Source organism: Netta rufina (genome assembly GCF_964035555.1).
Source record: "Netta rufina genome assembly, chromosome: 4".
In the NCBI taxonomy this organism is placed as follows: Eukaryota; Metazoa; Chordata; class Aves; order Anseriformes; family Anatidae; genus Netta; species Netta rufina.
Window position 1 is genome coordinate 37,616,316 of NC_140127.1, and position 144,179 is coordinate 37,760,494.

A 144,179-nucleotide genomic window follows, 5' to 3' on the forward strand; every position below is an offset into this window, starting at 1 on the left:
CTTTCCCTCCCTCCTTCCTTCCCTCCTTCCCTCCCTTCTTTCCTTTGTTCCATCCATCCATCCATCCATCCATCCATCCATGCATCCATCCATCCATCCATTAATTTTTTGTACCATTAAGCATAAGAACTGAAAAGGATAGCTGACTGTCTGAAATGCTATCAGTATGCTAAGCTGTACTAGAGGTTATTTTTCTCTCCTTGGTGGTCCTGTGCTTATGTGCCTAAATTTCAAACATGGTGATACTGATGAACTTTACTGATGATCCCTTTCATATTGTACAGCATGAGATAATGTCACAGTCTGGAAACACCAAGAAAGTCATTTAGCTCTTATATCATCCTTTATGAGAGCTTGGACTTTGCTGTGTATAAATGCTTCAGCTAGTTTGTATGCCGGTGTACATGGCAAACCTACAGAAACTGAATGGAGGGTGAAACATTATATCTGAAAGATCTCTCTTGCATGATGATTGTGGGATGATATACCATAAATATGTGTGTGGATCTATTTTGTCATTCAAAATATTATCCTTAAATCAAATTTTGATTAATTGATTCTGACAGTCTTCTTCCTACTTGGTTTCCAGGTCCTGTCTAGTATTAATGAGTGCAATGCAAATTTTAATACTGTTTTATAAACATAAATGTGTCAGTTATGGTTTCATGCACAGCTTCTTTGTTAATTCAGAAGGTCATTGTAAAATTCATATATGCATGTGAAATAAAAATAAATTGATTTTATCCTTGTAAAATGATGCAATGAGGGTAATTAAAAGTGAGACTTCATGAACAGAGGGAAAGCCCTTTGGGAATGTGACCCTGACAAGTCTGGGAACCAAGTCCACAAATCCTACCAGCACTAAAATTCTGATGGCAGGTAGTACAACTCAGTGGGAATGCTGGATAGTACTTAAAATTATTAAAAATAAAAAAATAAAAAAAAAAAATGAAATACCAGTAAAGCAGCATGTGACTGCACTTAAATAAACCTTCCACCAGGTGATATTTGAAAGATAAAACTTACACAGGGACAATGTATGAATGGAAGCAGCCAGGCAGGCTGGGGGAGTGGCCATCAAATTATGCACACAACTGCATTTTCAACATAATTAGCTGTCTAATTGAGCATTATAATTTAACTGACGCATTTAAACATGTAATTTATTTGAATGCATGCTGCTCGTAATCTGTTTAAAATGTTTTGCTCTTCAGAATGGTGTCAGCCTCTAGAGGATGAGACTATCTTTCTGATGAACAGAAAAATAACCAAAACTAGTATGTTGAAGAGCCTTGAGAGCAAATAAATTTCTGAAATTTCAAACCAGAAGAGGAGTATGATAGCAGAAATGGCATGCAGAAGAAGCCAAGTAAAACCTGGCTATCTACTCAGCATACTTGTAGGCAGCAGCTTTATTTCAAATACCAGGGAGGCTGTGCAGAACTTCATGTTATCAGGTTATCGTGCAAAGCTACTAGTTTGCCTGACAGGTAGGTAGGAAGGACATTTCAGTAACAAAGAAGTTTAAACTGCACATCTGTCTTGTCTGGAAGAAAGAAGTGTCCCTTTCTCACCGTGATAGATATTGCCAATGGGTACAATTCAATTTGCTCAAAGAGGCGATTGAAAATGTTTAGCCTGGGTTCTTTCCACACAATCTGGCCTATTTATATTTATGCAGGGGGTGGATTCTGGACCCGGAGTTGATAGACTACTCTACAAGGCAATCACTCAAATAGAGGTTTTTCGTTTACTTCTTCAGTGATGATGCTGGGGTTGTGTTGATGTCTGCCTGCCATTTCAGTTCCTATTTCTGTCTTGCAGTCCTTATGGCAATGCTTCAGGTATGGCTTTTCATATCTGAACAGGAACAAATCCATATAATCCCTAGTCTCTGATAAAATACAGAGACCAGCAGAGGAAGGAGCCAGAAGTACCTTCATCCACCATTGCATACTCTCTTGTGTGCTGGAAAGTTCACTCTCCTAGTGATAGCTAAGCACATGGACATTTATTTTCAAGGAAAAAACAAACTAATGTGTATTTACTTTTTTTTCCCCAAAGTACTATTTTTACTTTCAGTCTTTGTTTGCTGAACAAAATTGTTGCAGGTTTTCTTTTAACCCAGTAAACTTTTTTAGTGTTAGACCTCATTGTATATTTTGTGATGCTGTGTTTTGAATCTGTTGCTTCAATTACGGAAACTGCCAACAGACACGAAAATCCAGGGTATAGAGGCTGAAGCATTCCTGCTTTTTAGCTTTGGAATTACTTTTGCATACTCTGACAAATTTCTCTTACAAACAATTCTAGTGATAGCTACAGCTGTGGAATGCAAGAAAACTAATGCAACCTTAGCAGGCAAAAGAAGGAAGAAAACATTTTTTGTTCAACTCGGAGGTTTGCACAATTCCTGGCTTTTGCCCCCACCTTCCTCTCCACTCTCTGCTCTCCCAAGTTGGTTACTAATCATCAGAGGTAGAGAAGAGGAAGCATATGCAAGGTCATGTGAGAGGAAATAGAAATGTGTGGGTGTTTAACCCCGAGGAGTTGCAGCTTGCTTCCTGACAAGACATATTGTGGTTTCACGTCATTTGAGTTTATTATGCTCAGCTCAAGGTAGGATTTAAAGGAAAAAAGTTCTGCCCCTGGTATATTTAAGGCTAGGAGTTTTTGCTTTGGTCTTTAGCCTAAGTGATCGAAAATTGCATTTGTATTGTTTGTGAAAATCAACAGAAAATGAACCGAGTGAGTGGGTGATACATTGCGCTGTTTGGAGTGGGAAGATTCATTCATTTTCAGATTGAAAAAGATTAGGCTGGGATAAAAAAAGCCCAACAATTAAAACTGAAACAGGGTTTGCAGAAAGCTCTCCCAGGTCTTGGAGAGACTCGCCTGTCACTGTGGTTCCAGTGTGTTGGTACGTTGGTTCCCAAATATATGGTTGCATGTGTGCCGTGCAAAAGACCAGGGGACAGGGATCACGTCCAGGAAAACTGGACTTTCTAACACTCATTGGAAGATGAAGGAAGAGTTAGGAAGATGGATGGGGGCTTAGAGCATTGTTTCTCATTTCCAGCTCTCTGACAGAGTAATAGTCAGGAGGTTGGATTCCGATTTTGTCACCCAATGTGTTCAGAGTAGATTTTGTCTTGGGAAGTAGTATTAGAAATGTAAAGCCAAATACATCCTATGAAATAAAATTCTTTAGTACTTTGACCTTTCAGTCCTTTACACTGTGCTTCATGGAGATATCCTCCATTCTGTACAGCTTAGCAAAGATGACAGCCCATCAAAAACCCTCTTGGCTCTGGCTACTCGATTTGCTGGTGCTTGTTGGTGTTTTAACTATCAGTACCTCTTCTGTTTTTCCTTAAAGATAAAGGAGCAGTGAAGCCTTTCCCTTTGAAAAAGGACCTGAGAACTGAGCATGGGGCACAGTTCTCATCTGCCATCCTAGTGCATGACCCCTGCCAGCCAGCTGCTCTAACTGGATGCGTGCAGTCCTGGCCCAGCTTTGTAGCTATAGTGCCAGTCATTGTATATGCATTCCTCTAAATATCCCAGGAGGTTTAAAAAAAAAAAAAAAGATTTTTTTATTTTTTTCCTGAGACACATGGGTAGGAGTTGGAGAATCAATGGAATATCACTCCCAAATTACCTGTAATAGAGTGGGTCCCATTCTGATGATATTGCTGGTTCTAGGGAAAAACAGACAATACTGTCTTTCTACTCTTGAGTTGGAAGATCTAGCATATTTCTGCTGCAGCCAGCTGAGGTAAAAAGCAAAGCCGTAAATGCCCTGAGAATTTAAGTTGTTTGACAATAGATACTGAAATGTATTGAAATACTTCAGCTGTCTTTCTTTTATCAGTCAGTGAGGGACGGTGCCTGTGGAGGAATCACAGAGAAGATGAAACAGCAAAGGAGGTTGATAGTTTATGATGGAGCTACAAGTGTCTACATTGCAGGTCTGAGCCCTGGTCATCGGTCCTAATTCACTGACTATTTATTCAGCCTGCTAGCCCGTCTGCCTCAGAAACCAGGGCCCCTGGGTGGAGAGGGAGAAGGTTTGCCCTCTGTGGTTTAAGCTTGTGTGGTTGGCTCTGCCCAGGAAGGAAGCAGATGTGGCAGCCCTCAGACAAGGTTAAGAAGTGGCACCGATGCTAAAAGGCAACGTCTGTTTCCTCACTGAGGTTTCTGCTTGATTGTGCCCTGGTGTGGACACACAAGACTGGCTCAGAGCTGGCTGGTAAAGTCCTCAAACGTGTAATACTGACATAGCATAAAGGGCAGGTAGGACAATAAACAACTCTGGGATAAACTGCCTGCTAGGTAGAGGCTTACCTAAATGATCTGGAATATTGATGAGAGCTGGGATCAAAGAATGAACGAGACATAATTCATTGAGACTCACAAAACTTGGGCATTCATTGCCCTGGAAAGGGGCATGGAAAGATAAGGAAAAATAAGAGGAAATTCAAAAAGGCTTCTACTTTAGCTCAGAATTTGAGAAGTTTACTTTAAGTGGGAGAAAAGGTGAGAATTAAAAAAAAAAAAAAAAAAAATGGAAAATGAAAGTAAAGGGCAAGTTACAATATCTCTGGGGTACCAAGCATGTTACTTTGGTGCCTGAGGAAGTGCCTTACATCTGTGTGGTTTTCAGAAAGCCAAACTGGGGTATGGTACTTTCCCAGCTTCTTTGAAAGGTTGTAATAAACTGAGTTAGTTAATTATTAATTTTTATAATATCCTTAAATTATTATCATGATATCTTTGCGTAGACAATTTTCCTGCCCAAATAAACATTGATTCTGAAGCTTTAAAAATTAAGAATCATATATATATATATATATATATAAAGCCTACATTGTGTAATCTGAATAGAAATTGACACAGGGGAAGGCCAGGTTTCACCCAGCTTAAATTTCTGTGATACTTTGAGCTGTTCTCCAGTAAGTGTTCATGTGGTTTATAGTACAGCATCTTTCAGTACCCTCTTCTAGCCCTGTATACGTGGAAGGAGTACATTTTACAGGGATGTATTGTGCTACTTGAAAACGACCACAGTTAATTTCATGTACTGTTTTTTACTGAAGTACAGTTATTGTTTGTGTGTTGACCCACAAAGCTGATAAACTACCTTGTAACAGAGATGTCTCAGGTGAGGTCAGCTTCAGTGTGTGACAGGTTATGCTATGGGACAGATTTGTGTTTGCTTTACAGACAGCCGCATTTCTACTCTAAGTATTGGCTCCAAGTCTTAGAGGTGTGTGTGAGAGAGAGGAGCCTGAGTCTGTTATCTCATAGCATCCCCTCCCCCTCTGCCACCCTCCCTATGGTGAAGAGTCAGGACCCTCTGGAAAAGTGAGAGCAATACTGATTGTATCACTTTATGTTAAGGCAGGAGTCCTCTAAGTGTGCTCTATAGAGTCCTCTAAACTCTCCTCCTTGATGTGAAAACAAGATATTGAAAACACTGAAATTAGTATATGTTTATTTGTAAAAGAGCCTATGATAAAAGCAGAGGCATTTGGTAGAAGAGCTCTTTGGCCTAGATTAAATTTGGGAGGGATGGCAAAACGCTAGAAGTGATGCATTATAAGCAGAGGGGATTTATCTGCCAGTTGTTTGTAAAGCTTATAAATGAAAAATGAATTTGAAATGTACTTAGAAATCCATGGAACTGCTTTTTGTTTTCCTGGAGACTTGGCTTCTAAAGCTCGGACTAACGTGTACTTCCCTGCAAATGTGGTGCTCGGTCTGGACAGAAGAATGACGGTGAAGAGGGCAGATTTCTGATGGTGCAGCTGACTTGCACATAATTTTGAAATCTAACATGGACAGCATGGAGATACCCTCATCATACCCACGCACTGCCTGTGTTTGCTTTACATTGTCTTCATAATCTTGTAACTAAATATCACAAAACATGAAAAAATGACTATGCTTAGATAGACACTATCTCTGAAGAGTGCAATATGAATGTGGAAAAGATGAACTTCACTTTCAAAGAAGAAACAGAGCCTGATCTCATCACTAAGATGCTCCGATCTATTAAAATGCAGGAATAATATACGGAGCAGCATTAGTACAAACCACTGAACTGCCGTGGCAGTGCTCCAAATGAGTGCTCTTTCTGATGGAGTTTTTAATACTTCAAGAAGATGTAGTATGCGCATTTAGATGCCAATAAAATGATTTCTTGTAGGATCCATAGGGCACATTTCAATGCTAAATCACAATGCCAGTGGGAATGATTGACCACCAAGCATCAGTGAAGCATCTCTGCAATCCTGCGTAGAGTAGCACTTTTGCTTTTCTGCTGTTTAATCCCAGCTTGTGGTAAACTGTCACTGCTTCAAGCCTTGACTGAGAAGATTTTGTCCATCTCTCTCAAAGCACATGTTGTGTCATTGCTGCTGATGTTAAAGAAGCCATAACTACCTGGTAGTTTATTGACTGGAGCCTGACCTTATTGTGTTCATGACCTGCTAGAAGCTGTGGCCAGGACTTGGTTGGTCTCCAGACAAAAAGCTATATTAAAGGAACCAAAAGAGAAATCCATGGATGCAACTACATTGCTGCATCTGACAATTGAGAGAGGAATGAGAAGGGAACTAAAAATCCCATTACAATTATTCTTGGGAGCTTGGCTAAGAGTGTGGTTTTCTATTTCAGAAAAATCAAATAACTTTGAATCTATGCTCTCTGTATAGTCTAAGTTCCATGCAACAGGAGGGGAATGAGCTCATTAAACTTGACATAAAAGAAGGGTGACCTTCTCTTGGGGTGAGAATAAGGAATTGGAGTTCAGATTAAGACAAGTGATCTGAAAGATTTCCCTGTGGAGTGGCCAGTAAATTAAAATTTTACTCAAGTCCTTGAAAACCCCCTTTCCAAGATTTTGTATAGATTATTTTAGTGACAGGATTCAGTGGCTGAATCTCTCTGCCACAACTGTGAATTGGTATAGGTATCACTAACTCTTAAATGATTTTTTTAGGAATATTTGACTCATCATGGAAGAACATGATTCACATAAAGTACAGGGCCTGGCCAAACAGAAGAGTAAGGTAAATGTCCCAGCATCCTATTTCTTGTGTACACAATCCAGGATAAATTGTATGAAAAATACAATAAAAGCAAATGGGGAGTAGTTAAATTGCCAAGTCTAAATGTGATAATCTAAGCAGCTCTTACATGATTTCTTCACTTTATAAACTTTTTACCTACTGTGAAGAGCCCTTATCAAGCAAAAGGAGAAATGAACTAGCAAAGAAAGCCTTCTCAGTGCTAATTGACTGTCTTGATTTTTTAGATATCTTAACTTTTCAGAAACACCAATTAATTTTTTTCATATGATCTGCCTAGGCTGAGACTGCTCAAGGAAATTCTCTGCTTCCTGAAGCCAACAAGAATCCTGCCGTTGTGACAGGTATCTGGCACATGCAGTTTTGACAGAAATTTACCCCCAAGGTCTTGATTCTTGAAAGTCATGGGGGCATCTCAGCATGTGCATCCAAAAGACAAGGAAAAATAACATAGTGACTCTGAAAATTGTCTCATTCTGCTGATTCAAACAAAGTAAAGTTGTTTAGTTTATAATTGCATAGATCCGTATGAAAAATGAGATGGTATGAAGCACAATGATGTTTCCATACATGTAGGGCTTCAGTAAGAATCAGCTTTCTCTCATTTGGAGCTTTTTTGTTTGGCACCAGGGAGTGATGATTCTTTCCCATTAAAAAAAAAAATCATTAAAATGTCAAACAGTTTGGCTGAAATCATCATGGTTGCTGTTTGAAATAAAGCTCTAGTAGTGAGAAAAATAGGAAGGATTTCTGAAATCCCTTTTTTTCTTTGCTAGCTGAAAATTGATAGGCAGCTATCAGCAAATTGGAGACAGGGAATCTTTCAGAAGTATTTGCTTTCTAAAGTGCTATCATTGTCTGCAGTCTTCTTGAAACCAGACTTTTATTTGCTGACTGCGTAAGCATTTCGTTGGAAGCCTTTTACTGAAAATACCAGAAATAACATTTGAATTGCTTTTGGATTTCTTCTAGTATTTTTTGGTTTTTATTATTATTATTTTTAAATTTTCTGAACTGGGGATGTATTTCACTCTCTCTCTCTCTCTCTCTCTCTCTTTTTTTTTTTTTTTCCTTCAAAGTGTCTTCTTTGTATTCAGCACAAAGTGGAATGCAAAATAATTGAGTAATTTGCGAGTCTCTGACTACAAAATAACACCTCCCCTGCATTCTCTGAAATCCCATTTTTTAAACTAAAATTTTGGACTGTAGTAGAGACAATACCAGATTGTTTTCATCTTCTCACAGTTCCAGGTTTTCATTACAACATAAAAACCTGTCCTGATCTACTGACACTTCTGTACTTCATGATGATGCTTTTCTCACTTAATTCCCAGTGACACCTTAGCTTTTAAATTGCTTACAGATTGTTTTCTTTTCCCAACGCTAGTTAAAATATTTCTTAACATTACAAAAGGAATAGAAAATCCCCAGTCCAAACTTTTCAATGCTAGATTATCTACATGAAAAAAAAACAACTAACACTTGAAGGTATTTTGCTCTCCTTTGACATTTGAAACCAGACTACCACCTTCCTACAGGGCTGCTTTTCAAGGCTGGAAACAGTCAGGATTATGCAGAAGACTCAGCTCAGTTTTCTAAGCAATGTTTTCAGTCCTCACCACCCACACAGAAGACTTCGGGGCTTTCCTTGCCTCTTCAGTCTTGCTGTACTTCCTTTTTGATTCCTGTGTCTCTAGTCACTGTGGCAATGTGTGGCCTGCAGGCTTGGCTTGTGACTCTTGATTTGCTTGATGCAATGAGCAGATATACAAATGTCTGGAAGGATTATCAAGATATGCTTGCTACACCTTTAATTGAAGGAGGTTTTGTGGGCTTGAGAAGTGGAAACTCAAGTCCAGACTTGAATTTTAGCTTTTTTACTTGTTTGTGCGTGTGTTGTAGCATTCCCATACAGGGGAATGCCGTGTGTGTGTGTATGTGTGGTAGCATTTCCCAGGGGAAATATCCCTGTTGTAGCTTCTTCAGAATCAAGGTGTAGCTGTGTCTGGGTATTTGGCACAAGCTCTACTAGTGTGAAAAACTTCAGTGCCTCAGTATCAAGTCTTTTCAGCATATGAAATGCTGCAGTACTATCGCTCCCTGTGATGCTCGAGTATTTTATTTTCTAGAGTACTGCAGGGCAGCTGTCAGAGGGGTTATCACAGCCAACATGCGTGGTGCCAGCAGCACTGCTGGTCCTGGTGGCAGCTGTCAGGCAGTGTGGTGAGGCTCCCCCCTTTGGGTAGCGCTGTAGTTCTTTGCAGATTTGGAGCGCAGGAGCCTTGCCTGCCTGCCCGCCCACCTGATAAGGGATTCTGTCTGAAACAGGCAAGGGATGATGTAGTCCAGGGCTGATGGTGCAATTCAAAAGGAAGCCATTTCACAGTGATGATCTGGGTTATGCTTTAAAATGTTTGCTCAGGAGAAAATGTCCATGGATTGGTGGAGAAAACAAAAACAAAACAAGGAGGAGAAACAATAAAAGGCTCTGCACAATGCCAGCTGCCATTAAGGGTTGAAAGTTTAGTTTCAGAGAATCGTCTTTAGAAACATTACTTCCAATAATTTCATCAGTCTATAGAAAATTGCACCTTTTATCTTTTTGTTCTGTTTCCAGAGCAGATTTTTAGGACAGAACAGGGCCGTTCTGAATGTTGGGCAGGTTAAGCCCCGTGCTTTCAGAAGAGCTCTCTGAAAAAGACACTGACTGTAGGTAGTATTGCGGTTGCATAGTGATGCCACAGCCCTTGCTCTCTGATGGATAACCCGAATAAAAGAGGCTGGTGGGCTACAGATGATGAGAAGGTATTTGGAATGTGTGGGGTAACGTGGGGTAGCAGACAGTGATGGACCCTATCCAGCATTGGGGCTGGGCTCAGCTGGCAGAAGATTCTTATGAAATCTCTAGGAAGCTGATAATCATCCCTTGGCACCAAATAAGTATTCTCTGTCCTGATAGTTTGAAGCAGGCTTTGAATGCAGAGGAGGAAAAGTGGTCCTCGTTTTTAAATGTATGTTTGTTATTAATGGACAGCACTGGGAAGCTGTGTATGCAATAGCATCCACCGGGAAAGCTGTGCATAGCGTGATCAGTAGCAAGCTGCCAATATTTAGCAAAAAGTGAGCTCTGTTTCCATCCCTCCTTGATTCACACCTTAGAAATTTCAGTATGGGAATTTTCCACAGTCTTAAGCTTTGTATGCCTGCTATCCCCACATGACAGAAGCAGCAAGCACACTTTTCCCTGCGTGGGGGGGTGTTAATAGCGATGTCCAAAGGGCAAATGTGGATTCAGAACATTTTTGCATTCTTCTGGCCAGTGATCAAATAAAATTAGAAAACCGTTATACTGCCCAGCATTTCTACTGAATAGCTGATGCAGACAGCTGGATTGCTGGGAGCTGCTTTAGGATCATCTGGGAGCTGATTGAACTTTGGTTTTGATCTTGGAGCCATCTTCCTGTTGAAATAATGGGTAAGCATTAGTTAAGAATGACTACCTTAAGCTATCAGATGCTTTAAGATGTCATGTGTCTCATCATTAAACAGCCTTTGAAAATTAAAATGAAGGTCATCAGCCCAGCCCAGGTTAATGCTTTTTCCTGGTTTAATCTAGTTACTTACTTCAGGCATTTATAATCTTCCTGGGGGACAGCCCAACAAATGCACATGAATGGCAAACAATTCTGGTAGCATAACAGCTATTTTGTGTCGCATGTTAGGGGTGCTGTGAAAGTTGGCTTGGTTTGGACTGTGTGGGGACAAGAAGAGGTCTTGCCTGCCATTGCCAGTGGTGTGTATGCAAGGGACGGACACGAGGTGTACTGGGAACAGGAGTACAAGCTATATGGAGGGTCAGGGATCAGCTGCTGCTCACAGGAGCAGGTGGAGGAAGGGGTAGGATGTGTTCAGAAAATAGGCAAGCAGTACCAGCATGTACTCAAAAGCTAAAATCCCTTCTGTTTATATTTGCGTGCGTTTAAACTTGATAAGCTTTGGCATGCCTTGTGTCATAGAAAGGTTTGGGTTGGAAGGGACCTCAAAGATCATCGCAACACAAACTGTCACAGGTGAGTTATAACTGAAAATATGAGGCTTTAAAAATGCTGGAGTTTTACAGCTGCAGTGTTTTAATACTCCAGTATCTCCTGTTTGCCAAACAAGTTTGAAAGCAGGGTTGTGCTCTGAGCTCAGTGCCTGCTTTGCAAATGATAAAATGTTTTACTGCTATCTACCTGCCCCCCCCCCCCCCCACACACACACACACACATCGTAGGTCCTAATTAAGCAGGAACTGCAGGGATCATTTCTCTTTGCACTGATCTAATCTGAAGCCACGAGCAGCTGCAAAAGTTATGCTGGGCAGGATTTTTCCCCTTTGGCACAGGCTGTCCCTTGATTAGGTTACAAGTGCTTGAAGGCTATTGATTTTTGCTCTGCTTTATGAGAATGTTCTTCTTTTTAACAGTTTAATTCCTCAGGTTTGAGTCATCAGGTAGTGAAACAGAAGCCTGTGTGCATCTGTCAGCCTGCTCATCTGCTCAGAGAAGCTCGGTGGGAACACAAAAGGCACTTTCTGATTTCAGAGCAGCTCTAGTGCTGTCCTTCTCCTGACAGATCCTAAAGCAGAGAGCGCTGCAAACCTCAATGGTTATTTCTTAAGGGGAAGTGGCACTGCCGAGCTGCTTACCAATGTCCCATAAACACTGCCTGGGTGGAAATTACTGTACGCGGGAAATAACCTAGATTTTTCATGAGTTTGATTTGGGTGTGTTGCTAAGCGACAGGGGCTCAGGGGGGGTTGCATGTAGGCTTTAGGTAGGTGCAGGCAGTGCCTGCGGAGGTTTGCAGGTAGGCGATGCTGAGCAGGGGGAGGCTGACCGGTGGCGGCAGGGCAAGAAGTTCAGCTACACAAACTGAACTTTCACTGCGAGGGCTTGAAAGAGAAAGAAATTGGATTAGACCCAGAGATGACGTATCCTGTTTGATTCCTTTTCCCCCTCACACTCCGACAAGCTTTGTGTTTCAGCAGGCTTTTATTTCTGAGCACGAGTTGCTTTAAAAATTGGGTAGTGTGTGTCTCAGGGTGTCGGCGGTGATGTGCTGAGCTCGACTGGCTCGCTTTCCTCGCGAGGGCTTTGTTCTTCCCACCACGCTCAGATCGGTTGTGCAACATGCCCCTACCGTTTAAAAAAAAAAAAAAGAAAGTGCTGAGTAATGCCAGAGGTTTCTCAAATGGCTGATGCAAACCTGGAGAATTTGCATCATCATTCAGCTGGAGTAACTTGGTATGACAAGAGCTTAAATACAAGTCCACGCGGAAGCTGAGCTGGTTTCCAATGATAGGGCAGCACCGGCGAGCTGGGGGAAAGCACAGGTGTTGCTGAGCACTGCGCAGGCAGCAGGGAAGGGTAAAACACGCTTCAGGAGCTCCCTACCTGCGCGTAGGAGCAGCTTGGCAGATAAGAGCAGGCAGAGGAAGAGGCTTAAGTAGTTGGCTACAGAGGGAGGAAAAAGCCTTGAGTTGCTGCTGCAAACTTTTTGGCTGTGCCTGCCGTCGGCGTGCTGGTGGCACGGGAGCATGGTCAGGAAAGCTGCTGTGCCGACAGCATCTAATGGGAGCTACTTGCAGGGGCAGCCTAATGGCAGGTTGTCCTCTCTGGACAGCGGGCAGCCAGCCCAGGAGCAAAAGGTTGTGCTGAAGAAGAAAGTCACGCTGTTGAGGGGGATCTCCATCATCATTGGCACTATTATTGGAGCCGGCATCTTCATCTCGCCCAAAGGGATCCTGAAGAACACAGGCAGTGTGGGCATGTCCTTGACTGTCTGGACAGTGTGTGGCATCCTCTCGCTCTTTGGTAAGTCTCTCAAAAGTTTCTAATTGGTCCAGAGGGACAACTGGTGGATTATTTCTATTTTTTGTCTGATTTTGCCATTGGATATCAAGGCACAGTGTGGAGCTGGAGGACCAATAGGGCTGCGGAAGGCTTTTGCTGTGTGATAGGTTGTGTGGAGGGTGCAGCGCTGTGCAGTCCCTGTCCCCTGGTGCCGTGTCAACACAGGCTGTAAGCGCAAATCGTTTCTCACGGACCCCTAAAGGAAAAGCGAATGTCTGCTTTATGCCATAAAAAGTGCTATATGTATAATGTTTTCCTTCTGGCTGTGAGAAGTAGTTCACCATTTGCTTGTAAGGCCCCTGGCAGCGGGGCACACGGGTCATTCCGAGCACCAGCGAAATGTTCAGACAGTTTGACTCAGTTCCCTGGAGGCTCGGTCAAGGTCTGGGAGGAATAACTCCCACTGGACATAATCTGTGTTGGCGTGAAAGGGAGCAAAGTAATAATACTAATAACCCTTCTCCCTGGTCTTGTGTTACTGTTTTTCCCTTTATTCCCCGCTCACGATGTGGCTTGGAAAGGTTGGGTCGCAAAAAAGAGCATGACGGAAACAAATCTGTAATGTGAATTTTGTTGCTGGCCTGCCGATCGTGACAGTTTTTACTAATTTTGCTGTGTTTCTTTTTTAACAGTATTAAATTCTGAAGAATGCCAGTTTATTTGTTCTGTACACAAAGCCCCCATTCAGAGTGGAAAACCCCACCCTGGCTTCTGTGGGACAGAGGGTCCATTGACCTACTTAATGAGTTAATCTCAAAGAAGCTGAAGAACTAACATGAATATTGGCTTTATTTAAAACAGAGACGACTTGTTTTCTGGCAAGAGGTAAAGAAGGCAAACACGGCCTAACATGTGTCTGCTTAATAGGTGGAACATGCGAATGCCACCCTGTGTAACTTGGCTCTGAACTTAAAGGCAGCGTTGACTCTATAAGTCCACCCAAGCCAAACAGACAATACAAGAAATTTAGGAACTATTTTGGTCAAATGTTAAATGCTTTGGTACAATGTGAAATGTAACCTGCTGTGCTAGCATGGAAGTCCTGCCAGGAAGCAAAATTCCCCTATAAAGACCTCAAATGCAATTTGCAACCCTGTTCTAATACCTTGGTCTTTAGATTCAGTTAAACTAGAATTTGCTTAAGCATCACATAATTTTAATACTAGTAATTTTCTGGCTGTGAAGTCAAGTCTGTGGAAGAAAATCAGATGGATTTTCCTGGGCATTTCCCAGATCTCAGGATGTGAAGATGTGTCTAATTTGGCCCAGCAAAAGATATTACCTCTTTTCTCTGACCCGTTACAGTTATTTTTTCATAATTTTTATATCATGGGTGTTTTTAATTTCCTGCATGATATAATAAAATCTCATACAAAGATCACCTAAGGTCTTGCTGAGGCTGTCTGTGTAACATGTATCAAAGCACAGTTTGATTTCATCCTGAGCCACTACAGAAGAAGCTGGAAAGAGAAAAGTCATCAATAGGTGTTTTTTTTTTTTTTTTTTTTTTTTTTTTTTTTTTTATGTGTGTGTGTGTGGCTATAAGTGTTTCATTGAGTACATTTCCAAGTAAGCTGAAGATGATCAGATACAAGTTGTTGTGTTTTTGCAAAGCCCCAAACAAAGCGAAGGAAGGAGGATGGAATGTGTCATAACGTCTTACAGCTCCATCCAGTTTGGTGTGTGTTAGGTAGTTTTGACAACTGTAATTTTCATCTTAAAGTCTAGTAGCATAAAAGCAGGCGGGGAGCAGACTTCGTACATGTTGCTGATCATAGCTCTGTGTGATTCAGTGCTTGCCAACTTTGTTTTGGTTTTCCTGTGGCTTCTCAGAGTCTCTCAAAAGGGCTGCCGACATTGAACTGAGGTGGCGAACCTTTTTTCTGCTGATGAGGTCAACCTATGGAGCTGAGAATCCATTGGCTTTGAGGCTGGGTGATGGCTCATTAAACAACAGTAGCAGACGATGCACGGGCAAAGAAACCTTCATGCAGGTCCTCATAGTTGCAGCATGCTTTTTCCTGCTCCATAATGGCTGAGGCAGTGTGTTGTGCTGGAGGCAGCCTTGGCGACCTCCCTGGGAACTGCTGCTTACTGTGAGTGCTTCTAATGCTCACCCAAGGGGGCCTGAACCACTTCTGCACGAACCTGGTTCCCCACTGTGGCAACATGATGATGATTTTGGTTTTATTTTAGTCGTCGTAAAGACACTGAGTGTTGAAGTGAGCCCCCTGCTAAGACAACATGAAGTTGTCTGTACTTAAGGCAATGCAGGAATGAGCAGAGCTTCCATTGTGTTGGTTGCACACACAGCACTGCACTGGTGTTGGAAAGCCAGGGCCAAGCCATTCCCAGAGTTCTGTATGTAAGGTGTTGGGGGTAATAATGAGGAAAATCCTCCACCTGCAATTCCTGCTTCCAAACTTCAGTCTGTCTATTGCTTTCCCCATGGCTGAGGAGAGGGAATGCAGTCTTTAGGCCTTCCTTCAGGGGCAAGGCAGGGATTTCTGAGGCTGCAAGGAGCTGATCGTAGTTTGATAACAAGCATGTGTGTCAGAGGGCTTTCACTTAGCCGGGCCAGCTGGGGTGGCTGGCGTGACACAGCAGTTTGTCATACCTCTTCCCAAGGCACGGATGAGTAATGAAACACCTTGCTAGCAAATAGTTTGTTCAGTGGCTTTCACGTAAATGTAACTGCATACATGTACAGCTTGGGTAACTGCAGGTCTAGCTGAATGACTCGAAACTTATAAAATTGCTTGAAAGAAAGAGGATTAAAATGTATCAGAAGTTGTGATACTGCAGCACCTCCGTTGTTTACCTTACAAGTGTTTGGAAAGGTATTTCTGGATATCTCGTGATGCCTTAGCTTAACTCTTACAGGTGCCCTCTGCTATGCTGAACTGGGAACATGCATTAAGAAATCTGGCGGTCACTACACCTATATCCTGGAGGCCTTTGGCCCATTACCTGCTTTTGTGAGAGTCTGGGTGGAATTACTCATTATTCGGTAAGTGTATCATGGCTTTTCTCTGTTTCTTTTCTGATGGCAATATGCTTTTCAGTCATGAAGAAAACTCTCCAACACATGATGTGCAAAAGAAATCAAACATATCTTGACATATGAGCTAAGTTTTTTAGTACAGCTGCTTCAGAGAATTTAACAATGCTGTTTTGCTTGTTGGCATTGAAACATTAAAAAATGTTTCATGTATAAAAAAAAGATTCTATGAAAAAAGCCTGTCACACAAATTCAGCTACTTGTTTAATTTTGCTAAGCTTACTGTACCCATTAATGTTAATACCTGTGCCTACTTGAAATACAGTGGAAGAGAAAAGTCACCTCTGCATTTTGTCAGTCTTGAAAGTGGCTTTTGGAGTCGTTGCTCTTGTCTATACATACAGGAATAATGCATAGCAAAGTTATTGCCCAGTGTATTTAAGATTTCGGGGCACCATGTATTCTCTAGATGTCAGTTCAAGTCCCTGTATTTTGTTTTCATGGTGTGTTAGAGAATCACAGAATCACAGAATTTCTAGGTTGGAAGAGACCTCAAGATCATTGAGTCCAACCTCTGACTTAACGCTAACAGTCCCCACTAAACCATATCCCTAAGCTCTACATCTAAACGTCTTTTAAAGACTTCCAGGGATGGTGACTCCACCACTTCCCTGGGCAGCCTGTTCCAATGTCTAAAAGAAGTTAATATGAAAAGCACTAGCTGGGCAAATAAAGCAACAGGAAGTCCTTACATATCTAAAATGTCTGAAGTACTGATGTGGTGTGGTTGATGCAGCCCTCGACTTTGTATAAGATATTACAATATGAAGATGCAGAATTACGAAACCATAGCAAATAAATTTTCATAATGTAACTGGATCTTGTTATCACACTAAAATATGGCCCATTTTATTTTATTTTATTTTATTTTATTTTATTTTATTTTATTTTATTTTATTTTATTTTATTTTATTTTATTTTATTTTATTTTTTTGATAGTATTGCTGAGGCTGAAAAGCTTGTTACATGTAGCAAATGCAATTCACTTATGTAAAATAAATTCAGGAGTGATCCATGCGAGCCTTAGGCTAGTTAGCACTCCTTTCCTCTCTCTTCTGAAACCAGCAAATGAATCACAAAAGCACAAGCCTCATCTCAAATCACAGCTATGTTTACATAATATTGACAAGTTCTAGCATAGCCTGTTGAGTTTAAAAGCACTAAGAGTGCTGAGTCATTATGAATCCATAAATCCTTATCTTGTTTTCAGAGGAAATAATTGTGTACGTCAGATGGTCCCTCACATCCTCCTCACTCATCGGTAACCCTTGCACAAATTGCAAAATTTCCACCAAATGTAGTGAAGGAGTAGATACCTTAATAATATTATCTTCTTGCCAAAGAGAAAACCAGATAGAGGAAGCAGACCTATGGTTTTCACTGAAGGAAACAGTGGTGTGAACATAGCTATATCCTTGCACAACAGAGAATCAACAAAAGAGAGTAATGGTAGAAATCCCCTTGTTAATCTGCACCCTACTGGGCAGAGGGGACACTATTAGCTTAGGCATAAGTACCCACAAGAAACGAGACTTCAGAAATTCCTCTCCTCATGAAATGTTTAAAAAATTTTGTACATATGACAGTGTCTCAGGAGTATCATAAAAACATTCTTAGTCATTGTGATCTGCCCCACACCCAGTAAATAATCATCCTGCACATGGGAAAGAACATCAGTGGATTCTTTAATCATCAAATCTGAGAGGCAGCAAGGGAGACGTACTTGTTATAACTTGTGATGATCAGAGTAGCGCTGCCTAAACTCCATGTAGTCTCCTGTCTGACTCTGGCATCGTAAACTAATTGGCTACTGCTATCAAAGAATTTGGGACTTAGTATGCACCTATGGTGTTTTCACTGGGTGAAACTGCACACGCACTTCTCAGTTAAGCCTTTTCTCCTCTGAAAGACACAGAATTATCACACCCACAGGCTCTGGAGCAGCCACGACCAAAATAAACTTTTTCTCTCCTCATATATCTTTACAGCCCCTCTTTTACAGTGTAGGATGCACTTAAATTCTGCCCGTGCACTGACTAAACTGCTAGCATCCCCCCGTATTCAGAAGTGCCTTACGCTACGTTGTTCCTCATCCAGTACATGTAGGAACTCCTTTTCTCCCTAGGAGTCAGGTTGTGGGTGTACTACAAACCTACAAAAATACTACAAAAAAAGAGTTTTCACACAAGTGAAGATGACAGTGTGAACACGTTGTCTGTAGTGCTTGTATATGGTGGTTGCTAAACACAGGTTAGGTAAGAGCGCACTGCCAAAGAGGTGACTTACTCACCTCTGGTATGTGCTGCCGGCAGTAGGCCTGCCCTTCTCCCAGTGGCTTTTTTTTCTCTCTCTGTTGCTTTTTTTTTTTTTCTTGCCCTTAAATGAAAGCTGCTAATTCACTTTCTGTGCATTCATGAATGTACAGATCTTAGAAGCCTGCCGATCTTTCTTTCTGACTGCAGTAAAAAGGAATATGCTCCATCCCTTCAACGTCTGCCTCAGCTAGCCAGGCACACCATCACCACCATCTCCCCTCAAATGTGGGAACACAGGAGGCCTACATATTTATTAAAGGTATAACTAACTAGATATTTAATGAAGGTATAATTTAAGAGCTCTGTTTTTAAAGATGAACATTGTGGAGCTAACAGGGACTGCCACTTTATTAAGGCTTTTCTTAAAATGAGAGAGAAAAATCCAAGTTCTGGGGGAAGGAGCAGAGGCTGAGGAAAAAGACCTGGGAAAGCTCCAAAGATCTGATCCATCTGATCCAGGCCAGTTCAAGCTACTTTTGGCAGTCTGCAGCATTCAAATGCTGGAAGCCTGGTGATCTGCTTATGTAAATCAGAAATATTCCACCAAGGTAAAGACAACAAATGGATGGGTAAAGCTCATGCAGGGGGCGTTCAGCCTGTAGCAAAGGCAGCAGCTGTGAAGCCAGTTGTTGGCCAGTGAGAGGGGTGGTTCTTGTGCATGGGGTGTACACAAGCAGCAATCCTCACTTGTCTCTGCAGAAACTTTCTTAGGAAGATGCTTCTGGTCTGTGCTCTCCTGCTGTTTGGTCCAACACAATGTGTGACCTTTTGGTTGAGTCATGGTGCTAAGAAAGTGCTTTTTGTCTCAAAAGCAAAGCTCTCTTGTGGAAAATTCCTCTAGCATTCAATGAAGAATAATACTTCTCTGCAGAGTTTTAACACTGCTCTATAGCAACTATGTTTTTGTTAAAATTCTTCTGGGAGATGTATATTCTGCACTTAAGGCATTGTTTTATTAAATGTTCTGGATTCCTCATAACAAATTTGAATGGACTCTTGTTTAACACAAAAACAATATGAGGCAAAATCAAATACCTTTTTTTTCCTTGCTGTGTGTAAGTGTGATGAGGCACAGTTACCACCAGCTGTCCTGAGGAGGGAAAAAGTGTCCTCCCCAGGCACATGGGAACAGACCGCTGAGACTGTAATGTGCAGACAGTGTCTGATCTCAGGCACAGGGCAAAGTAATGGTAATACATGCCAGTGCTAGGGCTCCTGGCAAACATTTAGCTTGTCTTGAAGAGAAAGACTATGAATATTACTTCAAATTTGTAGACGCCTGCATGCCTGCTTTCCCTTGCATTCCCGTTTCATGGAAAGGACTTTCTGTACTTTTGAGGATTTTTGTTCTCACAGTGCTGGAAAGTTGTTACTCAATAAAAGTAGGAAACATTATAAAAATTCTTTGCATTTTAGGGTATACCATTTTCATTCATTTTTTTTTACCTTGTCTTTTTTTTACATTGTCCCAGATTTATTAATAGGTTTGGGTAACTTCTGGATGCTTATTTCAGTACAGCAGAATTCTCAGCTTCACTGAGATTAATTTGCTTGTCTGTGAGGGGTAAGATGTACCTTGCCACTAAAAGTTCAGTCCCCAACAACTTTCACTCAGGGTGTTGCCCATGCAATTTAATTGTGGCCACGTTCACTTCAAGCACGGCAGGGAAAATTTGTGTTGATACATTTCCTTTCTTCACAACACGAAAGTTGTAAGAGTGAACATGGAAAGAAGTGATGCTGGCAAGATCATCATCACTGAGCAAAGCCAAACTGTTTATGGTTATCTGTTATACTCAGAAATCATGGTACCTGGTGGCATAGCTGCTAACAGGCACCACAGTTAGGTACACTTTGCAGTTCTGTGATAATAAATTTACAGTATGATCCCAAATGGATATTGTTTACATACTACTGCAGATTAATTTTGTGATTTTTTTTTGTTTCTTACTTTTCACCCTAGCCCTGCTGCCACAGCAGTGATATCGTTGGCATTTGGACGGTATATTTTGGAACCTTTCTTTATGCAGTGTGAAATCCCAGAACTTGCAATCAAACTTATTACAGCTGTTGGCATCAGTAAGTATCCAACTTTAGTTTTCAGGAAGAGTAAAGATTATGTAAATTAAAAAAAAATAAGTAATCACACCCTGAACAGGTAGTCGTTTGTTGTGAATCACTGCAGAATGATTGTGCATTCCGTGCCAAGGGCATCAGCATGACTTTTTGCCTTGATTTGTGTATTTGTGAACATATGTAGTAGTAAAAAGAATACCAGACTTTATTGATGGCAGAGAAAATCTATTGCCTACCCTGATTCTGTTGCCACTGAAATTAATGGCAAAACTCTCATTATTTTTGTGGAAGCAATTTTAGTCCCTAAGAGATGGTGAGCCGGTGCCAGAGATAGGAAAGAATGATTACTTGATTTTAAGTGCTTTGCTTTACCTCTGTTTTAGGAGGCAAGTACTTGCCAAGTATGATGCCATGAAGAAATGTAGTTCCCTTGACTGGAGCACAGGCAACATGAGATCATTTTTTCTAGTCCCTCCCTGTCCTGCACAGTGATAAAACTTACTGAGGCATCGCAGTTCGGGAGGCAGGAACCCAAAGGACTTTGGGAGCAGGGTGTGCACTTTGGTGAAAATGCATGCTGGTTACCAGCAGTTTGCTCTCCTCTTGCTAAGTAATGAGTGTAAAGGGATCGTTTGGAGCTGATGGGGGGGAAGGAGGCTACCCCTAGACCAGGAACTTTTCAGTCTGCCTGGATTGGTGTGTGAATGAGGCTCTGCTCCACGTGGCACTGGAGGTTTGTTTCCATCTTTGTGCAATTACCAGGGATGGTGCTCCTCGCACATGCACACACACACACACACACACACACACACTCACTCAGCTGTGCTGGGAGGAGACTGTGGAGCAGACCTGAGTAATTAGTAACAGATTGTTCCTTTCAGTTTGGCCAGTGCACATAGCAGAAACAAAAGGACTGGAAAAAAGAATTAAGACTTGCAAAGTGATCAAAGGCACACAGGAGACCACTTTAATTTTGCACAATAATAGGTTCGGATTACTTTTTCTTTCTTTGGGGTAGAGAGTTCAATTGACATTGAAATTTGCAGTCTACAGGTTACTGAAGCTTTGTGTAGGAGCTCTCTTGGTAAGAGAGCTCTTCTGGCAGGAGTGTTAAAAAAAGCACTGTGTGACCACATTTCTTTCTGAATTAATTATGCACAAACTATAGGTTTCATAGGAATAATTGAATTAAGGGCTTGAATTTTGAGGTCAATGACTTTTTATGGATACATCTGGCTAAAATATTTCAGTAAGAGATAAGGGTGAAACAGATGTTCAGCAACTTCAAGGTCACTGTGACGGAATGTTAAGTGAGGACTCCGTTAAAAGTGTTTTGTTAAGTGCGTGTGATTCAAGCACAATAAGCGAACACTTTAAAATAGATTTTTATTGCTTTTAATTTAATTGAAAATCTGTGTGATAAGCCAGGGCTACACAAAGTAATTAAACAAAGAAGTAGCGTTGCAGGGGGGGTGCGGAGATATGCAGAAATAATTACACCCTAAAGGGAGATAGGAGCTCACAGCAGACTGTTCCTATGGTGACCAAGGGTCTGTGCAGAGCAGGTAGGATGAGCTGTTGTTTCACTGAAGCAAGAGTTTCCTGGAGAAAGTTTGTAATTGTGAATGGGATGGTGCTGAGAGAAACACGGACATGTCAGGCTGAGGCTTTATTGTAATTTTGCAGCGTGCTCTGCAGTGGAGTTTCATTTTTAGTGGGTTTTGGTCGTATGCTACACTTAAGCTCAGGTACCAGAGGATGTACGGCTGTTAATCTTGTACTGTAACAATTAGCTGTTGGGGTGGAAATTGTTATGAATGTTTTGTACTGTGCATGTAGGCAGAGCAATAGGCAAGATTAAGATGTTGTTGAGCCTCACAGACACATCGGAGCCCTGAAGATCTTATAATCCAATTTAATGGTGCCAAAGGTAGTGTTTGCTTCCACTGAAAATTGTGTTACGTTAATCAGAAAGTGAAATGATGTGCTTTTTTGTCGTCTTACCCGCTCTTGATCCCTTCTACCACCTATGATGACAGAGCGCTTGCTACATATCTGTCTTTATTACGTGGGCAGAAAGGTAGTAAGAAGCACGGTTAAACTCTGTCCTTGAGTGAAACTTTATTTTATAGTTTTACCTCGTCATTTCTCATCATACTGGAAAAGTCAGGAAGAGATTTTGAAAAATCTCTAGGTGATCCCCTGCTCCCCAAAACAGTCAGCGTACCTAAACAATTTCTGACAGATGTTGGTCTAAAATTGTCTTCAGAGCTCCAGAGAAGGAGTTTCTACATCCTCACCCAGCTCTGTAGCCCATTTTTCTTTCTATCCTTATTATAAAAAAGTTTTCTCATTTGTTTTTCACCTAAATATCCTTTTTTTACAATTTAAACCTAATATTTCTTCTCTTACACAAAACGGACATGGAGGGCAGTTCTTCCTTTCCTCTTCATGGCCATCTCAGCACAGCAGATTTGTGAAGGAAGATAAGGGGGGAGCAGGTGAAATAGTGCATACCAGCATTATGCATGACCAAGAACGATGTTCATGCTTGTGCAGGAGAGAGGGTTCCTTTTGACATGGTGTGTAATGCTTGCCCAAGGTAGGTGCAGCCAGGATTATCGTGGGGAGTGGCAGACACTGCTGCTGCTTTCTAGTTGTGAACAAGCACTACTCATGGGGTGGCTGCAGTCCATTCTACTCCCCACCATCCCACCTCAGCCTCAGTGATGAAAAAAGGAGCAATGGTGCTGAGAGGAGACCATGTGCAGATCATATGAGAACTGAAATGGAACTACTGGAGATGGTGACTTTTAAAAATATCTCCATCTTGGTTTGTTATTTTTAGGAGCAAAGCATCTGCTGGGCACAAAATTTCTCTTGAAATCATACCTGTCCTGAGCTGTAGACACAAATTTTCTGTTCCAGGGTATGGTGCTTTCTTCATGGTAACTTTTATTTTATTTTATTTTCTGAAACAAAGAGTCTGAACATTTCAGTGGCTCAGAAGAGAAAAGGGTGCTCATGTGGAGTTTCTCATTCCTCAGGTTCCTAAGCCTCTGAGAAGCACAAGCTGCCTATTTTCAAACTTAGAGATCACTTTAATTCACTCTGTGTTTTTCAAATGAATCTCTCTGCAGGGGGAAACACCTAGGCAAATATGGGATATGCACATCTTGGTCTGCCTGTCAGTCTGCCATAAAATTTTTTTGAACTCACTCAATTTAACTGAAACTTAGAAAAGAACAGACGTCTCGAACATATTTCATTATGACATTTTTTATGAAAGTAAGTGGATACGTAGAGAAGAGAGAACCGGTACATACCCTGACATAGGGAGGAAGTATAGAAGAAAATGAATACAGGAGAGGAGGCCTTCTAAATGCCCAACTTTGCTTGAGCTGGAGATTTGCCTCCTTGCACACAACAGCCCCAGGACACAAAGCAGAGGGATTCAGGCCATCTTTGTTCTGATGCTGAAGACTATCTTCTTTTTAGGAGAAACATTTAGAAATTTATTTTTCTTTTTAAATGAAAGCTGATAGACTTCTCCATATTTATCGCTTCTTCCATTGAAGAAGACCTTTGCAAAGCATGAAGATAGGCAGTGTAAAAAAATCTATATTCATGCATTGCTTTAATTGCATCTGTTAGCTCTTCTCCTAATCTTACGGTTAAGTATATTCATAACAGTGAGGGATAAATTATAGTGTGTTAATGTATTGAACTGTACTATTGATCTACAACCTGAATAGACATGCAGCCTTAACTGAGCCAGTTCTAATCTTTTCACTTGGTCTCCATATCAGACAGCAAATATACAGGATTCAAACAAACAGAAGAAAAAAGAAAAAAAAAAAAACACAACAAAAAAAATAACAACTATTAAACTGTGAGGTTACCAACTTGCACATTTATAAAGCTTTTAAATTTACTCATATTTTGGGCATTTTATGCCACAATAATGGATGATTTTCTCTATTTTTTTTTTTTTTTTTGAGGTCTGCTAAAAACCAACCAACAAACCAAAAAAAAAACCAAAACAAAAACAAATACCCAAATTGTGACTGTTAGACAGAGGCCATATCATGCTTGAAAACCAAGGCCGCTGTACAGATCTATCAGGGTTTGCTGGCAAACACCCTGGAAAGTTTTGTTGGCGTAAATTTGATGTGTATGTGAGCCTGTAGTTGCTTTTTTCTCATGTCATGGCAGCTGTTATGGACACTGCTCTCTCCTGCTGAGAGTTTCCAGGCAAGCAGTGTAAATGAAGACATCTCTTGGCTGTAGGAATAGCAAAAGCTGCTCTGATGGGTGCTTTTGTGCCCCCTGTGACTTCCTTTTAATTGATGCATTAAAATCCACAAATTGAGGATACTTTTGGCTTTGTGTAAATGCCTTGAACCTAAAAGCCTGACAAGCCAGAGGAAGGCAGCTCCTGTGGTTTCCTGCTGAGGCAATGGCACATACGTTCCTGAAAAGTAGGCCAGGATGTAATGCTTGCTGCTGCTGCTCCTGTTAGATTTTGTTATCCATTTATAGCTGTGTCTAAGTGAAGGGAAAGGATCGTGAAAAGCAACACGATCAGTGTTACCATTGTGTTCAATTGTTCACAAACCTTATTTTGTTCTCCCTCCACACTCCCCTAGATTAGGATTCATCTCACTTTTACTTAGCTATTTAGTTTGTCTAGTTGTCCATGCTCCCTGTAAAGTTAGTGGTGAAAAAGGGGAAGAGACCCATCCTGGAGGCAACTCATCTCCTCTTAGCTAGGCATCCAAAAGAGATGTTATTAATCATCCTCTGGAGGACAATGTCTTTTCACTGAGGATGCAGGCAGATTAGATGTCTGACTTTCAGCTTGCCAGTTTAGAGCTGAGTCCTACTTTTGCTATTCTTTTGTCTGGGGAGTTGCTACTTCCTTCGGATTTTTGCTGTGATCCTGTATCAGAGCCTCTGCAATCTTGAAGTATCTCCATAAGATCTTATTCACATAAGAGTGCTGTTGGATGATGACCATAGACCCGAGATATAATTTCCATCTTCATTAGTGCAGCTGCCCAGCTGTGCAAGGGACTTGATCTTACAGAAGACTTAAAGCGAATGGCACAATGCGCTGGTCTGGCTGCAGATGTAGCTTTCCTTCAGCTTCCTCATCAAATGAAGGTCCTTGCTGTGTCCATTTTGCTTTCTCTGTTCAATTAGAATGCCTCAGCTAAACCGTTTTGCTGTTTTGAACTCAGAGTCTCAGGGTTGGAGAAAGTTTAGCAGCCTGCTCACATGCAGGTTGTCTTCATGAAAACATCACAATCAATTTTTTTTTCCTTCAAGCCAATGTGGCTCTTCCACAAATTTTTGGCTTGTGATTTGTGTGTGGCTGACCAGCAAGGAAGGTCACGAGTGGATCAAAATTAATGTTTGCACTAGTTTGCCATCAGATGACACTCTCACTTGTGTATCAGGAAGGTGAAACTGATGCATTAGTAAACCTTGAGGAGGAGGAGGATGCTCACATTGCCTATTCTGACCTGGGTCAGGGTAGCAAATTGCTGCAATGAGCTTGAACACTGGATAAGCTGGATGTCAAACTGCACATCTTTTCCTACCCATAAAACTCTTCTTTCACTTTTTCTCATAGCCTAGTCCCTGCCCAGGCTTGTCTCGTGAAATAGGAAAGTGCAATATACTGAACTTTCCAAGAAACTTGAAGTAATTCAGTTCTTGTTTATGGCACTGGATTTTCTTAATAGCTTAAATACTCTTGGCAAAATAACAGTTTTAAATATATTTTGCTTAGATGACAGCTGTTTAGCTTATCTACTGTTTTACCATGTGATCAAGCCCTAGAAAAGATGGTGTTATCTCAGTCAGCAGTGACTTAAAGGGAACTTTGAACATCTAAATAAGTGAAGTTATGTCAGGGTAATGTTGTGACAATAGAGTAATGAATCAGGCCCCTGGAATTTTATGTTTCCTACCAAGTGTATGTATACAAGGAAGTAATAAAGCAAAAAAAAAAAAAATATATATATATATATATGTATATATATATATATGTAGTATTTAGATCTGATGTGATACTTTGCAGAAGTTCAGGAGATTTTCTTGTGACTCAGAAAAGAACATTTCAGTTCAAAACAGTGAAATACTGTGACCTTTAAGATCTCTTTTCTTTTTTTTCTTTTTTCTTTTTTTTTTTTGGTGAAACCCTGAAATTAAGTAATGTTGTGAGTTTCTATTGAATTTGGTCAACAATATTGGTTGACTTTGGTTATAATTATATTGGAATGCAGATTCCTTGTTGTTTTCTCACTTTTCCATTAAAACTAAACCACTTCTCATTTAAACAGAGAAGACTTTTTTTTTTTTTTTAAATACAGTTTTTGGCCTTGTCACTTCAGAGCCGATAAAAAGGGCCTGGGATAAAGCAGCTGTTTTTGTAGCCAGAAAGGTTGTGCCATGCCAGGCTTGCAATGCTAGCTAATGCAAACTAGCTCTTAGGCTCTGGTGGGATTTCATGTGTCCCGTGATGCACCATGCGGCTGCCGATGCAGATGAAGCAGTGCTCTTGGGAGAGCTGGAGGGAAGGAAGGGCTCTGGTGAGGAGCTCGTTCATTAGTTCAGTGCCGTGGAAGGAGAGAGCAGATCACTGAGCAGGCTCATTGTACCATGTTCACCTTTGTCTGCAGCAGTGGGGGAAAGGGAATTTTTATCTAGTGAAATGACTCACATTTTCCATTCACTTGGTAAATATTTTTTCCTTTTTTTTTTTTTTTTGGCAAACTACTTTATCGATTCTGTTTTACCAGGGTAATAGTTTACATAAGCTGGCATAAGCTGGAATGACTGGCACTCATATAAGGCCTCCTGTTCTCCTGTTAGTTGGTTCCTAGCAAAGACCAGAAGATGCCCTCCCCGACCCAGGACAGGGTATGAAAGCACTTCTCACCCAGACTGGTTGTGTTGGCGAAGCACAGACCTGGGCTTTGTTTTCTTTGCCAATTCCCAGCATGGACAGCAACATTTCTTGCACTCTGGCCCTCTTGAGTCTAAAGTGGCATGGCTGTAAAGGAAGGGAAATAGTGGGAAAGAGATGCAGGTGTCAATAAGGCAGTGAGTGACAAATTCATACCGGGTCTAAATGAGTAATGTCATTAGTAATTTTTTCTATTTTCTGAAGTGCAAATCTCTAACCAAACTGCCATCGATGCAGAAGTAAGGAGTGACAAGGGTTGTGCAATTAATTTTTTTCATCTGAGGCAGGCTTCTGTCAGCTCATCGTTTACCAACAGCTAACGAACCTGGGGAAATGAAGCTTTAATTTGGTGCAGAAGGAGCCAGGTGGAGAATGAGGAGATGGATGGGTCAGAAAGAGGGGCTCGGCTCAAGCATTTCCAGGGGAGCCTGGAAGGGAAATGTGAGAGGTGGGAGGGCAGCAGAGGGAGAATGTTATCAGGGTGTGTTTCCTTCAGTGCACCTGAATCTATTGTCTGTGCAGCCTCTCAGAGTTTTGTGATTTCAGTGACATGAATATTTCTTTCTGACTTTTCTTTTTCCCCTTGCAGCACTAGTGATGGTCCTGAATAGCACAAGTGTCAGCTGGAGTGCCCGCATTCAGATTTTCCTTACCTTTTGCAAGCTTGTAGCAATTCTGATAATTATAGTCCCTGGAGTTATCCAGCTAATTAAAGGTATGAAATGAAAAGTAAATGCTTTTAAAGTGCTTTTATCTTTACGCTCCCCAGTCTCCCTGCACCTGCCTCCACCAAATAATGCTTATAGCAGCAAAATCTCTTAATTAGTCTCTGCTTGTTCAACTGAAGCTCTGCACTGTCATGTAATTGATTAGAAGTGGAACTACACTGGGATGAACTGGTATTTCCTTCTGCATGCCAATGAGACTATTCAGATCAGACTTGGCTTTCAAACGAGCGATAGGATTGCTCTTCTCTGTAAATTGCATTTTGCATGAACCTTGTGAAAGGGTCAGGATGAGCTTTAATGACGGATGGGCATGTCCCTCGCCAAAGCACTGGCCTCATCCAAGCAGAACACGCCTCTTTTAATTGCACTGGTGCCTGGTCCTGTCCAGTACTGCGTGTGGTGGTGGTAGGGTCTCAGATTTGGGGAATGTGTGAAAGAAACAGTATGATGAAGGCTGTTCTAATTGAGAATGCTAATCTCCAATCAGTCGGTAGGGGTGGTTGGATAGGTATTTATTATTAGAGAGAAATGCAGAAGTTAAAGGTGCTGTACTGGAAGACAACCCGTAGTTAGCTAGCTGTTGCTTTCACAGGCTTCCTGCCCTCAGCTCTACTAGATTCTCACATTTCATGTACGCTTTATTTCTTCCAAGGAAGATACTAACATGTGCACCTAAATGCAATAGTTTGGGACTAACCAAGGGTAAGAAAGGCAAGCAGCATTGTTTGGAAGGCCAGATTTACTCTACAGGCTTTGTCAATGTTGCTGCCTAAGCGAGGAGCATGGACAGAGGCCATTGGTCTCTCCCAGCCTGGAGATGGCTATGCAGGCCTTTTGCTGGCTGTCATTTGGGTAAAGCCATGCTTGCAGAGAAGCTTTACTGGTACACGCTCAGCCACCTGCAGAGGGAGGCTCTTCAGTCAGAGCCCTGGCAGCAGAGAGGGTGAGACGGAACAAGCCCCAACTCTCTCCGTACATGAATGCTAGGCAATAATGACAGGAAGCACGAGGAGCTATTCAGTGCAGAGGGTCAGAAAGGGGAACACTTTTGAATGAATCGGTGGCAGATTTTAGCAAAAACTATTGCTGCTGGCTGTGTCCCTGGGGATGCTCTCCTATTGTGCTTCACAAAGCCTCCCGTCTGTCAACAGCACAGCACCAGGCTCAGTGTAACTCTGGCTAGCAATAGGCTCTGAAATAAAACTTTTCCTACGCAGCACTCTGCTGATTCACTATTTCTGTTTTCATGCTTTTCACTTTCTTTCTGGCTGTTGCCATGCCTCTTCCCTCACTTCATTTCATGTGCAAGCTTTCTCCTTGTTCCCCTCTGTCCCTTTTCCTCTAGGCCTTTGAAGCAGGCCAGACCAAAGTTTGGATTGGCTTTACCACTCTTACATAGATCAAAGAGTGTCCCTGATTCCCCACTGGCACCTTTTTCTGGCCATGGCTCTTCCCGTATACCAAAAGCCTCCACTTCAGTGGGAATTCTGACTGAGAACTTAGTAAACACTGAGTAAAGAGTAGAGGATTTGGCCCATTGCTAATTAAATTCTCAGTGGATTCTCCTTCCTACTGCATTTCTGCAGGGTTGGGGTGCAACTGGAAAACTGGAATTTTGTGGGGAGGTCTTAAGAACTGTAGAGCACCTTGCAAATGATGAAATACCACACCTCAAGGGCTCTGACAAAGGCACACATTTAAAGCTTGTATTGTGAACTTAAAGTTCCCAGGAAATTCCTCCTCAGTAATTTCTGTTGCATATTTGGGGAACTATAGTATTAATCAGCCTTGGTTTCTGCATGGAAGCTCTTGCGTTGTTCAGCTGTGGCTATGCATACACTAGGAAAGACGAATGCCTTGTGCTTCTTAGCAGGAGTGTGTTTACACCAGCAGAGAGACAACTGGTTCTGTCAGAACCTTCCTCTGTAACCAACGGACATACAAAAAGATATTTACTGAATATCAGGACTTGGGGTGCATATAGGGTTTTGGGGCACATTGTGTGTTCACTTTGGTATTGATCTTTGGCACTCACCTATCCTGCATCTTTCCTGCTGTCTGCCTGGCATTTTTTTTTCAAAATGTTTACTCTCAAACATCTGCATGTGTAGAAGCATAATTCTTACTTGGTATAATGTAAGCTACAGTGCTGCCTATAATGTGGTAGAGGGTTGCTAAGGGCTAAGAACTTCTGGGGCAGAAAGGTTTTAAGACACGGAGTTTGTTTACTTTAAAAATGTTGCTTGTAAGTGAAATGCTTGCAATGTTCCTTCTGATGAAAATGTTAACAAACAAGGGAAAATTTTATAGCAAAAGCTACAGACCTCATTCTGCTCTTTCATGTTGACGTAAGTCACTGCTGGAGACAACAGTTCAGTGAGTGTCATCAAGCTCAGAATGCTTTAAAAAAACCTAATAGGTCAAATTCTGCTTTGGCATAGCTAGGGATGCCACAAAAACCTTTTACAATTACTGGCAGAATTTGGCTGCAGGGGTTGGGTCAGAAATTAAGGTCAAGAGCAGAACTTGAAGTCAGTGGACTGCTGGGTGATTAAATGTTCTGTGGGGTGATATATTTATTTGTCTTAAAGTAGGAGGTGACCAAAGAGCTTGTTTTTCAGTACTGTTTTTGTTGATGTTGCAGGAGAGACACGGCACTTTAAAAATGCCTTTGCAGGGAATGATGCCAGTATTATGGGATTACCACTTGCTTTCTATTCAGGAATGTATGCCTATTCAGGCTGGTAAGTTGTTGAAACCTTAAAGTATTTGTCTTGAAAGCAAACACTGATATGATTTAACAGACAGATTTATTTATATGACAAATCGAGTTGCACATTCTACATCTTTTGCCAAACTGCATCATGTAGTAGGGGTAGATCTTGCCACTGTCCCATATGCTCAGTAGCTATTCTGTGAGCCACTCTAAGAAGAAACGATTATTCTTCTGCCATGTACAATATGTAAACACTCACTGAACACTAAAAAATAAAAATTAAATTAAAAAAAATCTTAAGACTAGAAATAAAGGTAACAAGAAAAAATATTCTTAAATCCATACTAGGTATTTTAATCAAAGTCTAAAAGGGATAATAAAGCTTTAGGCTTTGTTGAGACAGAATTTACAGGAGAAACATCTCTGAACTAGTAGAAAGTTGTGGATCTCCATCCCACTTGTGTGGACCTCAGCCTTTGCTTTGCAAAAGCAGCATTTGGAGAACCTGAAGTAAACTATAACTTCAGTGTAGACCACAAAACAAGGTAAAAACTAGTTTCTTATGCCTTTTGCTCTGATGGAATTGGATCTCACTTAACAAGAAGTGCAACTGGCTGCCATAGAAGTTAAGAGCTATTCACTGTGAGCAAAGGCATGAGAATCTGCCTTCAGGTATCCAGCTCAGAACTTTCTTTTAAGTTCTTTCCCTCTCCCCACCAAAGTACACAGCAGCCAGTTTGAAAGATGCTGATGCGCTTCAAATCTGCCTTACGATTTATTCATGCTTAGTGAGGGCTCTGTGTTGCACAGTGCTGATGTGCTTTGCAGCCGTGGCATGAAAAAAAAAAAAAAGCCTATAATGCACAGAGTGGGCTTATTTTTGAGATAGCTTTGTCTGCAGGTCTTCCCTTTCCTTTCCATAGCCTCGCAGGCTGTGAAGTTCTTTCCCTTGCACAAAAGACAGGGGCCAAGTGATAAGGGTTTTATTTATTTAATTTGAAAGGACAATGGGAAGAGTATTTGAGTTCTCTGCTGGCCTGTAACTCCCCAGTTGCAGCAGCACTATAAACATGCACAGTAAGGAACTGAACAGCACTTTTATATTAAATGGTGGGGGGGAAACCCAAGAGAGTCTGAAGCCTTTATCTGTGATAGATATGTAAGAAAAGAGCCTAGCATTTTGAAAACACAAAGAAATTGAACTCATTACAGGGACAGTCTCTACCTTCTTCTCTCTCTCTCATATAACGGTCCCTGTCTCCCACATCCATACACATGATAGTTTCCCACTTTTAAAATATTACCCTAGCTGTACATTTTTCTATGATAGCAGTTTTAAAAGCTCTCCAATATTATTCACTGCCAAAGCAGTTTGTTGACTGTAAAATACTGCATCAAAAAGATTGTTATTCTGCTGTTGTTTCTTTCCCTTTTCCTTCCCTTCTCCACCTAACGTTCCAAACCCTCTAAAATAAAAATCATCTCGGCTTCTCCTTTACACCTTCTGACTTTTATTTCAAGGTCCTTATTTGCCACTTATAAAAGAAATTAGCAGGAAAAGATCTAGTTGGGCTAGTGGTTCTCCTAAGCTGCCGATTTGTCTTTGTCACCAGCTCCAATTGATTGCCTCAGAGCACAGAAGAGCAGACCATTAAGTGGAGTGTCAATAGCCTCGCACTATCACTTTCATGGGGCTAAATCAATTAAATAAGCTGAATGTGAAGGAGTGTTGCAAGTGCTGGTGGTGTGTCCCAGGACGGAGGCAGAATTTTATGCATAGCCTGTTACACTATTAACTTTTAAGGATACAGCTTTAAATTAGAAAACAAAAGTGGTATTGCTTATGTGTGGGTTCATCCTGCCAAGGGCAAATGTGAACTCCTGGGTATATAAAATGCTGGGTGAAAAGGGACAAGAAGAGAAAGGAGTGCAAGGCAATGTGTCTTTGCATTAATAAAAACACTGATGCAAGATCACCAAATTACTTCTGTCTAGTGGCAGAGCTAAGAGTAGAAGGAAGTTGCTAGACATCTTACTAGGCAGAAGCCATCTCTCCCTGAACTATCCCGACCCCTTATTTTGTGCTGTGCACTCTAGTGAGTCTAGAAACAAGTGCTGAGGTGGTTGCATACGATGGCAAATCTAGTTTTGTAGACTTTCATGCTGGGTCACAAAATCATGCTGTTTAGTGAACCAGCCTTAGCTCATTCTTCTAATCCAGATCTCCTTCAAGACTCGGGGTCCAGAAACGCTCCTAGACTTTCTAACAGATCAGCTATTGTCTGTTTACTCATTGTAACGCAAGGTTGCATCAGGTATTGTTTGTCTTCCTGCATCTGGTCTAAAAGTAGAAAGCCAGCACAAGCACTGTCTGGACGGCGGCTCTGCTTAATTAGCCAGGATGTGGCTCTGTGCCCGTCTGAGCCAGGCACACCTGTGTGATCCAGCTATGCACAGACCTGGTGTTAGCACATGCAGATCAGTGGGTTCGGTGACCCTGAGGCTTTATGGTCGCTTTGCATGCAGGGCTGTGCCCTGTGCACACTCCCAGTGAAAAATGTGTGTGTCTGTGTTTAGGGTTAGGGTAAGCATAATGGGTCTAGTATGCAGGGGGGAAAATGTAATTTCATTCCGCAATGGGATGACATAGCTCAGGTCGTTTTTCCCTCTTTGCTGTTTTTTTCCAAGAATTGAAAAGCAGGCTTCCCTTCCTGAGTGTGAGGATGAAGGGGGGTTAAATCTCAACCCATTCTTAATCCAACATCGACCTGTGGAGAGTCTGTTGGAACTGACAGCACTGCTTAACTAAAAGCATCTTCTTGATTCTTTGGGAAATAAATACAGGGTCAAAATCTACCAAGTCCTCATAATATATTTTATAACTCTTTTCTAGGTTTTACCTCAATTTTGTTACTGAAGAAGTGGAAAACCCTGAAAAGTATGTACCTTTTATTTATTTATTTATTTATTTTTTTTTTTTTGACGTTTGAAAAATGGTTGTAAAATTTAAAATGCTCTAAAAGTAGCGATCTTCAGAAATTCTGCATGCTGGTCAAGTTGCTTACTTTCCAGCAGATCTGAAATCTATTTGAATTGCAGCTGCTTGAAGATTTGCTATTTTTGGCCTGTCATGACCTTGTTATGTATGCTGCTTTTATGTGCACAGAAAGCAGAAAACTAAGTAGCTCTCCAGGGCTCTGATTCTCCCCCTCAGGATACAAGTAACTATCAGTGGCTCCTTTCAGTGGAAGTTACTGGTATCCTGTCAGGGAAATTTTGCCCAAGAAACTTATCTGCTGCAATATTTGGCAGTTTTGCTATGTTTAAATATTAATCAAATGCTTAGTTCTACTTGTTTTAGATGTCTCAGAGTTGTGGGAGCCTGAATACACATAGCACAGCATCCCATCCAATTAAGCCTAACATGGAATATTGGTGGGAGTCTGTTTCAAACCAGAGATGAGCACTCTCACAGCATCTGTCTGTACAGTATGAAAAGAAAAGCTCTCCTCTTACCGACAGTTTGATTTGGCAGATCTATTTTCATAGATATATTTTGGTGGAAGAGGGCAATATTAAGATGATATTAACCTTTTCTAAAAATGAAATAAATTATGTCCTGTCAAATCAAATGTTGTTCTTTGAGGAAATTAACTGTTTACCTAAAAATTCCTGGATAGATATAATTTACTTATGTTTCTTAAATGAGGCTCATGGCTGGGTATCACATAACTATGTTTAAAAAGATCTCCAGCACTGTACACTCGTTTAAAGCTTTACATCTGAGATGTATAAAGAAAAAAAACACAACAGACAACTAGCAGTTGGAAGTGTGCTGCAGGGCTTTAGGTGTTTTCTTCTGAGTCTGAACCAAGCCTGGTGCTATCCAGTATTTTTCTGAAAGACCTAAAAATAATTATAGAAAGAAAAAAAAAAGATGATAAACATGAAGATGGCAGAAAGGCTGACAGCTTTCTATTGTCTGAGTGTCTGTGAGGGGTTTTGTGTGTTAACGGGCTCTTCAATGTGATAAGGATATGTATATCAAGGAATTTATGACTGGAAGCTGAAACCAGACAAATGAAGGTAGAAAATACAGCATTAATATTTAACAAGGCAGTTGACTAATCATTAGAACAAATACCTTTGTAAACATTGGATTCTTCATTGTTAGTCCTCCATTCAGACTGAACACCTTTTTAGAAGCTTTAGCAAACCCAAGTCATTTAGGTTGGTGAAGAGTAGCTGGCTGATGCTAGAGGATCAAATAGCAAATCTGGGTTTAGCTACCAAGAATCCATGTGCTTTGAAAAGTCAGGGGAGGCAGACATACAAAACAAAACAAAAGAAGCACTTTTTTTTTTTTCATTTTTGTTTTTGCAAAATTATAGCAGAGTGGCTTAAAAATTAATGTGAAACTAAATTAAATGAGTTAAGTGATTCTGGTCCAAATCTGCTTCAGGAAATTCTGTGGAGATGGCTTGGGAGTCAGTCTTAGTGATGTGATCAAAAACATTTGCTAGAAGCAAAATAATTTATAAATTCTCATGTGGTTACCATCAATACTGTATGATGTTTTTAAACATACAGATTCCTACCACCCTTTGGGACTTTTCATACAGTTATGTGCCTCTCCAGTCCTCTTAACTTTATGATGACTAACTGAAATTATTGGTAATTTTCATTACAGCTAGTTTGCTTTATGTTGACTTTTTCTTGCTTGTGGTTTCAGTTAGGTGAGTGCATGTTTTTGAACATGTTGCCCTCTGCTGCTTAGGACAGAAAGATATCATGTTGTGGCCTGTCCTCCTTGCCTTCATTTTTTTTTTTTTTACTTATTTTAAGCTAAGCACCCATTGAAACATGTTGTATCACAGCTAAGAAAAATGAGATTTGGATTTGGGGGTTTTCTTTGTGGGGTGTGAGGGATGAAGATGCTCTTGTGTGCCCCACCTTGTGAGGGCCTCCCTGTCCTCTTGGATAGAGGGAGTGGGGGGTCTAGAGACAAGCCCCAGGGCTGGGTTAGTCCTTCTGGTCTGCGTATTTCAGGATAGCTTTGTTAAAACCAGCTCCCTTTTATTTGTGTAATGCTGTTGCCAAGCTGTTAAAGATTCCCTTCATTGCTCTCCATGATGGGGCTGAATGGGACGATAAAGATGCACGGTGTTTACAGCAGGATGCCCAAGATCCCAGCCTCCCTGCACCAGTACAAACAAACAGTGCAAGAGATGGGGATTTCATGTGCTCTGTAATGAGGGGCAGGTAATAATAGGGCAGGTGGCTTGTTATCTGCTGTGCTGCCAGAGACCTCTGCACCCCTGGAAATGGGGATTCTGGACTTCCTGAACTCAAAACAGTGGGAATATTTTTTATCCAGTTGTCCCACCTGTAAGTGGCAAAACAAAGCAAGAAACAGTTGAGTACAGGCATTAGGAGAGCCACTGACTGTGCTGCTGAGCAGCATTCAGAGTCATAGGCTTTTATTGCAATGCAACTGCTTTTGTATATATATATATTGAGCTAAGATGCTGTCTTTCATTCTTGTAGTATGCCTTATGTTAAAGAACACACACAGTGCTGTGGAGATGCTCTGTAGCTGTTTTAAAAAAGGAAGAGGAAGCACAGCCTTGAACCATGTAGGGTTTGTACCAGCTCCAGGTGTGCAATTTGTATTATTTGTCCATGGTTAGGGATGCAAATTACTTACAGCGGCAGAGGTGAACATGGTGGTTCCTCCTGCGCTGTGCATGCCAAGGTAAATGTTTGTCAGAGAATCAGTCACAGTTGCCTCTTTCCAGGTGTGTGGCAGCTTTTTAAATAACTGCCAGCTGGTGCTTGGGTGAGCAGTCGGCAGCATCCCTGCCTTAGCCAGCCGTCTGTAAACCTGCAGAGAAATGTGCTGAAAGGGTTATGGAGAGAGCTGCTCCCTTATATCAGTGGGGATGCAGAAATTTTCCTTTTTTTACCCTCTAAGTCCTGGGCTCCCTCCCCACTGTTGTAGTATCATGAAGGAAAAGAGACGGAGCAGAGCCCTTGACTATATCCTAAAATGCACTGGAAGATGCAAATATCTGCTAGGTCATCTTGTAGGTGGTGCAGTTTTCCAGACAGGGATTTTTTTTGTTTCCTGAGGTGTGTGCAGCACTGGGAAAGCTTGCTGGAGTGTGGCAAGTGCCTCTGCAAAGGCAGGGAGGTAGGAGGGAGGCAGGGAAAGTGGGTGCTCTTGACCTTAGCCAGCTGAAAGCTGCCCTTGTGCTCCTGCAGAGGCTGTTTGTATGGGCAGAAAAGACTCTTGAGGGCCATGGGAGTCTGTGTAGGTGCAGCAGCCTGCCTGGGTGCAATAGATTGCAGAACTAGGTCTATAAATAGGATAAATACTACGGGCCTGAGGCACTGAAATACCTAGGCAATATGAAATCCTAGACAGAGAGCTGACAGAGACAGTGGAAATGAGCCAAGTGGAGAGGAAGCACCCTTTAAATTATAGAAGGGAAAATGGAAAAAGGAAGGAAAAATGCAAAAGTGAATCCCACTGTTCTCTTGCCAGATTTTTAGAAGTAGCACTGATTCTCACTTTGGAAATAGCACGGTTCCTTCTTTTGTGTATTAAAAAGGACATTAATATAACCCCAGCTATCCTAAGATGTAAAAGCAGCTGTTTCTGTCTCCTCTTAAACCCCTCTTTTGAGGTCTAATTTTTAAGCCCAGACTCATTTCTTTTATTCCTCTTTGTTAAAGAGCTTCCCCTGTGCAGTACTAGCAGGACCTGAAGTAGCATGAAGGTTGTGTTTTTTTCACGAGGAGCTGTGGTTGCACTGTTGAGCTTCTTTAATGTGCCTGGAATAATTTTATTACCAAGAATATATGGAACAATGTTGAAATGTAGTAACAGATTTCTTTTTTACTTTTTAAGATCATGCTTTGCATGTGTATGCTGGCTCAATAGTGATTGCTGTTTGAAGTGAAATACCAGAATAATCCTTGAAATAGAGCTTCACTGAAATAACCCCATGCAGCCACATCACGTGCGGCTTTGATCTTTTTGATTTTCTTACATTATAAGGATCAGCCCTGCTCAGACTGAGGTCATATTGTATTTATCCAAATAATGAGTGAGCAAAGGAACAGCCAGCTCTCTGAAAGACAATTTGTCATCTGAAAATTGACAGGAGCCATATTGCCCGGAGCAGTAAAATTAGAGGACTGGAAATCAAGCTTGTTGGACATTCAGACTCATTTCTTACATGTAGTCTTTGAGCTCATCTGTATTCTCGAGCATCTGTTCTCTACTTCCAAGAAACAGACCCAGCTTCTCAGTCAAGGCCCTAAAAGCAGCTGGTGCCCGGCCGGCAGTTCCCTCCTCCCTTGTCAGGAAGAGCAGGCTCTGGGATCAGTGCTCTAGTTTGTCAGGAATTTTGACAGGTTCCAGATGAGGAAATTGTAGCGGAGTGCTTTTACATTACAGCGGTGTCTTCAGAGCCTCGTCAAAGTCAGGGCCAGCTTGTGTCAGGTGCTGGCCAAAGAGAATCTTGCTTTAAAAATTCATGATCTGCGTCCTCAGTGTGAGCAGATGACGAGCGTGAAGGCTTCATGTTATAAAGATTAGGCTCTTGGTGGAAGAGAGAGAAAATATTATTTCAGTTTAAGAGAAAGGAAACTGAGACTTGAACTCCTTAATGACTTGAGGGAGGTCTGTGATCAAGTGGGCAACTAGAGGTATTGATTCACAGTCCTTCTTGAACCCCACATCATATTTTCTTTGGCAATGTAATTTTTTCTTAGTGCTGCTGGACTTAAGAAATATTTTTGCTTTAGTGGTCTTCAATTTCAGTTGTATAGAATGATCAATAGGAGATTTTTAAAAGACGTGGAGTCTGAAAATATTTTACAGCAACAAGTTAGATTACTTAACAGTGGTGGTTAACTAAAGCTACTATCTGGAATAATCTTATATATATATATATATTTATTTTTAACTTATATATATTTTTTTCTTCCCCTATTGGGCCATTACATTTGCAAAAATTCTGTTTCTGTTTGTGAAATAACTTTGGTCCAGCCTAGGCAATCTATCATTGTTTAAAAAGTTACACAGTGCAAAGAACATATTATTGAGATGTATAGTGTTTATAAGCCTGGTCTCAGATTGATAAATCATGTCTTGTGCTGTTGAAAAGCCAAGAAATGAATTGCTTTGCTGTGACCTTGGGGTCTGAGATTAGTCAGTTTGTCTATTAGATTTTTCCAGTGTTCTTCTCACTTCATTTATTCCTTCTTTTCTAAGGAACAAGAAGCCGTAGATGTATAGCAAGTCACCAGAGCTTGATGTCATAAGACATTTTGTAAAGTCAAGGGTTTAAAAATGTTCAGTATAATTTGTTTTTATATTGGATTTAAATAATGTGAGTGTCATGTCTAATTAATCCAATGTGTACTGCCCATTTGTATTAATTAAAGTTTAAAGTCACACTTTGCATCTAGGAGGACCGAGTGAGAGCAGCGTGGTACTAGAAGGTTTTTCAGGGTATCAAAGCATCACAGAGATGCAGATGGATGGGAGGAGAACTGTGGCTGAGACACTAAAACTCCTCCAGCTCCCTTGCTGTTTGTAGCTGTTTGATTTTTTGGCACTTCATGTTAGAATGCACCCCCTTCCAAAATCAGTCAGAAACTTGTTGCTCTCTAACAATCTAGACCGCTACTAGTTATTTTCTATTTGTGCGCTGAACCCAGTAATCACAATAAAAAATATTTTAAATGTTGATTGAGAGGATGCAAGCCATTTCTGCCTCTTTGCTTCTTTATTCATTTTTGTTATTTTATAATTTAACGATGAGCTCCTCTCTGAAGAGGAATATTGATATTCATAATCCTAGGAACCAGAAAATGAATAAAGTCAGAAACTTATCTCCCTCCAGCTATCCTGTCCATCATTGGAAACCCACCTCAGCACTGCTTTTTATTTGGGAAAGAAAGACAAGGTAGTTAAAAGCATTGAACTGGGACTCAGGAGATCTGTCTCAGGCACAAACTTGCTGAGAAAATGGAGACTAGGTTATCTTGTTTTTTCTTCTTCTTTCCCTCCTTTCTTTCCCTTCTTTTTCTCTGTCCACCTTATAGAGTGTGACGTACCATGTCCTGGCTACAGTCTTGGAGTATGTGTGTCTTTCCGAGGCTGGGGGTGAGTCAGGCTATGGGGAACCTGAAAAATTTATTTGGATTTAAAAATGTAGGTGTCTACTGCCCAAACTGATGGCTTTAGCAAGTGAATTAAACCCTGGGTGTGACTTCTCTAGGTCCCAGTCCTGTAAAGGATCGTGTGGTATCAGTGGAAGGAGAAAGCCTGTGTAGGTATATACATAAACCTGAAAGCACCTGGGGGTTTTCCCCATGGGACTACAATCTTTATTTTATTTAATTTCACCTTTTTTTTTTTTTTCAAAATAAACTATGGATAAGCTTTTCCACAAAGTAGCTGGGTATAAGTATAGATCCTTCCTTTTCAGTCTGAAACTGGATTCAGATATCCTGCCTAGCAGAAGCAGAATAGCTTCTGTACGTGGAGATTGAAGTCTTTCTTGCATTTTTCTGCTCCACTTACTCATAAAAGATACATTTGAGTCCAAGTTGTTTTGTTCATGGCAGGCCACAGTGCCAAATATTCAGTGCAGAAATTATAGGATTACGTTGTGATATTTTATCTGGAGATAATCAAAAGAGACAAATGCTAATCTTATAACTATTTTGCAAAGTTCATTTGCTCAAGTGAATTCAGCAGATTACCTTAAAGTGAAAGGTCAGTTAAATGAGCATTTGCAATTTTTTCTTCAATATATTATTTGTGCATTGGGATATTTTTCTATTTGAATACTTAGTCTCCACTGTAGCATGAGGATACTCTATCTAACCCCCTTTCCTCCTACCCCCCAGCTATTCCTATGTGACATTTTATAGAAATCTTACTCTTGATAATTTCTCCTTTATCTAACAGCATTACAAGCTACCTGAATTTCATCAGTTATGTGCTTAGCACCTCAGAAGACAAGGTGTCCAAACATTGGTGAATCTAACATCGCTTTTCAGAGTTTAATTGTACCCTGTGTCAGGGGTAAAATGATAGATTCACAATCACATCTTCAGACCTATAAAACCCCTTAATAGGGAACTGAATCGGCTGAGGATAGAAAAAAATTTACTAGACCAAATATCCTACTTAGACAAACGCAAGCATAGGTTTTGCTATTTGTAAAGTATATAAAAAAGAATTTAATTAAGTCTGTAATTCAGTAGTATTTCTGTGGTTTTGGGAGGCAGAAAGAGATCATTACTAGCTCAGGGGAGCTGGTTCACCAGCATGAAATTGTTCTTGATGAAATGAACTTGCTTTTAGTTTTGCTCTTTCACTAAGCTTATTAACTGCTTACTGCTTGCATGCATCACATCATCAACTCATTCATTATAGTTTCCTATAAATGACTGATAATTAATTTCTGAAACTAAATATTTCAGTCTTGGATACATGTTTTTGGATGGCTTCAGATTTCTGAAAACTCAGTATGAGAATTAATTTTTTTGCGCTTCCCTACTCAAATTCTTTTTTGCATTGAAGGATTTTATTTCTTTTGCTGTAAACTGGAAATTCTCTCATAGTGGGATCCAAATGTTCTGGGTTACTTTGCTCCTATTCGTCATCTTTTTATTTTTTTATTTTTTTTTCCAATAGATACATAATTTTGGAGACTGTAATTGACCTATAATTTTATTTTATTTTATTTTATTTTATTTTATTTTATTTTATTTTATTTTATTTTATTTTATTTTATTTTATTTTATTTTATTTTATTTATTTTATTTTTATTATTTTTATTATTTTTCCTTCCTATTTCTTAAATATCTGTACTACATACATTGATCTGCTGGAGCAACCATTCTCAGAGTTTGTAATCTTGAAAGCAACAGAATTACCTTTGGTGATTTCAGGCTGCTGCTTCCTGAAATCCTGGAAACTTTGACTAACTTGCTGCCCTCGAGCAAAACACCTGAGATCCCCTCATTTTTATGTCTTTGGCAGTATAACCCTTGCTTTAGCCTTGGTCTGTGGAAGAATGTTGTTTTGTTTTTGGCAGTCAGGAGGAAAAGTTTGCACTTCAGCTCTGCCCCACAGCCGTGGGGCCCAGATGTACAGCGTCTCTGACTCAGCTTGGCACCTGCACAAGCCTGCGGGCGTCTTGCCTCCAGCTCCTGCCGGGTTGTAATGCTTGAAGGCCCCAGGTACAACATCAGGCTGAGAAATGCTTGACAAAATAGTATGTGGGAGGCAACGCAGTCATTAGCTGTGACATGATATGCTTCATAAATGCAACTTGCCGATAGGAAGGAGCAATTATTACTTAATCTGTCACTGATTTCAGCTAATTTTTGCTGATGGTTTGGGTCAGCTTGGATTCAAAACTGATTGCAGAAGTGTGGGGGATTGAAAATACTCCTTGACTAGCTGTGGTCTCAGCTTAGACATACTGGTATTACAGTGAGGAAGATTTTTTTATTTTTTTTGTGTGCTTCCTAATTCCTAGTGGGAATGCCAGTAAATCAATAAGGAATAATACACTTTTATAAAAACAGCCAGACTTCCTTCAGGACATATTGCTTTTGTTGCTGTGTGGTCCTGCATGGCAGTGAGTGGAAATTTTAGAGTGGCAGGTAAAAGGATCTTGAAGAAAAAGTCCATGCTGGAGCAGCAGATGCTGTGGTAGGTTTAGCTGAGTTCTGGCTTCATCTTTTCTTCTCTTCCCTCCATACCAGCCCCAGGAGACCTGATGAAAATGCCCTAACCTTCACAATCTGTTGGTTCTGGCAAGGGTGGATGCAATTAAGCAGTCTGCAGTGAGACACGCACATGTTTCAAGAGCTTCAGCATGCTTGTAAGCCATGCTTGGGGGTTTTCTGTGATGGGATTTGGTGAGAGTCACTGAATCCCCAAAATATTTCCAACCACCTAGAATGAAGAAGGGAAACTGTGATTGTAACTGTGTTAGTAATTTGAGTTAAAGCAGGGAAAGGGTCAGGATGGAATTGAAATTGTTGACCCAAATTAAAATCCAAGTTGTTTTTTTTTTTTTTTTTTTTTAAACTTCAATTACATTGAACTAGATTTTCAGATTGGATAACGTGGTTTACCCTGTACTTTTGCAGTATAGACATTTCTTTGACACTACAGTTTACTAGGGCTTCAGCACACTAGCTACCATAAATGATATCTCCTAATAACTGGTGGTAGGGATTCAGTCCTTTGATTCTCATTTTCCCTGTCTGAGGACGTGTAAAACAAATTCCTCCCACCACACCTGGGTGCCCCATGCCCTGTGGGTACAGTGTTGCCTTCCTGACTAGTGGTGCTATGTCCTAAGGGGGAGGAAACAGGGATCATGCCTGGAAAACATGATACGTCATGCAATTTGCGTCTGCAGTGATCCAAGCCACATACACAGCAAGACACTCTGCCAGCCTGGATCCCCTGCCTTGCCTCTGACACATGCACTTACTCTGTGTCTGAGAGGTGCTTTGAATCCACCAGAGCAATGTATGCAGACAGCGGAGGGGCTGGGAGGATGACTCACTGCATGAATTCACCTGTCGTCTGCAATAGGGATCAAAGAGAGTAAAGGCTTCAGCAGCAGGGACAACATAAAGGCTGCCGATTCCACTGGCACCATTCCTCTTACCTCTGCAGAGAGCTGGATGTAGCTGCTGTATGCAGGCACTGCTTTCCAGAGAGTGCATATTTCCCTTGCACGTTTAGTCAGGGACTGACCTAGTGGGCATTATCACCACCTGTGATGTCTAGGAGTGTCCATGCATTCAACATACATTGTTATATCTTTTTGCTTTCCCTTTGGGCAGCTCTGTTTTTTCCCTGTGCCATGTTTTATGGTGCTTGTATCAGTGCTGGGCCCTTTGGGACAACTCCATGCCATTAGAAGGAGAAATGATCCTTGGGTGAGGTTTCAGGCCCTGGTACCTGTCTTGTTGGCAGCTGCTTTCTAAACAACAATTTAACATTTGAATTGGTTCGGGTGACTTCCAGTCTTTCTCTCCTCTGCTTCCACTTCATTAGAGCTACTCGTGACAGAGCTTAAACTGATGTGCCAGTCAATATGTGTAAATTAGAAAAGAGAATGATGTAATCTGCGGTGTCTGTAAAGATTTCAAAGGTATACCTTGATCATTAATTAAGACAATAAGGATGGCTCATAAAATTGCAGTAGAGGAGACTAATAATTCACTACTGAATGAAGAAAGGCAAGGTCACTCACATAATTACTTCTTCTAACAATTATATTCCCGGTATAGATAAAATGTTCCTGCTTGCACAGAAGTTGAGGTGACAGCTGTGGAAATATTCAGGACTAGGAAATGTAGCTTTGATACCTTAAGCTTTGAGGGCATAATAAAGAAAAGTGTAGTTGTCTTTTCTGTCTGCTTGTTCTGTTTTATTTTTTTCTGGTATGAATTATTATTTCAAACAGTCAAAGCTAACTTACAGCACAAGCCTGGCATGGATGCTCAAGGAAGGTTGAGTGGGAAAATAGAAGAACAAAGATGAATGCAATAGGTGCATGGATCGGTATTGCTGTGCTGGGTTTTAGCTGTGGATAGTTGTATTGAAATTAATGGTGCCATTACTATTCTCTTTCACCTAATTGTCTGATATAGTATCCGGTTTTAATCCCTTTTGTGTTTTAAGAATGCAATAAAGATATTGTAAATGGTTTTAGCAATGAATTCAGAAAGGCAGTCAGCTGCTTGAGAAGTCAGAGATGAGGATGGAGGGGAAAAGAAAGGGGAAAAGACAAATAGCAAAGGTGAAGGCAATACTGCTGCACAGATCCAGGCCAGGCCGCAGGGCAGGTAGTGGCTCTGTTTCTGTGCCTGCTGTGAGGAGGCAGGGTAAGGCTGGGAATGAAAGCTAGTTGGCCTGTGATCAGCTCGGTGCTAAGGCACTATCTCCATTAAGGAAATACTTCAGAAGCCGTTCCTTTGATATGCCTGTTTCTGTTCACATAGACTCTGTGGTTTAAGATAAAAGCCCAACTTGAAATGAAAATGACCAAAATACCTCAGAATTCTGGAAGCACTAAAAACTTTTTGAAGATTATTTGTAGTTCTGCTTGGGCATCAGTCGGGGAGGCTCCTGCTGAAGGAGAGCCTTTGGCTGGGTAAGGAAGGTTGCTGCTGGCTGGCTGATGGTGGGAGTGGACGTGCAGCTGCACGGGCATTACCTGATCTGGGCGTAGTGAAGCAAAGCGGCATGAGGTAAGCTCTTCTGCAGGGGATGAGGATATTGCATCATTTCGATTTAACAAGTGACTCTCCTGATCAATTTAGTGCTGAGAGTGTAAGGTGTTGTAAGCAGGTGGGTACAGGTGAAGTTACTGCCTCAAGTGTACACAGCAGGGACAAATATCCACACGGAAGCGGATGCTTAAGAGGCAAACCCTCAGCCAGGCCTCTCATCCTCTGCCAAGTCCGTGGCACCTCTTTCGAGGAAGCAAAGTTGAGGGAGCTCAGCTGGAGCTGCCTGTCCTCTCTCTGAACCCCTGGTGGCGGTGTCTCTGGGTACCAAAGGCCCCGCAACTTTGCAGAAGCTGGCTGGCTGGTGAAGGGTCTTGCAGCACCTCTACCCCCAGGAATTTCACTCTTATTTCCAAGAGTTTTGGTGGCTCCAAGCATACGAATGTGATGTGTGAATGTGCTCACTTCAGCCCTGGGTGGTGGCTGCCCCGGCTTTTCTCTGTGGTTGGTGTTTTGTTTGCGTTGCCCGGTGTCACATTGCTACAGAGCAGGTCACTTGTTTCAGGCCCTCCTGGCTTGCTTGGCTTGCTGATGTGATAACCTGCTGAGCGCAAGGTGTATTTGCTTTTCTCCTTCTTCCTTTCTGTTTGTTTATATGAATCACTGTTACTATGAATCAGCCCTGCTAGAGAAGTAAAACAAATGTTTATTCACAGTCTCCCTGGGTAGCTGGCAAAATGCAAATCTGCTTTAACAGCAGGCTAAATGTAATGTAACAACAAAACAATGTAACCTTCTAAGTTTCCCCTGCCCTGTGTTTTTCTCCATTTTTACCACTTCAGCGCCCAAAATACACGCATGCCTATTTTAACCTCTTTCACTGCGGGAGGTGCAGCCCCAGGCCCACGGCAGTACTTGTGCAGAAGGATGACAGCATCCTCTGTATGGGAACCCCGTGCTGCTCTGTGGAGTGCTCAGGACACGAATAAAAGCCTCTTGCAAGACTGATGTTCTCTTAAAGCTCCAGAGCTGTAAAATAGTCTGTGTTTTACTGGCAGGATCATGGGTCTCTCAGGGTTAAGTTAACAATGGTTCTGGGCTCTCGTTAGCCTTTTTTTTTTTTCTTTCTTTTTCTGTGATTAATAAGCAAGTGGCTTATCCCAGCGGCCTCTCTGAATCCAACCAAAAAGGTGAGAGAGCAGCGCATTGATGGCAGATAGGAAAGGGTAAACTCACCAGATCAGTTAACCAGAGGGGAGAAAAAATGGTCCTAGTAGGAATCAGATAAACCTATGTCTATAGACTTACAACGTCAGCTACTGCACGGTGATGTGAGCCATCAGCGTCAAACACCCGGGGCCGAAACAACAAATGTTTTGGCTGTGCAAGAATTACTGGTTTGGGAAGCAGTCTGTCATTCAGCTATAATGTAATGCATGTTTGTATACTGACGCAATGCACGAAAGCCCTGATTGTGCTCAGCCGATAACCACTATCAGGTCATGCTTTGGGCTGCCAGCTGGATAAGGTAACAAAGTGTATGTGCACTTGACATGTTTTGGAGCCTGCCTTTTGATATGGAGCACAATCGCTACAATTCTCCAAAGGCTTCTCCACTTATCACCTTGGACCTGGAGGGGATATACTCTTTGAGAAACAAGGGTGTGGCAAGGTGATGCAAGCTTCAGCCTCCGCACTAGCACACTGCAAACCTCTGCACTCAGGGCAGCCAGCCCATGAGCCTGTGTTGCTGTGGGAATACCCTACAAACCTGGAAAGAAAGCATACGTGGTGGGTACCACTTTTCATGGTCATGCTGCTCTGAAGTGCAGGCAAAACTCCCCCAGGTTTCCCCCTTCCCAATTTAAAAAGTACTGGAATAGCAATATAAAAACCAGCAAAACCCAAGAAATTCCTTATGAAAGTGTATAGGTATAAAACGGTTTTTGCTCTTGAGCACTACCCATGTAGGTCACATCCTGCATATAGAAAAAAGGAGTTCTCTGACTAGGATTCACAGCCATTTTTCCTGTCATTTGTAAAAGCAAGCCAACACCTGCTACCCGTGGGTAGTTACATACAGCAGAACTTGTTAGCTTAATTCAGTTTAATGTTCTGATCTGTACCCTGGTGCAGCCTTTCCTGGCTGCAGAAATAGACGAATTGCTTTGTGCCCCTTTCGTTCCACTTTCCCTTTAATGCCGAGCCTCAAAAAATACCAAGTGTGGAGCACTAAGTCAATGTTATGTGAGTGCAATGTTATGTCAGAATTAATAGCGACATCCTGTATGCCATTATCAGCAAACCTTTACTAGAGCACCATCTGAAACTTCTATAGGCTGATAACGGCAACCAACCGAGAGAAAGTGTGGTAGTATTTTTTGCTTATATAAAATACAAATCGCAGGACAAAACACAAAAGAAGGAAAGAAAAAATGGCAAGGGTAGTATGTTCTTCATTGCACCCAGGTACATCAGAACTGAGTTATATAACTGCATAAGCTGTAATTACCATGTTCTATGTTGTCAAGAGTACTTACACTTCAGAAAAGCATAGTCAAGACATGAATAGCAATGGTATTATCATACCCAAGAAATGATGTATATTCCACTTATGTCATTTAACAGAGTAATTTACTCAACTTTTGCAGTCTTTTTTGGTTGAGAAATTCAACAGTGTTGTCTTATTTATTTGTCCATTTTTAATGAGCATTAAATTGCTGACTGGTATTAAGTTATGTCATAGTCATATCAAAACAAGACAACTTGGCTTCGTGCATCTTTCCTGTAGATGAACATCTCTCATTCTGTGTGATCACAGAATTTCCATCGGAGAAGGCAGTGGACTCTCCTTACTCAGTGAGTGCTCGGACTCATATTCCTCTGCATACCTGCTTATGGGTTTGCTGATGTTCTGGAAGCAGGTCACTTACAGTGTAGTTTATACTTGGATATTTGGCTTTGTGTATGTTGGAACTTGAAGTACACAATGACACTGTTATTTTATTTAAGAAAAGAATATGGTTAACTAACATCCCATAAGGGTTTTCAATCACTTAAATTATAGTACAGCCTATATCCACGAACTGTAAACTAAGAGGATTTATATAAGATTATAGTGGCTCCAGAGGAGCTGTGAAGTGAATAATCTGCATTTTACAAGTTGCACTGCTGTGGTCTATTATGTCAGTCCTCATTCACTGGTAGCACTTGTTGTTAAGCAAGTACTGTTATTTGCATCTTCACCTTGTCCTTATATTTTGCTCACTGAAAAAAAAAAAAAAATAAATGTTGAGTATGTAATAACAGTGTTTAATTTTTGAAGTATGATGGAACAAATTATTCCTTAGAGAGTAGTTTTGATATCATGATTTGAAAAGATCTAACAGCAGTGGAGAGATCCCCTCTGTAGGTCATGAGAATGGGTAGAGAATAGGAGCACTCCACTATGACAAGAGGTTCAACTTTTGTTGGGGTTATTTTAGAGAAAAAAAGAATCAGACTCATCCTATCATGAAGGAAGGACAGGCACTTCTGTTTCTTCACATCTACTTACTACAGGAAAAAAACCAGCTGTGGATAAAAAGCGGAAAAAAGTAAATAATTTATCTACAAAGAGCACAGAAGACCATGAAATTCCATTTGGGTAAAACTTCACTGTAGGATGAACTTCTTTGGTGGGTCTAATACCACAAAGTATTTCTATAGATGTGAAAAATAAGAAGAATCACTTTAGCTTTCTTACTTGGTGTTTGTGAAGGCCATGAGCAAAGACTTTTTCCTAGGTACAGACAAGAGTAGATCCCATCCACAGGACACCTGTGGGCTACACCTGGGCATGGTACTAACTGTCATCAGGGTCAGGGTGCTGTCCTAGAGGAACTGCCCCAAAGCATAGGGAGTTATGTCTTTTTTCTGCTTCTAAGAAAATAATTTCCCCCATGACAGCCCAAATTCTGTGATCTGTTTTGTGTTTATACTGGTTGCTGGAACAGGGCTTGCCAGCACTTCTGCTAAACTAAAGCCTGGATTTGTACTTTTCCACTGTGCTGGTGTTTTCTCTAGGCTTATTGTCAGGTGCAAATGTCTGGGAGGCTGGTGCTGGACAGTGTGCTATGGAGTGCCAGCATATGGGGCTTCTTGATGGCACCGTTACCCAGGTTTTAGTAGGTTGATACTGAATCAGACTAAGAGACAGTGTGGTATGTCCTGTAAAAAACATAGTTGTCAGTTTGTTTTTCGATTTTAGCGTTAAAGAGTAGAGCGTCATTGACAGAAGGTACACTGGAGAGTGTGCAGTTGCAAAGATGAGTCTCTTAAAAAAAATAAATAATAATTCTGAAGCCTCACTGACCACACTGCCTGAGGTCATTGGAAAAGATTAATAATTCTGGCTACTTCATGTCAGTATCTCATTTGAAATAGCTTGAAAGAACTTGATTTGCAAAAAGGTTTCAGCACCTTAAGTGTACTTTACACCTTAAGTACCTTCAGTACCTTACACCTTAAATGTAAGCCTTAAAGGGCTTACATTTAACATTTCTCAGCTTGGACGCAGAAAATGAAAATCCACCTTTACCAGTGATTTTGAAAATTTTGTACACATATGCTTTTCTTCTCCTGTGCATGTGATTGTAGTTCAAGTATTACGGTTTTCTAGTGAGAAGCAGTAAAGGTAATAAAACAGAAAAAGTTGATATTCCCATTTGAAGTCTGTTCAGGCCCCTCTGGTTACTGCACTCAGCAAAGGCATGTTTTAGCTCACACTTGGAATTTGCTGAATTTCTCTTGTCAGTCATATTGCAGAGTTATATCAGTGTGCTATGTGGCCTGCCCCACATCTGTAGCCTGCCTGTAGGGCTGTCCTCAGCTGGAGCCTCATTTCCTTCCCTTCTGCAGAGAAAACTGTTTTTCTGCCAGACAGTTTCCTTCTTGACAGTGCAGTATTGTTAAGACATCTCCCTTTAATTTCATTTAAACCTTTTTATAGCTTTTAAAATGCTAATGTAGCCAGGTACCCGCAGTTACCCTTTTTCTCGTTTTGAATTCCTTCAGAAGAGCCTGCCTCGGTAAATGATATTTCAGTTTCCATGGTGTTTCTTATTGCAAGTAGCTGCTCTTTTCATCACCGAATGGTGCAATTTCCATTCATGCCAAAATATCAATGGTAACGTACAGCAGCAAATTGTTCCTTTATGATGGTTGGCATTGTGGAAACTTTCCTGCTCAAAATTAAATGTCACGGAATTTAACAAGTTTGAAAAGCCCGACGCCTTTTATACGCACGCACATGCAGACACGCACTCCTCCCTCCACCCCTCTGCACACCTCAGCATTTGTCTTCTGTCCTTACCACGAGGAGTCATTAATATGCTAATGATGTGCTTCATAAGAAGTTCAGAGGCAGGGATGAGGGGGCAGCCTCCCCTCCTGCACCCTCAGCAGGAGCCGGGCGAGGTGTTTTGTATTCGGGCTGCTTGTTGCCGGCTTTGAACCTCATCAGTTCATTTCCAGAGTGATATCAGCAGCACCAGTCTGCTCCCTTACATTACTCATAGTGTCACTTTGCCATTTGCTGTTCCATAAATCAGAAACATATGTTCTTGCTATAGACAGCAGGAACACATACACACCAAGGCAGCGCTCCACGTCCACCCCAGCCCTGTTGCCTGCCAATGCCCAGGTACCTTTAGAGCATGGGAAGGGTGGTGGGACAGGCAGTACATTTTAATGGGAATCCTTTTGCAACCACCATTGTCTCTTTTCCTGGCATTACCATTATTGGTGCGTGGCAGCTGCTCTCTGCTGGCTTGGGTTTCTGAGTTATGAGGCCTGATCTGCTCATTTCCTCTCTCTCGGGTGCCCTTGTTTACACTGCTAAATCCCACCCCAGCTACTGCCAGCTCTCTGCCTGCTGCTGCCTCGGTGCTTTAGGAGCAGGTACTCATGTAGGGTTGCAGCTCTGTGTGCTGGTGGGTCTGCAGGGAACTTCAGGAGACTCCTTTCCTTCTAAAAGTGATTCTGCCTGGGGAAAGTAGACCCTGTTCATAAATCAGGTGTTCAGAGATTTAATACTTTCAAATTCCCAGGATAGCCTCCTATAATAGATAAAAACTGCTTTTAATATGCAATTATTTCTTCGCACCCTTTTTATTACATTTATTTTAGGCCTGGCAGCGAGGTGTGTGTCTGTGCGGAGCAGTTAAGAGGAAGTTAGACCTGAGATCCTGCTCTAGATAAGGCAGGTTGGAGGAAGAGCCTTGAAATGTTCCTCAGCCCCACTCCTCTTCATTTCCGTATGTGATGGAAATGGTGATGCTGGCTGGTGTTTTATTGTTAGAATCCCTTTTAGAATCCCATGTCAGGTTTGTGGTTATAGCTTCCTTGCCTTCAAGCAAGTGCTGTGATTTACTATTGCTTCTCATCATAACCTACACAACTGGCAGTGCTGTAAGCACTTCCAGCAAATAGGCCTCAGAAGAAAATAAGAAGCCGGAGCTCGTGAAAGAGCAGAGGTGCTCCCTTCATCTCCTGGCTGAATGTGAGCTAGGTAATAAAAATAAAATCTGAGTTTTTTGGGTCTCAAGTGGAAAAGGTTACAAACTTCCTAGAGTACATGAAAGTTTCCCAAGAATGAAATAAACAGAGCATGTCAAAGCACTGACATTTGATAGGGAACTCGGAAGTCATTTATCAAAGCTGTGATTGAGAACCCAGCGGTGACAATATACTTGTATTTGAATCCTCTGAGTCTAGACTATGCTGCTTTCTAAAAGTCAAGCTTTTGTGAAAAAGAGTGGCAGACACCACTTTTTTTTTACAGGTCCAAACTAAACCATACCTCGATTGTGATACCCTACATTAATGAAGCTGTCTTTAAAGGTGAGCAAACATGTAATGATTGGACGTGGCATCCACCATCCACGAAATGAGGATTTTCAGAATAATTTATGCTCTGAAATGCTAAATGCAGTTCCCTCATGCTCAGCTGCTTCCCAGTTTTTAGGCACTCAACTTACATCACAGGTATTCCTGTGACATCACTGTGTTCCTAGGAGCAAGCCTGGCTCTGTAGTGGGGTGAGCAAGCCTGACAGTTACAACAAGGAAGAAAAGCCTATTTAGGTTCTGTGGACCTTTAGGTCAGCAAGAAATATGTACCTTAAGGTCAAATTACAGTGCAAAATAAAAACCAGGTCTGATTATTCATACGTCTCTTGGAAACAGTCATAAACTTTGTACAGTAAGGCTGCAAATGGGGTAATCTGGAGATGCTAGATACTGGCACTCAATGGATATATGGAAATGGTTTATCAAAGAGCTGGCTGAGAAGTTAACAGGAGATAACTTACATCTTAAGTTTCAAGTCTATGATCTTTTTTTTTTTTTTTTTTCTTTTAAGATACATTTTTCAATATGTAGAACTCTGTTTCATTTTGTATCATTTCAGCTGTTTTCCTCCTCTTGTGTTCATTTCTTGGTTAAGAGTACTTGGTACTTGTTATAAAAGAAATGTGCATGGCTAAGCAGAGACACTGTGTCTGATATTTAGTGTAGTAATCTCAAAAGTACTTTGTGGATTTAGCTGTTGTCTTTAATATCTGCTGAGTTGCACTGTTTTTCTTTGGGAATACCAGGAATCCTATTCATTCCATGTGAAATGAATCAGGATCCTGCCTGAATGTTAGATGTCTCTTTAGCTGCTAGTCCAAGTTTCAGATGAATCAATTCTGCTCTTCAAAGAAAGGTGTTTTGTAAAAGACATTGGCTTAAGGAGTTAGGACTTGAGCCATGATGTAAATGAGTTCTTCACTCTGGTGAGATTTGGCTAACCAGCCCGAGTTGGTAAATGATGCGACTTCAGCCAAGTTCAAATTTCTATTAAAATAAAACAAATTGCATTGCAAATGTAGCAATTACACTTAAGCTCTCAAGGGCTGTTGACAGATCTGTTTCTGCTTAGGACTTCAGCTGGAAGGGTTTGGCTGGAATAAGATGTTATGGAGAATGGTGTTACTCTGTGCAATTGGTACCTTTCTAGGTCTTAAGTTTTAGCCAAGAGAGTATTTATGCTAATTTACTTTTCAGGAAACCCTGCTGGAAAGGGTACTTGAAAACATTTGAGAAGTTAATAAAATCTCCTGCCCTTCCCAGCACACTTACATCACAGTTGGACCCTTCAAAGTCAGTTGGTCATAGAAGACCCCTTTTATGAACTGTAACCAATTATAAACCAAACCAGTGAAGTCAAGCTCCAGGAAGACAGCAAGTAATTAGACACAGCAGAAGCCCTTTTCTTCTCTTGCGAGGTGATAGAAAGTGAGAAGGGTTTTAAATGCAGAATGAGGCCCGATTCTTCTCTCTATTATCCCGGTGTCGTGCTGTTGTATCTCTGCAGATGTCAAACAAACGCATCAAAATGGGGAAGGGAGCCCTTCAACTTGCACCCCAGCAGTAGCAACCATGGTGTGTGCGGTGGCGTAAATGAGAGCGCAGCTTAATAGCTAGTCTTTCCTTTCTCATTTCTCCCCTGGAAAATCACAATTAAAAGAAGATAAAGAGAAGTCGCGTAATTTAATAGTGTCTGCACCACAAGCCCACAAACAGCAATTCCAGTCTGGAACATAAGGCTGGGACATATTGGGAGGCAGTGAAGGGAGAGAAGTGGGGATCTGTTGAGGAGAATGCTTGCTACAATAAACAAAGTAATCATAGTTTGTTGCTAAAACTACTCATCGCCAAGACCTATATTAGCATTTACAGATATACAGACTCAAGATGTGCTGTGATGACCCCATACCTTTTGCCTCCATATTCCTGGCTTTGATTTTGTCCTGGGAGGTGGCCTCTGCTCAAGTTTTTCATCTTCCTTTTACTCCATTTCTTGTAACTGATTGGTGAGATTGCATTTTTTTCACACAGTGACATGGTGAGAACTGTTTGATCATTCCAGTGTAATGGTCTGTCTTATAGGTTGCTGTTCACATGAAAATGGTGTATGGGAAGGAAGCAAGTTTATGTCAGTTCATACTGCTCTACTGCCCGGGGTTCAGGATTGCCATAGTTCACTGAAAGGCCACCTGGGAATGTGTAGAGATGTAGGCTGGGCTCTGTTGTACACAGCATTTATTAAAACAAGCCTGTACATCTCCTGGTCTTGTATAAGAGTCTTGGGAATCTTAAATTACTAGCTCTCTTGATGCTTTCTGTACTGTGTGTGGCTATTTTTTTCCCAGTATTAGGGTATGTGGGTGAATCTACACTTGCTATTTCTTCGCCGAGCTTTGGTCCTATGGACTCTGCAATGGATGATTAGATTTTAGGAGTGCCAAAATCTGGAAACAGTTCATTTGGAAAATTGCTTAACAGATTGCAAATGGTGAATAAATTATTGCACAGGGGAACCTTTCAGAAGGAACTTGAAACTCCTGTGGCGGTAAATTTCTGACTAAAGAAATATAGAATATACAGGCTCATGCTCGTGAAAACCAAACCCTTTCCTGGAAGCCATGTGAAAGAACTGGGACTTTCCCTCTCTTCTTCTTTATATTTATTTGTTGTTATTTCATTTTATTTTAATATAACACAAATTCTCTTTGACAATTACTAAAGCACAGTAAAGATGTGTTTTATCACACCTAACTTTCCCAGCAATTACTGGATTTGTTTACTGACTGTGTCTCATTGATGCAGTTTTTTTTTTTTTTTTTTTTTTTTTTTTTTTTTTTTTTTTCCCCAGGAATAAGCTTTTGTAAAATCTGGATTTAAAGTGGATGTAAGGAAATAATTTTGTCATGGCCTCTAAACAGCAACGGATGTGGTGACAATGTATTTTATACTTGTGAATTCAGCTGAATCTGTAGGGCATATTTTGATGGTGTGTTTGTTGTTTCATAGAAAGATCAGTCTGCAGTGGTCACAGCTCTTAGCACTTACTGTTTGTTATTATAAAACTTGTCATTAAGCTGGGATATGAGCTGTAGACTTCTGGGAATGTTCCTCAACTGATTTATTTACATTGTTCTTCTTATCCCCAGGTTCTTACTCTTGATTTTTTTATTTTTATTTTTTTTTTCCTTCATACTCAGCCTTCTCTGTTTGTTTCTCTCAGAAATATGTGTGGGAGGCGGTGCAGTGCCAGAGTAGATTATCAGAAGATCTATGGTTCTACAACACATGAGGTCAAATCCAAAACCCAGTAGATATCCTGATTAACTGAACCCCGTGCCCTTGCTCCAGGGCTCTTTACAGACTCTAGAAGGAGGAAATTTGCTTCCAAGCTGTAGAGCAGAGCTTGGCAGTATATGGCAATGCATTTCAGCCCCATACAGTCACAGGCGGGACTGGCTGTATTCCTAATGCTGCATTTCTTTGTGGTGGTAGATGCCTCAGAGACTTGTATTCTGGGAAGCACAATGCAGATGTGCCCTTCATTTAAGCTGTCTTGATCCTTCCTTACAATTGCTTTGTATATAGAGCAGAAAGGGAAGATTTGGCTTAGAATAGTAGCTAGGGGTGGGTAAATCTTAACATGCATAGAGATTCAATTCAGTTTTAATTACCATTTAGATGCTACCTTCATTGTCTAAATCTCATCTGATTTTATAAAGACTTTTGATGATATTGTCGGTATTTTCTTGGTTCAGTTTTCCTCAGAATTATTTCCTTTTGATACTGATTTTCTTTAAAGTACCAGAGGAGCAGCCTGCTTGAATATCATCTCAGTGGTAATGCACAAGCCAGTTCTTAGGCATTGTGTGGGTTTGGGACTAGCATCTGCACCTGAACTTCTACTCAGAAAACTACTTCAAGACTGATTTTTCTTGATTTGGAAAGAAGTTGAGATTTCACTCTGAGATGAAATGCAAAAGGAAAACACCGCCTTGCAGTAACCAGTGACCAGTTCAATGCAGGTTCAAGTCCTGGGTCAGTTTTATGCAAAAAAATATTGCAATCTCCCATGTGTGAGCATAATGCTATGTTTTTTAAGCTGTTGGCCATCCTGAGGTCTGTCTTGGTCGGGCAAGAATTCAGTCTTGGCTTTAAGATTTTTTTCCTAAGAAATGTCATACTGAAATGGCCAGGTTTCCTTTCAAAATTTTAGCTTCAATGAATGAAAATCTTCAAGTGAAAGATACCTTTTTCTTGAATGTTCTTATTCCTTATAGTCCAGAAGTGTTCACTGCCTGTGTGGTAGTTGTGAATTCACATTGTGTCAGAAACATGACTTATCAATATGCTAACACCATATGTTGCATTTGATTCATAGGACACGCAAGTGAAAAGGTGAAATCTACATACTTTGAGGCAATTTAATAGAGAATAGAACTCGGGTATGATTTTTCCTGATTTGGAGAGAAGCCCAGGAAGATGTATAAAATACAAGAAAATCAATACAGCAATCCTCTAAGGAAAGGAGGTTGACTTCAGTGCTAATGGCATTGAAGTTCTTACCCCAGTGCACTCACTGCCTGTGGTTTATAGCAGAGAGTTTGATAGCAGTATCCTGCTGCAGGTTGGGAACTGCCTCTTAAATTGGGTGGATAGGAAAGGCATGATTAAAGCTCTCACTTAGAAGTTTTACATAAGGCTCACACCTGTCTCTCCGTGCCTTCAGATGATTCAAGGACCAAGTGTAAATCTGAACTGAAGTGTCAGTGGGAAGCGAACCATGCTGCGTTGCTCACCCCCGAAATCCTCAAACCGGCCTTTCATTTCTGTTGAAATCTGTCACTGAAAGCAGTGCCTAATAAGCAGCAGTCAGGCAGGCTCTGTGCTAGTGAGCTGCAGCCCTCTGAAGGCCTGATCCCACTGGGAGACAAAAGGAGTTGCAACCGGAGCGCTCGTGTCACAACGCCCCCCGTGCTGCTCCAGGCACGAGTTAGGATCTTTGGGCTTTATTTTTTTTTTTTTTTTAATTTTTTTTAATGAATACAGCCTGCTGACGAGTTTGGGCTTGTTTCGTTGTTGTTTTGTTTTTATTTCTCCTGGTGGTTGTTGTTGCTATTACTGTAAGTGGGGGTTAGTGCTCATCAGTGCTGAGAATGCTCACTTGTGGAAATGTGTGTTTTTTCATCCTTGGTTTTGAACTGGTCTTCTATTTTAGAGGAAATAAGGCTGGGATTTAAGTTAGAAGTGAGTATAGCAGCCAGGTTTTGATAACAGTTAGAATGGACAAATACAGTTTTAGTTTGTTTGTAAGTTTGACAGAAAACGTGGTTTCAGTCATTCAAATGGTATGGTGAAAATAGCCTAGAATTGATATTTTTGGCTAGATTTATTTATTTATTTATTTATTTATTAAAGCTGGAGTAAATGCTGATTTATTCAACAGCTTGGTGGTTGAAGCATTCGATTAAAATTTCTGTTCTGGGAGGATTTGAAACTGTGTATCCCTACTTGGAGTCTTATGCTAAGTAGATGGAAATCTATTTGTACCCAGGTCAGGCTCAAAGCTTAACCAAACTGGCCATGAATTACCTGGCAGCTGAACTACAACTTTTTGCATGATCATGTTACCAACATCCAGTTCTGCAGCTTTTCTTGAGTTGGTAACTGTGTTTCTTCTAGCAATACTGGACTTGTATTCTGGGCTGTCTTCTCTGGTCCTTGGTATTGCCTTCTCTGTCATTAACAAGTGCATCCTACAAACTGATTCCTTCTAGCTTCATCACATGAGACCATTGGCTTCAGGTAGAACTAATATCACATCTACACAGATTTGATCCTGCAGTACAGCATGATCTTGTGCACCTGGATTAACTACAGTGGCTGGCACCACAATTGCTAACACATGCAAGATGTGCAACAAGCGATGCTGCCCTGCTTTATTTATTTATTCAGTTTAGAGCTTCTTTTCAGCTTTGTACAGGCATACTAATGTCAAGGATTCCCCTGAGAAACGAGGACTAGAAGTAAAGAGGATCATTAAATTCTGACCCAGCTGTGTTTCTTTGAGGAAAAAATGAGAAAATAATGGATTTTTGTGTTGGATTTCAAAACACCTTGTAATTTGAGACAGATAGAATAGCCCTTTTGCTCTGTGCTTGCAGTCTCTTCTGGCACACCAGAATTCCCACTTCTTTCTCTCCTTTCCCCCACCTGAATGAGTGACCTTCACAGCAGAGTTTGTCAGTTGTGGCAAACTTGGCATCTCTTCAAAATGTTAATGTAGCTATCTGAAAGGATCTGGCCATGATGCAGCAGCTCTGAGCTCTACTCAGAGGGAGCACAGGTATAGTGTCCTTCAAACTGAAAAGTGTGGCCTTGGAATTAAAAGATCCTGGTTTTAGACCTGAATCCCTTCTTGGTGTAGAATATCACTTCAGATATTGAAGTGTAGATACCACCTCAGCTGAGCAATGGTATCAAGAGACTTGAGTAGCACTTGAAACATCTGGGTTCTGAGCCCCATTGGGCTCAGCTTGAAAGGAAAATAAAAGTAGGCAGCTCAAATTGACCATGCTTCTTGTATGGGAGGCCTGGGAGCCACAACCTCTTTGCATCCTCAAAGGATTTCTCCTTCAGAAAGGTTTCTCACTTCGTTATAAGCATGGCAATTTACTTTGTTGAGATGGTTTTGTTTAGATGTGTTTTTTTTTTTTTTACTGGTAGTTTCTAATTAAGGTACTTTGCGCTCACCAAAAAACGCACTCACCATCATTAGTGGTTGCTTCTTACATTATTTGTTTCATGTTCGGGGGTAGCAACCAGATTGTGAAATAATGATCTACCTTATGTATTTCAGAAACATACCCCTCGCAATATGCATTTCAATGATTATTGTCACAGTTGGCTATGTGTTAACAAACGTGGCTTATTTCACTACAATCAGTGCTGGGGAATTGCTGCTTTCAAAAGCTGTTGCAGTGGTAAGTTACAGAAGAGAAATTCAAAGCTTTATATCCCTGCTGTATCCCAATTACATTTGTTGATATATTTTTATTTCCAAGGGAAGGAAAAAAAAAGAAACTGGGAGGGAGGGTGGGGACAATGAGGGACATTTCCAGTCATGTTTGGCTCCTCTTTTACCCAGCAAATTAGCAACCAGGTAAACTTCGTCTGATTTTTGATCCCATTGATTTGATGAATGGGATTGTATTTAAGGTCATAGCATTTGTAATAAAATGTTAGACCATATTTGTTTAATTGATATAACAAAGTCCTTAGGACTTAAATTTTATAGCTAAGTACATACTTGACAAATTATTTTCTAAATCAGGGGCTGTGCTCCTGGGAAACAGAAAATACAGATACTTGTGAAAGTCTAAGCTATTTTTTGTAGCAGGAAGCAGTAATGCTGTCTCTGTACAATGTGTGTCCCAGGTGCTTAGGAAGGGGAGTGCTGTCAATACTGGAGTTCATTTGGGAAGGAGTTACAAGGCCACCTGGATTGCAAATGCTGTTGTGATTGGTCTTGCTGAATTGCTGTAATGACAGATTTTTATATATACAATATCTGATTTGCAGCAAGGAAATAAAAATTTCCATTTACCTTTCCAGTAGTGACACTGCCTGTGACTTTTTCAATTGGCATGCCATTTAAAAATGACCAATTCTGTAGCTCTTGGGAGTTTTAGGAGCAAAACACTTTGCAAATCTTCAGAAAATTATGCATATCTCTCGTGGTGCCCTCAAACAATGAAGCGTGACTGGATGGAATATAGTCTTGGATGGCATCAGCTAAGTAAAATGAAGGCTACAGAAGAAAATATAATTTATGCAGATCAGATTTTGGTCTGTTCAGACTGGGTCTTCCTTTTGGAAGTGTAATGACCTGAAATGACATTAATAAAAGACTGGTTCCACCTCAATAGCTTTGCCTCAACTGGAGGCCTACCAGATACAGCCAGAAGTAAGAGTGAGAGACCTTATCGGCACTAGTCCTGATACCAAAACAGGAAAGGTAACAAATGCACAGCACAAGTTTCAATGAGGGATGCAGAAAAGGATATAAATAAAAGTTATAGTACTTATTAAAAATTTTGTTAATGAAGTAAAATTGCTCTCATGTTTTATGATGGAAAATTCAGTGTATGTTACTCTCTTTTCTAACAGACCTTTGCTGAACGATTAATGGGAAACTTTTCTTTAGCTGTACCAGTATTTGTTGCTCTCTCCTGCTTTGGATCTATGAATGGTGGCATTTTTGCGGTCTCCAGGTGAGCATATGCTGGTATTACTGGGGGTGAAAGGCATGGGATATACACTGAAAGTAAGGAAGCAAGGGAAAGGGAGAAAAGGACTCATTCCTTTAGCAGGAAATCAAAAATGACTGTGATATTTATCAGGTATGGGATTTTTTTTTCTTCTCACTTTGTTCCTATTGAGTTTAGTATCTTTATTAAAAACACTTTGAATGGTTTGGCAATGAATCTCTCTGAGTGCAGCACTTAATTAATGACTGCTTTGTTTCATGTGAAGGAGGTAAATTGGAGGGAAAATATTAACTACTTCTAAAGACTGATCATAGTGTAAGGTAAGAGGGGGGACACATCCAGATTGACTTTGATTTCTGCATATGGGCTTCTCCTGCTACTCTTTGCATTCAGAATACCTCAAACAAGCCTAAGAAGTGCTGCTGTGTTGTGTGACTTTCATGAGCCGCTTTGCCTAGTCACAGTAATGAGCACATTTAAAGTCTGTCCACATTTATTTCCCACCAGGATGTTCTTCGTTGCATCCCGCGAGGGTCACCTTCCGGAAATTCTCTCCATGATTCATGTCCGCAAGCACACTCCTCTGCCAGCTGTCATTGTTTTGGTAAATCATACAAACAAATGTTCCTGCACAAGAATTCATATTACAGGCTCGCTCTGGAGGATTCGAACAGAATTTGGGCACTGCTTGAGTCTCATTTATTAATGTATATGCAGGCTTTGGGCAGGGCAGAGGACAGTAAAGAGAGGAAAGAGATTTGGGAGTTGTTCTTATTCTATCATCTCCTCCTCACTATCTTGTCGGTAGCACTTCACTGCCTATCATTGAAACCTAATTCATGTCTTATTGCCCTTTATTTCTAAGAACCTGCTAGTGATGAGCTACTTTGCCTTTCAGAGAAACAAATTCCACTTATACAAACAAACAAACAAAAAAGGGCTTCATTTAACTGGAAGTGCAGCTAAACACTGGCATCTGGGAGCACCCTAAAGGCTCATTATACTACCTTACAGTGAAAAATGCAAACAATTATGCACTAGGATAATGGGAGGGGAACCCTCAGCAGTGCAGTGTAATGGTGATTAAAAAAATGAGAGAGCATGTGCCTGGGCAACAGTCTGTGAATTGTCTGAGGAAAAGCACCAGCATTATAGTTGAAATCCTATTACTGACTTCTAACATAGAGGCAGAGCTAAATGTTGGCAATGTCTTTGCATTGCAGGCTAATTTGTATAGTAAAATGTTAGGACAAAATGTCAAAATACAGACCTCACACCAATTTGCATAGTGCCAAGTAGATTTCCACTTAACTCGCAGACTTCTTCCTAACTGTGGGTTGGGTGTTCAGCCCCTCTTTTGGGACGAATGACCGTAATGTATCTGGACAGACCTCTGCGTCGGGGAGGCTTCTAACCACAGTATGTGTGTGCATATAAGAGTGTACACTAATAAGATCAGTTGCTTATACTGGAATCTAAATAATCTTTTTCTTTTGCTAGAGATGCCTGTGAGCTCACTTGTGAAGTGCCAGCTGAAGTGTTGAATTTTATATGTGCTCATACAACTGTAGCATCCAAGTTTTGAAAATTAGACAACATATATATTGTGAAAAGTTTTAATGAAATTCACTTTACTTAAACATTTACTTTGCATTTTATTTCTTTGAACTGAAGGATTTGTAACTTTGGGGTAAATTGCACTGACTTTTCTGTGAAATGTACTAAATATATATAATATATATATATATATATTTCTAAAAAATGTCTTCTACTCTTGCACCTGGTCACCAGTGCATTGATTTCCCTTTAAAAAAAAGTCAGATGAAGATGGCTTTCACTCAGAGATTTTTATTTTTTTCTTTCCTCAGGGCAAGTAGAGTAGTAGTGGGATACATTCTGCATCAGTAGTCCACATTTTAGAATTTTCTGATTTCATTTCTCCTGCCAAGGTCTCTACACACTGTTCAAAAGGAAAAAGATCTTGAGGAGAAACTGAGAAAATGAGCACGTTCAGTGTTTGAGGCTTGCTAAAAATAAATAAATAAAAATTAGGAATTGAGAAATTTGCTTATTACATATTTCCTGATATTTGACAGATGTGGGTATAACAACTCCAAGAAATGATGCAGTCTTGTTGTAACCCTATTTTGTTTCTTTTATCCTTTTGGCCTTCACTGGCCATGACTCTTTGTTGCATTTTCTTATAACTGAGATTTAAAACCTGTGGGCGCTGAGTCTATATAGAAGAATTCTTGCCCAGTGTAATTCAGTGGTAAAATTTCCTTTGACCTTTACAGAGAAGGAGCTTGCTTAATATCTGTGTGTAAAGAACCAAGCTCTTTCTAAGTCATTAGAGGTTGGAAGCCAGAGACCCATATTTGAAGTATTGATCCTTCTGGTTCAAATCCATACAGCCTTCATTCCTTAAAAAAATAAATAAAATATTTTTTTTTATTAAAAAAAAAAAAAAAAAAAGGAAAGAAAAAGAGCCTGTGACTCCAGGTAACTCATACAACTTAGTTTTCTTTATGTAAGGATTTAGCCCATCATAATAGTGCAGCTGCGGGTGATTTCACCTGTTGCCTCATTGTAAACCTGGAGAGGCTGGCACTATTAGGACCTCCTTTTTTTTTCTGAACAATAGCACTATAGGGAAGTTGATGGGTGCCTTCATCCCCAAATGCAAGGCTGTGTCATTGCAGGCATAGGGTGTCTCATATGGACACCTGCATAGTCGTCCCAAGCTACAGATATTCTGTTTTTGTCCAGAGATTACACTGAAGCAGGTCCATGTAGCCCATACTAATCATCTAAGCCACCCTCTATGCGTAAATTTTGACTTCCTCACAGAGACCTTGTATCTCAGGACACCTGTTTAATGAGGAAATGCATTCCTTCTACTGTTGTTTTTCCTTCTTGCTGTTCAGTAGGCTCTTGAGTGACAGCTAAACATTTCTCTGCTTTGAAATGTTTGCATTTCTGATGTGCAGTAAGTTTGCACCCTGCGAGCCTAACAGGCGTGCTGCAGATACGAGCTGGTGTCAGTGCGGTGTGCCCAGCTGGCACACAGTGTGTAGCTAACCCCTACCACCTCCTCTTTGCTGAGTTCCCCCATTGCAGACTGTGGGAATATAAGATTTTTTCCTCTTCCACAACACACCTTGAATCCTGGTCATACGAAACTGCCTTCGTATGACCAGATGCAACCAAAATTTAGCTGCTTTTGTCATTTGCATAAGTGATGAGAGAGTGGCAGTGTGCTGGGCAGTTCCCATGAGAACGAGGCACAGGGTACACAAGTGTTGTGGTGACGCAGTGGGCTCTATGCCTGTGTATTTGCCTGGGTTATGGGGGACAGATAAGTACTGATCACATGTGCTCAGCCAAGACAGATACATATTGATCAAATGTGGTCTTAGGAGACAGTTAAGTATTGATCACACATCTGATTGCATGAGAATGGGAGGCTCAAAGTCTGTGGCCCTCACATGTTGCCAGCTAAGGCTGTGTTGCTTGTCCCCATGGAAAGATTTGGCATCACTGCTGTAAAATAATTGAGATCAATCCATTAAAAGCCTCTTACGCTCTGAATTTCTTTTGCAGCACCCTCTCACAATGATAATGTTATTCAACGGGGATCTCTACAGCCTCCTGAATTTCCTCAGTTTTGCCAGGTGGCTTTTTATTGGACTGGTAGTTGCTGGGTTGATTTATCTCAGATATAAACGTCCTGATATGCCTCGTCCTTTCAAGGTAACCTCCGCTCTCTGCTGTTTTACATGAATCCTTTTCCCTTGTATCTCACGTAGAGTCAGACAGCAAAGGAGCATTTTCTGATGTAAAAAGCTAACCTCTTTTGAGAAAAACAATAATTAATAGAAAATAGTATATTATATTGAAGAGTCCCCTTGTGTTTTCCTGCAAGTTCTCCAGTGCTACCCTGGCTGAGTTCTCTTTGGAAAGATGATTCTTGAGAATTCCCTGGTGGCTGTGGGGAAGCAACTGAGGTTGCTGTGCAGAAAGGAAGGTGTTTGCTCAGTTTTACCTGTCTGTCATATTGAGGCAGTGTGATGCAGGCTAAGGTCTTGATATGCTTCCAAGCTGTGTGAAAATACATCTAGTCCTGTGTAGTCACAAACCCCAAATATTGGGTACATGTGCCAACCTGACTTTCAGCTAGTCCTCAATTTAATCTTTATTTTGATAAAGGCTTGAATAATTTTGCTGACAGAATTCAAGACAGGTATAAACAAATAATATAAACATTTATTTCATTGTATATCCAATATAGAATATTCCAGTGTGAAGTACAAATAAATTGGTAGTGGATCTTTTGTGATATATGGGACCCACAGTTGAGTTGCAGATACAGTTACTGTGAAACCAGAAATAAAACGGTAATAGTCCGGCGTGTTGAACAAAGCCACTTTGGCCTTGGTTCTGCTTCTTGTTTCTGTAGCATCTTACAAAGTTGTCCCATTGTGTGTATGAAAAGTAATGTCTATCGTGAAAATAAATTGGAGGATTCTAGCCCTATTTATGTATTTCCAAGAAGCTTATTTTATAAAGAACTAAGACAGTGTGCTGTTGCATTCTTGTAGGCATATCAGCAAATAAGGTCAACAGCACAACCCGTTTTGCTTTGATTAAAAAAAAATGCTTTGACAGTGCACAAGAGGAACAGTAGTGTTTCAAGGCATGAAAAGAAGAGAATAATCTCCAGGGAATTCTCCAGTTCTCCATTACACCAAACATCTCACAAGCTACACGTACAGGCATTTCCCTCAGAGAGGTGCTAACATAGTGATTGCAGTGGCATTCTTGAAAATTGAGAGAATTAATTTGGTATTGTTATTTTTTGGTACTTTCAACAGCGACACTGATAATGCTATCAGTCATACTGTCAGAAAGTGCTTTTTCAGTAGCTATCAGTTGCATAATGCTATCAAATATCTTTATCACCAGTCAAATGGGTGTTTAATTTGCTCTCTTCCTGCCAGATTTTGATTTTTACCTTAGGAAGAAAATCAATACGTTCTTAATAGTTTTAAAAGGGGACTTGAGCTCCTTGTTGTGTTTCAAAATGTTTTCTAATAGGTAATTATCAAAGAGGAAATCTTTACTGCAGTTAGTGCTGCTTACTTATCTACTGGAGGATTAGAGAAAGGACTTTTGTAATGTAACATATTTACAGCCCTTAAATTTTAAAGGATGTAAAACACTGTAGTGTTTTAGTGTGTAATTAAAAGACTTCCGTGGTGCTTACTGCATAGTACTCAGCTTAGTTTGGTTCCTGCAGTCACTGGTATTTTGTGTTCCTGTTCTGGATACCTGTATTTCTCCAGGGCTACCCTGTACTGCTGGGTTGTATCCAGTTTGCATTTCATGGAACACTGAATGCTATTGTCATTCAGCAGCAAGGTCAACGCAAAGTAATGGTTCTTTGTGTGGTTGTATTTCAGGTGCCTCTATTTATTCCAGCATTGTTTTCCTTCACCTGCCTCTTCATGGTTGCACTGTCACTTTACTCTGACCCAGTCAATACAGGGATTGGATTTGCAATAACCCTGACTGGAGTTCCTGCCTACTACCTCTTTATCGTATGGGACAAGAAGCCAAAGTGGTTCAGAAAGCTCCTAGGTAAGTCACTGTGGGGCTCCCCTCCTCCATCCTGACTCCATAAATTTCTCAGGGCTCCGGGTGTTGTGAAATCCTTTTCATCGATCCCCTCGGCTGCTCTGCTCGGGGCATGACAACGCAAGTTTCTTTTTGGTGCATGCTATAGCACTGGTCTGCCAGTTACAATCTATGTCAGCTAACTAAACAGAGATGTTTACAGCAAGCCTATTCTTCAGCTAAAGAGATTTGACTTCAAATACCTGGATGCCTCTCCCCTCAATCCCTTCTTCCTTCCCACCCCGTCTGATTCCTTTTAAATCACTGGTCTACCTCCCCTCTGTAACACTTGAGAAAGTGTTCCACTCCTAAGAGTGAAATTAGTTTGGAAATTTAAATGTCACAATGGTGATGAGAAAATAGGATGGACAGAATGGGCCCTGGTGGTACCATGTGTGTAGACCACTGAGGAATATGTAGAATGGGACAGGCTTGGTCACATTTGATGGAGATGTGCTGTTCTTAGAGATGATTTCCAACAAAATGACAACAAAATATATCATACCTGATGCACCTCTGTGGAAATCATTTCAGTGCGTTATGAAAAACAACTTCCAAGTGATTTGGCTGTGGTATTTCATACCTGGAATACACTGAGAATCATTTTTATGCCATTTCTCAAAGTTTATAGAAGCATTTGTGAAAGTTGTGATGTGTTGGAGGAAGGTTACTTGGAGCTTTTCAATTCAAAAGAAAGCATTGTAATTTATTATAGCACCCCCATTCTTTTTTTCTTTTTTTTTTTTTTGTTAGTCAACATGCTAAGAGGTTACCAAAATGCAGGTAATTTATAAAGAATGTATTAACAGAGGCAAAATATTTGAGAAGTAGCAAATAGTCTGTTAAACAAAACCAAAAGAAAATCTCTGCTGCAAAACAAAAACTCAACCCCTGAAAATTTTCAATTAAAAATAGCTTATGTATATATACTAAGTGTATATGCTGTTATATAGTATAGGTTCTGAATTGAAAACATGTATTGTCTTTTGTGCTGCAGTATTAGGGGATGATTTAAAATGAGATGCTCACAGTAAAAGAATATCTGAGGATTTATGAATATATTATACGCTAACCTATTACGTGTGTTTTTTTTTTTTGTTTGTTTGTTTTTTTTTATATATATATATAAATATAGGGTATATGTATTTATATCCTACTTGTTGTGAGATCTGTGAATTTCTCCGTCAATTCTTGCTGGGAAGTCCACAGACAGTAGGGCAGAAAATTTTTACAGGAAAAGATGTTAGTTTAAGGCTAGGAAATTCTAGTCTATTTATTTTTATATCCATAAAGTTGTAAATTGCATGAGATGTCCTGGGAATGGGTAGAAATTTCCAGTGCAAATGAAAAGAGACATGTCAAAAACACATTCTATTAAATTGTTGTTATTTATCTGTTTGTAATTTCTCAGACAAATTGACATCTAGGGTCTAGGAAATTCTCCTTATCAAACCCAGGAGATTTTTAGCATTTTCTGTGGAGTCTCAGAGGTTTTGGAACGCAGTTACTTGAGTCTGTGGCCACAGGATGCCAGTGTTGAACCACATTACTTAGGTGAGAGGAAAAATGTTCTCTTTAAGGTAGACTGGGTATATGTTAAGCTCATTCTACCAGCTGTGACAACGAAGGTAAATCTAGCTTTTCAGATAGCACAAAATTCTCCTCCTGGAAAGAAGGCCTGGTGCCTGTGTAATGTGCATGGACACAGTGTGCTGGCTCAAGGGGAAGGCAGAGGATGCCTGACAGTGGGTGAAACAGCTTGTTCACTCTGTGATTATTATTCCCAAAATAACGACAGTAATGGCAGAAAAGTGATGTTGACAGTTTTGGGGTGGAGTGGAGATTTACTTGGTAAATATATATATATTTTTTTTCCCACCCAGAGTAAGCGATAAACATTTTGCATGGGTTATTATTAAACTGACATTATTTCTGGAGAGTTAAGGGTGCTCCGCTGTATAGTCCGAGAGCATTTTTCAAAGGCATTGAATGAGGCTGAATTCACTTAAGGTACCTCTGTGAAATACGGGAAGGAAAAGTCATGGGGCAGCTGCAAGCTTGTTATTCTAGCCTTGAAACAATACTCATTAGATGAGTTTAGGCATGAAAGAGTAATTTCAGACATGGGGTGAACAGACAACATGAAAAAATGGGATTGTAATTTACCAAAGGCAGATTTTTTTTCCAGACTAACTGGGTAACTTTCTTTATGAAGATAACATATTTTTTCTAGACAGAATCAAAATGTGATAGATCCAAAGTACTTAGACTTCAGCAGAGCATTTCTTGTAGTACTGCGGTGGAGGTCAGAGCAGGTTAGTCTGAAGGCAGCATCCTGCCAGGTAGGCTATGTCCAGGCTGCCTGTGGTATGGTTCCCTCTCTGCCCATTTGCAGAGTCACCTTGTCAGGGTGCACCTGACTTGTTCAGCTACCCCAGCATGATTTGGAGCACGGTTCAAAACCACATGGGTACAGAACAGCCCTGTTAAGACTTGTCTGGATATGAAGGATAGGTTTTGTAAGGATCAGAGGAGAGGGGTGTTGAGCAGCTGGAAGGAGCAGTGGGCTCAAAGACCCAACCTGAAGATGAGTACACTCATGAAAGGAATTTCAGGCTGGTTGCAGTATCAGAGCTCCCCAGGAAATCCTCTCCAAGGCTGAACATCTTTCTTCTTTGGATAAGCACATTTTGACTGTCCTTAATGGTATTTACATTGCCCATTCTCCTTACCAAATTACTATATTGAACAAAAGATTACTTCACAGTTTGTGAGGTTAATAGGGTCTGGGTGGTGTTTTGCAGTGAGAATAACATTTTGTTCTTTTCCAAAGGAATTTTGCTGTAGTGCCAAATGTGCTGGGACAAATAATTTTCAGCTAGTACAGGCTTCATTTGACCTCTGCTTGCCTGCTTTTTGTAGAACTAATGTGAAAATGAAAAAAGTCAAGTCTAGCAAATCCTACGAGGTAGATGAGTGTGTAAAAGAGTGGGGCACCAACACCAGGACTCTTCCATTTGGACTTCTCAGTTGAAAACCTAACCTCAGATTCATGGTTTAAAAATCTTTATTTCTTTACAATGGATTGAATTTGGGAGAATTTGGAATTGAATTTTGTTCTTTTTATTGAGCTTGCGATCCACAGGAAGTTTTCCCAGCATTATGCTGGCACAGATTTTATGTGCAGTCTTATGTGTGTGCAGTAAATTACTTCTTTCTTTCCCAAGCTTTATGTGGTGCTTATAGAGCTATCGGATCAGGTTTTTTCTGTTGTAAAGGTTGTCCCCTGGGCCTTATTTACAGTGAATTCTGCTCTTGAAAGGGAAAATTAGGGTTGAAAGTAGAAACAAATGGTGTCTTTACTCTCATGATATGTTGACTCATTACAAATGGGAAGGTGCTCCTCAAAGTACACAATATAGAGATACTGACTGACAACAGATAGAAATGTTTTTTTTTGGGGAGGAAAAAGTCCTCCTTACTCTGTCTTATCCTGTGTATACCGCAACCAAAGAAAGAGCCAAGCAAGCAAGCTAGCCCCCCAAACATGTCTGATTGCTGTTCTGTTTGCTTTGCTCGTGTTTCATCACAGTGCAGAGCAGAACTACTGCATGGAGATGGGAGAGTGGCAGCTGCCTCCTGCCGCGGCGAGGGCAAGGTCTTGCTGCAGGGGGCTCAGCCCTGTTAGTTGGACAGGATATTAAAATCGCAGCCGGCTCTTGAGATGCCCAGGCTCTCCCTCTGCTGCCGTGCCCTTTTTCCAAGAACTGTTACACCATAGCTCAGCTTGACAGAAAATCTCTTTTTCTTCTTATTCCTTTGCTCATCTTCAAACCTGGGAGGGGTGGGACAGCTGGGCGAGCCCCTGCTGGCTTTCTGCTGCTGACTTTCCTCCTGCCCTTCACCCCAGCTCTGCTCAGCCCAGATCTGAAGTCCCCGCTGCGGGCAGGGGAGGGAGATGGGAGGAAAATGCAGTCCCTGTTGACTCTCAGCCTCTCTGACCCCATCAGTTTGTAGTCTAAGGGCAGCCTGGCTTTGCACTGAACTGGTGACCTCCAGAGAGACGAGCAGAAGATGGTAGAGGCTGTTAGACAGGAGAGTAGGGAAGTAGTTCGTGTTCATGTCTTCTGAGAGTTGCACTGTTTTACCTTCCTCACTCTGCCCTAGTGTAGATGCTGACATGTAGTGCTAGACAAGGAAAACCATAACTTTCTCTTGCAATAATTCCTGTTATGAAGAAAGACTGAGAGAGATGGGGATGTTCAGCGTGAGGAAGAGAAGGCTCTGGGGTGACCTTATGACAACTTTTCAATACTTACAGGGAGTTTATAAAATAGATGGAGAGCAACTTTTTGCTTGGGCAGATAATGATAGGGAAAAGGGGAATGGTTTTATAATAAAAAGAGGGGATATTTAGATTAGATATTAGGAGGAAATTCTTCACTCAGAGGGTGGTGAGGTGCTGGAACAGGTTGCTCAGAGAGGCTGTGGATGCCCCATCCCTGGAGGCAAGGTAAGGCTGGATGAGGCCCTGAGCAACCTGGTCCAGTGATTGGCATCCCTGCCAAGGCAGGGGGTGGGCTTTAAGGTCCCTTCCACCCAAACTGTTCTGTGATTCTGTGAAAATAGGTTACTTAGAAGAAAAAAAGGTGACAAGCAAAAGGAGAATTAAAAGAATGCTCTTTTACTATTCAGTATGTAAATTAATTGTGCCATTTATGAATTGGTTCTCTAAAAAGAAAACCATCAGAAACACAAGGTGGAAATACATGTCTAAAGTGACAAAGAGCATAAAGTTGCTTCCTATGTGTGACAGTCTTAGACCTGTGAAGCATTGTAATCATTTTCTCCTTTCTTTTTTTTTTTCCTTTTTTTTTTTATTTTTCTTGGTTAGGCAGATCTTGGCATGGCAGAATTAACTTGTTCAAAGCCTTTCAGAGTTTTATTTCAATATTATGACTTTGCTAAAACTAAGCAGTCGTAGAGAGTAGTCGTGCTTTAAGATGTTTTAAAAATGCATGCATACATTTATTGAACAAGTTTATACTTTTATACCCTTCCACTATTATTGTATATACATATCCTTGGATCAGAGGCAAAGAAAACATAGTTAAAAAGATAAAAAATTAAGTCAGACATTTAAATGATACATGCACCAGATATATATAACTTGTGAACAGTATGTGGAAGCAGGTTGTCTATCAGCTAAGATAATTTTAATGGCTGCTTCTCCCCTTCTCCTGCCACCCCAAAATCTCCCGTGTGTATGTTTTTATCTTTGCAGGTAATGTAACTGAAACATTGCAAATCCTCTTGGAAGTCGTCCCGTCAGAGGAGGACCAGAAATCATGATCTTAATCTACCTGAAAATGCAGCTTTTGGCTTGGTGTTTCATTTCAACTTGAGGAAGAGGGCAGGGAGTTTTCTTCCTCTTCCTAATGTTCTGCAAACTGGAGGAACAGGTCACAGCTGAGATGGATACTGAGCGAGTCAGTTACCAGCACTGTGTTTTATGATGTTGCAATTTTTTTTTACATGGTCAGTTTGTATGTAGAGAGCAAGAACTTATGCTATGAGGGGACCCATCTTTTTCTTATTTCTTTTGTTAGTGTCATATTTTAACAAAACATAGGTTCTTCAAACTAAGATTTTTGTTGCATTGCCACTGAAAATATGTTTAAGCATTGTTTAAGTAATGGTCAGGTGTACTGTGAAGAATGTATCCTACTTGCTGTCCCAAGGAACCTACCTCTCACCCGGAAAGGTTGAGATAAAGCTGCTGAGTATCACTTAACAATGTTCTTCCAGTCACTCTGTCTGACCCTATTTTACTTTCGTCTTGCTGGGAGCACCAGCACATTGAGGCAGAAATACAGTGGTTTCTACTGCCTTTGTGGTAGCAAGTTCAAGGTTACTTCATTCCAGAGTAGTTATAACATAGCATAAAAGAGCATCTTCTGAGGATTAGTATTTCTACCAGTGAGACTGACAGATTTTAGCCTGGAGGCAGTAATTTCATACGTGTTAAATTTTCTACCAGTCTATGACTATTTTTACCAATGTTTCTTTGTGTACATATGTATAGGAAATATAGCAACTGAGTAACCGCCTTCAAATCAGCCAGGTGTTTGAATGCGACCTCCATTGCTGTATGAATATTTTCTATCTGGAAGTATATGGACCTGCAGTTATCAGTCAGGCATACACAATTTTACAGTTTTATATGATTGATTGTGGGCAGCAGATGAGTAATGGTCACTGGTTGTGTAATCAGTGAGAATTTTGTATAGACACAGCAACAAATGCAATTCTCTTTTACAAATAAGATATAAGGCAAGCTACAACAGATTTGTTGATTTGAGTAGGGTACACACCTAATCTGTGGGGTTTTTATTCAAGCACACTCCAATTAACCAGACTTTGAAGCACCAAGGAACAGGTGCTCTGACATCTTTCTGGTTTTATCTCAGCTGAAACAGAGAAAAGCTATCAAAACTGATAAAATCAAACTAATTTGAAATTTCACCTGCAGAATGATGTTTGAGCTGAGAGTTGGCTCAAATATGAGCTGAAGTTTTACCCTTTTTTAAAAGTAGTTTTAGATAAGGATTTTTTTGTAATGCTTAGAAATTCAGTTTTATGTTAATCAAGGACTACTCAACCTTAAGACTAAGGTTTGTTATCATTATGTTAAGAATATCATGCTTAAATATTGAATGCACTACTTTTTGAGCTGTTTGCTATTAGCAAGTCATATGTTTCATGAAAACTTTTATGAAACTAAGCAGCATTAGACTTCCTAAACTGGGAGGAAAGCACAACTAATAGCCAGACCACTACAGTAAAGGGAGACTGTGTGTTGTATATATGTTATATATTTACAGAACATTTACCATTTTAAGGGTGTACAGTAAAATATCTTAAAATTCTTAAATGGTTTTCTTTCTTGTATTCCTATGGTGGAATTTCCTAGAAGCAGGGAAATGGGAATAACTGATTATTTGGAAGAGTGGTAATTTAAGACAGAGAACACTTTGTAAACTATTTTTACTTTAAATGTTTTCTGTTTACAGTAACTTAAAGTGTTATTTGGAACTTCTCTTAGGCCAATATTTTGAGCTAGATTTTTATGTTGACAGTGCATGTATTTAATTAGTATTTACTTGTGGGTCAGAAGTGTGCTTCTGAGGCCATCTCCTGCCAATCCAAGTTCCCCATGTTTTGGCCTGTGTCATTGTGGAGCATCTCCTGCACACAAACTGCATTTCTCTCTGATGAAACAAATGGCGTGACACCCTGCAGGACCAAGCCTAATGTGCTCCTCAATACCCAATGTGGAGCGCGTGGGATCTCACCAGAGTGAAACCTCCTCAATACTGATGCTCTGAACAGCAGGTCTTCAGCACCACCTGGTCGATTCCACCAATTCACTCCTATTGTGCCATATTACTTGAAAATTTAGACTTAGCCAGTGTTAACATGCAGAAATAAATGGGCTTTGTAAGTATAAGTGAATGTTACTTTTTTTTTTTTTTTTTTTTTTTTTTTTCCGAACATAGGCTTTAAAGTTTAGAAATGTTTCTGAAGTCTGACTGTATTTTACTAAGTTTATGTTCATGGAAGGGGTTAATTTGTCCCAAGGGAGATCCTATGACTCATTGATTGTGAAGTTGTATATTTTATGAAAAACAAAACAAAACTGCAAAATAAAAAAAACTAATTTTTTGAAAACACACATGGATTCTAATTTCTGTTTCAGTTTTTTTAGCACATACAATCACAATACAAAATATTCTAATCAGATTGCCATTGTGTTATAAAAGTCAGTATTAAGGGCTTTTATTACACCTGGAAGCGGTGCATATCGTCACAAAAGGAGTGAAAATAGGTAACAAATGATTTTTTTAAAGCATTGAGTTATTTTTTAAGGCTTTTCAAAGTATTGTCTTCACTGTCATAAAGGAAATTCATCTAGAATAATGGATAATTTTTATATATTTTTTCTTATTAGGGCCTGAGGTGATGATACCAATGAGGCTGCTTTTGTGGAGAATTTTAACAATCCTTACATGTATTTTTTTTGTTTGTTTACTTTTCTTGCACATCACATATCTTTTAATCAACTGGACTCTGTCAATCCATTGATTTCATTGTTTTTAGGTGGGTGCTGCTGTTTTTCTGTGAACTTACTAGTCTTCTGGGGTAAAGGCAGAAATCTCACCAAAGGCAGCAGAAATGAACACTTTGACAGCAGCAAATACCTACAAGGTTTAGTAATACATCTCCGAGAGACACAGGGCAGCATCTGAAGCCTCAGGAGATGCTGTACACACCCTGATCTGGACTGCTGTGTGGTCCAGACATGTGGCATGGCCATGTCATAGGGACAAGTTCTGACTTCTGAAGCCCTCTCCCAGCTCCGTGTGGGTACAGTGTGGCCCAGTTTTCTTATGGTGCCATGTGCTTCACAGCTCCGTTGGCCATCCCCTGCTGGCCCAGGGGGCTGCCCTGGTTTCTGAGAGGCTATTGGACAGGGGCCTGATGCTCCCCTCTTTCTTCCAAGGCAATGCAATCTGAGTTGTGCATGAGATACTTCCAGAAGCACCTGCTAGAGTTTTATGCAGGCGTTATGCCCTTTTGCATGGCTGTACTCCAACAATATTGCTACAAGACAGAAGAGCCTGGGGTCTGTGACATGACCGGTAGCTGCCAAGTCCTTCAGGCCCTGAGCACAGCACTTTAATAACTGGTACAGGGCTGGAAGGCAGTGTGACCCACCTGAACCCCACCAGGTGGTGGAGAGCACGGCATTCTTTATCTACAGTATAAGCTGCTAGGACAGCATGAGGAGAACAGAAACAAGAAAATTTGCTGTTAACTGAGAAGACCAGGCAGTTTAAATACAGTGTGGGCTACATCAGTCTTCCTAAAATTGCTTTCAGCATAGATTAATTTAGCCCCTTGCTGTTATTAATGGGCAGTGACTATAGATGTTGAAAACACTGCAATATGTACATATATACACACTTTGTGTGTGTGTGTGAAAACATTCAATATTTTAAAAAAATAAAACCTCTTTTTATAAACTCAACAAACGTCTAATACCTCTTAGGATTGTGTGTGTGATATTGACATATCTATATGCAACATATAGATATGTCAATATACCTATATCTACAGATAAATAGATATATGTCAATAACACATTCAAGTTACATTTTGGTGAGAAAAGCTTTAAATACTTTTGGAAAGGCCATTAAAAATGAAGCAACTGTCATAAGTCTTATGCCACATTTTTGATTTTTTTTTGGTGTGTTTATTACTTTATACAGAAATTGTTGCTTATTTTTATTCTCATTTGTGTATATCAAAAGTTGACTTTTAATAATAATGCAGAGCAACAAAGGCATTTAATCAGTTTTGACATAAATATGCATCTGATTGACATAATAAATTAAGGGTCAAGCTGGCTTAGGGAGAGACAAGCCTGAGAGAACTGAGCTGCCCCAGGACGCGATGCATCCCATGCTATGACAGGGCTTTTAGGTCAGTGAGATGAACTGATCTCTGGAGTTGTTTGTAGCATTTTCTTAGAGAAGGAGATGGGATGACTGGTTTAGGCATGCTTAACATATCAAACAGATGAGCTGGAGTGAGATGAACCCAAAGTTACTGCAGCCAGCACAATACAATTATTAAAACATGTAAGAAAATGATTGATGATGAGGATTACAATTCCCCCTTAAGAATTACTTATTTTTTTCAATTCAAATTGCAATAGAAGTTTATTTTGATTAGAATACACCGCATTTTCGAGATTTTCTAATTTGAATTATAATCAAACTAAACAGCTTTTCCTGAAAAAGTTCATCTGTCTTTGACTACGTAGCTGGCTCAGATTTTAGTATTTCATAGAGACGTTTTTGGAAATAGCTCTAGTATTTCAAGAGATATAACTCCTTGGCTGAACATATATGCTTCTGCTTTTTGATTTCAGAGGAAAATCAGCCTTTATTTGAGAATATGTTTCAAACATTCCAAAGAAAAAGAATTTATCTTATCTACAGGATAAGATAGGATAGCTAATTGTGTTGATACAAGATGCAACAAGATAAAAAGGACTTTCAATGACATTTAGTAACTCCAGACGTTTTGGTTCAAGCATCAGACATATTCCAGGATCCAGACAGATTTTGATCAATACAGGTCTTAGAAAAATGGGTGTTGATCTTTCTTCAGATGGAAGCAGATATTTCATTTTTTTCAAAATACATACCAAGCACTGTGTTTAATGACCAGCAGAGCACAGCCAGCTCGTATAGCAGAGCCTGCAACAGAGCCTGCCATGCTGTAATCCTGTGCAAGAAGCGTGTTTCTACCTGGGAGGATGCAAATGACCAAGCTCAGCATTTTGAGCTCAGGAGGAAGCTGTTTGTTTTTATGCAACCCTCATCACTGTAGTGAGGGCCACCAACCTAAGAGAATGCATCTTTGCCCATGCGTGGATCCTGCATGAGGTTCTGCGGTCTGCCCCCAGCTTGGCCTTACCCTGGCAGGATTGGTCCCCAGGAAGGCTGATACAGCCATGTGGAGGGGGCAGGGCTCACATATCCCCATGCCCACACAGGAGCTCTCATCTGCAGAACATGGTGGTTCTTGCCATTGCATTTTCTGTCCTCTGACACCCACAATTGTGTTATTTAGTTCCCTTGGTGGTAAGTCTGGAGTAATCAGGAAGGTCTTCTTGCCTGAAATCCCTCCTGGTGACTTGCTGAGACTTGGCAAACTGATGTTGAACTTCCTGCTGGCGTTCAGAAGCCTGTATTTTTTTCCTTGCATGTTAGTCCATGTTTAATCTGATTTCTGCTATTGTCTTTTGCCAAGGAACTGCTGGGGAGCATGACTACAATCGACACACCAATTCAGCTTACATTTGCTTTCTTTTTTCTTTTCTATTCAAAGGAACTTTTGAAATATATTTTTGCTTGAAGTGCAAAGACCCAAATGGATAAAACACCTTTCTCAACAAAGGCTTGACTTTATCAAGACAGACTTTGGATTCTCTTTAAATTCCTTGTAACAGCAATGTCTACAACGCTATGATCTAAACCTAAGCTTTGATATTTTCCAAATAAAGCGTTAGTGATGATCCAACATGGTTATAAAAGAACAGTGACTAGGATAGGTTTTATATTTGCATGGATCATTCTCTTTCCTACAATGTGAACTACAAAATGTTCCCACTGCTAGGCTTTTCTGCATGCCTTTTTCTGCTCCCAGGAATTCACCCAGATCTCCCCTGAAAGGGAAACCCCATCCTCTCCTTTGGGGTGCACCTCATCACCTACTCACCATCCAGGGGTGGTGCTTTGGAAGCTCACATGTGACTGCAGCTGCAGATGGATGCCTTGCTAAGCCCAGGTCCCACTCTGATAGAGGGAAGCTGGATTCCTGAGCCTTAGGAAGTAACTTACTTTTGCAATCACCTGTTGTACTTGAAAAATTTTATAAAATTATTACCTGGGGATTTTGATTTTTTTTCCCTGCCTATTTGTTATGAGAGGTTAAATTGTACAGACTAGTTTTCTAATTTTACCCCCTGCTATTGGCTCTGCCTCAAGAAAGCTATTTGATGCAGTTTTAGCTGCCAATATCTCTTCACCACTCAGTCATTACAGTGTAATTGGATCTAAAGTAGACATATAATTTGCTGCTAGCGATGCTGGCTTGTCTTAATTATGATATCCAGCTGATTTCTAATGATACTGATCAATGAATATGCATAGCATAGTAGGCAGACTTGTGCAGATGAACGACCAAGTCTTCAGGAGAACCTGAGCTTTCATGGTACCAGTATGTCAAGCAATTTAAAAGCACCAGGGCAGGACCTCAGGTTTAAAGCAGAGGGGTGCTTTAAAAAGACCTTGTGACACAGCCCAGGAAACCATGCACCAAGCCTGAGGTGTTCTGGACTCTGCCTCCATATGTGTGCTGCTATACTTGGCAAAATTTCTGGGAGAAAATTAGGAAAATTTATAGGTGTAATTATAAACTCCCAGGCAGATGATGATTCTTTGCATTTCCCCAGTGCTCTCTCCTGCATACACCCTGACTGAAGGGTACAAATAACTTTTCACTGAAAGTATTTCCTTTCAGTGTCTGAGACATCTGTATTTAGTTCTAAGCTGGGTGCTATTCTTTCCCATCCACTTTCGATTTTTTTAAGCCTCATATTTTTCCTCATCTGAAAACTGTCATGTCATAGACAACCAGTTTCCCAGGCTGTAACAGTGCTTTTAAAACCTAAAACTATTGCAAGCCGTGGTCACACGGGGATTGAAAGCCTGTAGGGCAGTCTGGGTGTGTTCCTTTCCCTTTCCCTTTCCCTTTCCCTTTCCCTTTCCCTTTCCCTTTCCCTTTCCCTTTCCCTTTCCCTTTCCCTTTCCCTTTCCCTTTCCCTTTCCCTTTCCCTTTCCCTTTCCCTTTCCCTTTCCCTTTCCCTTTCCCTTTCCCTTTCCCTTTCCCTTTCCCTGTTCAGCACAGCTCTGATTACCAGAAACCTGCAACAGGCAAAGAAGCTTCCAAGGGAGTTCTTGCTGTATTTTTACTTGACATACTGCACTGTGCAATTCAATATTCATAAATTACTTTTGGCTGCTGTTAGTATTTCACAGCTCTGTTTGCTAATTCATGCGCCAGATATATTTAAAATGAATCATTAAATGCCAGGAGATTTGATGCTTGTTCCACATGCAACAGCTCGCTATTGAACAAAACTCCAGCACTTTATACTGATGCTAAACTCTAGCTACCTTTGATTTTATAATAAATATGAACGTCAGAAAGAGGCAGGATAAATCAGATCTTGTGCTGTCAGCTTGGCAGAGGTGATTGATCACACCTTTCTGACAGCACTGCATTTAACTGCAAGTCTCATGCAGCTCGACTTTAGATCATACAAAGGCATCTGGATGATGAGAAGTGTGCTAGCTGAGAAGATAACATACAGTGCTGTACCAGTATTGTATTTATCCAGTGGTATGTGTACTCTAAAATGCTTCAGGCTGTAGCTCATGCTAATAATTAACTCTTGTGCTGAATCCACCTTGACCTATTTCTATTCTTCTACCCATATTTTAAACAGAAATTGTTTTCAAATTCCTTCCCAAAATGGAAATGTAAAGCCTTTATCTAAAACAGACACATGTGGGAACTGAAATGCTTTGCCTCTGTGCTCACTGAGAGCTGCTACTTTCAGAAATAAAATCACTGTAAGGTTAGGTGGTCACCAGAACACTCCCCTTACTCCTGTTTTGGAAAAAAATAAAGCCTTTGTCAAATGGGGTATCCGAAACAAGTGAGTCCTACAGATTCAGGTTCGATTTGTTGCTCCATGGCTCTTGAAAATGGACATCTTGAAAGAGGCTGGGAGATGGCGAGGCCTCCCTGAGTGGCGAAGGCATCGTGGGGCTGGCGCTTGCTCCTGCCTTCCTTCAGAGCAGTGTGTGTGCCCGCTGGCATGGCGGGGCTCCTTCCCATGGGCTTGTGTGCCACTCGCCTCACCATATAAACATACCTATATTTACATATACATATAAGCATACATATGTTTAGGCAAGCTATGCGGTGATGCATTCCTGCGTTGCAAGTTTAAGAAAATCAGTAAAGTATTATTTAATGCATGCCAACTTCATCTTTAATACTATTTCTAAAGTAAATTGCAGAAAGCATATAACCACCCACCATGGAATAATAAATTGATACAGAATGTGTGGGGAAAAGGCAATAAGCCAGAATCATTAGCGAGCTCAGCGCACTGCTCCAGCAACACAGAGCAGCCATAAACCTGTGGCTGGAACTGCACACAGCACATGGTGTACACCAGTAAATCTGGCCCTCCTAATTTTATTGCAAATGACATACAAGCCAAAAAAACATTTAGATAATTGAAATTAACACTTTTAACAACGATCTATATAGCAGCGAATAATAATTAGGAGGTCCTTCGAGCTCTCTGTAACAAGCCTGCTGTCCCTCTGAATCTGAATCTGAATCCCTCTGGAATAAAACAAGACAGACCCTCTTTTCCTTATGCATCCTTAACAACAACATCTTCATGGGTAAGGTGTCATACTGGTGCCTGCTTTGTCAAGCACTGCAATCATGCCTGAAGTGAAGGCTTTTTATTTTGAATTTGGAACAAAGCTAGATGGAAATGAAAATGGAAAAGATAATAAAAGGGAGCCATTAGAAAAACATAACACAGTGTTTATTATTATTATTATTATTATTAATTATTATTATTATTTTTGATTGATGCAAATCTGCACCTGTGTTTACCCATATAAAAGAGTCTGTACACATCAGGTCATGCAAACATAGCTCTTGGTTATATATATATAAATGCTGCTGAAACATTGAGGTCCTTTTGAGAAGGTAACCACTAGTGTGAGGTTTGGGGTATTCTTTTTCAGTACTCTAAAGCAGAAAAAGTTTTCTATTTTGTACGTCATCCATACCATATTTTTCAATGTTGCTCTTAACATACGACCATTTCCTTTCTTTCCTAGTAAACTGATGAATGAGAGGATTGAATCTGTCGGGCCATAAATCAGCTTTTTGATGTTGGATCAGCTGTTCGAATCATTGTTGGACCAGATGATTGGTCACCGCCTGCATTTACACGGCCTCCCAACAGGCATGCATCCAAGTGATGCTTTTAAAACAGGTCCGGGAATGTCTGTGATGCCTGGGAACATGGGCAAAGTGTTTCTCTCTGGATTAGAACAGCCACCCCAGCTGAACCCCTTTAAAAGTTGGTCTTGCAATGGCTCTGAAACAGGGTGTGCAGGCTGAGTTTTGTGCGGAAATCTGGCCATCACTTCCCAAGTAATCAGTCTGAGCTCTTTCATGAATATCAAATTCATTTCAAAAAAATCGGATTCAATAAAACAATTTCTGTAGGGGAAGCAGCACTGTTGGGAGAGTGACTGAAATATGGTTTTGCATTAAGTTCCCCTTTTTGCCAGATGATATGGATGCTTCAGAAGCACTACTGCAGACATTTAGAAAATAACATCCAATCCTCCAGATTTATATAAAACCTTTTCCCTCTAATAAAAATGGATACGTGTGTGTGTGAGAGGGGGAATACAGAATTACAGGTGGGTGCAGCATCTAAAAGCAGTGCTCTGTGTGCCAGTGCTGACCTGTAAGGGAGATGGCTGTGCTGCTGCAATGCTGGGACAATACTTTTGGGGATTAAGGGAGAGTCACAGCCTCTTGGGTTCCAGCATTGTGGAGAAATTTGGCTGCAATGATTTTTCATGGCCAGGTGGTGGAAGTAGGTGCTTAGATCCAGCAAGAAAGACAGGAAAGCTGTGGGCCTGAGTGGAAGCGTGTCCCGTGAGGCTTTTGGGCAGGGTGCTGCTGCCCCCTGCTCTGGCTGCACCCCGGGGTGCTGCTGAATTTAGTGGAAGCAACGTCTGGGGAGAAGTGGGAGGCTTTTGACGGCCACCCAGCAAGTGGTGTTTGTGACAAACGCAAGCTGTTGGATGCTTGCCAGCTGTGAAGTCTTTTATAATGAGCCACAAAAGACTGACCCCAAAAACCAAACATATCAATGCTGCCAGTGTTGCACACATTTCTGTGCTCCTCTTTCCATTGGGGATAATTAATTCAACTCCCTGGAGAGGCAAGCACATCTCAAAAAAAGAAATAAAATCCTCATTTCCTGAGGGCAGTTGCAAAAGCTGGCTTATTTAAAGAGGCTGGAGAAAAGAAGAAAGTTAACAGCAGGGAGACAGGCTATGTTAAGGAGCAGGGCAATACACTGACAGTCACTGCCTCTAAGAAAGAATAGGCAAAGTTTTGTCCACATGACTTTCGAGACATGGTGACTTGAAGAGGTAACCGCAGGCTTGAAGCTCTCATAAAGAAGTCTGACAAAGAGCCCTGTCTCTGCCTGTCTCTCCTTGCCAGAGAAAGGCTATGGCTGATGGATGAAACCTGAGGGCACATAAGAGATGTCCAGGACAAGTGACATGGACTCAGATTGAGCTGAAAAGAGGTCAAAGCTGTTGTAGCATTCATTTGTACAAATACAAAATGAATATTCCTATAAAAAGTGTGAGTTCTTCGATTTACCTTCCATATACTCCCCCTATTTATGTTCAGACAGCAAATGTATGAGCTTGGGCATTGTCTACCATGAGTACTTTACGTGCGTGTCCCTCTAAAAATGGACTCTCTCCCTTTTTGGACTTACCTAGGAAGAAAGATAGCTGATAGATAAGCTGGCCCTTTCTGTGCATGGCATGGTTTTTCATTAATTCTTGGTGCAACACATTTTTAATGATTAATTCAAAAGTTGCATCTCCTTTTTTTGGTGGCTATTGCATCTATGACAAATTGTGGTTGAGAGTCAGCTGATATTTGAGTGTACTCAAGAAATACCATTTTGAGTTCCCTATGATTGAAGGAGTAGATCTATAAAACAACAGTGGTTTATTAGGGCAGCCATATAGTATTGTTTCTGTTCTGGTAGGACACCCATTGCAAACATAGCAGTTCAAATGACAATGGAAAGGGCATGCACAAAGCACTTCAGATACAATTATATCTTTGAAGTAATACAAATAATGTATTAAAAACAATGACAGATTTTAGTTGGCTTTGATTAAGGGTGTTTAATCTGAAATATTTTAAGTTTAAGTTAAGAGGAAATTTCAGAGCTGTAATGTAGTTGTGGACTTTTTTTTTTTAAGCAGCAAATTTATTTTTTCTTTCTGAAAAGTGCCATAGGTTGCACATAACTCTTGCAGTGTTCACAACAAGCTTTGAAATTTTTGCCTGCAGAGTCTACAATTAAAGTTTCCATTAATAAAAGGTTTTCTTCTTGAAGAGAGAAAGAGAGAGAGAGTGACTTTGTTTTTTATTATCTGCACTCTGGATACACTTTATGTTCTTGTATTCATGGTAATGCTAGGAGCAGACCAGGGGCTATCATTCCAGAGACAGCTATCTGAAGTCTAGGCACAGTTATGGATTTTACATTAACAGCCTATTTTGCAGAAATCCTTTACTCCTCATTAACAAAATATAGGTCTGATGGGTATCATCCTACTGCTGTTCTTTTGTTTATGTTTCTGTTATTTCAAAAATTGATTGTAACTCCATTTTAACTGGTTTTCCCATATATTACAGTATGCCATATTTAACATGTTTCTTTCAGACAACAATTTATGTTTGGAAGGTCTAGCCCAGGAAATCTTATTTTTCTTCAATTTTGCCTGATTTTCACTATGTTTGTTAGGAGTAATTAATAATGCTGACATTCCTGCGTTTGGTCTCCAGTTGTCTTTCCATCAGGTACTGTCAGTATTATTCTGCTTCCCTTGGGAGATATTGTCCTTTCTTCTACACCACCCCAGGGTATCCTTATACAGGGAAGATAAGGTCTGCCAAGGTAATGGCAGAAGACTTCTATAAATTAAAAACAACAATTTTATGAAGTCCATTTTCTTAATGATACTTAGTTGGTTCCGAAATTAAAAAGCACAAGTGATTCTGATAGATATAGCTTTATATAAAAGCATTATGAAAGGCTTGTTTTTATGCTGTGCTAAAATGTTCTCTCTGCTTATCCTGTAAGTTGTTTTAAATGTGATGTCTCAGGATATAAATATTCAGCTGTCTTCCCCTCGTGCTACTGCAAAGAGCCTAGATCACCCAGACCCAAGCATACCAAACTCCTTTCTGACCAGCTCTGCATCAGGCTGCTTGGTACCCCTGCACAGTACCCTGCCTTCAGCCTGGATTACAGTAAAACTGTGCCCTGTGGTGAGAAATTACTGGTACAGAGAACATCCCTTACTGTTACCAGAACTTCACATATTCAAAAATCAGGTGTGTTTCCTTGTCTGCACACTTTAGTGTAACTTTTTATGTCTTATCACTCAAGAAAGTTCATCTTGTCAATTCCTTTTATTTTCTCTCTTTGTATTTTAGATAGAGAAAGGCTGTGCAAGGTCTGCCTCATATATACATTCATTTAATTATTAATTTAATAAGTCATGTAATTAAAAATGGGGAGTGCTTACTCCTCCACCTCCTTTTTTTCACCTTTAAATTGATCATCCTGCAGCAAAAATGTTATATTCCAGTTGCAAGACCAACCTTCCAGAAAAAAAAAAAAAAAACAAACAAACCAAACCAAAACAAACCCCATCAAATTAAGAGCTAACATCACAGCTGTGGTGCTGGAGCCTTCAAAGCTGGATTCATTTCACCTGTCTCTAACTATTTAAAAGTGAAGCATTTAGTCAATGCAAGTCTTAATGGTCTCTGTAGTCTTTATAGAGAAGCCCTCCCTTTCTGGAAGCAGCATAAGCTCCTCTGGCATCTGCTTTCTGTTTGCCAGCCTTCTGCTCCCACTGGAGCTTTGCTTTCTTTGTGACTCCAGCCCTGCTGGACACTGATGCCTTCATGCTGGTACTTTTTGATGCATCTTTGCTCACATCCATTGAGTACAATAGGTTTTCTCATTGCTCTCTCTGAAGGATTCTGTCATTCCTCGTTGACTATGGGAGGTAGCTGTAGCAACCTGCTTTTTGTGGATTTCATAGTTGAGGAGCAAGAGACAAGATGGCTTTTTGTCTCTTGCACAGAAAACCTCAAAACCAAGATCCTCTGTGTTATCTGGCCTGGTGAAGTGATGGGAGATTGTAGTTCTGGTCTTCTGTCTTTGGCAGTACAGAGCTGATGGGGATATTCTTTCTCCCTCTCTTTAGGTAGCTTTCCTCCACCTGCAGCCCTCACATAGCTGTTTCAGCAGAGAAGAGCCAGGAAGGCATTGAGAGGAATATCTCTTTGTAGCTATGAGAGGACTTTGCTCCATATGCTTTCTCTTGGGTACAAGTCACTGCAAAGCAGTGCAGCAGGTGACCCTATAGTTCACCTTCTGAGACAAATAAGCACTTGGGAGAGAAATCTGGTGTTTTGCACGGAAGAAAGGCAGTGTCAAAAACAGGCAATCAGTAAGGATAAGATGAAAATCTACTGTTTGTATAGAGAAAGAATGCTTTACAGCCCTAATCCATTACTAAAGGTTTCCATTCATCCTTGGCAATGAGATCAATTTGTGCTGAAAATTTAGTCCTATATGTGTGAATTGGATGTGATCTTATTTGTGTTTTACTGCATCAGGTCTGATAAACTCCCCAATCCATTTTAGTTAAGTTTCTATTGATCCACTTAAGAGATCAATTTGGCTTTGATTATTTTTTGGTGGCAGGGGGGTGGATTTCATTTGTCTCAGACTGAAGTTATGGAGGAAAAAAGAAGTAATTTAGCAATGGTAGTGTGTATGCACACTGTCTCTCCCATACATGCACCCACCTGCATATTTACTTGGTGGCGCTGCATGTATGATGCTTTGAATTTGTGCTATTGGCTATTGTTCCTGATACTGCAGTTGAATCTGCTTTTGGTGGCTAAACTGCAATACAGATATGGGTGGTGGTTGTGGTAGTGGTGGAGAAGCCAGTGGGTATCAGAGACTTCTCTGAGTTCAGCTCTAAGTCAGAGCTGGAAGGGCAGATGAAAGGTCTGGTGGTTCCAAAGGAAAGCTGAGGATGGTTGCAGAAGAAGACAGGTGGTGACTGAACCATTGGTAAATGTCAGCTGTGAATAACATAATTCCTGTGAGGAAAGAGGACACTTTCTTCTTGCTCTGTAAATTTGTATCTGGCTGTGCACATCAGTGGAGGAGAACAGGGAGGGAAAGGCTTTGAGAAGCCCCTTTCTCCAAAGCATCTATCAGCAGTTTTAGGACCACCTGACAGAGGCTCCTGGAGGTTGCGGAGCAGAGAACAGCCCTTGGCCCACAGGAGGAGTCACCACTTGCATTCACACAGGATAAATATTCCTCACTTCCCTTTGGCGTGGTATGGACCAGGACCTCTCATGGCCATCAACACTATGAAGGGGTAAATTTTGGTGGCCCATATGTGGTATGTACATGCCAGAAACTATGCTCATGGTGAATTTGAAAGCTTTTTTTGGAACTGCCATGGCAGCTAGGCATTGATATTTGTCTCAAGGGCACAAAGTTGAGGTCATTGAATAATTGCAAAAAGAGAAAGACTTTAAGAAGTACCCTGCTGAGTCATTTTTATTTGTGGAGATATCATAGACTAGTTATGTTTATATATGGCTATATTAGCACAAATATGACTTACGTTTTCAAAAGCAGTTTTGCATTAAGACTACATTGTCTTTACCATTGCTGCTCTCTTTCCATAGTCAGATGAAGCTACTAGTAGAAGGCTAATATATTTAAGTCATTAAATTGAGTGTTTCCTTTTCAACTGAAAGTAACTTGGAGCAATAAACTGAGAAGCCAACCAACCAATAAAAGAAGAAACAACAAAACAGCTTCCAAATTAAAAGAGATATATAGTGTTCAGACTATGAGTCAGCTAGTGAAGGCAACTGGCACTCTGCAGGTACTGTCCCCTGAAGTAAGAGCCATAAAAGCAGTTCTGATGTTTTTCATGGATGCAAGAAAGGCTGATAGGAACAGTGAATCTGAGCCTAAGTGCATGACTTCCAAAAGCTTTTGACTCAGGAGGTCAAGGTAGTCCCTGTGGTCGGACCTCAACATTTCCACAGATGCAAATATCCTGACTCTGCAATGGGGCTGAATGAATATTATCATCCTATTTCTAAGAGGCAACAGATGTTAGTCTTGCAAGCCATCTTCTTGTCAGAGGTAAGCTGGGGATGCACAGGCCAGAGTTTCCTCATGAAACAAGTTTGTTTATTGATGTGCTCTCTGCTGAAAAGCTTGTAAAACAGCACTAAATCTCCTAATTTAGGAGATCTTGGCACCAACGTGGATGCTGAATTTTCTGGGAGTTAGTTTGCCCAAGTAACTGTCACTAGACAGAAGAGTGGGAAGCAGGCTGTAAGGTCCCTTGCTTTGCCAACACCCTTGCCTTGCCTGGAGAACCTCAGGATCAAGCCTGAGCATGAGGTGGTGCTGCTGAAGGCAGGAGGAGCCCTCTTGCATGGTGTCTGCTGTGCTACCTCGCAACTCCCTAAAAGCCAGCCTGAGAGGAGCTGGAGCTGCCAAAATGCCGTGAGGTTTAGAGCTCTTTAAAACACAGTTTTAAGCCCACGTTCCTTTTTGAAATATTGCCCTTTAGAATGAAAACTTCTATGAAACTCCCAATCTTGGAAGATCTTCCACATCAAAACACTGGAGTGCCTTGTTACTGGTTACTCATCATTTCCGTGGATGTAAATCCTAATAACAGTGATTATCATTACCCCTCTGTGTGTTTCCTTCCTGGCACTATGGCAGTTTCTGCACCATGTGCATGCTATTCAGGAGCTTCCTCTTGAAATATTTATTTAGATTTGCTGATAAATGTGCGATTTGCAAATACAATCTCCAACTGAGCAGTCCTTCCCTAGTTAGCCAACTGTTCCTGCCACCTATGAAACATATGCACTCAAGTGCCATTCTGGGTGTGGAATTAAACATACAACGTTGTACAGAGTGAGGGCCCAGCAGAAGGCACAACGTGTTAGCATTCTGTACAGGGAGCCACCATTTATCTCTTGTGTGTAACCGTTCTTCTGGGGCCGGAATTTTTGTTTAGCATAAGTGACAAACCATGTTAATAACAGCCAAAAAGACTAATGTTTCTGTCTTGCTCTGCTGCTACACTTAAACTTTGCAAAAATGGCTTTTTGGTTATGGAAAAAAAAAAGAAAAGAAAAAGAAAAGGGGGGGGGCTCAGATTAGGAAAAGGAAAGGGGAGAAAGAACTGTTGTAGGACTATGCAGAGATGAGTCACTCAGCTGCTATGAAAGAAGAGCTCAGTTGCTGGAATGTCAAAAAAGTGGGGGGAAAAAGTAAATGGAATCAATTCTAAAAGCCATCTGGTCCCTATATGGGAGAAATTAGAGTATAAATGTAACTATCTCCCTCAACCCTCCATCTCTGGGAAAGGTGAAATTTTAAGCCATGATATCCACTATTACTCATCTCATTAGTCATCTTACTATTATAATTGGTATCACTGGGCTGGATGCTTGCATTCCAGCTTTTAACCTACCCCTGGTGAACAGGGAGTGGAATTAATCAGCTCTCTGAGGGCTGGCTGTCCCTCTGTGAAATGTCATCAAAACTCTGAGTGGATGTTGTGAGAGGGGGAAGGATGTTTTCCTGGAAGGCGCCTTTCAATGTCAGTGCATTTGTAAATGGGCCTCAGGAGCTGGACATTTTCCTAGTTAAGCTTATGAAATAATTTACCACTTCAAATGGCAGAGGGATTCAGCTCAGGATTAAAATTGGCCTGTTTTCCTCCTTTTCCTCATACTTCTGTCTGTTGATTCACATGTTCTGTTTCTCTATAGGACTTCACATTTGCAAACCAGAATCACAGAAAAATTTGGACTGGGAGACATGAGTAGAGACTGGTTGCTCCACTCTGCTTATCTAAGCAGGACAAGAGTGTTTCCTCCAAGGTGCTATGGTCCTTTCTTCTGTAGCATAGATGTTCATGAGCAAAGATAAATTTAGGCTTGCATCAGATATTTTCAGATATTTTTCTCTCTTAGCAGTACGATGTTACAAATGACGTTTTAAGAGGAAGAACAAAGGGAAAGAAGGGGCAGGTTGCATTGAACATTATCTCAAATACGTTAGAGATGTAGGAATCATTTGATTGCTATCACAGAAAACTGTACTATTGATGTCTAGGTTAGAAGGGCCTACAAAACACCTGTTCCACTTGTCACCAGCCTCACAGGTCACAAATCTCTCTGATATAGCCAATAATCAACATAAGACATGCAGTAAGTGAGTCAAAAGCAAAAATAATAATGAACCACAGGAAGAGGCATGTGAGAGAAGCCAGAGGGAAAACAAAAACAAAGACTGGGATTAGGCCATAGATATGTATATGTACATACACACCAATGTCCTAGGTCCCCCAAACCAGCACAGTGTTTTGTTAGGCTGAGCTCCCAGCTGAGCCTGGGAATCATTTTCTACTCCATGCAATAGGGAGCTAAAACTCCCATCTTTTTGTCCTTGCCAATCCAACAGGACATAAAAATCTGTCTAGATGTGAGATCTGGTTTGCAGGCTGACACTGAGTGCATGAGTGGGACAGAGAACTGAGGCCATCAGAAATTAATACCCCTAAGAGCCTGTGAACTTGCACAGTGTTTGTAGCATGCCATGAGAAAGCAAATCTCTCCCCTTGTATGGCATCACACCACACACACCAGGCAAACATGGCCAGCAAGTAAGGGGATTAAAATGGCAGCAATAGCAACTCAGGCACCTACCGGATGCAGAACAACACTCAAATGAAATATTCATTTGGCGATTTGGCATGTACAGATGACCTTCTGAAAGAAGCAGGTGCTACTGATGATGAAATATTTAAAGTGAGTTTGAATCTTAAAAATGGAAAGAGAACATAATTTCATTATTAAATATGGCTATCAACACTTCTCTAACCCCATCTATATTTTCGTTTTGAGTTTTTGGCTTACAATTATTATTATTGGCAAATATGTGTTTATATGTACAAAAAGTGAATTGTGTGATTTTTATGAACAAGTGTTGCACAGGAACAGTTAATTATTTCTAATATCAGGCACAACTGGAATGACTAAACTCAGCTCCAGTGTTAGAGAAATGCAGTTCTTAAACTTCTGGTGCTCCTAAGCAAGAAAATGTATGTGTTTTATAACCAGTTGTTGAAATTTATGGCATCGAAATAAAGAGCTAGATAAAGGCTGACTCAGCCAAATGTACTCACGGGATGGGCAGAAGAGTGCCTAAGTTATTTTTGAGGGGGAGAGCATGTCATCTAAATTAATATGGAGGAATTGCCTCATAAGTCATCCCTACAGTTGCACTGCACTACACTAGTGAACAGACCAGAGTTCAGTGCTATGCTCATTTTGCAGATGTAACACTGATTCATCTGTTTCAGATCTTCATGGTGTTTCACACAGATGAGTTGTAATGAGACTTGGATTAAGAAGAGCAGCGTGCTATAGCTAGATCATTAAACCTGCCATTAAATCCCAGTGAACTCTTCAAGAAGCCTTCGTCACGTGCTAAGAGGCTGTATGCTCTTGCTGATGACTCCAGTGAAAAAAAAGAAAAAAAAAAAGTGAAATATACTGTATTCTATCTAAAGAGAAAGAAATATCAGAAACAGAAGAGTGGGCGACACTGCACCATTATGAGTATGTGTCTAATCACTGTTTTTCCTGAACCTGCAGGGCAACCAAAGCAATTATATTTTAAGGCATGTGCTCACCCTGAGTGTTGTATTTTGTAGATGTGTTTCAATGAGCACTCTGAAAATGTCACTATTGGCAACAGAGCTAGTGGGAATCAATGATTTCTTTTCACACTCCTGAGGTATTCAGGAGTCCTGGAGTTTTGGCTATTTTTATTATAATTTTAGGGAAAAAAAAAAAAAGTCCATGTGTGGAACCAATGGGTGAGAAAACTATGGAAAGAAAAACTCCTTCAGAAATCCATGGAGCCCCTCATCTGCAGCATCCTTAGAGGGAGATCTGCTCCCAGGCTATGAACCCTCCGATAATTGCTGGCATCAACAGCTGGTCTGCTTCCAGGGCAGAACCCATGCTCCTGAGGATTTCTCCACCTGGCTGGAAGCCAGGCTTACTTCTTAGGGTCCTTCTTCCTGGAATCAGTATTGCTTAGTTTGTGTTTGAAGAACACGATGCCTTTCAATGACAACCTGTTTGACTGGAAATTTTCTGGCTATTTCTGCTTGAGAACTCTTTCAGGCAAGCACTGTAGTTTATCAAGGCACTTCTCTGGTGTGACTTTGCAAGGCACGGTCTCCCTGCACTCTGCTGCTAATGGCAGCATGGCAGAAACTTGTACCAGGCTGCTCATTAGAGGACAAGAGAAACAAACTGCACAAAATAGTCTATTTAACAATAGGGAAAATGTAAACTTGACAGGGTTTAGAAGGAGGCTAAATGTAGTCAGGCACCAGGACCTGTGAGAAGCGTAATGTAATCATATGTTCGTGTTTTTATTGAGCACAGAATTCATTTGAGAAAGAAAAGTGGAGAATGCTTCACTCATAAGTGGTATTGCTTGTAAGGAGATAGCTGATTTCTCAAGAGGATTGTTTGATGAAGGATTGATATTTTTTCCTCTTTGATTCTAGTTTATTTATTTATTTATTTATTGTTAGAATAGAAATTCTTGCTGTTACAAATTATAACCTTTCCTTTCTAAGCAGATATTTCATTCTTTCTGATAGGTATTCAAGGTTTTAGCGCTTTGTGACAACACTTTGAAAACTAAGAAAATGCCCTTTAGCTCCCAACATATCTATTTTGAAATTCATTGCTTGCACTGTTTGTATACTGACTGTGACAGCCAGAACAGAATCGAGATGCTGATGACACGCTCCAGCTAAAGGAAATCGTATAACCCAGGGTACTCAGTACAGCCCTGAAAATGACTGAAGTGTACCAGAGAAAGCAACGAGCTGTGTCTCTCTTTAGAAATGGCTCGCTTTTGAGGCACTTTTTCTCAAAGGACTGAGCTGCCACAAGACCAGGAAGAGAAGAGCTACAATTTAAAGAAAAGAAAACATCTCTACAGCATCTCCCAAAATTGGACTAATTCCTGTGCAGTATGTGCTATTTTCTTGGCTATGCTCATAATAAAAGTTTGAAGATAATACTTAAACGTTGCAAGGAGTTCAGGGAATGGCAAAAAGTGTACAGTGGAGAATTAAATGAATGTGTTAAGTATGGGAGAGGTTTGGAGATTATAACACCTCCAGGCCTAGAAAGAAGGTGATGGAAAGGGATCTAACTGCATTATATCGTCCCTAAGGAAATCCATGTAATAAAATATGACAGAATGTGTTCAGGAACGGATACACAATCTGTAGACCTTGCTTGAGAGGTAGGAATTAAGAGTTCAGACAATTCATGAAATACACAGCATTTCTACTAGAAGGCCCTTGACAACAGAAAAAACAGGCAAACAAGAAAAATAATTATGCCAAGAAGTATATATGTGTGTATGTAAACACATGTATACATACACACACACATATATAAAAACATTTAAAGGATTGATTGTGTTTGATGACTAGAGATGAAATGCAGTTGCTAATCTATCATAAATAATGCATCAGTACGTGGATTTCTGCCCACTTTGCATCTATGTTTTTCCACCAACGGAGGCTGGTCCTTCAGAACAGAGGCACGTCTCACGGAGTTTGCCTGAGTCAAGCTTAAGGGCCTTGGGACTGGTGGATGTTTTATCTGCTCTTTTTTTGTTTACTCTGCCCCAAAGAAAAAAAAAAAAAAAAGAAACGCAAACAAACAGAAAACAAACATGTGGCTAACATGCTGTATGGAGGAAAGCAATGGAGCCAAGACAGTCTGTGGCAGAGGCGGGTCACACCATTGCAAACTACTGATTTTTTTTCAAAGTGTAGGCAAACGGCTATTGTAATTATATTTAGCTGCAACAACGACAGATACACTTCCAGAAGAGATGGCAATGATTGCTACAGGCAAAGCAGGAACATAGGTTGGATTTTTCCTCTGTCACATTCCCCTGACTTTGCACATGCTTGCATCTACCTGTACATCCCCTGAAGCCCAGCTGTGCCCAGATGACCCCCAGTACAGAAAGTTTGAGGCACACCAGCTCCCATAGCCAGAGGCATGCAGGAGGATGGCTGCTTGCCGTGGCATTTGCCTACATTTGCTTTCCATCTTCAGTCGCCTTTGAAGCACAAACCAGGTGAAGCTGCACGCTGCAGCAGTGACCACCCTCAGCGAGATGAAAGTGGTTGTGCGGCGATGTTTGTGTTAGCTGATTTGTTCCAGTGTTTTAAAGTGATTTATTCTGACCTACAGAAAGTGCAGGCACACTGAAGTATCTTGAATCTTCAGCTGAATTTTCTGTGCTAACAATCTATTTTTTTTTTCTCTTTAAGAGGCTTAATTGGTCCAAGCAGCTGAAATGACCTTGTCAGAACAATGAGTTTTTCTCAGATATCTTGAGAAGTGTACAGAGCACGCTGCTAACTACTGCACTTCATTAGAGAGTGCACCAAATTTGGAAGCCTCAGAACTAGTTGACTGAATCAAAGGGGATCACTTGTCTGTGCTTCCTGATTGTATAACACTGGAAGGCACTATAATGTCAGAAAATTAACATTCCAGCACAAAGCCTTAAACGCTGCTTTGAACCATATATCAAAAGGAGCTGTATATCCTCTGCTGCTGGTGTCTCTTTCCATTGAATTGCGTTGGTTTCTCTGAACTGCCACTGCCAAATGTTTCCACGCAGAACAAAGAGCAGGCACGTGCCAGGCTGGCAGGCCACTGGCAGCATTTAAAGGGTGGCACAAATGCTGAGCATCAGATGGATCATGGTCACGTTACTGTTTTGTATGGCGAAACTGCAAGTTTTCTAGGGGACCTTTAATATTTCTTCCAGCTAAATCTGAGTTGATGTACTTATTAGCAGTGGTTGGCAGTGTATTAATTACTCTGAGTAACTGAAAGCAGGTACCAGTTCTCTCAGATTCTGCCTTTTTGAAGAAGTTTGAGTTCTCTTCAGTGCCTGTATGATTGCAGAATGGGAGCACAACAGCCAAGGGTGAGAGGTGAGCTTTATGCCTTTCTGTCTGCTCTCTGCACGGCACATATCTATATCTTTCAGGCAGAAACTTGGCAGGGGAAAGGCCAGCAAGATGCCTAAAAATGAACTGGTAGGAGTGCGGTGGCAAGACCCAAACCTCTGTGTGAGAGAACTTGAAGTGGAGAAAAACTTTCAGCAGTCCCAGAGAGCAGCCACAGGAGTGACTCTGAAGTGTGTTAGACAACTGAGGTCACTCACTTGTGCAAACAAGCAATCAGTCTTTGCTATTGGGATGTTGCTGGGACCTTTGAGGGCCATAAAGATGAACAGAGGAAATCTCTGACAGGACATAGCCTGGTATCTGTCACAGCCTCCATTCTACAGGCAGCTACATCCTCCTGCCTGTCCTCTGTCTTTAATTCTCCTTTGGGTCCCTGAGCTGGAACACACTACCTCCCTGGCGTGTTTTTATATGGCAGCATAGCTGAAACACACACTGGAGCGTATGTTTGAAACCCAGATAACGCAGAGCTAGATTGTGCTGGGAAAATGTCCAATTCAATGATTTGAAAGAGTCAAGCCACTTCTGTCAGTCAAAGTCACATGATGCAGAAAAACGCACAGAATATTTAATTTTAATTTAGTAGAAGTAATTCTGGTTTGAGGTAGGCTGCATGCCGTCTACTGAAAAAAAAAATTTAAAAATATTAATTGTAAGAAAGAGAGAAGATTTTTGCATCAAAGAGCCCATCAGCAAGCTGTCTTTCCTGTTTTATCAGTAAGCAAAGCTGAGAGCAAATAACAGATGGGTACGTCCCTTAGCGCCAGCAATGAGCATTCATGAAATATAGCACAATTTCCCTCCAGTGTGCTATGTTTTTTAACAGTAGTAGTAGGTGTGGGGCAGGATGAATAACTAGCTCAGATCAAAAATCCTTTTTCTCCTTCTGGGAACATGGCAGCAATTGGCATTTGGGCAATGACTGCATTATTTTGGTGTCATTGTGGAGCAAATGACAAAGAGCTTCGGCAGATGTGGTTTTACAGAGTGAGAAGAGCACGAGGAAGGTTTGTAGGGCTAGATTCGGAATCACAAAAGACAAACACACAAAAACCATCAGTTTTCTTACTGTCACATGAACAGGGAAACAAGCCTGTTCCAGCCACAGAAAACTCAGACTAGGTGATCTGAGATTAGTGTGTTGTATTAGTGCTGTGGTATCAAACCTCCAAGCCCAGGGATGAAGCAGAGGGAGAGGCAGCTGGCATCACTCAAGGAGCTGATGGGTGGCTTGAGCACCAGAAGGAGCATGACTGTATTAGATCAACAGGCCCCCTAGGCAAGCTGCCTGGTTATCGGTGGGTGCTGTGTCAACACAGCCTTTCTGATAACTGCACACTGCCATAGGTGGACCTTGCCAGGCTAAGGTTGGGATCCCTAAAATCTAGGTTTTTGAGCAGGGAGCTGCTTAGACTGACCAGCAGAAAAGAAGCCTTGTCAAGAAGTGAGGGAGGAAAGGTCTCTGCTCAGGGCTTGCAGCTGTGAAAGTTGGCTACGAGGTGCAGGCTGAGGCTGCTCAGCATCTCCCCACTTCAAACTAGCAAGCAAACAACATAGGCGAATGAATATTGGCAAGGCTATCAGTGTAGCTCTGAGGGGATATTCATTTCCCTCAATCCTACCTAACAATGAGAGAAGGAGACACTCTACCAGAACACAGGGCTGAAGTTCCTCATTGATTTAATATTGAATCTGTTTTTGCAAGTGGAGCCATTTCATCAGTGGGAATTCAGTGTGCTTCCAGGTGGTGCAGGTGAGGGTAATGCCTGCTTGTGAGTTCTGTAGGGGGTTTACCACTTCACAGATGCTGAGTAGGTTTGTGGGGTGGTCCAGCCCACACTTGTTCTGTGCAATACCAACAGTCAGACTAAAGCTTTTTAGATTTTCAGCATCTAAATTTCAGGTCAAGGAACCTACAGTGCCAGAGAGCTAAGTCTCATCTGAAAATCTATTTCGTAGTTTCCAATTACAACGTTTACAACTGTTATGCATGCATTCACTATCTGTTAGTTTATGCTCAGCTACTCAGCTATTATTCTAGCTGTATTTGATAGAAAATGCCAGAGGGCCAGATGGTTAAATAGTGTAAATTAACCAATTCCACTGATGTCAACTGATTTTTATAAGCAGAGATTCCAGGCCCCTTGAGTTCACATGTCTATATTCACACACCTGGTTTTGTTCAATAAAAAAACAGTGTGATGTATTTACAAACTAATGGAAACATGCAAGTTGCAGCAGTGCTTCAATTGTGATGTTTCAGATTTTGATTGTAAAGTAAGTTTCAGAGCCATAGGACTTATCCTGACCTGCTATTTGAGTTATCTTACAGTTTACAGGTAAGCGAGGCTGTGCTTGTTTCACTGCTATCAGAGCTTCCCAAACATTTTAGAAGACCAGGAACTGCTATGTTGGGTTTGATGTGAGTTGGGTTTCAATTGATTTAAAATGTGGACTACTAAATTTGGACTTTAAACTACTAAGAAGGAGCTTGGAAAGAGGTGATATGAATTCAGGTTAAACTCAGGTTCAGATAGAATTTCACTGGGGTCAGATCCCTGATATAGCTGGGAGCAGTAAAATGCAAAAACATTGAATAATCTGACTCAGTCAGATTAGAGTTGAAGGAAAAAATTACATAAAGCTCTGGGAAACCAAAACACATATTTTTTCAGCAGTACTGAAATGAAAGAATGAAGAACGAAGAAAGAATGAATGCATCCATAAAAATGTAAACAGGATGATCTATTTCTATGGGTGAGATTGTGGCATGTTTTGAAGCACAGTAGCATGAGGAAGTGATTCTGGAAATAAGAAAACAAAACCCCTCATTCAAAGCAAGAATCACTAGCAAAGGATCTAAATATAATTTTCATACATAATTCTGTCCTGAAAATATTGCTGTGAGAAATAAATATGAGATGCTTGAATGACAATAACAGGAAAAAAAAAAAAAGGAAAAAAAAAAAGAGGGGAAAAATGAAAAAACAACAATAAAAATGAAGAGGAGACAAAGAGACAAGATGCAAAAAGATTTGGGGCATGTGATAAGCAGATATATTCCAAAAAATTCATTGGCCTTTATTTTTACAATGGTTTTTACACTTGCATTCTTGAATGCATACCAGAACAGCTGTAAAATTGCTGCAAATACATAGAAATGGGTTCCTTGGAGTATTTGTCATCCTGCCAGGGGCAAATCCTTCCAAATTTATTTTAATAGCTAGCAAAATTTGTTATCCATTCAAATGAATATTAACTTCTCCTGCAGGTATGCCAAGGAGTAACCTGGATTAAATAAACAGATCTAATAAAGAAAAAATAAAATCTGAGTATTTAGGTTACTGGTACTACATAACTGGATACTACACCACTATTTGTAAGAGTTATTTGTATCCATTACATATAAAGAACCAACTGAGGAAAAACTGGTGATAAAACACTGTGTAGGCATTATGGGGTTCTGATAGTAAAAAGAGAAAAGCATGAGTGGTTTATGATATCTTCAGATTCCCAGGGAACTTGTATACCTGTATCATATTTTTCTGGTTTTGACACTTTCATTATACTATACCACTGTGAGGAGCAACATCATTTTCCTGCATTTATGACTTGTAGTGGCCAGTTTAGACACAGGTTTCAGAGGAAGAAGGTTCCCCATCAGAGCAATATTTTGCATATTTTGCCCATTAAAATGTCTTCTCCCTGCGTGTTAAATCCTAGTGTTGTGGGGGACTGGGGACCCTGAAGATATTTCTTCCAGAACAGCAACACTCCTGAAACTTAAGAGAACTTTAGGGGGGAAAGGAAATTTTTGGTATTTCTGTATTTGAATTTGGTTTTGATGTCAATAAAGACAGTTTATATTGTTTCTGTTTGCAGTGATGGTGTTTCAGAGCATTATTATTATTAGTTCAGTTACCATATGAAGAAGTACTGTGTTTTTGATTTTCAGACGTGTGTCTCACTGTCCAAAGACACAGACCATCCTTTGCTATCAACACCTGGCAGAGTACTGATATCTTTTCAGGACTCCTGACTCGATTTTTGCTCAAGGAGGACATTTCCCAGCAATTCTCGCTTCTCGGCTGGGAGTCCTCCTCAGGAGCACCCAAGCACCAGGCGACGGCTAACCTACAGCCCATTCCTCAAGATTACAAAGCCAAATTATAGTTTTTTTTTAGATGCAGTTCGCCGGTCTCCCCCCGCCGGCAGCCGCTAGGTGGTAGCAGCACCACAGCCACAAAGCCCCGCCAGCGCCGCAGGGCGCGCCTGCAAAATGGCGGCTTGGCGCCTGCGGCTCTGTCGCGACAGGGACTGGTCGTGGGCAGCCGGCTGTCGCTGGGACGTGGTCCCAGCACCCCCTAGGGAGGCGGCTGGGGGCTGCTGAGGGAAATCAGGGTGGAGAGAGAATAACTATACCCTCTGACAGGGTATTTCTGCCCTCAGTTTACTTATTGTGTATTGCGATATTTAAGTCAGCTCATGATGTCTAGGAGGACCCATTTTATGACCCGTTAATGATGTCAAACATTGAGCTTTATTTTAGCAGTTACAGCTTGCAACCTCAGTCTTGGAAGCTGGCGTCTACTGTTCAGTGAAACCTGTCACTGGGGACAGTAAACCTGGCCCTTGTTCTGCAGCTGTTTTATGCTTTTATCACCACAGCTATTCACAATGAGTATTCCTTCACAAAGTGCAGTGAAAAAATGGAGCCAGAAGGGCAGGCTCCTGCTTTTCGTCTTGGGATTTAGAGAATACTTAGAACAACAGTGGAAAAAAAAAAAAAAAAAAAAAGAAAAATACTTAAATTTCCCAACCCAAGTATTACCTGTTGTGTTTCAAAAGACATTTTTCTTTAAAAACTCCCCTCTGTTTTTGCTGTCCCCCTGACTTCTTTAGGTCCTTTATGGTGGTAGGTATACCAAAACAGTATGACAAGGACAGTTTAGAAGATGTCCACTAAGTTGAGCAGCAACTGTTCAATGCTCAGAGTGGGGTGGCAGCATTTTTTTAATGTCCATGAATAAATGAGAGGCAATAGTGTACTGAAGATTAGTGGGGAATGAAGAAGGATGCTTGTGTGTTCAGCTTATGTGTTGCACAGAGAATAGTGAATAAGACATGGATCCGTGTGCATTTTCCAGTCAGGTATTGCTGAAGTATTTCAAATTATGGAATCTTCTTGTTATTATGCTCTTCTTAAGAGAGGTAGGAAATTACATAAAGACCAGCCGTGAGAGTATGTTAAAAGCCCAGATATACTGCTCAGAAGGCAGGTAGTGACCAAATTAAAGCATTATCTCAGCCAAACTAATGAGATGCAATTGCAGTGCTGTGTTCAATTACATGATCACTTGGACCAGATCTTCAATGCATATAAATTGCTGTAGCTTTATTAAAGCCAGAATGCACTAACAGAGAATTTGACTTCCTTTCTCGAGCAGAACAGTTTTCTGGAGAAGTACATTCAATGAGATAGACCATTTTTGGCTTGAACTGAAAGGAGTACCGCATATAAACTATTTTAATGGCTATTTACCTACAGGTGTAGGAGTTTACAAAAGCTTACTGAGAGCGGTGCACCAGGAAATGTGTTATTATATTTCACCATTAAAGACTGATCATATACTTAGAGACTGTATCATCATCCATATGCACAAGGGGCAGAGCCCTGGAACTCAATTTTGGCTGGCGACTGCCTAACAGTACAGCTTCTACATTCCCTTAATGTGTAATTTTATTGGGCTGCCCTGGAGCCCTCTTTGAATATTATAGCAGCATTTCTTTCATATACCTCTAAAATGCCAGGATGCAAATGCAATGCTGCTAATGCCTCAGCCTATTTTGTTTTGCATCAGCAGTTAAGGGGAAAGAAGCTAAATCCAATATTTCCAGCCCTCCCCATACAATTACCTTGATTATGAATACATAACGGTTTTGGATCCCTGTGCTTATTTGATGTGGTTTCCTGTGAGTGTTAAAGGCTGCTTTTAAATGCTGACTGGTTTTCAACAGCCCAGTAGGTAAAAGCACAAGGCAAAGCTACTGGCTCGGTCACACCTTCCCTCCAAGAGTACAGTCACACCTGGAGGATGCGGTATGGGGCTTAAGTAGCAGATGCCGCAAAGCGGACCAAGGTAAACCCTGCACTTGCTGCCATATGCACGTTCCTCCTCTGTGTCTTGTTTTTTTCATCAAAACTTTTGTTGTTGTTGTTTTTTAAACTTCCTGGAGCTTAATTAAGAAACACGACAACTAAGTGAGAGTTGGCACGAAGCCCCTTTCTCATCCAGCACATGGGCATAGTAGGGTAATTGTAGTTATTTACATTTGGCATCCAGCTGACTGAACTAACTCCACTGTATCTTTTTTTTTTTTTTTTGCTCTCTCTTGGAGTAGAGAGACTATTAAATTAAACAGGTTAATGTGGCTGCAGCATTTCACCCCCTGCTATCCCCGCAGCCATAGTAAATCTACCACCTGTTTATTTCCATAAAAATTCAATTACAGCAGCACCAGTTTATTCTTCTTATGTGAGCTGTTAACTTCAGGCAGTACCAGACTCAAAGAAATGCATGGCCCGTTCCTTTCCAAAGCTGTTCTTTCCAAAGATTCTCTTTAGCTGCTGGAAGCTTTTTTTTTTTTTTTTTTTTTTTTTTTTTTTTTTTTTCTGATGCTGTGCCCTGCCCCATGACACTTAAAAATGAGAGAGCAGATTTCTGCCATGTTGCCTTGCCATGATGGTGCAAAAGTAGAAGCTACATGCACACACACACACACACAGAGCCATCATCCCAAGTAGTGGGTGTGCGCTGTAGGGCCCAGGGGAGAACTTGCTGTGAGACCACAGCAGAAGCAGTCAAAGGAGGTTAGCAAAACAGGCTAATGACTGCTGTGGAAAATCAACATTTTTTAAAAATTGTGTCTTTGCTCCCTCCCACCTTTCCTCTTTCCCAGCTTTCTCCTCTGAGAAACGTAGCTCACGTAGCTGCAATGGGAACCGAGGGTGCACAGCAGGGTACAGAGGGGAAGAGAAGGCACGAAGGAGAGTTGCCTAGCAGGCTTGTTTCATGGTATCACTTCATCTCCTCAGTATCCCCAAGAGAATGATAACACTTCTCCATTTTATACAAAGTTTAGAGAGCATTGGATGAAAGATGAGTACTGCTGTTTCATTATTGTTGTTGTTATTATTATTATTATTATTTAATTTTGTGACCACAAATCCCACCATTCCTGTAGCTCACAGTTTCAAAAGCTATCATGGCCTGTCCCTCCTTGATTTCTGGTGGGAAAAATTACTTGGAAATGTTATTCTTCAATCAGTCTGAACTCTGAGCAGATGCCTGATTTTTTCCATTTCATCACTGCTGCCTCCTTTCCCTCCTCCTTCTTATTTTGTGGTCAAGAGCATTTGCGTCTGCCAAAAGCAACAGTTTTAATGGGGAGCTTGAAGGTCAAAACTCAGAAAGAAACAGCGTGTGACTCAGAAACTGAGTATATATGCTGTCATCCTTGGTTCTGCTATTGCTTGTTAGTACAGGCATTGTGTAAACTAAGGACTCCTTGGTATGTGCTGTTTGCTGGGGGAGCATCACACATTAAGGGAGCAAGAACCAGGGAGCACTGACCAGATAAAACCATTAGGTTTCAAGGCCAGTGGATGGGGTAGCTTAATTTTAAAAGTTGCAATATTTTGGACTTAATAAGAGATTCAGTGGCTTAAATTCTCTTGTCTCATGTTGTGCTGTGCCTTGGGGCACTGCAAGTGGTCTCTAAGTCTGATTTCTCTGTCACTCCCTCAGTAACAGCATTTGGCAGAGGCACAGGCTACTCTGCACTGAGCAATGAAGGAAGACTCAGGCCTGTGGAGCTAAGAGAGACTAGATGTATTAACCATGTAACCATGGGGAAAAAGTCAAGTATTTTCTTCAGAAAATCTCCTGCTACCAGAAGAACATGGACTTATAAAAATGTTGACTACTGTTGCTGCATTATTATTTTTGTTTGTTACAACTGCAGACCCTCACACCTTGCAAATGTTCTCAGACTTGCTCATTCAGCCTGAAGAGAGTCAAGAGGACATGCTCACACACTGCCTTGTTATAGGTGCACCTTTCCATTGCACCTGTCTGTAAGTGATTGATCCTACTTTTCATGAAAATTTTAGTTATAAATCAATGGTGCTTAATTTGTAAGGGAAATCTGGATCACATGGATATTTTTCCAATAACAAATTATACAGTTTTTAGCTTGTGTGTTCAAGAGCCCTCAAGACAAAGAATGTGCCTCCTTTCATATACTTTTCTGAATTTTGCATAATTACTTACTATTTATGAACAAGGCATTGCTCAGGTAGTGTTACTTACACTAACAGTCTTTGGAAATCACCATATTTTTTTCCAAATTTAAATTTGGGATCCTGATAATGTTTTCAAAGTACATTTAAAAGATCAGGGGTAGGTTATGTTGTGGTATTTTTTCAGAACCAGACATGGATGCTTTGTCAAAGCAAACTATTTATCTTAAACACAGCTAAACAGTTTTTTTTTATTATTATTTTTAATTGTTATTATTATTATGTCTGATTAGATTCTTCCAAATAAAATTAATAAAATTCTAATGAATTTGTTCTGTCATGACTATCATCTTAGGCAAACTTCAACAACCAATTCATGCCTATGCTTACATGTAAGAATGGTAATTGATTCAAGTAGGGATTCTTTACCCACCAGAGTTCAAGTTTGCCTGCTGGTTCAAGGATTTGCATTCAAGTCAGTAAATGTTTGTGCAGGAAGGAGTTCTTGGCAGGAATCATAGCGTCAGAATCTAGTCTTTCTGCAAAATACGGGATAGCAAATTTTTTGCTGTTATTGAGCAGTAAGGGCTCATTTACAAAGGATGTTTCCTCTTGCTGCAGGTGACCTGACGTGGCATGGACTTTTGTAAAACTATGAGAATCTTAAAGCTATGTTATTTGTATTAATTTGCCACAAGCTATATTAGAAAGATTATCCAGAAAATTATTTAAAAAGCAAAGAAGAAGGGTCATTTTCCAAGTCTTTCACATTTCAGATTTTGACATTTAATTGCCAGCTTTAATATCAGTCCTTCATAAGGTTGAATAATGTTCTTCTTGTTTTCCCACTATCCGTCATTGTGGTAGAGGGGACATTTCCTTGAGCAAAGGAAGTATACCTGGATGCAGCAGAGGAACACATGATCAGCTAGCCCCACAGAGCTTAAAAAAACACAAATGATTTGCAAACATTACACCTACACTGTCATCCCTGTTGAAATGCGATCTTCTTTAGAATAAAACATGACAACTCTTCAATGCAAAAAGTTGAATGGAGATTCTAGGAGTTATAGCGAAGCAGCATGTAGTTACCCAGACTAACTTACAGTTAAAGGAGCCAGCTTCCCATTTTATCCTAGAGAAACTCTTTTTCATTGTGAAGAGTGCTACAACTTAGTCTTGGCTTTTGTTTTTATTTTTATTTGTTGTATTGTTATGTTTTGATCAATTCCTTTTTGAACACCATCCTTCTAGGTTCTTTTTATGAAAATGGGGATGTTAATCCTGCATAACTTCCTGGGGGATTATTAATAGATATTACAGAATGGAAAGCTGCTACTATTTATTCCCACTAAGATTCCTCTGGCTTCCTGTAGGAAACATTCCTTCCCATTATCTTCCACTCAAATTTATTTATTTCCAGTGTACCACATACATCTATTATTTGCTGTCTGCATCTTCTTCACAAGGAAAAAAAATCCTTTTTTTTTTTTTTTTTGGTACATATTTGCTTTTAATGAATCCACACTGAGTAGATTTGTTTATTTAGTCTTTTACTTTTGTGGGTAAACAAGGTTCAGTGCTCAAAGAAGAAAGTGTGATTATGCAAGGGATATTGCTGAGATCCTAAGCACTGGCCTGGTGAGTAAGTGGCTTCCATCCAAAATGTAGCAACTAGGACATCCAGAAGAAAGAACATCATCACATCCTCAGCAGGTTTTCCGTGTGTGTGTGTGTGGGTGTGTGTGTGTGTGTCCACAATGATTTTGAGGTTGCTTCTTATCTCTAAACAGATTATTTTGAAAAGAGAATGGTGTTTTCTCTCTTGACCATGTCTACAAAACAAAGATTGATTTTCCCAGATTAGACAAAGAGAATACAATCAATGTATTCTCGACACAGTTTATCAACAGTCGAAAAAGTAAAAGAAGCCTTGAAATTGTTGCATTCACAAATCAAGAGCAAGACAGTAACTTACCAACAGTTCACTGATGACCCTTAACTGTCCTGTCAGAGCTGTCACAAAGGTAACCCGATAAACATAATGCCAGAGAAGGATGTCTAACTAGCTGGGAGCACCAAGACATTCCTGATAAACTCAGTGAAACCTCATTGATGAGGTGTAGCTGGCAGGACAAAGAAACCTTGATGGACTCAGAACGAAGAAGATGTGGTAATGAATTGACCTCCAGGGAAAATAGGAGTCAGCAGGAAAACAAGAGTTCTAGGAACTGAAGTCCTATGGCCCACTTACGCATCTATGGAAAAAAAGAAAAAAAAAAGAAAAAAAAAAGAAAAAAAAAAAGAGTGTCATACTAGTAACACCTCATATAACTTGTATATGTAAAGGTGTGCATACAAGTAAATGGTCATAAATATGTACTTGCTTCACTAGTTAGAATTCTGTAGTAACTTGTGATATATGCTTGCTTTACTCTTCTATATATAGTTGCTTTCCTAGTGATAATGTTGTGGTATGTGTAAATATGTATTTGTTTTGCTAGTAGTAATCAGTAACAAAGGAATTCATGGAAGCTAGGTCTTTGTGTCCTTGTGCATTATAGATGCTTACACACCCACGACTGTGAAATTTGTACATCTGTGGGTCTTGTGACCCTCACAAGTTGTGGCCACAACATGTCCTTATACATGTAACTTGAAATTCAAAAATATAAAAAATCATCAGTAGTGAAAAAGCTAAAGCTTGAATGACTTAGTACAAACATTTTAAAAATGCAAAGTACATGCATAAGGAGAGGAACCATACTTTTTTTCCTCATCTTTTTTTCTCAGTTTTAGTTACATTAGTTAGCAGAAGGTATAAGAACAGGTAAAATATTTCCATTAGAGATAACTTTCCTAATTTGATTCTGTATGTAAATGTGAAATCAATGAACTTTGAAGCAATGAAGGAAAAGGTTTTATCCCCATGATTTTAAGAGTTATTCTTGTTCCTGTTAGCTTTAAATTGTCTTTCAAGAAAATTTGTTTTAACAATCAGTGAAGAAAAAAATTGATGAGCATTTACAGCATCACCCACTCCACACTTTCTTTTTGTGAGGAGCAGATGCCACTGTTCTTCTTAAAGAGTAAATGTGAATGTACAGGTGAAAGGTTGCTTAGAAGAGCATCCAAACAGAGTATCCCATCCAAACAACTGTGGGATGACTGACAGCTCTAACAAATAACCACTGACAGCCAGAACCTGGGGTGTTTGCAGGCAACATCAAAGTGTCAACAGCCTGGCAGAGCTTGTCTGTCACTCCAGAGGGAGCTAATATGTTCTGAAACTTGTGAGCTTTAAGGGGTAATGACAAGAAAGACAGTCTAGGAGGTCAGTTCCCCTGTGTGTCCCCTCAGGACAAGCTGCAGGCTAAACTCCATGTTCCTGTAAGTTTTTTTGACTGGAACTTGATGGAGGTATAAGGATGAGCAGTGACACAGAGGCCTGGAATTAGTGGTTTTGTGTTTTAAGATGGTTGAATTTCACTATTTGGAAAGTAGGTGTGCAGCTGACCCCAGAAGTTCAGATAGCACCTGGTAATTTCTCTCTCTCTCTTTCTACTCTCTCTCTCTTTCTTACATTTCATGAGAAGGTTTCTGTCAGCAGTAAGATTCCTGACATAATTAAACTGAACAAGTGATTCCTGTGTGGTCTTCAGCAGAACTGATGGATTCTGCTGGTCAGCTGGGGGCTAATTAGCCTCTCCCATCCCTCACCGAAGTAAGGACTAAGTCCACGGACACAATGCACCTGTACAGTTTTAAATAATTAAATGAGTAAATAGTCTCTGCTTTTTAATTGGCTAGGTGAAATGATCAGTAAACTGGGTTGATGGTTCATGGCTGTGGTTAAATTCACAGGAGGAGCTTATAAAGCTTCGGAGGACACTACTTTGCTCAGGTCTTGCTTCTGTTCCAGAAGGAAGTAATGATGAACTTCTTTGGTTTCTGCTTTTACAGGTTATGTAGCAAGACAACAACAGTGAGAGAAAGTGAGTGCTGTTATGGCATGGATTTCACCAGCACTGCAAGCAGGAGGTACAGTGGGAAATCATTAAATTGTTTATTAAGTTTGTTTCCTCTGTTAAGGAAACACTTTTGGGAAGAAGTTCTCAAATTCCTGGATGGTCACCAGGGAAGATATCAATCTGAGGCCAAGCACTGTTCAACAGAGCAAGTACAACTAGAAAGTCTTTTTCAACTACAGTTTAGAAATGTAGCCCCAAGTGATGTCTTAAGTGTCAAATTGGTCAAATTTGAGTGGGTTTTTAAAGTAAGTATCCTCAGTGATTTCAGTTGCCTTAGGGTGTTGTATAACTTAGCATTTACCTACCTCTAATAATTTGTCTGAGGTTGGGGTGTGATTATGACCTTTGTTTCATCTAGTCAACTTCTTCTACAGTGTGTAGAGTCAAAGCTGATTATGGTGGTAGGCTTTTCAGGATAAAGAAGTGTCATCTGCTCTGGGGGAAACATAAGTCCTGTCAACGAGGAGATAAGCAATTCACAGAAGTCAATGTTCTGGTTAATTTATTTAAATCAAATCTGGAACACTGTTCTGGTTGTGCTTCACAGACATAATCTATATTAACATGGTATGATTGCTGTGCATTGGGGGACTATCCTGAAAGCTGCTGGAGATATTTCTCCCTGGCAAGTTTATCTCAATGATAGCATGTTGTGCAAATGCATGTGCTATGAATATGTTGTGGCTTTTGAAGTTGAAGTGATAATTGGTCCTTCTGAAGTTTGTGATAATTAGTCTAATGGCTGTTTAGTTGGAAATCCCTACAGTTTTCGTGAACATCGATGATTTTTAAGCCTTGAACTCTACTTTCTGCCCCGATTTCCTGCACTGTTCTTCTTGGTATTGACGGTGATTTTTTTTAATTCTGCTTGTTGTCCTTTTGTTTTAACTTAATAAAATATATTGCAAAAAGCGTCTTACAGATGTACTCCTGTTTTCTTTAGACATCTGCCACTGAGATCTGTTTCTTCATTCTTGTATTTCTTAATCTATCAAAACTAGCTGTAAAATGCTATTAAACCAGGCTCTTGATCAGAGGGAGAGTGTCAGGGAACATTTTACTTCAGTTACTTCCATGAGACAAATGTGATGCAAACTGAAGTAATTTATCTCTGTTGCAGAGCAGAACTGGCAATCTATTGTGGTAGACAGGAGTTGGATGAGCTGGGCAGTTGTGTTGTGCTAAAGGATCTCTTGGGAAAACTCCTGCTTTGGTGCTGGCAATAAAAGTCATGTCAGTACATCTGACAATAGTACATGCACCCTACTGGTGATATAAGACTCTTGTCCAAAGACCTAGTATGTAGAGAACTGGTCCTGCGAGGCAAATCATTTTAGGGTTCACCCATTAAGGAAGGATTGACTACTAAGTAGAATCAGATGTGTGGGAAGGCATGAATGGGTGTATTTTGCAAGCAGTAGGTAGGTAACAGCGACTGAAATGATGAAAAGCACAGATGCTTAGTTTTTCATGTGGTCAAGTTGTTGGAAGGGGTAGCAGAGGGTCAAAGCTAAAGTTCTTATAATGGATCTAAGAGACTAGAAGCACCACCAGATATCCAAAAAGCTTTACACTAAGAGAAACATTGGCTTTGCTCTGCAGGGCCAGAGAAAGCTTATCGGACTAGGACTGATTATCTAGAATTTCTTTTGCCTTACCTTTTATGCTATTTTTTGTTAGCTAGGTAGTCTTTTAGGCAAAATTTGGGCTGTGTGTGAGGCATACAGTTTTAGTCTTTTTTTTTTTTTTCCCTCCTGGTATTAACAGATAAAACTATTTGTGATGAAAAGTTTTGTTTTGTGTAACACATAAAAGAGGAGATTCTTTAAAATGTGTCTACGGTATCCAAACTGTAGAAGGATTTATCCTGACAGATTACTGAAACGAAAAGTAAAGTATAGGTGACACTATGTCAAATATCTTTTCAACCAAGGAAGTGTTTACATTAAAAAAACTTGATTGGATATTTTTGATTGGAATGATTTTTTTCTTCCCGGGGAAGATGAGTTAAACTGTACTCTATAGTACCTCAATAGGGCGCATGTTAAGAAAGACCTAGTATGAGGTCCTCCTCATCTAAGCTGTATCACTTACTGCAGTGTGTTTTCATAATGCTAGCTGTGGCCTTGGAGCAAGACTGTTGCATCATGGAGGCTTGTGTAATAGAAAATGCTTTGTGGGAGATCTGGTGTAAGCAGAGAGCCTGGCTCAGTTCAAAGAGCAGGGCTTCCAAACCACTGCTCCTGTGAGGCTGTGCTGTATTAGAGAAATGTGGAAAGTACTTCTGTGAAGCCTTCTGTGGCAAGTCACGCTGAAGGAATGTGTTTTGACAGTGAAAAATGAAAATGCCTGTTTAGACTGAAATAAAGAAAATGTTTTCTCTAATTTCAGGATTTTAAAGTTACTTTGTATTCATGTAAAAACAAAAGCAAACAAAAAGCTGCTGAAGTGCTTAGCTTTTCCCTCTATACAATTAGACTGAGTATTGCTTTACTGTGAGAAGTGTTCCTTTAAGTTCATTGAAATACAGTGACTGGATCTTTCTTTTCAGCACTTCAGTAGGATAGCCAGGTATCTATCTCAAACTTATTTCAACAATAGTCTAAACACATGGCATAGAACATTACTTATAAACATGGTTTTGATACTAGAATTGTGTTGATAACCCATTTTAATGGATTTTGAGGATCTGTGAGGAAAATGAGTTGTTTGCACACTTCTGACATCTGAACCTGAAGTATTTTTGTAAGTGTTCTGATTTCTCATCTTAGGCAACCAAGAGAGAACTACTTGGTCATGAAAGGATAAGGGTACACTAGCTTGGCTTCTACTATCAATACAAATATCAGTGTTATCTGCCAAATATGGGGGGGAAAAAATACACTATTAACCACTATCTGTTCTGTGAATAATTCAGACAGTAGACTACTGCTTTCAGTTGTTGTTCAGTGAATGTTTCCACAAGAAAAACGATGATGGCTGCCACTAATAGATGATAGAAAGGAATGAGTTTAGATTAAGAGTGTCCCAAGTATCCTAGAGATACTCCCGTTTGAGACATGAAAGCACTACCTTCTTGACAATTTTATTGCTGGCTTCCTGATTAGAACTGGCAGGTGGCAGCACTTAACTGATTAAGTTTTTTGGCTTTTCACTTTTTTAGGAAGGTAATGGGGGGATTTAAATGACTCTAGAATTTAACCCCAAGCATAACTAGTTGGCTATATGAAGCTTGACTTTTTAAATAAAATTAACCTTAAGTCTGTGTGGATTTCTTCTCCTTTTCTTTTCTATTTAATCAGCTATTAAAAGATGTAAATTCTTGCTTGAATGAATTCTACCTCAGGCTTACAAATTAAGGGACTGAAAATGAACAGATGAATGAGAACTGACATGACAAATGTTATTTCTGTTAACTTTTTACATTCCAGTTAACTGATCAAATGCAGGCTAAAAATTACAGGGTACTGTACTGATGGAACAGCAGAATGAAAACTGACTTGAAAAAAAAAAAGGGCAAACAAGAGTATTGGATATATTAATACAGTATTAGAAAGTGCTTTGAGGTCAAATACTACTTTAACTGTCAGCTCTGTAGGATGTTGTTTTTAGATACTGTTGAAGTCACAAAAATAATAGGCAAGGCATGTAATGTTCTGGGATGTTGAGATTTTAACTTTACAGGTAATTATTATGATTGGGTTAGTGATGGAGAACTTATATTTAAGACTCATCCAGGAAATTGCACTGTTGTGGTATCAGGGTACGGAGCTGTGAAAGGGATCTAAGCTGTTTTATGGCTTTGCAAGACATCCTTTCTAGCTGTAAAGATTTGGAAGTACTTGAAAGAGTGTGTGTTCTCTCAGGTTATAGTGCCTGAAAGCTTCAGGAAGCTGTGAAGTGCTGTGGGGGAGCCTCTGAGTGTCCTCTCTTCTGGTTCCTGTACAGTCAGGTGGTGCTGGCTGGGAGATGCCTGAAGTGATAAGATGGATCTGTTGGTTTGGAACATACAGGTTGGGCTATTCCTGAAGAAGGAAGACAGCTTTTCTGGCAAACCTGTGTTTCTGCACTATCTCGGTGCTTTTTCTGGGGAATAAAGTGCCCATAGTCTTCCAGAGTAAAAAAAGCATCTGTCCTGAAGAGATTTGTGTATGTGGCATGTAATCTGTCTCCTTTCTTAAGGATGAGCTTGAACTGTTGATGGCAAACTTCTGTTGCCTATGTTGTATCTACTTTTTGGTTTGAGAGGTCTAGTTACAATGACTGTGTTTAAACTTTATACAAACAACACATTTACGTAGCAACAACGAGCTCTATTAAAACCACTTTTTTTTTGTTTAAGCACATGAGGTATTCTTTCTCCTTTGCATTTGGTTTATACAGAAGCATCCTTCCAAATTTACTATATTTTACACCCCTGTAGGTGAAAATTTTTAAAAGACTATTTCTCATTAGTTGTGAAATAGCCTTAAAAATCAAAGGGCAAAGCACCTGCAGAAAAACTTCGTAATTTTAAAACAAGATGTTTTGGCTTTTTGTTAGATCTTATTCTTATCTGTCATTATTTATCAGCTTGTCACTTATTTAAAAGGTATACTACATGATGTTCTTATAATGATCATTTTAAAAAAAACTTTCAATTCATTGATGGTTCAATCATCACCATAGAGTTTTTATTCTTTGTAAGTATTTTCAAAGTGGCCCAAAGGTAAGAGATTTGTAGAATTAATTTTCCCTTCTCTTAATTTGGATGTGATTGCAGTGATGGTGTGTTAGGACAGAAGTAGGTAGCAGCACCTAAAAATAGTGCACCCACACAATGAATACCATGAATAGTAAACTACGTCAGGTTGGTCTGTGAGAAGTTGCTAGCTCTTCCCACTGAGATCACTCTCAATGATACCTCATCAAATGGTTGTGTGCAAATTACTTGGTGATTACTAATGCAAGAGTATTTTGTAGATATGCAGAATTTCAGTATTTAAGGATGTCAGATGCAAGTAAGCCTTCTGCCTTAATTAGGAGGGCTTGAAGCTTGATTTGTGTACTCCTGCAGAATTTTGCATGTGTCACATCTTACATCAGCAGTGTGACAGCTACAGTGTATTAAGTGATAAAATAGGATAAGCTGTATTTTGAGATTTTTTTCATTGAGACTGAGAATGAATCACATCCTTCCTGTTGAAGTCTCAGTTGTGATCATCAGATGAGGGACCTTAATTTGTTGCATGAAATAGTTATGCCACTTTTCGCTACTTTTAATAACTATTTAAATAGCATATTGCATTCTGTTATCATGGTTACTCTTTGTAATGAAGAATCATCAAAGTTTAATCCTACGTTTTATGGACTACATGAGAGAAGAAACAGCAATAGTGTATTTTTAAAAGTAGCTTGCAAATTCTTTATTGATGTAATTAAGGGGAGAGCTGTGGAAAGGTTATTCTAAATAATGGCTGCAGAATGTTATCAACTTAGATTTGCAGAGAGGGATGACAGTGAGGTAGGTTGGGGATTAAATACAGAAGCTGGTGTCCTTGCATACAAGAGTACTTGGGCTTCACGAAGTGAGAGCAAACTAACCTCAATAAATGAGGGGCTACTGGAGGAATATTTGAAAGTGGAGTTGATGTAATAGTTTCTCATGGGTCTCTGGGGTGTGGGTAGCATGCTGGAATGTAGAAAGCAATAGAGAGGAGAGTGTTTCGCTACTTTGGGAAAGAGGAAATTAAAGCCTCCATGTGAGATTTCTGCAGAAATGAAGTAATGGCAGAGGTTTGTACAGGTGATGTTATGACATAGGTAGTTCATGGTGTTCCTAAATGAAAAATGAGTCCTTTCATTTTAGGCAGAGCAGATGTTTTAATGCTTTTCATAAGATGTGTAGAAAATCCAGTACTGCATAACTTTTTCCTGTTCTGAGAGTTGTAGGAGTATGGCAAGAGATTTCTCTTCTGATCATATTTGGGTATTGATGACTTGGATACAAAACATTTACTTTCTGGCTGATGGTATATGTTCATTACTCCATCTTTGCAATATTCTGAGGTTAACATTACAAGTATAGTAATGAACTGTATATAAAAAGCTTAAACATTCTGAAAATCTGGTGATGAAAACTATAACTTCCTGAATTTGGAAAACAGGCTCTTTCCCAGACAAGGAACAAAAACCTTTTGAAACTTTTTTTTATTTGAAGTTATCACTTTCTCAGACACTTTTCTACCTGCTGTTACCTGGCCTAATACATTCTTATGGTCAAAAGACTCATTTTTACCTTCCTACATACATTATTATATCATGCCTTCATTTTTTAAAATGTGTTTGGACAAGACCAAGGAAAAAGTGAGTCCCAGGAAGAGAAACAATTACAGAATATAGGGAACAGGTTTTTGTTACCAGCTTACAAGCAGTTAAAATGATGTTTTTCCACTGTGGAGCAATTAGTGACTAAGTCTGCAGGAAATATTTAACTGAGTATTGATTTAAAACCAACCTGTTGCTTACTTAAGTAGTTGTGGATAATTATCTTACAATAATGTCATTTTACCTTAAAAGCACTAGGCTGGCATCTGCATTGCTTTCAAATGCCAGTTGAAGGCTCTTTGTAGTATTTAAATGTTAAGCTGTAATAAGGATGTTCTTGACTATGTGCTTGGTGTCTGTGTGAATCTGGACATTACCTAGGACCAGGGATTGACAACAGTATTGAGGTATGTGGCTGTACTTAAGTCCTGTTTTTCTCAGCTCCCGTTTTAGGTTTTTTTTTTTTTTTTTTTTTACATGGATGAGATAGCTGTTACTGTAGTACAAACAGCAGAACGAGAGGCCAGTGACATGTTCCATAGCAACATCCTTGTTCTTTGAATCAAGAGAAAAACGGGTCTCTTTTTGTATATATGCTGCTTCTCAGACCTGTAGGTGATGAAACTGCATACAGTTGGTAGAGCTTTAAGCGGTGCTGTCAAGTAATGGAGTTCTAAAAACTCTGCTTGCCACTGCATGAGCAAGAAATGAGTCACCCTGATGTGATTAGCAGGAATGCATACAGACAGATCAGGGAGCGAGCAGTGTTTTCTGTTTTCCTGTCTCTTACTAAACTTTGACTTCCTTGACTCAAATATAAAGTGTAGATTTTGAAATGGGAGTCCCAGCAGACTGCAGATGTTTCCATGTGTCCAGTCCAACAGAAGCATCTTCCTGAGAAATAAATATTTCTGTTCACTTCTTGTGCACAGGCTGCCATCCTGACAAATTTTGACTTTTCTTTTACAGGGGAGAGAAGGAATGGGCTCCTCCCCCACACACCTTTTTTTTTTCTTGTGTAATGTGGTTGTCTCTTTCAATTTTTCATTAGCTTCTTTCAAAGCATCTGAATCTTTTTTTTTTTTTTTTTTGCATGTGCTTATCTCATGCAGCTTAGCATCTACTTGCAGCTGGGAAATCAATTATTTTCAGTCATAAACATTAAAGTTCTGATGACAAACATTAATTCCAGTGTACACAAATTGAACAAATATTTTGAATGTAAAACTTTAATTTTGGAAAAATGTCCGGTGATGTCTGTCCTACAGATTTGAGGGCTTTCTGTATGTCTCTTTCTTCTCAGGGTCCAGCTACATTTTAATGTTCATTGCATTTTTCATTTTGCTTCTGTTTTCATTCTCACCAGTAACCATATCACCTTGGATCACGTAATAATGCTCACTTTGAAATTCACATATTGTATGCATCTGACTGATACTGCCCTAACCAGTTATCTAATGATATTTACCACTTCTGCTTTCATGATTCCCAACATAGATGAGGGACTCAGAGGTCCGAAGTTGTGCAGAAATAACTCAGCTTAGCATCAAAATTGTATACCTTCATATCCTGTTCCCCTGAACACTTTACAGAAGAAAGGTGGTGGAGGGGGGAAAGACCCATGTGAGCCTCTGTAATGAGTTCTGACAGAATCAAGGGTGAAACAGTGGAATTCTGGATTTTGCTGTACCCAATCTTTCTTTTTAATAAGATGAATAGTACAATGACTCTTCCTGTTACTTGTAATTCAACAGACACTCTAAGATGAGTGCTGCTTATTAAGATGAATTAATATTAGACAGTCGTGTCTAAACTGGGAAGTCAAGACTGAAAAACTGCAAGTTATCTTTCAGAGGAAAAGCAGGTTAGCAAAAGGAGAAAGAAAACTTTCCCTCATTCAATCTTTTTTTTCATGTACAATTATTAAAAGTTCTTTTGTCCCCAACAGCCCTATGAAATTAACTTGACCTAGACAGAATTAGCTTACAAAGTCAGCTACATACTTGTGTGCAACGACTTCCTGGACCATCTGCCAGGGTTGGTATTCCTATTCTGAGGAGGGCTGTATAACAACTTAACTAGAAGAACAGGCTGAACATAGCTATTTTGTGATCCTAAGTATTATTTAATTCAGTAAGCCTTTTAAAGATGCAGTTTAAGGGTAGAAATGTGTGCTTTTTTTGTTTGTTTTGATTTAGAGTATCCCTTAGATTTAGTGGACAATATCTAGTGTATCTTGCTAGCAGAAGTTTATGTAATGCTTGGGCTTTGATTCTGAAAAAAGATGATGCTGATGCCTACTCTCTAAGACTACTTTGGTTACAAATGCGAGAAAGATAGCATATTTTATATTCATCCACAAAGATAGTACCTGTGCTTCTACCCATGCATCCATTTGTTTTCTGCTTAACTTGTGGAAATGGATATGTTGTCACATACTGAGTGATGGGGAAGGAAAAAGCCCCTTAGGAGGAGAATATGTCTGATGCCTTAAGGTCATCAAGGATTATCTTGCAAGTTAGTATAGGACCAACAGTGACCTGATGCTCCAAAAATGGCAGTTCATAATTTATGTTAGATGAACAAGTATGACAACAAGCTTCAATAATGCAAAGGAAATTTTGCTTTTAAAATGGCAATTAACTGAGATTCTTCTCCATCCATATGCCCCTAACATGCATAACCACAAATATATCTGCATGTATACACAAAATTTGTTTCCCACTGCAATACAGGACTCAGCAGGAAGTTTACCAAAAACTTTCTTGAAAATACACATAGAATGAAGGACTTTTATCCTTAATGCACTTTGTCTGTAGCAGGGCAGAATAGATTTTTGATTAGTCATGAAGCAAAAAGTCTATCCACACTGCTACCAGTGACCCTTTATGAAAGAAAAAGAGCCAGCTATAGCTTGTGTTAGTAATGGAGGACAAAGTAAGGAAATATGCAGTTCAGGGCTGCCCGCATGTAAATGAACATTTTAAGGCACAATGTGTTAAGTGCATCAATGAAGGACTGACTTTAAGAACTGTTGGTTCTGGGAAGCATTGGAATTTTTTTCTGTTCAGGTAGATTTCACCTTAAACAAGAACTAAGTCACATCTTTGAGCCTGAGGCTAGAAATTTCATAGGAGCCTTACTGCAAGTGCTTGACCATGGACTGAATGGCAGAGATGCCCCAAGCCCTGCTTCTCTGGTCACTGCTGATTTCTCCAGGCCAGCTGTAATGGCTGGGGTAGAAGGGCTTCTGCTTTCAGCTGGTGGATGATATTGGTATAAAACCCATCCTGCCCTCTCAATGTAGAACTGGAAGAGTGAAAGTGGTGGGGAAAAACGCTAATTTTTGGCCCAAAATACCTCAATCAACCAAAAACTCCTGGAATATAAAAACAAGTTTAGAAGATAGATGTTCAAAAACCTGTAGAAAAGTTAGGTATACAGGACAATACAAGGCTCATTACTCTGTGCATGCCAGTTTCCTGATATTTGATGCATCAGATGTAAAAATAACTTCATAATGCAGTATAAAAAGACTGCTGGATTGTTCATAAAATGCAGTGAAAGAAAACTATATATGTGGTTATTGAGCTATAATATGCTAACCACCTTCCAAGTAATAAAAACATGCAACTCATGTTTGCTTTGATTCCAGAGCAAGTTATCTGCTATAACTTTATAGGTGCAATTTGGCTGCTAAAGAGTTGTATAAGGAACAGATTGTTAAATGCCTTTTAAAAAAATGTTACTTAATGCTTAGCAAGCTGCTTTGAGTGTGATTTCTCTGATCTGCTGAGAGAGTAGGTCTTGGTGATTCTCTAAATCATTTAATTATTTTGTTACGCTAACTCTCAGTGCAGGGGTTAGGAAACCTCACAAGTTGGTTTTAGCCTGTTCTTCAGTCCTTTTGTTGGCATATAAGTGCAGCTTATTTTTACTGTAGGCACATAACTAGAGCTGGGTTTGCTTTTGGGGGTTTGGGGTGATTGATTTTGATCAGGCTTGTATTTTCTGTATTTCTGTAATTTTTGTATTATATAAATATATAATATATATTCATCTTCTATATAGTATATATTTATATAGTATTATATATATCTTATATATAGTATATAAATATAAAATATATACTCATCTAACTGTCAGGAGATAGAACCATTGTTCTTGTGTGGGTTCTCTGTGTCCTTGTGGGAATCCTCAGGAATACCAGTAATGTCCTTTAATGCCCTCAGTTGTTTCATGTCAGGAAAAAATTGCAGCTTTCTCTCCAAGTTTGTTCTGTGATCTGTGAGATTTCACAAGCTATTGTAATCTTGGCTTGCCTCGATCTATGGTTGAATGGGTGATGTACAAAGACAGTGCTAGGGGAACAAATATTGCTAGGTTCTTTGGAAGCTCCTGATTTACAGTATGGAATAAGTTTCAGTCATAGGGAGTTTTTTGCTCAGGTGGGTACACAATGGTAGGTAAAAATATTACTGATTTAAATAATTACTGATAGCCTTTTGGCTTTAGAGGGTTATGTAACTCTAAAACTCAGAAGACTGGGTTGCTTACATCTGGGGAAAAGCATTCTACAACCAAGGGTCTCCTCTTAACTTTGTATTGCTCTGTGGTGCAAAAGCAGTTGCAGTGTTCGTGAAGAAGCATATGCTAAATGCATTTTTCCAGTGCTTTGTGGTAACAGATGCTATTAGAAGTGCAGTATTTCAAAACTTAGTAGAATTTTCCCCCCTCCAGTATCAGGAGAGAAATAGAATAATAAAATATCCTAGTTGTGAATCTGTCAATGTTTTTTTTCCTCTGAACAGTAGCTTTTTGAGCCTTATGGTGTCTGCATGGCTGAAAGCTCCTGCAAAGATTTAAGCTTTCACCTGCAGTCAGAGGCTATGGGTCCAGTTCATCAAAACTGTGTCCTGCCTGAGAGGCTTCATTAGGATTTAGATGCGTTTGAAGAGCTGAGGTTGGTCCCTTTGAAAGACTTGTCTCATTTCCACATTTATATTTGAAAGACCAAACTCATTATAGTGAGTTTGTATCAGTATCAATAGTAGAATGAGTAAATGCCCACAGCTGCCCTGAGTGCTTGGATTCAGCAAAGGAACCTTTCCTTGCCCTTGTATTCTAACCACACTGTGTGTAGAGTTGTCCTGTTAAGTGCTGATCACCCCTGTGGGAGGGTTGGAGGGGGCAGATGGCCTGGCCTAATATACTGCTTATGGGAGGGATCCCTGGTAGATCTGGGATGCTCTGCAGCCCTTCATTCATGGGACTAATCAGACCTAAGGTCTAAAGCTTATAATATGCTCAGCTGCTGACTGAGCCCTTTAGTCTGCATCTCATTTTGTTCAGAGTGAAAGAGATCAAAGGGAAGAGAATGAAAGTGAGGTAGAAAAGTCAGAGTGGCTTGGTGAAAGGATAGAGATCCATCCACAAATTACTCCAGTACCTCAGAATTAAGATAAGCTATCATTATTGTATCCTTTCCGGGGTTTTCCTTGTTAGATGCTTTGTGCCATGACTTGTTATCTTGTGTCAACATCACTTACTGTCATTTTGGTGAGTAGTCAGTGTGGAAGCAAAAATTACACTGCAAGCTGTTAGATTAAAAACAACGTGAAATTTTCTGTATTTGGTGACTGCAGTGAACTCAGTTGCTTTTTCTCCCACATTCCTCTTCCCGCCTTTTTTTTTTTTTCACAATCAAAGCTCTGAAAATTAGGATGAACACAGTTGTAATAAAAGAAATATAATATTCTGAAGAAAGCCTCAGGGAGATTTTCTCATGCAATTCTATGAAGCTATTGTACACAGCTTGAAATTTTAGAAAAATGTCATGTTATCATTTCACAGTAAAATGATGAAAAGCAGTTGACAAACACTTTGGTCTTTTTTCTGTAGCCTGCAATATACTAGAAGGAAAAGTTTTGGAAAGTAATGTTTCTTTCCTACAACAGTCAGATCTGCGTGGTCCATCTGCATGTATGCCCTTAGCACACTGCCTTCTGACATCAGTGGTCATCTCCATGCTGTGTACCATTGCAAAAGCAGGATGGCTTAGCTAAGAGATTTTAAGAAAGCCCAGTGTTCAAGGCCAGGTTGGATGATAATTTCTTTCCCACACCAGAATTGTAGGTTACATTACAGGCAAAGTTTACAGAAGTCAGAGGTGTCCTTCTACGAGTCTCCACTTCCCCAGTATCTTCCATGGCCTTGAGTTTGGTTCCTGAGCATTAATTACACAGGTTGATGGACTATGGGGCAGCACTGTAAACTACCTTATGCAACTGTACTATAGATGCTGTTGAAAGCCTTCCAGCTTGCCTGACTGTAACTTGTCCGAGTCTGTTCTCTTCCATTTCAGAGATTCATTTAGCTCTCAGAACTTGGTGATATTTTAGGAAAAGTATGTAATATTTCTTCCTTGCTCTCTTAAGCAAGGACAGGTTAAAGCCTCATTGCTGTAACTCAGATTCCCAAAATATTTAAGTGACCAAATCCAATTGACATAAATTGTATTAGGTGCTTGCTTGGTGGGCTGTCAATCTTCAGGCATCAATTCCCAGAGTCACAAGATGAGATCAGAATCTCAGCCATTTCTGTCTTAAGTTTTCTGGCTCTATAAACATAAACTATTTCTCTCACCTGTACAAGAAATATAAATGAAGTAAACCAACTTGTTCTGAAGATTGCTTAATGCAATGCTCTACTTCCCACTCAGTTTTACCCAGGTTTAACCAGCATTATTGCAGTCACATGAAAGCTAGACAGGAATATAAGGTAAACTTGAAAGAGCATACTGTTTAGAATATGTCAAAGACTTTTGCTTGGCTTAGTTTGGATGTGTTCCAGTGTATTATTAGTAGAGATATCTTTAATATCTTATGGCATCAAATTTGCAGATCTAAATCTTAATGCAAAATATTTGAAATGCAATTTCTCCTAGCTCATGACAGAAGCTTCAACACATAATACTTAATGAGATGATGGACCATTTCTGTATTCTAGGCATGAATTATACTGGCAGATGTAACTCACAGGAAGGTAAGTGAAGCCATCTTGTGTTTGGAGTAAAAGTTGTGCAAGTAGCGAAGGGTAAATTGTCTATAGCCTTCTTCCTCTAAAGCATCCTCTGTAGTTTGAACAGACATTAACTACTATTCACAAACTACCTGTGGGTGTTTTGAAGTATTTATTACGTTCTTCCTCTTTAAAGTTAAAGGCTGCATCTGTCTCTACAATAAAAAGATGGTATTTAGTAGAGTAGATAGACACTTGTGTCTGCAAGTAGCAATTAAGTTGCTCATCCCCCTGTGCTGTGTGGGCAGTTCTTATTCCTTAATTCTTGCCCCCTCAAGTTGTTCACTCACAGATTTAACTGTGAGGCAATGTAAAGAAACTGTATCCCTCTGTTCTGAAAAAGCCTGGAACTAGCTCTTTCTTGAATGACATTTCAACATTAAAAAAACATTCAATTGGTATTTCACTGACTTGTATTTTCAAGCCCTGAATAATTCTTGACAGTAGCCAAGGACAAGACAAATGTGTTATGACCACCATTTTATCTTTGGGAAAGAAAGTAGAAATGGTCAATTAACTAGTGAATAGTCCTAAGGCTTCTTGGGAGAAGCAGTTTAATGACCTCCTCTTTTTTTAGTGATAATAAAGTGAAACCTAATTATAGTTCACTTTTTAAAAAGTAGTAATGCAAGCAGGTGGAGATCTACATTTGACCCACTCTTTTCAAGGGACCTGTTAAATGCCTTCTGATTTCTTCTGATAGGTGAGCACCTCAGCTCCAAGCTGGATAAAAATCTGTTTTTTTTTTTTTATGACTTTCAACAGATTTTTTGAAAACTTGCTTCTCTCAAAGTGGGAAGGGAAATGGGTAAGTTAGTTCAGTTACTGATGAAACTGAGTGTTTGGGCTCTAAATTTAGATTAAATATAATTTTTCTAATATCTGGTCATAGTAGGCTAATCTCTGCTACTTAACATGCACCTATTGCTGCAGTAGTTGAGTGCAACATCAACCTCTGGACATGTTAAGCATGACCCTTGAATCCCTCAGTGGCACAAGCTGCTTCAAAGATCAGAAAAAAGCTGAAACAGCAGTCTCTTCCACTAGTCCCAGTTCCAGAATGAGTAGCATTAGTGGGGATATGTTTTGCATCATTTGAAGTACAAAGGCATAAGTTGCTCTGCTTTTTGCTCACCTGGAGTATGCTGGGCTGCCTGAGGCCCAGATGTTTCCTCTGCATGGCCTCCTGCTACAGCTTTGTGTTCAGACTCTTAATCCAGTCCAAAAAGCTTGCCCATAGTTTTTTATTGGATTTAGGAGCCTTAATCAATCTCTATTCTGTCAAATTTTAGTTCTGGAAAAAATAAAATGGCAATGATTATGAACTTCATTCACTTTTCCTAAAAGACTTGCTCTTCAGATCTTTGTAGGTGGTGCACATGTGGCCTGGGAGAAGTGGTCTACACGGGCTTGTGGTTCTCTCTTCCCTTTCACTCACACTGCCCAGTTGTTGTTTGATTAAAATGCTTTCGTTTTATAATATCAAACAGTAAGATAGACTCCTGTTCTCTGGCAATAGCTGAATGTTGGATGATTTGACTTCCAAGCAGGATGGATTTTTTGCCCTTCAAGTATCACCCTGCATATGATGTCACTCTTTTTAGCGTCACTTGATGTTTGTCTTCTCCTATACACAAGCAGCAGAGTGCTAAGGTCTTTCACCTGCCTGGCCTTGGAAGCTGGAGTGCAGTGAGCAGCTTTCTTCTCAGAAGTCCAGTACAGACAGAAGAATGGGAAAGATCCAGTTAAAAATGAGTTCAAGGGTTGGTGGAGAGCAAAGAGCTTTGTGGAGCTGCTGAGAGGACTTCTTCTGTATTTGCAAATTGGCAATTCCTCATCAGTCTCTGGTGAGGACAGTGCTGGGACCCCCCTGTCAGGCAGGAGGGATATGTGCTGGAGCAACTGTCCTGAGCGATTAAGTATGACTCTTTTCTTCCCAGTTTGTTTTTTGGTTGTTACCGAGCTGCATTTATTTCGGTTTAACTGTAAGAATAGGGTTGAGTGCAAAATAGAGCAGTTTAGTAAGGGATGAAACATGTGCTTTCTTTTTAATGTAAACTCACAGAATTCCAAGTTATCCATAAAATCAAATCCTGTGGAAAAGCAATTTTGGAGTGGGAAATTTTAACATTGTGTTATTTCCACTGTAATAGAATATTAACAAAGTACCTTTGGGGGGGAAGATTGAGACACTTCCTCTGGAAATGTTAATATAGAGTTTTATGACATTGCTATAACACTTTGGTCTTGATTGCTTCAAAATAAAAATTTGACAAGGTTTTACTTTGTAAGTTTCATGTGACACTGCTGGATTGTGATTTTCTTTTTCAGTCAGCTTCCTATATTATGTCTCTTTCCTCATATCAGTATCTAGAAAAAAGTCAGTTTCATTAGAAGGTAAAATTTTGGGGTATTTGCATACAAATAAAATCTTGAACTAAGTTCTCTCTGTAGAGTGCATTTAAATATTTCTCTGCTGTGAAGTCAGCAGATAATCTAATAGATTTGCTCTTCAATGTTTAAATAACATCTTCTTGAACATTAATGCAACTGCTCCGAAGACTGCATGGTAACCCCTGAAGAGTTACGGTGATGACTGCATGTTTCTTCATGCTAATCTATGAATATGAGAAGGCAGTACTAAGTTAAGAGAAGCTCATTTTCCTTGTGTATAGGCTATGACATCTCCAAGGTTGTTAGCTGAATGCAAATACTTTGCATAGCAGATGGCCTGAAACAGGCACTTATGTGCAGAGGGTTTTTGCAGTAGTTACATGCATCCTGTCTACCAGAAGAGCTTACCCATGCACAGCTTCTGCTTGCTTGTAACTGTGGTGCATAGTGACCAGATTTGAGTATCCAGCCCAGCTTGCTTAGTTGGTGAATAATTGTGACTTTTTAGAAGTATTAAGCTATTAACAGTATTTTTCAAAATAATGTTATTGTTTGTCGGCTCTGTTGTAATGTTCTGCAAGTTCAAGCTGGTAATTAACTATGTAAATTCTAGTAACCTGAATCATACTGCTTCACCTCAAATGCCCTCCATATGCGGAAAGATCATGACAGTTCACAAGGGATTTAAGCATAGACTTGGGCCATGAATTAATCCTGTCTGGTTGAAAAATGTAGGTAATGATGGAACATGCTTTGTTGACTTAAAATTGCATATCAGGAAGGCTGTGCAGTAGTGGACAAGGTCAAATCAAAGGGGGAAAAGACATGTTGATATTGGTTTGGAAAAAAAAAAGGCCTTTGTGAATGACTATAAGGTTTCCCCCCAAAAGGTGGTATTATAGCATTTCTAAGTGGCTTTTTCACCCTCCAGTGGATTACCCATCCACTTTGTTTTACCGTGGTCCTCTACAGCACTACCAATGTGAGAACACATTTCTTGTATAAACTGTGGGAATGTTGACATTTAGTGTCATTCCTGGTTAGAAGCTTGCTTTATCTTTATTTTTTTTTGAGACATCTGGGGATAAAACTTAAAACTTTCACTGTATCTGTATCATAAATCAAACATTTTGCTGGAGGATAATGGTGCCTTTAAAAAAAAACAAAACATGGAAAATTCAATCAATACAATATGTAAAATATAACAGCTTGTCTGCAGTTTAAATTCTAATTCATTAGTCAGTATTTGCATATTTATTATGGGGTACTGGTTTTGAGAACAATAAAGAATGAATTCATCTTTCTGGTGTTTTATAACTATGAAAATCAGAACAAAATTTCAGTGTTTTTATGTATGTAATTTGAACAATGTACCCACTAAGTAAGGCTTGTGGGCAATTTCTAGAGAAGCTGATTCAATTATTCTACCATGTTAGCTCACTTTCTGCTAATCTTTAATAGCAGAAGTTGTTTAGTCCCTTAATTTCATATTTCAGCAGTAGAATGCTCCACATTTCAATCTGTGCTCTGAGTACTTTGTGTAGGGGAATGAACCCTGCAGATATTACCACAGCAAGTCAGTTTTTCCATGCTCTCTGGTACTAGCAAAAAGAATTAAATGAGTGACAATGTTTGAATGTTGTCTGTGGAAGAGATCCCTAAGAATTAGTTGTTTGACGCTGTTTTTCCATAGTATGCTGGTGGAATAACAGTTGGGTACATCTGTATTTCAGGGCCAATAGGGTTTGGTATAAGCAGTAGAAACTACTTAAGATGTCTGCTTGTACCACATACATGTGAAATGAAAGTTCTAAGACTGAAGCAACTCTGATCCAGACCCTTTGGGTCCAAAGCTATGGGTTTGCCTTTTGATTAAAAGAAAAGGACTCCATTTTTTTTTATGCATTTGAGTCCCCTATCTCTGAACTGATCAATTTCAATTTTGCATGGTAGTTCAGGTTTTCTTGTACCACATTTGTCTTTCTGCCCTGCAAACCTCTCTCTTCAGTAGTAGCCACATAATGCCTTAGATGTCTATTTGTCAATATTCCTTCTAAGCAGTCTTTCAGAGGTGGCAGTTGTATTTCCAAATGATGCATCTCAGTGAAATCACGAAGCAATGCAAAGAATTGCTCTGTAATCATTGCTAACCATATTTAAAAACAACTCAGAAGTTCAATTTAATGTGTCCTGGGTAGATTTAACCAACTTCTGGTGTTTTATAAATCCTCTAACTTTTTTTTAAAAAAAAAAACAAAACAAAAAAAACAAACAAACAAACAAAAACTTCAGGCAACAATCTTTGCTTTGATAGAGATGGGCTTTTCTTATTGCAGTTTTTGAAGCTTGTTGTGGGTTCAAGAGCTTTTTGTCCTATTAAGCTGCCTCTTTAAAAAAAAAAAAAGTTTATGAAACTAAACAAACAAGTTTGTTTAATGCTTATCTTTAATAGACTCTTTAAATTGTTTGTGATATGCAAGTGTCTGAAAGTGCACTGTGGCTCCATCTTCTAATGTCTTTTGAAAAGTATGTCATATCTATTCAAAACTATTTTTGAAAGCATTCAGGGTTCCTTCTCAACTTTTGCTCCTACTTATTCTTATCACAGTTTGTAGGAGACTTAAGTTGAATGGGTTTTTCCTAAACTTACTTTCTCACCAGTTTCAGTATTGGAAATAATACTATGTCACTGCATTTTTTTGGAGCTACTTTGAGTGATGAGGCACAGAAAACAAAGGCATGTTGATAATGTGGTGCGTCTCTGTCAATGCTGTTTGTGACTAGTGTTATCTTTGTAGTGACCAGTGCTAATAATCCTGAATATTGTCACAGAAAAGCTTTATGCTGAATGTCAGTCTACCTCCTGGATCTAATAAGAGGGGAGGAGAGGCAACCATATTGATAAGTAATTTTTACATACTTATCTTATTTAACAATAAACATAAGTTGTAGAATCATGACTATATAGCCCATTGCTATCTATTGCTGGGGAGGCCTCCTTTCATCACTGAAGGCTTTGTTATCTTTGGCTAGGCAGGTTGCTACTTTTCCAGAGCCAAACTTTATTTTAATAAATCCACAGCAGTAAATACTTTGAGGCATCACTTCTAATTATTTTACAATGGTAAGTATAGGTCAGATCTAGCAAGGAAGACTCTTAGTCAACAAAGTAATAAACTGAAAATTAACCCATAAATGTGACTGGCAGTTCCTCTTTGGATTAGAAAAGAGCAGAGTAGCTTTAGAGGAGTTATGGAGAAATATCAATTTGATTTACAGACAGTAAACTTTCTGTAGTCTGGGTATGAACATGGATCTTATTTAAGAGCTACCTCTTGTTTGAAGTGAATCTTTAATGTCAGCGTAAACTTCTGAAGAGTAAAAAGAAGTAAAGACTATTCAATCCAGTAAGAAAGAGCTGGTAATAGAAATGGAAAATCAAACAGAAATTGGGATCAAGGTTTGAACCCTTGCCCTATATTGTTCTTTATAAAAGATGTATTTTTTCTGAGTGATGCATTTGAACAGTTGCAGAGAGGATGAATTGCTAATCTAAGCAACCAAAAAAAAACTGGAATCCTTATTGAAAAGTGAAACTTGTGAAATGCAGGGGTCTGATACATGAAGTCAGAGGATTCATAGTTGAAATGCATTCCAATTTTATATGTAATTAGGCTAGGTATTATCCTGCTGGTAGAAAAGCTTGGGGATCTTTTGCCAATGTCTCATGTTGGAGTTTGCTAGTGAAGAACTCATCAAAAACACTGATCAGGTTCAGTCAAAAGTTTCTATAGGTTTCTCATAGGTTTCTCACTGAAGAAACGGCTGACCAAGTTTGAAGTCCTGTTCTTGATTTGGAAAAAGTCTACTCTGAACATATTCTTCTGTCACTTAAACTTGCTTATTTTCTTTTTAGCAAACCTGAATATCTCACTTTCATTGGAGAAAGATCACACCTGGAATTAAATTGTTCATTAAACAATGTTGTCTGGGTATTCTTGGAATACAAAATAAACAACAAACTGACCCAAAATATAACTATTCTCTCTAGTTAAAATTTTATATTTTTCTCAGAAGGAGAGGCTGTGAATAGCTATACTACTCTGAAGGTGCCTAGAATGGACAATTATAGGGTGTGTGTGTGTGGGGGGGAAGTATTACAAAGGCTGGATTTAGTCAGGCTAGCTCTAACCATTCAAGATCAACTTCTGAATTTAATGTGATTGAGGCTTGAGACAAGATTCTAGGTTTGCCTTTAAAGGACACTTGTTCCAAGCACTATTTTACTTTCTCTTGAGTCTGTGTTCTTTCAGCTGGATGAAATAGATTATTTTCTACAGATTTATTGTCCTCATTTCTGTACCTTGTCTCCCATTCCACAACATATAGATAGTCTTGTTTACTAATAGTATAAAATAGAATTGAGTAATTGGTGTAACAATTTAGGTAACTTTAGGTAACAAAAGTATGGGTGAATATACTGACCATTTAAAATATAAAGATGAGAATAATGAATCTCCAGAAGTCATACCATTCACTTCACTTAACTGACAGCACAGAAATTAGCAAGCTAACATCTACCCAAAGAAGTTTAACCAAGATGTGTCCTAGGGAATTTAAAATAGATCATATAAAAATAAATAAAATACATGGAGCTTCATGGCAAGGACTGATGATTTGTAAGGGCAGTAATTCTATTTAACTGGAATTTTTTCAGCTGATATAGTAGTGCCTAGGTCCTTAATAATCACATTTCTTATTCCTTGTTCTTCTGAAGCAGCGTTTGCTTCCATCTTACCTGTAGCTCATGCAAACAGTAAATGGATTCTCCTTTGTCTGGTTGATAGCTGGTTTATTCTCCACCATTACACAGTTAATCTGTGTAAAATACAGATTAATCAAAACTTAGTTTTCTGTAACTTTCTATAACTTTTTATGATTGCTTTAATAGGTTGCTTCATCACCCTCCCCTGCCCACGCATTTTTGAAACATTCTTGTGAAGGGATGTTGAGCCACTGACATGGACTTCATTACCCTTGTGCAGTCACAATATTCTTGAAGATATGATGAAACTCATTGATGCTGGTTCAAGTGGTTTAAAGAAGAGCAACAACATAGAGGTGGTTTCCCTGGTGCTTTGTCTAAGGTCTCAAGTATATGGGAAAAATGCTGTGGTCTCTAAATCTGAGACTAGCAACTTTGGTCAAACTCTAACTTCTATCGAGAGTTTTTGAATCGAAGCACAAATCAATAGCAAGCACTGTGTGTGAATTCTTTAAAATTTATCTATTGTAAGGCAGCGACTATAACCTATTAAAATCAGCAAGCCAATATTTGAATACCTTAGGCTTATTTTTCAGAAGTTCTTCTGTGCAGCATGTGAAAACAAGTTGTGCTTTATGTTCAGCAGACTATTTGTAAAGAAGTGACCTATGCCAAATGTTCATACTTTTAGCTGACAGCTGGCCAGCCACTTGCAATTGTTTTCTAGTACTATAACTACTACAGTATATAGTTGTGAATACATACCCTTACTACATTAAGATACTGTCCCTTTGAGCCTGGTGCTCCCTCCAAGATCTGTAGATTGTGAGCCTTCTGCTTCTTGCACAGAAGTCTGTTTATATAACAGCCTGCAAGGTTGTTTCCCCCCCATACACACACACCTTGGATAGTGCACATTGAAAGCTTATGTTAAAATCTCTGTGTTGGATTGTGTCATTTAGGGACTCCTGAATTGTCAATCTGTTCAGTAGGGTTGGCCTGACTTCTGTAAAGTTGTGGAGTTCAGACAGGTCTTGCTTGACACTTGCATGCTATCTATGGTGCAAAGTTTCTGGCTTAGCTGGGCACTCCACTTCTGGGTACTGGGAAGCATTGAGTCTCTGAATCTTGCAAATGCTCCTTGACTGCCTGGACTCTCAGGGCCCTGGTTTCCAAACTGGCTTGCCTCAAAGGCCTTTTGAAGTTTTTTGGCACTCATTTTGAATCTTAGCTTGGGGAAAAGAAGGGGAGAGAGACACACATCACATACTAGTATATGGAAGTCTCATGAGTTTCCTACTTCCATTTCTGCTCCAAGTAGAGACCAAGTTAACAAATGGAAGTGAACATGTAGTGGATGTAGATATAAAGTCAGAAGAGAGAAATGTGACTTTATTTATGGCCTCAAATGCAGGGGAAGGTTTGTGAAGGAATACTTGAGGCTGTTTCAGACAGCAGCAGCTACAAGAGGAGTAGAACCTGGGCTTATTGTTAGACGCAAAGTGCTGAGGGTGGAAGTTCAATGACAGAAGAAGTGGAAGACAGGCTTGAATCCATTAAAAAACAACAATGAAGTAATGACATTATCAATAAATAGCCTGCAAAACTTGGCTTCAACAAATTAAGCTGTTTGAAAATAAGAATTCCAAAAACAAAGTCTCAAAACTCACATCTGATACTGTGACTTTAAAACATTGCATTTTTGTTCAGTTCAATTTAATGTTAAGAAAAGAAAGAACCCTTCTGGCTCTGGCCATGTATGCCAACCATCATCCAGGAGTAAAGTTTTACAGCTGACTTGTAAGCCCCTGAGAGATGGGTTTTCTAATGGAAATACTGACAGCCTCTTAACTTGAGCAACACTAGCAGGCGCCGTTATAATAAATGAGACTGAGAGAGACATGATACAGGCCCACAAGGTAATTAATGGCAAGAGTAAAATAAAATATAGACGCAACATCCCACTGAGAGCATGACTCAATGGAGCAAACTTGTAATAAAGCACAAAGAACGTCTGTTTAGTAAAGAGCTGTGTGAAACTGCTTGTAAAATAAATCATGAGCTAGTGCTAGAGCTAGCTGAGCTCTCTGTATGTTTCTTTTAAATTAGAGGATTACACAACTCCACTCAACTATAAAAAGCCATTTCTGGCAAGGCAGGATCCCACTGTATAATGAAATAAGAAGCAATGAAATGCAAAGTGCACGTATGCAAACAAGCTCTTAGCATACTTTTGAATAGACGTACAGCAGAGAAGTTGAGAATGCACCTACTACCTAATCTTTTTAATCATGTAATTTTGGATAAGCTGTTCTGACTTAATCTAATTGTCTTCTCATTTGGAGTGCTCGATTTTGGTGTTAGACACCACATGTCTAAGAAGGCATAAAAATAGTTTGTTTCTCAATTTCTACACTTTTTTTAAGAAGCTTTCTTAAAAAAAAAAAAAAAAAAAAAAAAGAAAAAGAAAAAAACATACCAAACCCCACAAAATCTATCTCTGTGCTGTTTTCATAATGCTTCCACTGGTTTAGGAAAATGTAGCTATCATAATTGTAGATGAGCTGTTCGTTTTGATTAATATACAGATAGCTTGCTTGTAGCTTATTATTGTTATCTTATTTTTAATGCTCATGTTGCCAAGACAAAAGTAAGTTACTTTGCATTCATAAACCAAATGAGTTAAACATGGCAATGAACATGTTTCCAACAACTCTCAATCTGTTCTACTCTTCAAATTTTGGAAGGTAGCAGACTTAGGGCTGATGTTAAACTTAGGTGCAAGCATATGCCATGTAATTGCTACTTTAATCTTTACCAAACAGTTAATGTTGGCAAGCCTTAATCCTACATTACTGTAGTTATGAGTAAAAATACTTAACAAATGATAAACTAAGCTTCAGCGACTTGCTAATTAGCACATGAGGATGTCTAAGCCTGCTATTTAAAACTGACAACTTCAAAGTTGAAATATGGTAGCACTACAATATCTAAGTTTAATTTTTTAGATGCAAATGTTGAGTATGAAAATAGAAATGCCTTATCCATATGCATTTCTGTCATTTTCTGTTTGTTTTCTGTATCCCAAGGGGGAAAAATTGGACATGACTCTCCATGTTCTCCTGCTAGAAATCTGGCCTAGTGCTTTATAATGTTTGTATGTTTGTATTTGTCTTTCTTGTGGAGCAGTGGTCCATTTAGTTTCAAGTCCCCTATAATAGGGAGATACTACAGGCATCATCTTTATAACATGCTGTTGGAGCTGAAGATACTGTGCTTCAATTTTGAGATGAGGGTGATTCGTGTAAATGTTTTCTCAGCTGTTGCAGCCATGTGAGCTTTATGCTGGAGGAATATTAACTGTTAATCTCAGCTGAAGTGCAGTATGGGCCATGATTTTTCCTCATTCTACATATAGGATCTTGGGCTCTAGTTCCATTTCAGAGCTAGATTATGGATCGTGAAGGATTTTGCAGTGCTCGGTAGGACAATACTCAAGTCTTTTTATTTGGAACACCCTCTTTCCAAAAACCTAGTGTTTTCTTGCATTTGATTGAAAATAATTTTCATGATTTAGCTTAAAAAAAGAAAAAACTGCTTGTATAGACAGAAATCTTATGCCTCTCACTTGTACTGTGCAAGAATGAATTGCTTATCTGCTGTTTGGAGTTTCTAGCTCAGATTTATAAAACTAACTGGCTGAGTCTCATCGCTTGATTTATAGAGAGGCTGCAGATGAGTGCCTATGTATTGCTGATTTAAACTAGATCTGTTATCTAAATCTTTACTGTGAATACAGCACCAGAAATTACACTTGGTACACTTGACACGTTTTTTAGAATATCAGAGAGAACTGAGATGTATAAGCTTTTTGAACAATGGCTTTTTATTGTTATCTAGTTTTCTATAGCTAATGCAATTTATATCTTAAAGCTATGTGGTAATTTGGAAACGTTGTTAACAGTACATGAGGTTTCATGCCCATCACTTTTGGAAATCTTAAGGAATTTGCAGTTTATATTTGATAATGACATGGTAGAATTACTCATGCTGTTTTAAAATATTGCAAAAACAGTGCCTTAATTACTGCATTTAAACTTTACGTGTTTTGCTCAGCCCTGTGAAAACTTATTTTCTGTTAGCAAAATTTCAGAAATTATTTAGAAATGAAGAATACAAAATATAAAAGGTTAATAGCCATGGCTAGCAATTGAAAAATCAGACAATAGCACCATGGAAAAATATTCCTACCCATTTTTGTCACCCCTGCTGGAGTATCTGCATCTTTCAATGAATTCCTCTGAAGGTTATCATGGTTTGACTGCAGAGAGAGAAGTCTACTAAAATAACTTTTGTTTCCTCCAAAAGCATTTAAATTAAGGTTCAAAAAGGCCCACTGGTCAAAAAGGCCTTCAAAAGCCTTGAGTCAAAGAGTCACCTATTCCAACCCAGTGGGAAGAAAAAAGCAGCTTTATCCTTTATTTTTAAAGGACAGTCCAATTCTCTCATCGCTGCCTTGCATAAGGAAACCAATGCCTGTCTTCCTTTGCTAGGATAAAACCAGAATTGAGGGAATTGCATAGGTCATGTCCATCATCTACATGTATTTGTGCTCTGAGTGAATGCCTGTGGAAAAGGGGCAATTCTGTGATGTTGGTGAGAAAACTTACTGTGCGATGTCTGTCACTGTCTCATTCTGTCTGAGCATGTTTCTTTCACCTTGCAGAGACAGTGGGTGTAGAACTGCTGTAGTGAGACAGTCCTGTAGCTGATCCCCTAGTACTTCTGCTCTTTGAAAGCCTGCCCCCATTATTTGTGTATGTATTCCAGCAGAAATATGAAGATTTATTTTTTTTTTTATTAAAGTATATCCAAAAGAATGCATATCCCGATTGCTAGTTTTATTTCCATCTATATGGGAGACTTTATGACAAGATACTGTGCCCACACACCCCATTAATTCAGATCTTGTTAAGCGTTCCACTGCAGTAGCTTCATTTTTTCAATTCCCTAATGACTTATTTCTTAATATACTTACATGTTTCTAGTCAGGAGTCATTTCTAGAGAGAGAATGCACTCGGACGATAGGGTTTTCTGTAAAGTTGGAATGCAGATGTTTCTACTTCCAGATAGAGTTGGAAGTCTCTACTTCAACCAATGATTAAAGCTCTCTTTTACTGGGATGCTGTGCTCAGCTTGAGTCCAAGTTTGGTCTTCTGTCCTATGTTTTCATATGGCAGTGTGTTCTGAGCTTGAGTTATGTTGTCACCTGCCAAGCATTTCAAAACCATTTATAGCCCCGTAGTCAAGGGACAGGCAGCATGCTGGAGTGAGGTGAATCCTGATCTCCAAGCACTGCATGCAGTAGTAAATGCATGGGTCAAGTCCCCTGGTTGGGGAGAGTGCCAGCTCTTGCTCAGGAATGTGGCTGCATCCTGACTTGGGCAGATGTGACTTGGGGGACTGCATATGCAGCAGTGGTTTAATTGCCCAAATAAGTGTTCTGTTCTCCTGATGTTTTAGTCCTTATGCCCCAAAATCATTTGCCAGGAACTTATTAATTCACCTACTGCATAAATATAATCAATCTTAAAGTATATTTCAGTGCACATAATGTGTCACTAAAAGGTTGACAACTATAGTGAAATGAATGACATTTAAAATGCACCTTTATGAGTGTTTTAAGTGACCATGTTAAGCAAATTTGTATTTCAAGTATCACCTAGTTGTTAGTCTTGCATCAGTTTTGAGTATTTGCAGTACAAAGGGACCTGAGTGGCTAAACATGCTTTCTTATTGAAACTTATATTGAAACTACTGAAGGACTTGTAGGAACATACTGAAAAACAAGTGTCTGAGATACAGCTTAAACAGTATACCCTCTGAAGTTAACAGCAGAGTCCTAATCTGCTTCAGGTGGTGGTTTAAACTTGTGGTTCTCTTAGTTTGTGGCAGGAAAGGAAATACTCCTGAAGCTAGAGTCTTGCTGACCCTTGCTGGTGGTGGAGCACAGTAAGGGAGGCTGCCTTTATGTCCTTGCTGGAAGTATGGGTGCTTATTTGTGTGTAGATTTTGAATTTACAGATGAAATATTTGGCTTTTTTATTGAGCAAAAGGTATCTCAATGTCAGGTGGGTAAGCTGATATGTAACCTAAAGTTAGATTTATTTTCTTCCTTTTTCTTTGTAGTATTTAAAACAGCCATAAAATTGCTGACATCCTCTTAAGACTCTTCTCCTGACACTCATCTCCAGATTTGTAATGCGTTCCTATGATTCATGATTTGTAGGGATGAATACAAGTAGTAAACTGAGAGGAGGAAATGACAGGTTTCTAATCCTGGGTACCAGTATCTTTAAAGGAAAGCAAATTCTATTTGGAGAATAGCTAACACATTATTTTCTAGTAAATACAGTCAATTTGGTAACAAATGTGACAGACTGAATCAGTTTTAAAAGGGAAACTGAGAAATTCAGTGTTAAATAATTGTTTTAAGTCATCTGAAGTATTCTAGACCAGAGGTAGGGGGGTGGAGGTATTGACTGTTGTGTGGAATAAAACATAAAAATTGCCTTTCCATTTTGATATCATTCAGGCAAAGTAGAGTCCAGTATTCAATACTTAAAGCAATTTTGACCTCTCAATATACAGAACTTTTGCTCATATGGAAGTACTATTTCTAGAGAAACTGTACTAGCACAGCTATGAGAATAACTCTTAAGGATCAACTTCTTTTACGGTAGGAATAGAAATATAAATAGAAATACAAAGGAAAATACCACCTATTTAAGTTAATATTAAAAAGTAAAGGAAAATCACTAACTGTGGTGATCCACAGAATTGTGGAGATATTCAGGAATATTATATAGCTCACTGTAGGTAGTGTTATTAATGAGCAATATTGAAGTACTGACAAAATGGCAAGTTGTTTTTTTTTTATTATTATTTTTTTAATTACAGCTGGTTACTGCTTTATGAAATGGTCTGGCTCCAGACTTTGTCTCCATGGGAATGTTTTTAAAACAATTTCTGAAGAGATTTTTCCATTTGAGTTGAATACACTCTAGACTTGTATATACCTTTAATTTCTCTCCTCTGTAGACTCCTGATTTTTTAAATGTTGTGTTCTCTCATGAATAATTTATCTTCAATGATCTTTCCTTTGTGCATCTGATGAGCATGTGATTTGTTTATTCATGGTTAACCGTCCTGCTTTTGCTGTAGAATTTCTGTACTAACTTCATTGCACTGTGTATTTGATGTAGGATATTATTATTTCATTCTTGAGCACTCTAGATATCTTCTTCTTATACAACATGGTCATTTTATTCCTGCTGTCACCTCAGTTCATGACTTTCTTATAGCAGTTCTGGTGCCTGTTCATTTTCATGTTTAATTATCAAGAGTGGAGTCATTATGCTATAGTGCTTCATTTCATCGTTGTGACAACTGCCTTCATCAAAGGGAAAAGTTTATTACAGTTGAATAATACTGTATGTAGTCATAGAATCATGATTCTCTTCAGAAGCAGACTGATTACAGAAAAATAGTTGATTGAATCTTGATGGGAAGAGGACTTTCAGGTGTCTAGCTATTGATAGCTAGTACCATACTGTACCAATTACTTTGAACTTCAGTGCAACTTTAGAGTGCAGATAGGTCTTTAATTCTTCAGAATTTCTCTTTCTTTAGATAAAACAAAACAAAACAACAAAAAAAAACAAACCCTGCACACAAACATGAGCCAGTACAGATTTTTTATTGTACGCTGTGAGGAAGCTTTTAAACAGTTTGTACATGTTTTCTTACTGTCCTTCTAAATAGTTACTTCGTTACTTTCTCACACACAGTGTTTACTACAACATATACAGTGGCTATTCAAATATATATTTTTTTTCATTAATTCTGTTTTCTGCTATTCCTAGTAGTCAAATATGTACCATGTGTCTATATCTTTTTAAAGCTAATGGAGTAAAGTGGAGCAGGCTGCTCAAAGCAGCCTGGCCAATTTGATCCATGGACAAATTGATCTGCCACTGAATCTTTTCTTAAGGCTTTACACTGTGATTATGGGTAATGGGGACTGGCAACTACCTGTATAGGAAGAGAAGTTATACATCTGGGTCCTTGAAGTGTCTTGCAAAGGTTTTCCTAAAGCAGAACAGATTTAGCTGTTACAAAGTTACCTGGCAGAAAGGATGGTTTTGATGCATTTTGCTGTCTTCTCAGATTTATTCTGGTCAAAGATTACTTCACTTGATCGACCTCTAGCCTCAGTGGTATACAGAAAGTCATGAGCTGACAGCACCCTGGATACTAGTCCAAGCAGATGGGAGCCTGATGTTCCCACTGCTGTTGCATCTGTGCCAAGAGATACGGGGAATGCCAATGTTAATGAAGGGTCTAATGATGGTTGCTGATTTCTTGGGTCAGCCACTTAGCATGTTGGATTAAAACAACAGAAATCTAGCAGCTGGGACACTAAAGTTGCATTTAAAATAGGCAGTTTATATTTGCTATTTATAGATGAGAGAAGCATTCTGTAGTTGCCCTGTAATATTGGACTGTTTCTTTTGGAGAGCAGTGAGACTGTGAGGAGGGAAACTATTCACACTGGGAATCAAGTGCGCAGCATTTCTGAGCTCTCTGCCTGTGATCCATTCTACACGTTAACACTAGCACTGGGATGTTTTAGTGGGTTTCCATGGCACTGTGACCTTCTTTTTCAACAGGCTGACCTGTCAAGAGGCCTAGATCTGCAGTTTTCTGTACCTCATATGTCCTAAAAGTCCAGGGATATTTCCTACTGGATAGTGTTTGCCAGGAGATCTTGTATTATTCATAGCAAGGTCAAATAGAATCACGGTCTATAATGTTTCAGGGATATTAAGTGTGTTCTGTTAAACCTTTCAGTGCAGAAATATATGGGGGATAAGACAGAAGAAGGACTTCTAGATGGCTTCTCAGCATGCAAAATTAGATGGATGCATTTGTTATAATAAATGGGCAGTTTAGTGTGCATTCTCATTCTGCTTATGAGCTTTCATATTTCTTTATTATGGCATGATATTAAAATGTGAGCTCTTCTACACCTGACAGTTCTGTTGGACTTGGTTGAGAAGCTATTCGGTTGGATTATGGATGAAGAGCAATGTTCCACAAATTCTGCTGGAGTTTCTGATTAGTTGGATTGCTTATAGCCAGAAATATGTGGGAATGGCTGCAAGTCTATTGCCTCTGGATCTAGTTTGTCTACAGTATGAGAAAACTAGTTTCTGCAAATGACTACCTTTTCTGTGGATATGACTGCCAGGAGTCTTACGCCACCCTTGGGAAGCCAATGCTTTAACAGACAGAAGGAAAGTAGGCAACCACAAGAAAAAGGCTGGGGTAGGATTTTTACCCATGAAAATTTCTTCTGTTTTGAGTACAAAATGCAAATGCATTTAGCAAGCTGTTTCCTGGATTTACTATCACTTTAGAAACTGAATTCTCTGAAGAAGTAAATGATCGTAGAATCATAGAATGGGTGGCTGCAGTGAGCATGGTGGAAGGTTGCAGTGATGGTTAGGCAGATGATTGATCCGTGCTTTGGATACTGGTTTGCTGTGGATCCTTCTTCATGACTGATTTAAAGCTTGGAAGTAAATAGGCACAGGCTTTGAAAAAGGCAGGATGCCATGGCTAATGTAAAACAAAATGCTGGGAACACTGACTATTCAGAGATATAGGCAGGAGCATGTTAACTTAAGTCCTATGAAAGCAGCACTGATACTCCTAAACTTTATTCAGACTTTCCAAGTGATTCAAATCCTGATGCCCAAAATGTCAAAGAAATTGCCCATTTGCTTTAGGTTTCCCCCCAGCCTTCTCATTCTTTTTTCAACTGATATTGCCACTGAATAAACAGCCATGCATTATGCAGCAAAATTATTCTATGGAAAATGTTCAGACATTGAAATTAATGGAATAAGTATGTTAGCTTCTAACTGCTAAACACAAAGGATTTTGAAGCATAGAGATAACAGAGAGCCAGCAACAGCTGGCTTCTTTAAGAATTCTAATTCATTATTTTTTAAATAAAGAAGCCTACATGAAGCATCTTTTGACCGAGCTGCAGAGAGAGAATCCCCATTACTTATACTCTTAGCCTAACATATTGCTTTTTGTACTTTGCTCAGAGTATTGGAAGAATGCTACAGATGGTCTCGCTCAAGTGTTCTGTGTCCTATCAACTAGATGAGTCACTTTGGAAGGTGATAGCTTTTCAGAATGAAGGATATTAAATATTTTCCTTCTCCATCATGGCAAGATTTTTTGTCTCTGTGTTGAACTTCTATAAATAACATTTTTCATTTTTCTGGAGAGCGAGGATAAAAAGTGTGCAACTAGATTATTATATTAAATTTAGATTAAATTCAAGTTTTGAAGCAGTCTGCAGTTGGAAGTGGTTTAAATTCAGGTATTTTTGTCCCTTGATCTTGTAAGCTGCATTCATGACTTAATACTGGAAAATGGTGAACTGATAACTAAGGGTTTCTTTATACCAATGAAAGACTGATGTTAATACTGATCAATGAACAAAAACTAGGCACGCCCTGTGTGCCAGAATGGCATTGTAGAGGCAGTCTCAGATTGGATATGGGACAAATCAATATCTGAAATTTAATAGAATTTGATTTGATAGTTCTAGCTTTTCATGTTCCTAATCTATTTATTTATTTATTTATTTATTTATTGAGTTTAAAGGGTATATTTGGTTCATCAAAAAAAAAAAACAAATGAGAAAAACAAACTTCAACAAACTTGAATAGCAGGTGATATCGGTATCGTTAGATTCTTGTTGCTTTTCCACACCGATGAAAGGTGGTAAAAGTGACTATTTTGTTAGGAAGAATAATTTATCATGTTAACGTATACTGTCAGCTAGCTTTAGGAGGTAAATTGAACTAAAGCATTTTGTATGTAGAAGAATCCATTCTTATTTTGAAGTATATGAAGTGTGCTTTAAGCTCTTTATCAGAAATTATAATTGCATGGGCTGAAAGGCATTGGTTAGGTGATCATAAACCTGTTCAGAAAAATGGGCAGGGAACAGAATATTACTTGAAATAGATGATCCTTTGAGGAACTTTGCTGATCTCAGCAGGAGAGAGAAGGACTCTTCACTATGGAAGCTCAGGTTTGTGCTGAAAATCATGATTTCTAAGGAAACTGCCCTATAGCTGACTCTTAAAAAATCTAGCAGGAAAATCTACCAGGAAAAGCCTTCTAGATAATATTTCGTAGCTACACATAGCTACAGCTTAGAAAGCAGATGACAGAAGATGACCCTCAAGAATGAGAAACACTTATAAAAATACATTTATATATTTGGATACAGGCAAAGTTTATACTTGTATATTAATGAGATTGGTTCTGTTTGTGATTAGTTTCTTAAATTGGATCACATGTATCTTAGGCAGTAGGTAGGATTTAAATGCAGCAATTTCCAAGCACACTGACTGTGCAGCTCGTTAAGGTTACCTTTTATCTTGAAGAGTCTTATTAGTCAATATCAACTTCATTAGCATTTACTTATTTGACACCATCTTGGTCTCTTGCCTTGATTGGATTAATTGGAAGGCCTGCATAGTTGAAATGTGTGTTGTTTTTTTTTGTTTGTTTGTTTGTTTTTGTTTTTTCCTGTAGGATACACTGGATAAATAGACTGGAGAAAACAGCTTGTATTCTTATTGTGAAGAAGCAAGCTTTCATATTCAGAAAAAGCTGCAGTAGCAAAGAGGATGGGAAATGTCATATGTAGGGCCTGCTCTTATGTCTTACAATTGTAATACAAACGAATATGTTTGTTCCCCATTCCTCCTACTCCCAAAAGTTGCAGGCCATTTTCACAAGCTTTGGAAAACAATGCCTGATTTTTATTTATTTATTTATTTATTTTTAATACAAAGCAGCAAAGGAGCAGCAAAGCTACTAGAGCTGCTTGCTCCTTTCCCTTAAGAAGGCAAAGTTTCTAAGTAAATTCCTGGTCTGCATTTCCCACAGCATGCTGAGCCATTTGTTTTTTCCATGAGCACAGTTGCCCTTGAAGCCACCCCAAGGCAGTATACCCCGTAGCTCTCCAGTAGAGAGTTGTGGCTCAAATCCAAAATTGAGTTTTATGAATATGGGAAGGCATTGTTAGGAGTGGAAAGAAAAGGGAGACAAGTAAAGACATTTCTGACTCCAATCATGTTAAATTATTATTCCTTGTTGTTAAAAACATCTTGCAAGACAGAATGGGCAGTTGTCCCTTCAGCTGCATGGAAAAGAAAACAACTGCATAATGTGGAGCAGAGGCAGGATATGATCTCTCCCATGTGGTTGATCAATCTGCTGCTTCATTGCTCACTCGCACATTCACTCTTTCAAAGTGAAAATAATGACAATCATAATAAAGCACCACTATTGATACAGCTCCATTACAGCCTGGTTGAATTCACTATTGCAGATAAAAATCCATAGTGAGAGAAGGAATTAACTTATCTGAAATTCGTGTAAGGGATTTCAGTTGTGCTTTTTTCAATATTAATTCTCTTTAAATGTTGAAAGCAATTACTACTTAGTAGCTTCAAACCAGCACCATTTTGCAATTGCATTATAAACGTGTACCAATGATATTGCTGTGCAGCCAGTGAGAGCTTGAAACATTTGGAATGAAAAATAATAAAACTATCTCATAAATAATTTTATATAACTTCAATATACAGCAGACAACCATATAAATAAATAGATCTCAAGTAAGCACTGTGTTGAGTTACTTAGTGTTTATTGCAGTTATTTCTGTTCTTATTACTTAGTGTGTAGACCGATGGTATCAAACTATAAAACGCAGAACTTAGTTTTGACCTCTGCTCCAAAGCATTTTCTAGTGGAGAAATGACACCTTTACTCAACAGTGATTTTAAAATGACCTAAAACTCCCGAAGCCTTTGTACATAAGACCTCCAGGGTGAGTACACAAGTCTGAAACAATAATGAGCTCTCTACAAGGTTGGCTGCAGGAACTTATCTGTCATTCTGACATGCTAGAAGAAATCTACTGGAAATGTTGGTGGCAAGAACATGAAATGGACTTGTTGAGATTTAAGATATCCAAAAGCAGATAAATGTGAAGACATTCCATTAATCAACCTGACAAGAAGAAAATCCAGACAAAGGGGAAGTATACAGCTGTCTAGCTAAAGCATGGTTCATTAGTATTTTTTCTTATATATGTTCCAGTATTTGAGTGTTTCTTGAGTTAGTCTCACAAACTTGTATAATGCTGGCTGTTACTTCACATAGTAGCTTATAATTTGATTTCATTCCTGTAGTGTATCGGACCCTGAGCCTTGCTTTCTTTCATACGGCACTGGAATTAGCAGGATACAGTATACAGAGGGCTTATGCTTGTAGTAGGTGATTTCTAACTACCTAAGAGTGTTGCCAAAATATTTTATTCTTGTTTTAATAAGTAAGGCAAAACTTTACTCTGCAAGTTTGGCAGTCTGAAGTTCTATGCTTAGCAACCATGCAACCATGTATTAGTATAGGCACAATATACTTGGATGGGTAGGTGAAATACCATGAACTCCACTGTTAATGAAGTTTGTACAGTGACTTTATCACCAGTTTTTGTAATGTATACTGTTTTAGATCACTACCTAGCTACAGGATGGCTTTTATCTTCTTAGTGTTTGGTAAAAACTTCTAAACTGTCGGTGTCTAAGAAAGCTTACATGTTTTCAAACTTTATGCCAAATAAAGGAGCAAACTCAAGACATGAAAAGTCTTGCAATGAGTAACTTATATTAGCCCATTATTCTCTGTAAGGAATGTATATCTAGTAGTTTGTCTAAAGCTGAACTCCGTATCAAACTATATTTAGCATACTAAACATTCTTCATGCAGAAAAATAGTAACAGCAGTTAGACCATACGCATTTTTTTCCAAATCTAAAAATATTATGAATTTTCTAGATGTTATATTGGAAATGTTTGTCTGGTCATAAGGACTTGATTGTATACAGGAATTGAAAATATTCATGTCAGCATGTATGATTCTGTTTGGACTCATGAAGTGTGAAATAGTGTGATAAATACTAATGAATGATTACTGATGTGCTATATTAGGTAATAGAGAAATGCTTGCTCATTTTCACTCCATCTGGAAGTAATAATCTTTACGTGTGATATTACCAACACTGATTTATGTGTCTGTGCCTTCATGTTCTGTAACTTTCCTTGTAGGAAAGTAGTAAACAACTGCATTTTACTACCACAGCCTGTGTCTGGAATGCCATCTATAAATGTGTTCAAAAGAGTATACAACACTAGATGCAGTGCCTTAGTGGGAAGCATCTGATGTTCACTAAGAAGGTCTTTCAGTGTTCTTTGGGAGTCTCTCTTCACACCTTTATCACAATGTCTTCTATGAATTTGAATTAAAAATGGTCTTCCTGATGTATTTTAAGAATGCACAAGATCAAGAGGAAACAGTTGCAAAACAACCCCAGATCTTCATTGATGAATACCATTAAAACTATCCTGGCATTTTGCTATTTTTTTAAAAAATCTGGGAGCAAAGTCAACATCTAAGACCTAGAAGCACGTCATGTGAATCAAGAGCCTGCAGTCTACAGCTTCATTATCTAATTGCACCATGCTCTAGGACCTGAAAAAGCTTGCTTGTTCTCACTGGGATCTCCAGCAGAAAAACTGCATGTGGAACTGGGTTTTACTTCGTGAATAAAAGAAGAATTTATTTATTTATTTATTTATTTTTTCAACTATTAAACTTTGTGGCTCTGTTCCTGAATAAGGCCAGAACTGGATTCTAGAGAAGTTCATATAAGATAGATCAGCATCTATGCACATCCCTAAAATTAGATAAATTGAATAGCAAACTGTGGCATTCCTTCCTCATTAATAAGTCGTAAATTAGCTGTAAGTCTAAAAATGTTTTCTAGTAAGTAACTATAAAAATCAAGGCATTACAGTTGAGTCCCTCATCTTTCTATCTGTACATCACTTACTGTTCTTTCTGTTCTTGTTCTCCTTACAGCATAGAGTTGGGTTCACATCTATTCTGAACACAGGCAGTCTGCTCTGGTGTCAGTTTTTCTTATGAAAGCTGTGTGGTCATGGGATTTCAAATCTGTGACTGAAATTCTTTGGTGCCACAATGAGCTATTTAGCATGATGTACATCTACAACTGGCATGAGCTCCTGTAATCTGATAAGGAAGAAAGGGTCAAGTCAGGCAGTCAAGGGGTTGGGGAGTAACCTAGAGAGTAAGAAGTTAGGCAGTGTGCAACTACATATAACAACTGCAATGTGTGACTAAAAGCTAACTAGAATAGACATAACTTCTTTATCTGCTGTACTCAAACTGAAGCTTCTAAAATCTTGATTTTAGAAAAGCTGCACACTCATTTAAAACCCTATGTAAAAAGGTATTCAGTTCCCTTAGGCTCATAATGGTATGAGTTTTTAAATGCTCATCCTGTGGGCAGTTAGCCTGGAGGAAATAATGTAGCCTTGCTTCACAGGATGCAGATAGCTGGGGAAAATACTAGGGAAGTGACAACTGCAATACAGTTTAGAGCAGTACTCCTTGGAGGCACAGCAGATGAGGTCCTGTGTGTCTAATACATCTAAACTTTTCTATTGGAAGCAGGATATAACATCTGTGAGGGCTGCTGTGCTTCTGGGGTTCATCCAGGGCATCTCAGCTTAAAAAAAAAAAAAAAAGTGACCATGTTGAGTAAAATGATTATTTTTTCACACGGTGTCCCCAACAGTGTGGAACCAGGCTCTTATTGCCTGTGCTAAAACACTAGCTTGTCTTTTGCAGAGTAAGGTGTATTTCCAAGACTAGTTCACCTTTTTTCTAGGTGAGCACAAACACAGAAAGGTAGAATGAAAAATTGTCTACTCTTTGTCAGCAGGGAAAAGAATCATTGCAAAGGTTTTTTTTTTTTGTTTGGTCGTGGTTTTTTTTTTTTTTTTTTTTTTTGAGATTTACAGAGAAGGGATCAATGTAGGAATTTCTTCTGCATTCCTCAGAGCAGGTATTTCAGAATGTTGTATTTCTCAGTAAATACTGGCAATTCTAATCTGATAGTTTGGGAAGGTGGCTTCTTTAGAATCTTTGACTTCTATGAGAATGACAACATGATAACCTGAGTCCTCAAATATTTCTAATAAGTTTTTCATAAGACTTCACCATCTTGACATGACTGCAGTACATTTATTGTGAAATATGCTCATCAGAGACTAAAGCAAGATGCAGTGTTATGAATAATTATAATTTGTATTCAAATTCCTTCAAAATTCAGTGTTGGGTTGGAAACTTAAAAAGTAGCTACACGATATTTAGTAACAAAAGCACTTGAAATGATATTGATCTTTGACTTCTAGTGTGTAACCTTGTTTCTTTGAAGTCAACGGGATTATTCTCACTGGCGAATTAGCAAATTTCTTTCTTGCCCGAGTTTCTTCCTCCCTTATTTTAAACCAGTATATGTCCTTGTAGTTATGAATTGCCTTCCATTATGGTGTTCATTCTGAACAGTTGTTTTCAGGCTATTTATTATAGCCTATTACACATTGATAGTTTAGAAATAAAGCAGTTCCACAGATGGTGTTAATCTCAGTTTCTGGCTAAGCAATGAGAGCTTGGATTAGCAATGAAAAGTTTGGTGTTTTGTATTTGCACCTGTGAGAGAAATGTTTTTCTAGGAAAGTATTGTCTGTTTAATAACTTACAGCTAGAAGCCTTGGAAAGGCATATGAACTAGGAACTATGGGAATTCTAAAGGAAACGGTTACAAAGCTAGAACAAACAAAAATACCTTATTTGTGAGCTGTGGATTCATCTCTTAAATAAAATGTGGAGTACTTAGCATACTGTCTACTGCAAAAACACTTGTTAATCAGTGGTGATCTGCCAGGGTTGTCTTCTCATTCAGATATCAGTGTACATCATGTTTGCTGGGTCATGAGGTTTGCTTCAACACTCAGCACTTACCTGACTTCCAAAAGACCAAAAAAACCACCCCAAACCAAAAACCAACCATCCAAACCTCCACCTGCCCCCCCAAAAACAAAACAAAAACAAACAAACAAAACCAACCTAAACCTCATAAAAACACTACTTAATTTTTCCTTTGACTCTTGGTCAAGGAAAGACTAAGAGATTTGATGTGACAAAATAAATTTGATTCAACAGTCTTTGAAAGACTGCAGAAAAAGCAACAAGTTCATTGCCAAAAATGACCTTAAAGAAGTGGTAAGGTTGTCTAGTAGTATACAATGCTGTCCCAAAATGCCAGGGTTAAGAGAAGGGAGAAAAAAATATGTCCTTCAAGTTGTCTGGACAAACAACAAGGGGATGAAGAAACCCAACACCTCTTCAATGTTTTCCTGGAACTAAAGCAGCATCTTGTATATTATAACCCGAGTGCTTGTGTCTCTTGCTGGATGTGGTGCACACGATGGGGAATTTGGTCATGGCAAAAGATTTACTA

General features: G+C 39.7%; 1 protein-coding gene across 1 annotated transcript; it reads left to right on the top strand.

Annotated features, from left to right (window-relative positions):
* Nucleotides 1-12,675: 12,675 nt before the first annotated feature.
* SLC7A11 (solute carrier family 7 member 11) lies at nucleotides 12,676-71,340 on the top strand (the record flags this gene model as incomplete). The annotated part of the gene is made up of 12 exons (XM_084285683.1): nucleotides 12,676-12,952; nucleotides 15,875-16,001; nucleotides 20,331-20,446; nucleotides 28,009-28,134; nucleotides 30,792-30,891; nucleotides 33,757-33,801; nucleotides 58,902-59,025; nucleotides 60,212-60,315; nucleotides 60,820-60,916; nucleotides 63,916-64,065; nucleotides 65,775-65,952; nucleotides 71,273-71,340. The coding sequence occupies 12 exons, from the start codon at nucleotides 12,676-12,678 to the stop codon at nucleotides 71,338-71,340; spliced, it is 1,512 nt and encodes a 503-aa protein (XP_084141809.1).
* Between the last annotated feature and the right edge of the window lie 72,839 nt (nucleotides 71,341-144,179).